The following is a 144,179-nucleotide window of genomic DNA, read 5'->3' on the forward strand; positions in this document are numbered from 1 at the left end:
AAGTTGTTGGTGTGCACACTGAGGTTGTGCTGTTTAAATAAAGTTTAAATACTATAAATAATGTAATAGTTAGCTGAAGTTCATGTCCAGTTACCGGTAATTGTTTTTACAAAGACGGTAAACACGAGTCACAGGGTGTTTACAGGAACAGTAACAGACACACAAAATACAGAAAAGCAAAGAGGCAAAAGCTACACTGAACAAAGATACTGCTTTTCTTTTAGATTATATGTGTGGCAAATTTTATATTTATTTGTATTTGTAATTTAGTAATCATCTCCTCTTTCATTATAATTATGCTGATTTTTATTAGTCTGTATCCCTTCTTTGTATTTTTGTTTTCTAACGGTTCCTACATGCTACATCTGTTGTACTGCACATACTGCTATTGCAGGAGTGGGAACCAAATAATTTTACTCCTTATGCATTGTTTGAAATAGAAACAATCCAAACGGGCTTTTACAGACTTACATTTACTTGGAAGTGTGACTTTCCAAAGAACAGGAAATATGTGGACAGACGTCACCTGCCAGGCTGGAGCTGTGTCAGCGGCTGGATCTTTGCAGTGTGAATGATTGCATGTGACGTGTATGACTGTATGTGAGGTGTGTGCTGCCTCTTGGTGGTATTGGCTTTAACTCCAGCTGTACTCCGTTTGAATGGATGATTCTCACCACCATCATCGCAAACTGCATCGTCCTGGCTCTGGAACAGCACCTTCCTGATGGAGACAAAACACCTCTGTCCGAGCGACTGGTAACACATTTTACACACACAAACACACAAAAAAAATCCTCACTGTTATCACAATTTGTTAAAGTTATCAAAAAGCCATAAAAGAACCCATTTTTAAAAAGTAAATTATGATTTGATGATTTTGATATCTGAAGAAAATTTGCACATTTTGGAGCATGTTGACTGATGTTCTCAGTACGTCAGGTTCACGTTCTTTAGTTAGTCTGCCATTAAAAAAAAAAAAATCCTCCCTGATCCTTTTTCTTCTTTTCTCTCCTAAATTCCTCTTCTCTTTCTGCTCTCCTCTTCTCTTTTTCTCTCCTTTCTCACCTAATCTACTCATAACTGCTCTTTTTATATCCCTTCTCCCGTTTTTCTTCCTTTCCATCCATCTCCTCTCCCCTGCAGGAAGAGACAGAGCCCTACTTCATAGCCATCTTCTGTTTTGAGTCTGGAATAAAGATCCTGGCTCTCGGTTTTGCGTTACATAAGGGCTCCTACCTGAGGAACGGCTGGAACGTCATGGACTTTGTAGTTGTGCTCACCGGGTGAGTCCACAGCTCTAATCTTTTTATATTTTTAAATCTTTCTTTTTTTTCCCTTTTTTTGCCCTTTTCCCCCAGCAGGAAAATTCACTTATTTTCCATATTTTTGTATTGACAGTTTTATTAGCAATGTTCTCCTCAGTGGGGTTAAGATTAGGTTTTATTTTTGTGTCTGTCTTTGTGTTTGTTTGCTTTTGTATAAGTGGCTCCTAATGTGTACCTGCTTTTGGACACTGAAATGTGTAGGCTGTGTTTCCATAGCTACCCATTTCACTCTAGTGTGAAGGTTTGGTGGGGTAATCACATGGCAAGGCTTTGTTAAAATTTGCTCCTTCTTGACTGAATAATTTGGGATATTCAGGGGGGGCTTTAAGAAGCTGTAATTAACTTGAAGTAGACATTTGTCCTGCTGCGATTCTGCTTCCAGTGTTCTGGACATTTATCACAAATATAAACACTTAAACGTAAAGAAAGCCAGCAGTGGGCTCACATAACGACACTTCTATCAGCCAACTTCTCCTCATTCTGTAACCTGATGGTCAAGACCAGATTTACAGTTAAGACAGAAAAATGTATCACTGAATTGCCGGATTGTTACATTGAGCTTGAGTCTGACACTCTGCTCTAACTGCAGGAATTCAGTTTTCCCAAATGAATACACAGTATCCTCTTAAATGTCATTTCATTTTAAATAATATGGTGTTTTAAGACTGTAAAACAATGTCAAAACAGTTCAACATGTTTTAGCTATTTCTCAGGAGTGCCAAAAGAAATGGTGGTGCATCATTGGACAATTGCTTTAGTCTTACCCATGGCACTGATTGACTAGTCACTAGTCTTTCTGCAGTGCTCAATGGGCAGATTATCCTTCAACTGAGAAACTGGAGTTTCATGTCACAGAGCCAAATGAATCAGTCCACCCAGTCAAGGGGAATGTGTCAAAGGTCTGGACCTAGAAATGTTTCTGCAAAAAGAAGCCGTGAACAGCTAATTTGTGTGCATTGGAGTCCACACAAAAAAGGACATTTTTAGATAGTTAGAGGGACTCTTAATGAATGAGCACCACTTAACATGATTTGGAGTTTATTTTAAGCTGTTTATATGACTGCATATTTTACTGTCCTGCAATGTTATGCATGTTTAGCAGGGGACCCAAGTGCAGGCGTGGAGTTAGTCAAACAGAAGAACTCTATCAAAAGAGGTCCTGTTATACTTATTTCAAGCTCCTTATTCTAATGCTTGTTCTGTATGATTTACAGTTAAAAAAAAAACTTGCAGCCCTTCAGTTCATCCTCTTTCCTCAACGAGCTGTTTTAGCTTACTGCCCATTCCTTTTAAGGCAACTTTCTTCTGATTTGTTGCCCTTCTCAAACAAAAGATTCAAACATGTGCAAGTGGGTGAAGCTTTTTCCCCATAGACAGAGCTCAGTGCCTGAGATGACCATATTTGGGATATTCTGTGACATCATAAAGATCCAAGAGTAGAGCAAACTATCAGAAATGGAGCACTTAGAGAAGTCTGGATACTTACTTTGAGCTAAAAATGACAAAAACAAGGTAGGGCAGGAGCTGGCAAAGAATCTGTCACACAACTAATGAGGGAACAGGGGCTATAAGTACAGATGTGTTGGTTATTACTCCCTCAAACTGTGACATCAATATAGCCCTATAAACATTTATATTGGCACTTGAGGTGTGCTGGACTCGCAGTTTTTATCCAAAACAACAGAAACCACACTGCGTCAGGGCTGGTATGGGAATAGATGAAGTTGAAACAGGAAACAAAGCAGTCACAGTAGTTTTTACAGAATCTCTCTTTTTTTTTCTGACTGATCTGAGAATCTCTGCACTCCTGCAGCAATATGTCATTGAAATGTCAATGAACATAGCCCTGCTCATGTAATCATCTTTCCAACCCAGCTGCACTGTCCTTACATACATGCCAGTGGTAAGACTGGTAAGAGTAGTCCTGTGGTTATTGTGTGATCTAAATATGGCTGCCTAAGCCAGAGTGGGGGGGATAAGCTATGATAATGAGAGATAGACTTTGTTGAGGAGAAATAGGCAAGTAACGGATACACACACACAATTACACAGTTATTTCAGTGAAAGTATCATAATAATACAGATAACATGTCATCATTCATTTTTAGATTAATTCTTACTCTCAATCAGTGTGTGTGTGTTTGCATCAAGTAGCATGGCTTTGTGTCTGATCTCCTACGCGCACAGACACAGCAGAGGTCTGGTTTGACAAGGTGTGTGTGTGTGTGTGTGTGATCAGGGCCACTCCTCCTCAGTCATTCTCATCCTTTAATGAGGACACATACACACATACACGTGCACACGCTGGATCAGAGCGTCCCTGCAGGGAGCAGCAACCAGGGCAAAGTGAAATGTCACTTCAGCAAGAGACGGGGGGGAGCTAGTTTGTTGTTATGGCAATAGCTGACAGAGGGGTACCACAGTTTCCTACATCCTTCTTTCTCTTTTCTTCTACTATTTTATCTCTGTTTAGTTAGCTGAAAGCACCGGCTGCCAGAGCTAAAACAAGAAATAACTAGAGCTTTAAACTGGTGACTTTTTACTGCTTGAGGTAGTGTTTGTTAGACCTTTGACGTCACCCCCATCATCCTGTCACTTAACTTCACAAGATGTTAAGTGCTGCCATGGGAGCTGAAAAGGCAAGCATAAATCCCAGCCAGTCCTCACATAAGGTGTGTTCGCATGTAGTGATGTGTTCATCACCTCTATTACCACATAGTGTCTCCTGAGAACTGACAACAAGCAACGCACAATGCAACACTTTCTGAGAAAGTCGAATACTGTAGTTTTTGTTGTATATCTTTGGACGATCGCATCCAAGCTCTCCTGCTGCAGTGCACCCTATCAGAAATCTCTGGGTATGTAAGGGAATGGGAATGCAGGTCCCATTTAACGGGTGCCATGAAATCCATAAAATTTTCTTAACAGAGTTTAACCTTTTGTTAAAATTTTCAAGTTCTTAGAGGAAAAGTGAATTCTAAAAAAAAAACAGCAAGTGACATGACAAATTTTATTATGTTTAAAGGGTATTATGGATACGCTGGATTAACACAAGGGATTACCAGTGTAGTGGATTTCACCTACTGATGAGCGCCACAACAGATTGTTCTTCAACTGTATTCCCTGAAATTACTTTGATTCTTTTTTAAGCCTTTTCAGAGCGGGAATATACTTAGTGTGAGTCGCTGGGGGGTGGTCTACATGTCCTTGCCTGTGCTGAATTATTTTTATCCCTGGTGGCGACAAAATGTATCCCCAAGTGATTCTTTTATAGTATGAACAATAAAGCCACACATGGACTTTCACTGACTCTCCAGTGACAGTAGAGCTGACATGGTGAGGGGGGGCTACCTTGAGCCATACATGACTTTTCATTATGCCACCAAGCACCAACAGACTCTTTCAGTGTGGAAATTAAAGCTAGCAGAACGAAAGAAAACAATAAAAACGATTCAGAGCAAAAAGACTTCATATTTTACAGAACCCTAAAAAAAAAATCCTAAGCACACACCTGATCATCAACATCAGAATTTCCCATGAAGGTGAAATCTGCATCTTCTTATTTCAACTTGCTGAGCTGTGTTCATGCTCTGGGGCTGCTACATGTGACATCCTGCTAAGGCCATGATATGAAGGGCATTTCTGAAAAAGCATTGCATTCGTGGCTTGTTTGCTTTTCAACTGATGGCGGACCTGTACAGACAAGCAGCCACCCTGACTTTCTTTTACTGAGTCACAAGTTAGAATTGTTTGTCCGTGATGCTGTAAAACATGTTCCAAAGGCGAGATCCTGTCAATTTATTTACTTCCTGTGCTGATTTTTTTTCAAAGTCCAAAAGCCTGTTCATCTCAGTATACAGTATGGACTAGGGGTTGCTTCCTTCCCTATTCAGTCGTTCATATGATTTGTGCATAAAAGCCACAGATTAACCCTTCACAGATAGAAGGAAAGGTACTGTAGGCAAAAGTTTGTCATCAAACTAGACCGTTTTCTTAGTGTGACAAGCATCCATCCATCTATCCATCCATTTTGTACTGCTTATCTGGGGAAAGGTCGCAGGGGCAACAGCCTAAGCAGAGAAGCCCAGACCGCCCTCTCCCAGCCAGGGGAGCTCCCGGGCCAGCCGAGAGACATAATTTCTCCAGCATGTCTACCGCAGGGCGTCCTCCCGGTAGACAAGCCCAGAACACCTCGTCAACGAGGCACCCAGCAGGCATCCTACTCAGGTCCCCAAACCACCTAAACTTGCTCCTTTTGATGTGCAGAAGTAGTGGCTCTATTCTGAGTCCCTCCCAAATGACTGAACTTCTCACCCTGTCTCTAAGGCTGAGTTCAGCTACCCTTCAGACCAATTCATCTGTCAATCTCCCGTTCCCCTCTCGCATCACTCATGAACAAGACTGTGAGATATTTAAACTTCTCCACTTGGGGCAGCAACTTGCCCCTGACCTGGAGTGGACACTCGACCCTTTTCATGCTGAGAACCATGGCACTTGGCACATGGCCTTGGAGGTGCTGAGATCCCGAGGTCACCGAGGTGGAAGCCTTCCACCTCTTGGCTACACCTACTGTAGAAATTCTGTCCATAAAAATTATGAACAGAATTTTTGATGAGGGGCAGACCTGGCGGAGTCCAACACCCATCAGGAATGAGTCTTATTGCTGGCAATGTGGACCAAGCTCTCGCTGCAGTTGTACGGGGGGGTGAGGGGGGGCTTGTAACAATGGGCCAGACACCCTATACTCCTGAAGCCCTTCCCACGGGAGCCCCAAGAGAGATCTTTCCCCCAGTCCACAAAACACATGTAGACTGGTTGGGCAAACTCTGATGCACATTCTAATATTCTTGACAGGATAAAGAGCTGTTCCATCGTTCCATGTCCAGTACAAAAACCATATTGTTCCTCTTGAATCGGAGGTTTGACTACTCTCATTCACCCCAGGGTCTCTGCCACCACAGAGTGGTTTATCTACCTAAGTGACCTCACCCCCAGTATTGAGTGAATCATCCCCCTCATCCCCAGACTGTGCTTCATATACAGAAGGCATCAGTGGGACTGAGGATATCCTCAAAGTATTCCTTCTACTGCCCGACTATGTCTTCAGTTGAAGTCTGTAGCGCCCCATTACACAGTGTGAGTAGAGTACCACTTTCCCCTCCTGAGTCGCCTGATGGGTTTGCCAGAATCACTTTAAGGTTGATTGAAAGTCTTGTTCCATAGTCTCACCAAACTCCTCCCACACCAGAGTTTTTGCTTCAACTACTGCCGGAGCTGCACTCCGCTTGGCCTGCCGGTACCATCAGCTGCCTCCAGAGTCCCACAAGCTAACCAAGCCACGTAGGATTCCTTCTTCAGCTTGATGGCTCCCTTCACCTTCGGTGTCCACAATCTGGTTCAGAAATTACCACCATGACAGGCACCAACCACCTTGCAGCTACAGCTCTCGGCAGCCGCCTTAACAATAGACACAGAACACGGTCCATTTTGATTCAATGTCCACAGCCTCTTGAAAGAGATACATACATGTTGCTGTTTCATTTATGGAAAGGTTACCAGGATGCATATTCAGACATGATGCTGACACGTTCAGATTAATGAAAATAAGGACTTCATAATTAAAATCAATAGCTTAATATGGTTTTATTCATTTTTACATCCAGGTGCGACCTCATGTCATTATTGAATCAGTGATAGGTACTACTGCTATGTTTACATTCAACTTTAAATACAGTTTTAAACTGTAGTCATTGAAACTCAAGACATTCTGCAGCATTCTGCACAGATGAATAGATAGATACAGTAGATGGAGAGAGAGGCAGAGGTAGCCCTCTGAGAGCAATGAAGCCCCTTGCCAGAGTAACAGTAGAGTACTACTGCAGCTAGAGAGCAGAGGGAGGAAAAAAAGGAGGAGGTGGAAGAAGAAGACACGTGACATTGTTTCTCTATTCCCCTGGGCTCCGGATAACAGGACAGAAAAAGAATACAAGATGGGCTTGGCTGTTAAAGAAGGCGTGAGAAGGATGGAGAGCAGAGAAGAGTTTAAAGCGAGATGAGGGAGACCACAGGAAGGAGGGAAAAGTGATGACTGGGGGGGACAGCGGAGGTGAAAGTGATGTATGGAGAAGGAGAGAGAGGTTTGGAAGAGGAATGGGAGGAGGAGGGAAGGCAAAGATGGAGATGGAACAAGGGGGGAGGGGGCAGAGAGAGGGGAAATGAGAAATGCCGAGAGGAGCACGCTCAGAGAGGGAATGAATGTGTGTGTGGAAGCGCTGCAGTAACCTGCTTTTCCCTGCTCCCTACTATCAATCACTCGCCACAGCCTATATAACACACTCTGCTGGTAGCTTATGGTGCATACATACACACACAGACACACAGTATTTCTGTGTTTAGACACACACAATTACGCACAATTACTATGCATGGCCTATATTGCCAAGTGTAATCATACTTAAAGCCACTGTATATTTTACACTGAAAGCAAGGTCTTGTATTCTTGCTCTGCGTGAGTGCTATCTATGTGTCATTTGAGGGTTAAGACTTGGTTTAAAGCTGTACTTCTTTTACAGTATAGCAATACTGCCTCAGTGGCTCTCACCACTGCCTTGTTTGTAATTTAAAAGAAAACGCTTTAATTTGTCATTAAATCACATGCAATAAATTGCAGCAAATTCTAAAATTGAATCTCTTGAGCTCTTATAACATTAACTCCATTACCGACTGCATGCATACCTGCCTTGATTTTATCTCAGTATGCTCTTGAAGGGGATTTAAACTTTTATCCTGTTACAAACAAATGAATGTTTTGCTCAGTTTTATGCCTTTTACTATTTTAACCCAAACTGTTGTTTCTGTGGGCTTCTATGTTTTAATTGTCATTGGACCAGTCTGCATCAATAACTCATGGATGAAAGATTATTGTGAGATTAGCATTACACTAGTTGTGACATTCATCATTAGATTAAATCCAAACATTTGCAGTGTACCATGAAGCTGAAAAAAAAAACCTTCCACAGTCTCATCTGTTGCATTCATTTAGAGCAATACAAACAGTAGGCTCTTTCAGGTCTTTTAATAGTGTGTCATCATACTCTATTTCTTGGTACACATTTAGTTAGTTCATCTGTCCAGTATTTTGGCTCAGAAGAATTTACCATAACAAATCCTTTCCAAAGTACTTTGAGATTATGGTGTAGTTATTTAAGATCTCCAGTGGTAACACTGTGGCCTTTCTTGCTGTACCACCATCGATCCATAAGGAAAGCTGGATAGAGTTGGTGATCCAAAATGACATCCATTTGTTCCAGTAGATTTGCTCATTGTCTCCATGCCAACATATTTTTTTCTCTTTAGAGTTTGTGTCCATGTTCAATTGAGGTAATGGTTGGGTTGGCGGGATGGGATTTTTTTCACTACCACTTAGCGAGTAGTTGCCAACTGTTTGCAGGCAATTTGGTGCTTTCTGTACAAACTATAGGCACATACAGCAATCTCCTAGTGACAAAAGCAATTATAAGGGGGGGGGGGGGGGGGGGGTTCACAGCATCATGCACCTCTTTGTGACCAGTTTTACCTAGTGACAGCAGCCTAGCAACCTCCTGCAATCGCATGCCAAGAAGGGGAATACTCATTTTTCCCTAGCGACTGACTGATGGTTGCCAGGTGGTTGTCAAGTGGTCTCTAAGCTGGTCTGAGTGGTCTGGGCCACAAATACATTTTATTTGAAAAGAGTCTTTATCATTAAAAGAAAAAACAAAGAGACTGTAAACTACTTTGGACACTGATTAGGATCAAAGCTTCCAGGCATTCAGGTCAGTAATGTGCTTCACATTAGAAACCTCAACTCATGCGAGTACATGCGAGCCTCTCACAGGTAGCAATTTCCCTTTTAACATGAATGCATTTAATCTCCCAAATTTAAATATACTATATATAACTTTATAAACTAATGTCTAATGGTACCCAAAAGATGAACCCTGTCCATTTACGTATTTTTTCACCTTTTCTTCAGTGCTCATCAATGCTAGGCTAATATTTAAATTTAGAAGGACAGATCATTTCTCATCTCTGAGGCAGATTGTTCCTATTTATTTGTTAATTACCTTTACGCTCTGCTGTGGTCAGTGCCCTTTGGCTTTAATAAATCTAGTTTATCCAACATTAACTCAACAAACACAGCAGCATCTAGGAGACACAAATAAGGCCTCTGACTTTTAGTTTAGTTTCGATTTTTAGTGTTACTAGTGTCACTCTCTTTCTTTCTCACTTTTTATCTCCTCTATTGGTTTCTGGGAAGAGTGTGTGCTTGTGCTGTGTGAGTCGTGACTGAGAAGGCTTTTGCCAGTGTGTCGTGAAGTGTGTGTGTCTGTGTGTGTGCATGCACGTGTGCTGACTTCATTCTTGGCGAGCGCACTGGTGAGACAGATACTTGATGAGGACAAGAATTAACGAGAGGAAGAAAAAGAAGAGCGGGAACACACACAGTGACTAGTGTATTTAATATTCAAGGATGACAGTCCATTGATTTTTAGTGCTGTGACGTCACAAAGTAATCTAATCATTTATAGTAGAGTCTGGGCCAGTCAGTCAATGAGAGGACAGCATAGATGTCCCTGTGATTCTTCTAATGGATGTTCACAGAGACAATGTTAAATATAGAACTAGCTCATTCTTCATCCATGTATATTTTATGGCACGTGCAGTCTCACTGTCTCTTATTGTCTCACTTCTTGAGATTATTCATGGAAATGTTTTTAAGTAATGGCGTGGTGATTCCGAGCTGTATCCATTTTCTTTTCACATTTAATTTTTTTCTTCTTCTTCTTCTTTTTTTTTTTAAATACAAATGGTTACAGAAGATTTTCGTCAGATTTTAAAACTGCCTCCAGAGCAACAATTTTGTTAAAGATTTATCGTTTGGAAAAAACGCTTAGTTTATACCTCTGTTACACTGACAGAGTGCCCAGTCAAGAACTGGCTGGCATTTCCACTGCAAAAACAACTGGCACAGGCACAATAAAACCTCTGGGCCAAACGTTCAAACTCCTGCCGTTAGTAGCTATAGGAGGGGCTAGTATAAGAAAATCATTGATTTGCAGATTCTATCCATAGTGATTTTTCTTCCTACAGAAATTCCCAAAACTTTCCTTTTCTCCAACCTGTTGCAAAGGCTCTATCTCAGAAAGCACCAAGGCAGAGCTTGGCTTTTTACCAGCACAGGCACTAGCACGTGGTTTCCAGTGTAGTGACTTGATGTTTGTGGGACACGGTAGCGACTTGGTTGCTCGCAGTCGCTATACAGAGCTTCTACATGCTGTTTCTGTCTAGTGCCACTTGAGGCAGTGTTAAACACATGTGAAACAATAGGGAACATCTTGTTCATGTTTGTGCTCACGTTTCTTTCTCTTCTTGGTGAAGTCTGCTATTGCCATTCCCTTCCTTGGTTAAGTCAACTTTTTAACCAGTCAGCATCCAACCTATGCATATCACAGCCTCTGCATTAAATAAATTCCCATATTCCTTTTCTCCACGTAGTCAGAGATCTACACAAACATAAGCTAATGCAGAAATCCACCGTCATGTATTCTTAGTTTATGCACATGCATAAGATTGCAACTGACTTTCTCTCTGTCTTAAAAATGAGCAAGAAAACACTGTGCAGGTGATAAATAGAATTCTGATAGGTTTGGAAAAGCATTTCTTCCCATCTTAGTAGGAAAAGATACTCTACTGAGTCACTAGTGTTTCTGGCAGAGATACCAAATTACCTCAGAACCCAAGACAGAGGGTAACAGAAAACTCTGACTCACTGCAGGGAAAACTGAACTCACTTTTGTGTCAGAAACAGGACGGATGAGATGAACCTGGTCTTCATAAAAATGTTAACTCGGTCATATCAACTCAGGCCTTAAGGATTATGAATAGTTTCTGTGTGTGCATGTAATGCTAGCTAACTTTGATGTGAACCGGGCCACATTACGACACCAAATCAGAATGTAATCAAGCATTAAGAAACTGTACATGGAGGTGTCACAGTGAGTGCAAAATGACTGCATTAATAACTGAGAGAGGGATTTAAATCCAACAAGGAGAGAAAAATGAGGTCAGAGACAGAGAACGCATTTGATTGACAGTTGTCCTTTTGCCACCACTTCCATTATCATTATTGCTCTGCAGTCATTTACAGGCTCATCGCTCCCCTATACGTTCTCCCATACCCTCCAGCTCCTTTCCCTGCAGGTCATCTGCTGTATGTGAACATACAGACAGGAGAATGTTAGGTTATGCAACAACGGTAATGACCATATGCCTGATGATACTCACTGAGCTGTTCTCACTCAAAAGTAATAGAAAAGGTGGCGCTGATTAGTGTAATTTGGAAAAAGTGGCATTTCCTTCGTTAAGTTCAATGATTTTTCTAGAGACAGGAAGTGTCTGTGCATTACTGTGATGGTTAAATTGGCACTCAGTTATGTTATGAGCTTGGAGTCAGTTTAAGTCATAGTTGGCTTTGCTCACTGTAATCACTGGATAAAGAGCAGCATTGGTTTAAAGTCATAAACAAACCAATACAGAGGTAGTTGGAAGAAACTAGGGAGGATGAGTGGTTCTTCAAGGACACACGTGTGTGTTTTTGGAGCAACAGCCTTATGTTAAGTGCCACTTTAGAAAGTAATTTTGGGTTTGCCTTCTTGGTAAATGTGGAACGTGTCTGTATTAAAACGGCTTTTGTGGTTTGAGTAAAACACTACCAATCAACCGGCCATTTACCATACAACTGCGCAATGAAGTAGTCTTTTAAACAAAATCCTGTTAAAAGCTTGCCACAGTGTGCAGCGCTTTGTGTTCACCCACACACCCTTGTGAACAGAAATAGAGTCACAGACAGAAACACACACCCACAGACATACAATGTGAGGGCAGCAGAGTGTTAAAGGTAAGCCGGTAATTGTCGTTTATCATACCCACAGAGTTAACAAGCATCTTTATCCTGAATCTTTTATCCTGAAGTGTCCTTTTCCAAGATGTGTAATCTCTAAATCTTGTGAATATTACTATGATTATTACTTCTTCAACTGCTGTGACAAAGGAACTTCCCAAATATGGGATAAATCAAGTTTCTTAATCTTATTTTCACATTTGCTACATCTGATTGATTACAGTCTTTATCCTCAGCTAAGAAGATAGCAATCTGTTTGATAGTCTGCCTTCTTCACCAGCTAGCTGTTACCTTTGTCAGTCTATCATTGATGCTGTTGAGTAAAATGCATTAAATTAAATATAAAACCAACCCAAGTACAAGAGGCTAAAAAAACAAAAAAAAACATCATCAGAGATACAGTACTCACTCAGACAAAAGAATCCACCATTCATAGCCTGGTGAATGTTCAAAAGTTAAGGGCTCCCATTTGCTATCTGGGCACTTACCACTGACAGTGTTATATTTTAAGTTCTGGCATTGATCTCATTTTGACTGGATAATTTGCTGGTTTTGTCCCACAAACCTGCTGCAAAATTGTGATATTTCTCTGTAACTTGGTTACAACCAGTCCTTTCAGATTGTTATAGTTATGCAAATGTAATAATATTGATGGAACTTGATGGAGTAAATTGGACTCAGTCAATTTATGGTGGGCAACATGAATATGCATGTTGGGAATTTTGGCTGCAAAAGCTCCAGAAATCAAACATGCTGTAGACACAAACATTCAAGAACATTATGTGCACGCAAGGGTCCACCAACACACTGAAAGGAAAGACACACGCTAACATGGACAGAGAAGTCCAGACGTCAGGTCCTTTTGAAGTCCAGCAGTCATACTGGCAGGAGACGGAGGAACAGGTGGGCAAATCAGCCGGTCCGGCACAGAGAAAGGGAACAAGGGAGAGAGGTGAATGGAAAAGCTGAAGATTAGAGCCATGGGGAAGAGTGTGTGAGGAGGAGAGAGGGAACAGACGTGTCAATATAATTAAAGGACAGAGGAATGGATAGGAGGTTGGTTTAGAACTGACAGACTCTAAGCTGTGAAAATCTGGAAATACAACACAAGGTCAAACTTCCAGGTCCTCTACTACTGCAGGAAAGGAAACAACTTTTGTACCTAAAGAAAGGATTCTGCAAATGTTTTCATTAAAAGAATACTGCCCACTGATCTCAGAAAATTTCCTTATCTAATAATTACTTCAAAACCAACTATTAAGGTGGCCAGACGGGTCAGAAAAGCATACATTTTAATAAAACACATAGGTGACCAAGGGAAAGACTGGTTCTTGAATGGAGTGAGGAAGAAATACAAGGGACCATTCTTCCTTATGGCCCCCGTAATTTCTCCTTTTCCTCCCTCCATACATACAGTTAAAGTAGAAAAAGGGAGGAGAGAGGGAAAAAAACAGAAGAGAACTGAGGAAAGGTGGTGAGAATGAGTGAGTTCGAGTGGGGGTAGGCAGGGAGAGAGAGTCCATCAGCTGAGTGTTAGTACTCTGCTGAGATCAGCAATAACGCTAGAGCGAGAAAATTAACCAAGGGAAAGCGAGAGGAAGGGGGATGAGGATGGGGAATGTGGTCAGAATGAGAGTGCTTCTATCCTGTTTCTGCCAATGAAAGCTTCAGCTACAGTATGAGAAGATGGGAAGAGAACTGGACAAAAAAGCAGAGAAGAATGAAATGACAAAAACACAGAAAAGTGTTTGGATGAAAAAAGACAGTTGTGTATGTGTGTGGTTTTTTTATATGAAGAAGGGATAAGACATAAGGTGGAGAGCATTCTTTTTATCTCTAAACCTTACCCTGATACGGCTGCCGGCCTCCATTCTACTCCCATCAAACGGGATCTAGTTTGAGAAAGTGGCAGAAACATACCATCTTGGTAACAAAGGCTGAGGGTGAACACTGATATATCAATTGTAAAATGCAACTTAATGTTCCGTATCAGCAGGAGAGTGAAAGAGAGAGAGAGCAAAACCACTTCCTTACTGTACGTACTGTATCATTACTGTTCCACAAACATTTGCTGAGTAAACAACTGTACTCAGCTACTTACAGTCCAGTTTTGAAATGCTTTACTTTTATTTTTGACCAAATCTTGTGCTTTTTAACTTTCTTCCCCTAATTTCCCATGAGTTATATCATCCCGCTAACCAATTTCATTGCTAAGATTAGCAACACGCCTCATCACTAGCTTTACAACATCAGGCAACAATGTGCTTGATAAGAGAAGTTTTTACAGAAAGCCGCAACCATTAATGTCAATTTATATAATCGCTGTGTAAATAAATAAGGGGGGGGGGGGGTCTCAAGGTGTTTTTTTCCTAGCTAAAACTAAGGAAGTCACTGAAGTCACAAACCACAGTAAACATGTAGATTTTACTGAATTTTAGTTCAAATTTGAGATGTCAAACCTTATGTGGATTCACACAACAGAAAAAAGATGGACAGTGCCACTCCGGCATCTCCTACGGGTCTGTGAAATCCTATTTTGAAGCGTCAATTTTAGCATCACGGGGGGGACACCATCTTGGTTTTTGGATTTGTTGGGCAATGGATTGCTAAGGTCTAACTAGCTAGATTAGCAGGTTGCATCCATATGCAGGGTTCTAGCCAGCAGTTGCCCAGCGCAGCGCCCGGCTGAGGTAGTGTCACAGTTAGCAAGCGGGCGTGGCATTAGCACCAGCAAGAGGTCTTCCAACACAAGGACAGGTCCGATACCACTGGGCTTTGAATTTTTTTCCAGCAGGTAGGCTGGAAGTGCCTGTTTTTAGTGTAGTACAGATTCTCTGCTGGGCAAATACACAAACATCACGAATAAAGCCCAATTTTTCACAAACCTTTCAGCCTTAGAGGTTTCTGTTTGGTTCTCACATAGTAATATAGTATGTATTTCAAAATACTATGATGATAGTTGGTTAAAAATCTGTTGGATCATCTCTTTGTTTGTGTTGCATATCCTGCTAGAATCCATTAGAAGTGCTGGTTAACAAATAACACTTAGCACAATTTCAATGTAACTTAATATAATCCAAAGAAGATGCAAGTTACTGTAATATTGCTTCAGCGTTAAAAAAGCTGGTGTCCATCCAGCCAATCTGTATGGCATTTTCCTATAAATAAGGCCACATTTCTGGCAGCTTATATACCTGACAAAGTAGTTGCAGAAAACTAATTAATTAGGAGCAGCCAGAGCAAAAGTTATTGTGTTTCCCTAACAGTAAGCTGAGGGAATTTATTATTTGCAGTAATTCATTTGGCAGATTTACAGTACTGTGCAAAAGTTTGGAAAAATTAAGAGGTTTGACTTCCTGTTATTTACACAATCTAGTTAAGTAAGAATCATGATGATCATGACATGTCAGCATGACAGTGCCACCAATCACACAGCCAGAAACACTGAATCATTCTGGGATTACATGAAGACATAGAAACAACTCTGATGCCTTGAATTCACAGAAGAGGTAATGAGAGCTCTCTGAGATGTTTAAAGAACTTTACTACTAAATACATTAGAAAAGCTTTAATCTTTTAAAACCAAAGGGTCATCACACCAAATATTATTTCACTGTAGTTGTTTTCTGTTCGCCACAGTTTTTGTGAAGTTTTTTCAGTAGTAATAACTATTTACTTTATTTTTGAAAGCATCCTTAGTTCAGTTCCTAAAAATTGAGCACAGTACAGTATCTAAGTTTATAGAATTCATAAGATGCATGATGCAATTTGTTTCTTTCTTACATTATGTTCAAACACAGCTCTTAAATATGTGTGTGTTCATCGTCTATTACATGTGTGCATATGTGTAAGTGTGGAGGGGGCTTGATGGTTGAGGGCTCAGTGGGAGCCACTAAGGGGACAGGAGCTCACACTGTGATGACACATGGCACTCCCACACTATTTCCACACAAGCCACACATAGATCATGTGCATTTCATTTACATAAACACGCACACACGCACGCAAACGCAGCACAGCTCATGCACGTGCGACTGGCTGGAACTTGTCCCAGGCTCTTTGATGTTGTCAGTGTGTGTTTGAGCTATTTTTGCCAAAGACTCCACACAGATATAGCATGCATTACACACAGCACATGTGGCTTTTGCGCACAGTGTGTGTTGTGTACACGCTGATAGCATACTTTATGTTTAAATGATGGAACATGTACTGTTGCTGCTACATACCTAAGCTTACATGAGCCATCCTCAGATGACTGTATAAGCCGGCATCACACACCTGAAATAACAGACGATTGCCAATATGTTGAATATATCGGTAATATAAGGTGTGTGTGCAAAAAAGAATATAAAATCACTCATTTGTGATTATTAAGAACTTAAATAAAGCGATCTGCTGGATACTTTGAACCCTTTCAGGGAACAGCTAGCAACAAACTACTAGCTTGACTAACACGGGATCTGGGGATAGGTTATGAGGTCGGAAATTGGGAATGGAGATTTCAAAACTGATTTCAAAACACTTCCATGTTAGCTTCATTTTGATGGAATCTCATTTAGTCTCTGTGTGCAACAATCACAGCACAATCAAAAGGAAACACAGGAACACATAAACTAGACTATTAATATGGCAACTGCCACTTTCTGTTACTACACCCTTTACAAGTCAACTATTTGCATAGCTGAATTATAAAGAAGGTAGACCCCCTAAAGTATCAAAATTACAAAAACCACACTAAGAATTTCCCCGTAGTTACGAGTAGGGTCTTATTTTTCAGCTTCTGGTTATTAGATGTGTTTTATAAAACACTTAAGACAAAGAGAATCACCAAAAGTCTTCTGCTTGGACTGCATTTCGGGGTTTTGCCAGTTCTGGCCAAGACTGGAAGACTTCAAAGGTGATTAACAAAAGTTTTAAGTTAACTGCAAGACCTATAAGTAACCGTTAAAAATTCTAAAATAGGACTATTGCACCAAAAATGAGAAGTAATGAATGCTTAGATAATCTTTTCTATTTCATCTAATGGAAGTGATAGCTGCTTTTTGGCTGTATTTAACAAGAACATTAAAAACTGTTGACAGGAAGATGTATTTGACCAATTAGTGAAATTAAAGTCCTAAGAACAGGTTTCATATGCATAAACAATAAAAATCTATGTTATGTGTGCATATGTGGGATATCTGTGCACGTTTGTAAAATACAGCAATTTCAGAATAAACCAGTAGCATAGAAAGTGAATCATCCATACTACCTGGGGTGTGCTTCATTCATCACTGTCATCTGATCATGCATTGTGTATGCATGCAGGGTGAACACACACACACGTGTGTCTGATACGTGTGTGTATTTGCATGCAGTAAAAGAATGCACTGGTTAGCATCTGTCTGCATGCAAAGAAGCTGCTCTAGTGTGTGTGTGTGTGTACTGTGTTCTTGTCAGCAGGCACAGGAGCTGCGGTTAGAATGGGGGGGGCTGCAGGGGTAGCAGGTCAGGATTACGAGTGTAAGTGTATGTGGGTGGGAGATGCGGGTGTTTGGAGGGGTTGGAAAATCAATCGCTGGGAGACCCACTTCCCATCCCTGTTGCTGCGGCAATGCCAAGATTCCATCAATGAGCAGGGGCTGCGTTTCCCTGGCAACGCTTATGAATGAGAGCAGGTCGGTAACTGTGGAGACTCAGCGAAGAGAGGAATTGCCAGTTGCCATGGCAATGCCACGAACAGGGATAGACCGAGCAGAGTGAAGGTGGCGAGTGACCTCTGAGATCTTAATCAGCGCCATCAATCATCAAAGTGCTGTACCTCACTGGGACAGCAGCAAACAGAAGGCTCGTGTTTCAGCGCGTCTTGGACCTTCACTTGATACTTTGATACTTGGGTTAGTTTGCAGTTTATTTGCTCAACAGCAACAGTGAATTATGGAGAAATGTGGGGATATGAACTCAGCCAGCCAGTGTGATGAATAAACAGTAAAATAATGTTGGGAAAACCTAACAACAGGCCTTATGAGACTTATACGTCTACATTCCAGTTAACCTTAAATGTATCTGCACCAAAAAATGATCAAAAGCTGGAAGGGATACTAGTGATATTTAGTTTTTATGTTATTCACTGGTGGATTGCATAGACTTTGTATAAGAGGTGGATGTAACTGATTTTGATTTGAGGAGGCCTGTTCTGAAACCTCACTTATTTAGACTAAAGAGTGGAGTGGTAAGTTAATAGCTGACCCTAGCATGCTTGGTTAGGTGCATCTATAGATTCTATAGGTGCAATGTACAGACATAGATACAAAAACCACATCAACACAAACGTTAGCTAAGGTGAAGCCTAGCAGTGATCAGCCTTATTACAATCAAAACAGGCAAGTTATTAAAAAAAAAAAAAACTCATTGGTGTTATGAAGAAGTAAATTAGCTATCAGACCAAACATTTTTTAACAATCCTAGGGCCCTTATACGGGCCCAAATACATGTGAAAATGAACCCCAGGAATGTTAAAGGGTTTTAAGGCACTGTAAACATATTAATGTCTGTAAAGTTGGTCTTTTTAATATGAGACCCTGACTAACTTGAACCCGTAGCTTTAACTGACCATTTGAGGAACAGCAGTTTTTAGGCATTTTTCATGCACTTCGGTTGCTGCAGGGTGGACTGCCACACTGTGCTCTATGTATTCAGTATTGTATTCAGATTATTTTACAACAGGGCCTTTGTAAAATGTGTGGGAAATGGTTAACAACCACCACAATATTTTCATAATCATATTCATTTTTATAGCAAAAGTTGCCCCTGAATAAATGTATAGTGAGAGAGTCCTGCATGTGTGACACTTGCAGAATGTAGAGTCCTAAAGACAGGAGAAACTGATGGACTCAGTCAGGAAACAGCCATTCATTTGCAATGGAACATTTTTTTAACTCTTCTTCGTCCATTAATTTGCATCTATTACACAGATTCATTGTGCATTTTTACCTATTATCATATTTACCATATGAGTAGAGGTCAAGCTGACACACTGTTAGCATATGTGGCACAGTTTAAAGTAAGTGTGTGCGTGCGTGCGTGCACCTTTGCAGGTTGATAGCTAGGTGTTTCCCAGCAGTGACATCCTCTGTCATCACTGTCCAAACACCTCCTCCCTCTGCAGCTAAATCTCTCTCTCTCTCTGGAGTCTCTTCAGCTCTCTCTTTGGGGGTTCACCGTCTCAATCTCAGCAGCTGAATCTCACACTTTTGACACACAGGACTATTACTCTTTTTCAATCTGCTCACTCTGCCTCACACTTACTGTCTCTTAAGGGATACTCTGTCTCCCTCCTCCCAGTCTGTATTTCATTAGAGAATCTCTATTCTGGGACAAATCTCCCTTGTAATACCCTGCGTTCGCAGCCTGTATTCCCAGTTAATCTGAAGGAATTGAGATTTTGGGAGGTGGCGTTATAGAGCTGGTTACATTAAGCCTATTTATGGACTATAAACTTATTTCAGTGGAGGACTGCATTGAGTTTTCCTTTAGGTCTGGGACTGAGTGTAATGCTTGTGTGAGAAAACTTACTGATAGTGTCTCTGCTGAATCATAGCTAAAGAACAAAGAAAATGGAAAAATGAGCAGTATTAACATTTAAACACATTGCCTACAGACAGAAATGTGTCAGCATTAGCAAACAATACAAAAATATCCATGTCACACAGGCTTCACTAAAGAAATAGTTAAATCATTAGAAAAAATTGTAATTTGGAGAAAAATAAAATAGAAAAAAAGCATAAAATGTTTTTTCTTTTTTACTATTTACAAACTTACCTAACAAGGAATGCTAGCATTAAAGATGCTAGCTTAGTTGTTTAAGTATTTTATACCCTACTGCTGACTGTCCATTATGGTGTTATTCTTTTACTGTTTAATGAAAATTAGGGATTATATTTTTGACATTTCATTTCCAAAACTGATGTGGATGCTTTGCTGTTTCATCAGTTTTGCTTCAAAATAAACACAGTGCCTTTAAGCACTTTTTGGTTTCAAAGCATTAGCTTGTTTGATACACAGGTACAGTACATGATTTTGCAATCACCTATTAAAAAATCTTAATAACTGTCTTCATGATTACAATATACAGATTTTCAAATTTAAATTGATTTTGTGGCACTTCAGCTTTGTTTGCTGGTGCCTTTTTTTTTTTCAGCCATGATATTTCACCACTAATGAAAGATTCAAGTAAAAGTCATGTTACTTAAACAGATCATATCTATAACGCCAACAGTCATAAATCATTCCGTAGCCATCTGCTCCTCTCAGTTGTTTTCCTCCTCTCTTTCCACTTAACTCAGGGATTCGTTATTTACGGGCACATAGTTGTTCCTCTGTCTCTTCTCGTCTCCAATCTTCATGCACTTCCCTGTCCACCTCATCCATCCATCATCATCACAGTATGCTCTCTGCTCCCTCTACTGGCCACCTCAATGCGCTGCGGGCAGGTTCAGCCATCGCAAGCGGTGACTGCATCCTCAAGGTTTGAATTGTCTGGCAAAAGTGAGCAGATGTCGTCTCACATGGATGAATTTTGGAGCTCTGTATTCACCTTAAATTGAGAGTCACAGAAGAAAAAGCTAGATTGAAATGGTACTAAAATAAACAGAGGCCAAAAGTTGAGAAAATAAATGGCAGCCAAAGAGCCAGAACAGCAGAAAAGTCTGATTTCAGATTAATGATATCAAAACAGACCCTTTGTTCTTTTACTTCTATCCATTTATTTATTCAGGCATAAACCCAACTATCTATAAAAAATGTTTCCTAAGCTTTAATGCTCCTAGGAGGTAAGCAGTTGTTTATGCAGCCCAAAAAAGAAAGAAAACTATAATATCATAAACCAACTGGAAATTGTACACACTAGATTAAATCATGAAAAAAATAGAGCTTCTAACAAACCTATTGAGTGGATGTAATGTATGTCAGGTTTACAGTGTTATACGATATCAAAGTGTAGGAAAGCGTATGAGAAAAGGAGACTAAGACCGGCAGCAAAAAAGGGCTAACTAAAGTTCAGTCCACACTGATTAAAATGAACTGGTTTAAAATGAACTATCTTAGATTCATTCTGGACTTCTTTAAATGAGCTCGTCTTTTTCACTAGAACCTCCTCCTGACGTTCCCATTGAAACATGTTGTCAGACATGTTCATTTAGACGTGCTTTAGAAGCACCGCTGGTAGATGGCAGCCGACAGAACTGCCACTAGCGGCAGCCATGCAGTGTGTGTGTGGCCTTTAGCTGTAGCAGTTAAAAAGCCATTGGGAGAATGAGGGGATTGGCCGCTGTTCCCGTGTCTGTTAATAAATGACCTCTTACTGGAATTAGCAACCAACCTGTGGAGAAGTAGAGGAGGGGGTGGGATGACAAAGAGAGTGGCTGGGGCGGAAAAGGAAATGGATGAATGGCATGGTGGCGGATGCCAACATTTAGGAAGTTTAAGATTTGATTTCTGCAGCTCTTTTGTCATTGCTTCAGTCTGCTTGAATTCCTGCTTCTTAAAGGGGAATTCCAGACACTGACTTCTAAATACTACTGCTAAACTGGCTTTTTGGATTTAGGACATACATTTATCGGGTACATAAAAGTATCAGAAGATAAAATAGTTGATTCATGAGAAAGCAGCTATTAAGTGAGTTGCGGTCTATACATGAACCATGACTTTTTCCAGTGGTCAAAGGATGGTCACGCAAATGCACGAAAAGCTAATAATTTCACAGTAAACGAATCACCTTAAAGCATCTCTGTTCGGGGTGCCAGTTTATCTCAGTGGGTGAGCAGGCATCCATATGCCACATGACCAACGGCCAGCAGTCTTGGTTTGAGTCTGATCTGCAGCCCTTTGCTGCGTGTCTTCCCCTTCTCTCTCTCCCCTCACTTTCATGTCTGTCTTCACAGCTCCACCAAATAAAGGCAAAAATGCTCCAAACAATATATTTTTTTAAAAGCATCCATGTTTGAAGTGACTGAGCTTTAAAGAAGGAAGCAAAACTTTTTTTATTGTCAGAGGTCTGCCTATGCAGTGCGCTCCTTCCCTCTATCTCACTCCTCTTCCTCAGTACATCCCCTGTCTACACCCCCACACTTCCTCCCTCCCCCTCCTATAGGACAGACCCTGCCTTCCGCCTCCGTTCAAGACAGGTTGGAAAATTCCATGCTCCGTCTCCGGCTGACTTTATGCCAGCGCTCACACGCACACACCTACACATTAAAGACACACAGAGCTGTCAGAACAAATGCAGAATGTGTCAGCAGTTTCCAGCAGCAAAGATATTGCAACCGAAGCAGCAGATCATATTCATAGACACTGATTTAAGGTGAACATGTATTTGTCATGTTGTGTTTTATGTTGTAGATTGTCATTATTGCTTCACACAAAGACGTTTTTCTGTTATTTAGCCCTTCCTCACCGATGAGTGGGCAAAATAGTTGAAGCACCTGCCAGTGTAACACAAACAGTTCAATAGCACAACTTAACTGCATCTGACTCAACACCTCTATGAAAATTCAGGATGCAAACTTGAATCTGAGACCTCAATAAAGAGAGACTACTTTGCATTATAGTGCAGGACGGTTGCCTTGAGCAGAATTGGTTTTAGTCAGATGTACCTAATAATAACATGGCAAAACTGTAAATAATCAAGTTGACTGGTTTTTGAGACATTTTCAGTTATTTTGTTTCTCTCTCTGTAGCATCTTATCATCTGTGGGGTCTCAGCTTGACCTGAGAACACTACGAGCCGTCAGGGTGCTGCGACCTTTAAAACTGGTGTCTGGAATTCCAAGTAAGAGTCTTTCTTTTATTACTAATTTCAAATGCCTCCAAACAAACTATTAATTCAATTTGAATTTACTATGACTAGCAGTTTGTTTGTTTATTTTTTAATATTTTGTTGATTGCTTGTCTAAACAAACTGGTTGCCAACCAAAGAGCTGCTACACGAGCTACTGGCTGCCACTCAACACTATCAACCTTGCATACATCAGTTAGTAGCCTACAGTCTTTCTATTCCAAGTCCCATATTTGTTTGTTTGTTTTGCACTGAATCCTCCAGGTCTGCAGGTGGTTCTCAAGTCCATTATGAAGGCTATGATCCCCCTGCTGCAGATTGGTCTACTCTTGTTTGTGGCAATCCTCATGTTTGCCATCATCGGACTGGAGTTCTACATGGGGCAGTTTCATAGGACTTGCTACGATGATGTTACAAGTAAGTAGAAACTGATGGCAAATGCACTGCATGGTGAGCCTTTTTGACTTGTTCTAGCAGTATAAACTGCAGAAATGGCTCATAGCATTAGTGGTGGCCCATTCCATTTCAGGTGTACAATAACTGGTGTTAATAATAAAATGAATGAATGATGGCTGCTTCAGTTTTTGGGTGCTGGTGTTTTGCTGGTGTGTTTTCACGTGGCTTACTGGAGCACTCGAATAAGACAGAACCAGCTTAATAGACTCTGTAACACTTGCTGCTGTTTGTTAAAATGCGTGAGTGTGTGGAAATTCCAGGGCCAGAAATAAGCATGTGTAACTCACTGAAATAAGTTTGCTTTGTCTGCGCTGTCAGCCTCTTGAACAGATAACACAGCCAGTCATTAAGCTTTTTCTTCCTGTCCCAAAAATAAGTGCTTTTGTTATTTCACGGTGAATGTGTATATTTCTCTGTGTGATCAGATGAGACAACGGATGACAGGCCGTGTGGTACCACATCGCCGTCCCGGCAGTGTCTTAATGGCACGCACTGTGGGGAAGAGTGGATTGGACCCAACTTTGGGATCACCCAGTTTGACAACATCCTGTTTGCCGTGCTCACCGTCTTCCAATGCATCACAATGGAGGGATGGACAAACATGCTCTATCACGTATGTTTGACTAGCCAGATGAGCCCTTTTTCTGAATATGGAGTGACCGGGGTGAACCACCATACTCTCAGTGTGGAAAGTTATCCGTACCCATTGGTTTGTGGTCTACCATTCAGAGGGCTTTAATTTGACATTTCAGCCATAGTTTGGTTAGCAAGGTGCATCCATAGACTCAATCAGTGCTTTGCACAGACACACACATGCCTGCTAATTAGTGCTAACATAATAAAACCAAATGACATCAAAACCACAATCACTGTTGAGAGGTGCAGTTTAATCACTAAAATTAGCCCCCATGGCATCATTTTAAAGATAGATATTAGCTATGACGACTACCTACAGTTAGCCATACAGTACTAACACGGAAGCCTGTGGCCATTCAAGGAACTGAAGTTTGAGGCTGTGCTTGGCTGAAATTTTCAGCACAGTAGGTCACCGCTTGGTGAAAACAGTAAACTAGTTTTTGTACTTTTTTTTTAGCACACTGGTTAAAGTTGGGTTGCATTTCATTTGTATGAAGTGTAAAACAATTAAAGATTTGATTCAAAACACAATTTATCTGCCCAAAAGACATATTCTGTTAACTTTATCATTATGCCTTTGACTTCCTTTATCCATCATCTCCTGCTGTTGGAGTTGCTCTCCTTTTCTGTCTGCCTCCTTCTCCTGCGTTCACTATTCTGGTCTGTCTCACTCTATATTTAACATCTTTTCTGATGGATGGAGACTGACTTCCACTCTCACACAAGCAGTCAGGAGGAAACCAATGAAAATTTAATAGAGGATGGGCTGCTTGCATTGTACCATGTGGTATAAAATTCAACGCATGCATGCAACACTCCAACTGTGGATAATAATGACCTCACAGTTTTATTAAAGTGTTACGCAGGAAAATGAAATCCTCGAGCAACCTGATTTATGTGATTGTCGGTTGAGTGAAAGTAAGTGACACAGTGTCTGATGATTACAAGTTACTTAACTGGATTTTTTGTAGTTTTGCCTCTGCACACCACCACTACCAATTAATGATATTTTTCTACATAGTCCCCCATTTTTAGAGCTTCAACAGCAATGGGATAAACGAAACAAAATTTTAATAGCTTTCAATACTCAGAGGAAGATATTTTGCAGTTCACCCTCAGTTCCTTCTTGTTTGTGGTCTTCAGTTTAGTCTTCAGTAACTGAAAAGCATGCTCTATTAGATCGAGATCAGGTAACTGATTTAACTACTGAAGAATACCCCATTTCTTTGCCTTAAGAAACTCTTGGTTTGCTTTCGCAGTATGCTTTGTGTCGTTATCCATTTGTACTGAAACGCCGTCTGGTCAGTTTTGCAGTATTTTACTGAATCTGAGCAGAGAGTACAGTCCCAAACACTTCAAAATTCATTGTGCTGCTTGTGACAGCAGTCACACTGGCACTGGTAACCATAACTGTCCATGCTACCATGTTTGACAGATGATGTGGTATGCTTTGGATCATGTTCCTTTCCTTTTCCATACTTTTCCCATCATCTGTCCAAAGAAGTTCAGAAAAATTAATGAAAGGTGTTGCAGGGCAATCTCTATAGAAGAAAAGGCAAAGGAGAGTTAAAAGACCAACAGAACCATTTTTATACATTGTATGATTGTTAATATGTATGACTGTCTGTCCCTTGCAGAGTAATGATGTAAGTGGCAGTTACTTTAATTGGCTGTACTACATCCCCCTCATCATCATCGGCTCCTTCTTCATGCTCAACCTGGTGCTGGGTGTACTCTCAGGGTAAAGCCTGCCGTTTGTCTTGCAAACAATTGAGCTTTTTTTTTCCACAATAATTTATGTTTTGCACTTTTCTTCCATGAATAGTGAAGAGAACAAATGACAAATGTTCCCACAGTGAATTTGCCAAAGAGAGAGAGCGAGTGGAGAACAGGAGCGAGTTCCTCAAGCTGAGGAGACAGCAGCAGATTGAGAGAGAGCTCAACGGATACCTTGAGTGGATCTGTAAAGCAGGTCAGCGCACACTCACAGACACACTCACACTGACGCACACTGCTCACACTCCTTGTAGAGATTAAAAAAAAAAAAAACAACCTAATCCTGATATAATGTGCTAAAAATCACATTTCACTGAATTCCACAGAGGAGGTGATTCTGGCTGAGGAAGATGCTACAGGGAACTTTGATGGTAACAGAACTTTATTTACTGTGTTTATGCTTTATGACAGTAAAAGAGGCACTGTCCCTAGAGTATAAATAAAGGTATATCAAATACAAGTTTAATACAAGTTTTATCAAAAATGCTTTAGCAGATTTAGAGCTGCTCATTTAAATGTGTAAATATGGAGTTTAGCACAGTACAGCAGCAAGTGGCAGATTCTGTGGGAAGGTTGAGGGAGCGACATCTGAGACAGACAGAGGAAGAGACAATTCTTTTCTCTCTCGCTAGGATCGAGGCGAAGGCCAACCATCAAAACCAAAAACAACAAGACAGAGCTACTGAACCCTGAGGAAGGAGAGGACAACATGGGAGACGCAGTAGGTAAGAAAAATACAGGGATGGAGAGTTGGCATGCAAGGGGTGAATAAGGACAAAGAATAGAGTAATGTGATAAATTCTGCAACAACAGGCGTGTCAGGTTATAAGAAAAAATATATTGGGATGACACATCTGGTTGCTGACATGCTGTTTGTGTCATTGTAAAGATGGTGGAAAGGATGGTGATGGTGGGAGGGGCGGGGGAATGGGGGACCAAAGTTTTTTTTAAAAAGTCTTATATGTGATGTTAATGATGAGCCTTCTACTTTGTGAATTGAAGATGGTGATGGTCCTAAAACGAAGAGTGGAAAAATATAAATTAGTTAAACTCAGTAATTTTTTGAGGTTGTTTAATAAAAAGAAATTATAAATAATAAATATACAGAGATTAGTGTGTAATTACATCTTCCAACAAATTGATGCATTCTCATAAACTGTATGGGCACTGGTTTGTGGAAGCCACCATCTTCCCCCACCATATTTGAATACAGTGGCCGGGAAGGACGCATCCCTTCCAAATAATCGCCACCGGCATCTTAACGGCTCTAGCACATGAAAATATGCATAAACATGCTTATTTATTCCTGATATTGTTGTTGTTACTTATTGTCAGCAGATTAGACATGCCACCCTCCAGACAGCTGACAAGAGTCAGCTAACAACAACAATAGCTGGTTATAAGCTATCATTATGCCAGCTAATGTCAGGCTTGAGCGTCCTAAAAATCACACTTTCCTTCTGATAAACAGTTTGATTTAATTCTCACATTCTATCAGAGTTTATTCACTGAGCCTCAGAGTCCAGGAGAGGGGATCCGGTCCGGAGTCACTTTGCTATCTGAGTACACTTACTACAGATGAACGGTAGCCGAAGTTTTTGAGATGACTCAGGGGGTAAAAACATAAAACACAGCAAAACATTTATTTGACTATTAATTAACCGTATCCATTTTTTTATTCCCTGATTTATTGCTAATTGTTGATATTATTCAGATATGTTAAAATATTGTGTGTACAAAATGTAATTTTTATACAGTAGTAGAAACATGCTGGACAGCCATGGCTGAAATGGGGTACAGTCTAAATTTAATGTTTTGATCGCTCTTGGCTGACTAAAACATGTTTGTCCTATAGCGGCTACCGTAGCTATAATTATGTACTTGAATTGAGCGGGTTAAGAAAACAGAACTCAGTTGACTGAAATCTGCAATCCACTGATATCTAGCAGTGAAATCTTTACACACTGTAACTTTAAATGTGGACTGTTATGTCTCCCTTCTCTTCTTCTTCTTAGGTTTTGCACGCTCCAGCATAAAGAGCGGTAAGGAGGGCTCCAATTACAGTAAGAAAGAGCGACGGCTGCGATTCTTCATCCGTAAGATAGTGAAGACGCAGGCTTTCTACTGGACAGTGCTCTTTCTGGTGGGCCTCAACACCATCTGTGTGGCTGTGGTGCATTACGACCAGCCTGAGCTGCTCACTGACTTTCTCTGTGAGTAAACACCATAGACTGTATATAAATGATGGATGCACTAACTATGATGTCAAGCACTGGTTTGTGGACTACCATTTTGAAAGCCTTGAAGCTAGGTGCCTTGGTTATAAAGGTACATTCACAGATCATATAGGTGCATCACACGCACGCACACACACACAGGTAATCGGTGCTAACATTTTAATAAAATTAAACTAGAATTTCACTGAGTCAGTCATCTTGGATTGTCTTTTTTTTTACAATTTGCCACACAAGCCATAATATCTGACAGGTAATTACACTAACAACACCTTGTTGGTCCAAAATAAATTCATAAATTGGTTTATTTATGTTGGTGCAAAAATACTATTCCATGCCTGTCAAACTGTGTGATCTTTGGCAGGCATGAAATAGTATTTTTGCACCAACATAATCAATTTTTAAATTTATTTTGCTCCAACAAAATATTCCCAAAGACCTGTTGGCTGACAACTTGGGATATTTTGGCACGGTGTGCAGTGTGTCCTTGAAACAGTTGAGTAAACTGGACGAGTGGAGGACAAAAAAAGAAGTGGCAGGCCTAAAAAAAAAAACTATCTACAACAAATCAACAGTATCTGAAAGTCATGCCCTTAAGAATTTGGGAAAAGTCCAACCAAGACCAGACACAGAACCTGAGAAATGCATCTGGCCCTTCAGCTGATTCATCTGCTGTTAGAGGAAGCTTCATCAGAAATTATTTCAGTGGAAGGGCGTCTGTCAAGAAGCCATTCTCAAGGAAGTCAAACATGGAGAAAGCCTGAGATAGTCCAAATTACAAGAACTGGACTAAAAATCAGCGGCAGCAGATCTACTGGAGTGATGAATCCAAATTTGAAATTTTTGGTTCAAATTGGCATCAGAGGACATCAGAAGAGAGGTACAACAGTGAGTCAGACAGACAGCTGTAAAAACACGTTGGAGCCTCTGTCATGGTTGGTGGCTGCACTTAAGCCGGTGGTGTTGGGGATCTTGTTAAAACTGATGAAATGATGAATGCAGAACGGTCAGCTTTTGATTCACCAGCAACAGCTTAATTTTTCAGCATGACAATGATCCCAAACGCACTGTCAGTGCAGTAAAAGCATACCTGGATAGAAAAACACTCAGTGGAAGACAGCCGTAGATTGGCCTCCCCAGACCTCAATATTATTGAACCAGTGTGGGATCATCTTAACAGGGAACAGAGCACATTACTGAATATACAGCATTTTGTTTCATATATTAACTGCTTTTTTTCCCGTGAATCATGTACCTTCAGAAATAAAAGCTTCCCTGACTCTTAGTTGCCATAGACTGATTTTAATTTGAAGGATGTGGGATAGATAGCGTCAGCCATCCTTGACTTCAAATTTATAATGTGTTATTTTATAAGTAGCATGTTAAATGTATGTGACTGAGAATCATTGGGGTCAAAATCCAAAACAACAAAACAAATAGAGAGTGTGATCAGGAGAAATTAAGACTACCTCTAACTACAGCATACATATCCCACCGTAATGCTGTCACAGGGTCACAGGAATGACAGTTTGGCAATGACATCCATTAAGAGTACACTGTGTGCAGGGACTGTTGTTGGACTAAATGCAAATAAGAGTACAGGATGCAAAATGCAACACTAACACAAACATCTGACACCACATGTGATGTGTTTCACTGTTTTTTTTTTAGAAGACTTTTCAGTTTAATCACCACTGCTGCCCACTCTCACCTCGTCTCAACCTGACTCATCTTTTTTACACTTCAGATCTGCTGTTTCCTCCTACACATGCAAACAAGCATTTACAAATTTAACTACACCAAATAGCAGAAGCATGGTATGTTCTCTATTACTCAAGTGCTATCCTCCACGATATTTTCTGGACCGTTGTGTAGTTTCTTTTAGAAAGCAATTATACGAATCCTTCCTCGACCTGCGCCATCACGCTCAGATAAGATTTGTTTGTTGAGTTCGAGTTGACCCACATTAGTTTTAGATGCAGGCTGCTGACATGACCACACACACACACAGAGACCCACATAAATACATACATACATACATGTGGATACACCCAGCCCTTGCTGGAATCAGCTTGTCCCTGGCTGGTGTCCAGTTGCATTAGCATATGAAGCTGTAGTTGCTAATGAAGTCCATTCGTCACCACAGTGTCATACAACACTTGGCTTGCACCACTACTGACATCCATTCATCTTAGTCTTTCTCTCACTCTCTCATCCCTTCCTTCTATCTTGTGTTTACTTCACTCTTCTTTTTATCTGATTTGGTTTTTCTCCTCCTCTCTTTGCCTCTGTGTCCTCCCTTTTTCTTTCATTTCCACCTTCCTCTGTCCACATCCTTATATTGTCTGTTCCGACTCCCTTTCCTTGCCCTCTCTTTCTGAAAAAAATGCTTCTATTTTTTCCATTCTTGCCCTGCTTCCTCCAATCTTTCTTTCTCCTTCCTCTCTCCAGTCTATGCAGAGTTTGTCTTCCTTGGTTTGTTCATGTCTGAGATGCTGATCAAGATGTATGGGCTGGGCATCCAGCCGTATTTCCACTCCTCCTTCAACCGCTTCGACTGTGTGGTGAGTGCACAAAAGCACACACTAAAAGTGAGCGCAAAAAAAAAAAAAAAAAAAAATCTTTTAACTATCAAATCCAACATTACTTCAATCTGAATCTGTAGCTGTTAGTTTGGTGGCTTCCTTCTATAATATGTTGTGTTTTTATTGTTTTTTTTATCAGTTTCATTTGGATTCATATTAATAATTACTCAGCAAATGTCACCAGAAAAGAAAAAAAACAAACTTTCATCACTTGAAGTTCCTAGAAAGTTGGTCCTTCTAATTTACCACTTTCAAGGCTGAAGAACAAGTTTGGCTCTGTTAAAAATTGTAGTCAAATCGATTTTCCACCCATTCTGACTTTGAGCGTCAATATCATAGCAAGAGCAAAATTCCACCAATTTCATATCTATGATGTAGGGTAACAGAAACAGGTATTATTACGCTGGATGTTTTTTCCGTTTTCCGATAATTTGCTGGAGAACACCTCAGAAAGTACAATACAAGCCTGGTCAAAAGAAAAATAAGTTATAGCGTATGAAATGTCTTCTTTTTTGCCTACATTTTGATACCAGGCTAATCTTCTTGCCACGAGTCCTTCTGTGTCAAAGTATTGTTCACCAACAAGGACCTGACAGTTCAAATTTGTTTAAAGGAAAAAGAAACAGTTTGCAGATTTACCTCAGCTTCTTGGATGATTAAGTGGTATTCTAATATTACGTACAGTGTAAACAAGGATTCCAAGTTACTGTCACACTAGGGGAAGCAGTGGTTGGAGGTTGCAGCAAAACCAAAATTATTGCAGCTGTGTGCAGGGAACTTGCCATCTTGTTGCCTTTGGATGTTTCAAAGTGGGGACCAGGTCTTTGACCATCTTTGGAGCGTCATGATGGCAATAAAATGGCAGTAAGACAGAGTCAGTCTTCTATCACATTGAATTTCATTGGTAATTACATGCAATACGGCAACTAATCCTGATAGATTGGAAAAAACTACAAATCTTTTGCCATCTGTTGCAGATCTGGCATTGTCTGCGTGCACATGAGTTCGGAATAAACAGAGGTTGACATTAACTACTTACATTCAGAGTCCAGCCAGAACCTCAGATTTGAAAGAGAAATCCAGAAATTTCTCCACAAAGGGTGAGGTAGTTGCAGCAGTGCAGCAATTTAAGCATGAAATGACACAGGTGCAACCTTGCTTTTATACAGGCATAGAACCAGAATACAACCAGTTGTCAACCAATTAGCCAAGTGCCCTATTGCAAGGCATCCAAGTTGGTCCCTGCAACTACTTACAATCTGCACCAACAAAAAAAAAAACTCAAAGTAGGGTTCCATCCTATTTTTACTCTAGTGTCACTAAACCATAAAGTTACAAGCCAAAAACATTGTGCACATATTTGTCAACATACGATTGACTTGGTTATATTTTTTTGCTAACTGAACTGTCAGCTTCTGCCTTGGCACAGGAAAAATCACTTGTCATGACCTGTTACCAGGGCGCACAATATTGTTTTTGCTAAATAAATATAAACTTAAATGAGTCCAATAGCTGCTGATTATACTGCATTTTGTGTGTGTGTGTGTGTGTGTGTGTGTGTGTGTGTGTGTGTGTGTGTGTGTGTGTGTGTGTGTGTGTGTGTGTGTGTGTGTGTGTGTGCAGGTAATAGTCGGCAGTATCTTCGAGGTTGTGTGGGCCACCATAAAACCAGGCACATCGTTCGGGATCAGCGTGTTACGAGCTCTGCGATTGCTCCGGATCTTTAAAGTCACAAAGTAAGTCTGCCTCTCTTTCTCTCACTTATCTTAGCTATGCGCGCACTTCCATCAGCACCCTCATACGCAAATGAGACGATGATAATTTTCTTCTGCTTTTGCTTTCTCGTCTCATTTTGCGTCATCTTTTCTTACACGTATCCTGCATTTCCTCAGGTACTGGGCGCCCCTTCGAAACCTGGTGGTTTCTTTGCTAAACTCCATGAAGTCCATCGTCAGTTTGCTCTTCCTCCTCTTCCTCTTCATCGTAGTCTTTGCCTTGTTGGGGATGCAGCTGTTTGGAGGACAGTCAGTATCACCACTATGTTAAAAAGAAGCTCAATTCTCAGTGTTCAATTTGTACATCTGTCTTTCCATTGTACATTTTCCTTTCTTCTCCATAGATTCAACTTTGACGAAGGAACGCCGCCTACTAACTTTGACACTTTTGCTGCGGCAATCATGACAGTGTTTCAGGTGGGGAAGAAAGCTCTCTACATGTTTTTATGGATGCTTTCAAAAAGAAACAAATATTAATATGAGAGCAACTGTGTTTTCCAGACATATTTCAATGCTTTACAATAGTGAAATTTAACAAAGCCTATTGTTGTGCTGTCATCAGGCTTGTTCGGTTCTGACTGCAGGTCCGGAGTTTCTGTGTTGCCTTGCAGTGATTTAGAAAGCTATCTTTTGTTAGAAGCAGTTTTTGCTTTATTCTGTTTGAGTGATTTAGTCAGAGCTCTGTCACTCAAACACACCAGCTGTATGTGTGCTTATGTATCTGTGTGTTTAGAGGCATCTAAAGTCCTGGGAGCACTTAAAGTAAAACAGCTTAATTCCTGATTAGGGATAAACGATCCGATATTTGGATTGGTCGAACAGCGTCCCATTCTGTTGCTGATCCGTTCAGTTTATTTGTGTCTTTATGACAAAGCACATCAACAGCAGGTTAAGCAGGAGAGCTAGCTTAGCACTGAGCTGAAATGAGACTAGTGTAAATAAACATTTTTAATATTTTCTTTAATTTTTTTGTACTGTTGTCATTTGTTAATTTGCCACTAAATACTAAAAGAAAATTCATACATTTATGTTCTCTGTACTTTTTTTTTAATGTTTTATTAAAATCAGGAAAGCAATGTTTATGTTGAGAATGATGTTGCTTTAAACATGCTTCCATCATAGGAATACAGTTTATTATTTTAACACTGGATTTGGATCAAAAAGCCAGGGTATCAGAGCTGGAAAAAGTTGGGTCATTGCATCCCTGTGTGTAACCGGTGATGTGATAAGATTTTGTTTTCAGTCTCAAAGTCTTATTGTCTAAAAATAATATTGATTCTTGTATTCGTTCACAGATAAGTAGTCAAACTGTTAGGTGAATAAACTCTTTTATGATGCCAGTGTACATGAGACCAACAGAAATGAAACTCTCTCTCTTGGCAGATCCTGACCGGAGAAGACTGGAATGAGGTGATGTACTATGGCATTGAGTCCCAGGGTGGAGTGAAAGACAAAGGGATGATTTTCTCAATCTTCTTTATCGTCCTCACACTCTTTGGCAACTGTATCCTGCCTTCATGCTCACCTATGCATGTGCTCAAATGTGCATTATACATGTACAGTATGTATATATGCCAAGCACAAATATGCAGGCATATAAAATTTTGTCATGAGATTTTGATCATCATAGATGACTTTTAGTTTCAGTTCCACTTTCCTTCGACTTTCCTTTATCTGCAACACTTCATGTCTCTTTTGTCTCCACTTGGTTTTCATGAGAAACGTCAGCTTCCTCTCAGAATTCCTCCCTAACTTCTGCCACCACAGACACTCTGCTTAACGTCTTCTTGGCCATTGCTGTTGACAATCTGGCCAATGCCCAGGAACTTACCAAGGTACGGTGCTATATGCTATGCTGTGTGTTAGGCAGCTAACAGGTAGTTAGCTAAGGCAGTGGCAAGCATAATGATGTTCTTTACAGCTTTCACTGTCACACAAGTTTTGCATTGTGAGAATGCTTTAGAACAGGGGTCTTCAACTCCAGGCTTCGAGAGCTGGTGTCCTGCAGGTTTTAGATGTGTCCCTGATCCAACACACCTGAATCAAATGGCTGAATTCCCTCCTCAGTATGCAGTCAAGTTCTCCAGAGTCCTGCTAATGACTTCTATATTTGACTCAGGTGTGTTGAAGCAGAGACACATCTAAAACCTGCAGGACACCGGCTCCTGAGGCCTGGAGTTGAAGACCCCTGTTTTAGGACTTTTAGATGCCAAAATGCTTGCTGCACCTGTAGGCATAGCAAGTATCAATCCCAGTGTTCCCATTCTACCTAATGGAAGCCTCATGTCTTGTTGCCAGTCGTAGTAAACTTAGTTCTGGGTTCTTTGTTCTGTTTCTAGTGCATCCCACCACAGTGCAGCTTACAAGTGTTTCAGGTTTTTTTTGCTAGGAGACAGATTGACAAGCAGACACCTTCACGCAGTATAAAGTCACTGAAGAGGGAAGAATTGTTTTCTCCTCCAGTGTTGGTGGGAGTTAATTGTGCTCTGCCTCTATCAGTATTTAAACTAAGACCAGATTACTCTTCTTCTTTAACAGGATGAAGAAGACCAAGAGGAGGCAGCCAATCAGAAGACAGCACTACAGAAAGCTAAGGAGGTGGCGGAGGTCAGCCCTCTGTCTGCTGCCAACCTGTCTATTGCTGCGTGAGTTGACACATTTACACAGATGAAACACCAGGACACGAGTGCATTCAAAACACCAATGCAGACACTCCACCTACACATGCTGTACACGGACACAAAATCCATCATGTGGATGCACACAGTGACAAAGACGCACAATCCCACATGCACCGTTTTTCTTCTCTCAGGACTGTCTTTCGTAACATTTATGATTGGCAGGCATTCATTTGCACACAGCACACACAGTCACCATCACACTCTCCCTATTCTCTAAAACACGATTAAGCGATTGTTCTGAGAGTGAAAGGAACAGATTCAGGGCTTTGTGAAGTGAAGAAGAGCGAGAGGCGGACAGTCTGTGGAATCTGCTCTTGGCAGCAGAAAAAAGCTGAGAATAGGACACACGAGAATGATGCTCAAATAAACTCACTGCTCCTTTAGAAGTCACTGGACTTTTTAGTTGTTGTAGCTTGCTGATCCTCTGATCGGAAGATTGGGATCGTGAATCTGTGTGGCGGCGGTGCACGTCTGTCTCGTGCTGTTGCGGGTGGAGTTTGGTGCAGGTGAAAGTGATTCTACATCTACATGAAACTGCTCACAACATGGTTTGAGTAAAGTGGGTCAGAATTTCAAACCAGTATCAGCAAAACTGGGAAGCTCTGACCTGATAAGCAGATTTGGTGAACTTCCCCTTTAAGGCTGAACCGTTTCTAGTTACTACTACTGATGCAGCTAAATTTCTGTGGCAGTCTTGCAGCTTTGTCCTCAAGTGTCTAATCATTTCTTTCCTTTTTCTCTCTCTCACACTTATTCATTACCTACCATTTCCCCCCCGTAACACCTCTGATAACAATGTGATGACACCAATTTCCTTTCTTCTTCATTCCTCAACATTTTCACTTGATCTCAACCTTTTCCTCTCGTCTCGCCTGCAATCGCTTGCATCTGTGTCTCTTCCCCAACAAAATCCCCTTTTCTCCTGCCAACCATCCCCTCCCCACATTTACCCCTACAGTAAGGAGCAGCAAAAGAACCACACCAAGGGCAATAAGTCGGTGTGGGAGCAGAGAACAAGCGAGATTCGCCGACAGAACCTGATGACGAGTCGCGAGGCACTCTACAATGAGCTGGAGCAGGATGACTGGAAGGTGGGAGGGGAGGGAGAGGAGGTGAGGTGTTCCCCCCCTAAGAAAAACACACATATACACATATATATCCAGTCTGCTCCTGATATATATGGTTTATATTTGTTGTGATGTGTGTAGAGTGATCTGTAACCATCTTAAAGGGATATTATCACCTTTTATCATAGTTCTTTTTGCATGAATGACTCTTGGTTGACATTTGACACTGCTTTAACTTTAAAATGATATATGAAATTATAACATGTATTCAGATATAATTTATATCTAGTGGCATTTAAATTGACCTATTGTAAGGTCAAAAACATTGGATCATTGAACATTTTAATGATAAAAAGGGATCAGAAGATTCATATCCATCATTCTCCAAGAGTTAGAGCCCTCTTAGGTCTAAGTCATCACTGGTTATAGTCTCAACCCTTGCTCCATGATGATGATGATGACTTAGACCTTACAAGGTCAGAGAATATAAAGTTTAGAATAAAATATGATCCTCCATCTATTTCAGATCAATAAACTTGATCTCCATTAACAGCTGACAGTAAAATTGAATTTCCAGTCATTTATGGTGGTCATTGTTTGGTGTTTCTCTGCTGCTCCCTATTTAAATGTCATATATAAAACACTGACTGTCATGTTACAATGCTGCCCTGTGCTGTTTAATTTTTTTTTTTTTAAAGCTGAAAATAAAGGTTTTCACAAAGGTATTTATCTTCAGCTGAAATTCATTTTTCCAACTGGTCCTCAGTTTGTTCAAACGGGTCCAGCGATGTAGAAACGTCGTGCCGTACCAAGCACCGCTGGTGTGCTGTGATATGAGCAGTGAGTGTAGCAACACGTGCAGAGACAACATCTGACCACATTCAGCCACATTCCACATTTAAGCCCATCTGTACGTAATGCACAGGGACATGCAGTAGAAACACCAGAGTAATGCAGGGACCTGACCTGCTTTTTAACCACTGTGTATTCTCAGTTATACTGTGATCCACACGTTTTGATTTCAGGGTGTAATATCCCTTTAAGCCTGTGAAGGAGTTTTATATTTGTGCTATCCATTGCTATATGGAACGGCTTGAAGCTGCGTGCTTGGAAGCAATGCATTATTAAAGTGGGGCATGCAGAGAAATCCAGAGCTGTACCCAAAGAAAGCAGCGGACTCAAAAGTGGAGCGGGACAAAGTACAACGCCCTTCCACAAAAAAAAAAAAAAAAAAATCAGGAGTCGGCTGGATATGGCTCAGCAAACTGTATGTTCACAGCTGGAGCTGTTTTGGCATTTAAGTTCTTCATGTGGAGCCAAAAATGGTGGGCTGTTTGCTGAACTGTGTATATCTGTGGCCCAGGGGAGGGAATGGGGCGGGGACTTAAGCAAGTACTTTAAATCCTGGGTTTTTTTTCTGGGTTAACTGACATGTAAAATGTAAATTACAACCAAAGAAGGTTAAAACAGTCTGGACTACATGGGATTTGCCAGCTTAGAAGCACTCGCTACAGCAACGAAAAAAAACCTGAACATACCACCGCTGTATTTTGCTTGGCTTGATGAGCATTTGCTTCTTTAAAACAGCATCTTATAAAGTTTCAATCATGCATGGATGGCAGTGTCATTGCTGTGGTTTTGATCTTTGTAGTGCTGATTATGATTTGTAGTGTCTGTATTCTGTATTCTTGATTACTACATTTGGAGAAACTTTATTTCTCCAAATGTGGATTATCCAGGATAATTTGGATATTGATTGTAACTGTAATTGGTGCACTGAGGCCTGCTCAGAAAAAATGATCATGTGTGGCTAGCTACCACCAAGACTGAGTAGGAGACCCTTTAAAATGTATCTGATGTTTGCATACAACTCAGTTATCACTTCTGCTACCCCATTGCCCTGACTCAGGCATCCTACCCACGGAAAGGACGTGGTGACATGAAAACCCACTTGGACAGGCCATTGGTGGTGAACCCACAGGACAACCGTAATAACAACACCAACAAGACACAGCCTGGTGAGCTGCCTCTGGATCAGGAGTACCGGCGCCAAGACATTGACCACTGCCGTCGTGCCGGCCACTACTATCACTACGACCGCCATCGTCATCAAAAGGCCTTTGGGCCAGATAACAGAGAGACAAGCCAGCTAACAGAGACCCGCATGGAGCACGGCTTCAGCTGCACATCTCTGGGTAACGTGGAGGGCCATCCAGGGGAGGAGAGGCATAGCCACCGGAGCCATCGGGGCCATCGGCACCGGAACAGAGAAGGCCGGGAGGCTCGCAGCGTCTCCCCCCGCCAGAGTGAGGCAGGGGAAGGAAATAATGAGCACAGGAGGTCCAGGCAGCACCGCAGGGCAGCCGGGGAAGGGGAGGAGGGCAGAAGACACCGATCCAGGGGGACAGAGGGCGAGGGGGAAAAAGGCGTGGAAGGAGAAGGGCGGAAAACAAGACGACATCGACATGGCAACCATGAAAAGGGCAAAGGGCATTGCAGAAGGTAAGTGAAGTCTAAAATGAAATCCCAACAGCCATTAATACTCAGTATAGGTTGACTGAGGCTGCAGTCACACTAGGGACAACAATGGATGGAGACTGCTGCACAACCAAACTTATTGGGAAAATGTGCTTGCTACTCCTTGCCTTTGAAATGCTCACTTTCAGGTCTGAGACCGCTCGTAGTCCAGATGGCGATAAAACGGCAATAAGATGTAGTCAGTCTGCTAATTATATGCAATCTGTTCATAATAATACCACAATTAACATAAATCTCAAATCTGTTGCAAATTTGTCGCTGTCTACATCAGACATGTAGTGCTGTACCAGAGTCAGCAGCAGAATTGGATCATGCATAATCCACATATCAGGTGCGGCTCTCTCAGCCACAGACTGGGTCAGATCTAAAACAAATTTATAAGTTATATATTTATTAAAAAAAAAAACAGACACAGCTAGTTCATTTTATTCATGACCCACATTCTACCAAGAGCAGCACAAATTTGCACTTTGAACATGAGGGAGTGAGACCGAAGAAAACACAAAACCATATGACACCCTGGCCAGTAACTGTTTTAGATAAGTGAGCAACGGTGGCAGGGCAATACAAATTAGTAGCACTCAAATGTGCAAGCAAGTCTTACTTTGAGGTTAGCTTTGTATTTATGAGTCAGATCAGGTGATTTTGGCTTCCTAAACTCCTCTAAAGTCTTGGCTCAAGAGACATCAGGCTAATTTTGAACTGTGACCTTTCAAGGCTGCATGAAGATCAAACAGCAAAGGCACAGTGACATGCTGAATAATGGCTTGTGCAATAAAATATGCATTAGTAAATTCATTAACAAATTACTTTTTATTTTTATTTTATTTGTTTAGACTTTAATAAAGTAATTCATTATTTAATAACTTAATGAGCAATAAATAGAAATTATAAATAAGTATTTCTAAATGGGCTATTAATACATTAATGGATGAAAGAGGGAAAAAACTCATTAAATTCTTTAAAAAAAAATTTTTTTTTAATTGTTTGTTTAAAAAATCAGAATTTCAAACTCTTTTAAAAGGTTTTTAACTTTCAAAAGTTAAAAAATGAAAGGGAAATGAGGATGTTTAACTTCCTGATGTCATGTGTCCTCATTACATTTTGGCTTTTCTGCACCTTATCCTTCATTCTGTTCAATAAAGTGTTTTGCACTTTGTTAAACAGTGGTTACTTTATTATCTCATACTCTAAAATAAACCATTGTCCTAAATGCGCACAGTGAGTATAAAAAGTACTTTTTGTTCAAAGGTGATGCTTAGTGTTTATACTAATCAGGTCCAATTAATCCCACCATATAAGAGTTCAAGTCTCAGGAGGATGACTTGTAATCATTTATGTAACTAATACTCATGAAAGTGGTCAATTTTACATATATTGCAAGAATCTCCAGTTTATAAACGTTTTTCTTTATTGTAACAATGCTTCTTGGCAATAAATCTTATACCCCTTTAAATGGTCACCAGCTTGGTCACCCTGCTGTGGGATGGCATCCCATTCTTCCACCAGCATTTATCGCAAATCAGCCAGTGTGGTTGTGTTGGTCACTCTGGCACGAACAGCACACGCAAGCTGATCCCAGAAGCGTTCACTGAGGTTGAGGTCAGGACTGCAGGCAGGTCATTCCATCCTCTCCACTCCCAAATGATGGAGGTAGTTTCTGATAAACCCGCTTTGTGGGGGCGAGTGTTGTCATCTCGGAGGATAGAGTTCAGTCCCAGACTGTAGAGATATAGGATCATCTGTCACATGTGCACAGGGTGAACCTGCTCTCATTTTTGATAAGCACAGGGCATCAGTGGTGGACCTGCCAATTTTGGTATAGTATTTTATGGCAAATGCCAGTCAGCCTCCTCGGTGCTGGGCAGTGAGCACATGGCCCACTAGAGGGCGTTGGGCCTTCAGGACACTGATGAAGTCTGTTTCTTCAGAGACATTCACACCAGTGGCTGCTGGAGGTCATTTTGTTGCTCTGACAGTGCGCATCCTGTTCCTCCTTGCACAAAGGAGCAGATACTGGTCCTGCTAATGTTATGGACCTTCTACGCCCCTGTCCAGCTCTCCTAGAATAACTGCCTGTCTCCTGGAATCTCCTCCATGATCTTAAGACTGTGCTGGGAGACACAGGAAACCTTCTGGCAATGGCACGTATTGATGTGCCATCCTGAAGGAGTTGGACTACCTGTGCACCCTCTGTAGGGTCCAGGTATCGCCTCATGCTACCAGTAGTGACACTGACCCTAGCCAAATGCAAAACTAGTGAAAAAAACAGTCAGTAAAGAGGTTGTCTCATTGTTGCCCCCTAATGCACCTGTTGTTAATTTGATTAACACCAAAGCAGCTGATACTGATTGACAACCCCCTCTGCTACTTACTGACCAGATCAATATCCCAGAAGTTTAACTGACTTGATGCTGAACTCTGATTAAAAAGTGTTCTTTAAATTTTTTTGAGCAGTGTTTATATATGATCTCTTCTCACTAACTTGCAGTTCTGTTCATATTATAGATTTTTAAACAACATAATGCAAAATGAAAGAAGACATTTATCTGTTTAGGTAGATTTACTGTTCTGAAATATAACTCCTGAAACAAGTGAAATTACAAATATGTACAAGTTACAGACTTCCTTTTTAATAATTTTACACTCTTTTGGAATGATTTTAATTGTGGGTTAAAGGAGAAAAAGATTAGGAGGTAGAGTAAGGCAGCCTCTCCTGCATGAAGTCCAGGTTGCTGCTTTTCCTGTGGGGGTGCGTGGTGCCAAAAAGCTGACTCAAAGTGCTGAGAGGTCATCATGTGTGAAAGATGTAACATCCTCCACGAACATGCTGTCGAACAGATGCTGGTGTGTCCTAATTTCCCAGAGGAGTCCAAGTTGTCATCCACAAACAAACCTACTCAAAAAAATCAAACACATTTTCAGCAATTATTTAATAACTTCACGTCATGACCTCATGAAAATGATTTCTACATCATCTTTCAGCATACAACACAACAATTTCAGGTTTCGCTTATCGTTATGTATATTTTATCAATAATACTTGATTATCAGGCTCTTTACCAAAGATTTCACTAGGTGTAGGTACTGTAGGTGCCATGAATGATTAAATGCTATTCACAGGAATATACTGAACATTCATTACTTAGATTCAGCGTACTGTGTTGAAGAGGCCAGGATTTGATTAATTCATACAACATCCAGCTGCTGTATGTTAATTTACAAAGTGCATTAATAAAGAAAACTGTCATGTAAAAAAAAAAATGAAACTGCACGTGGTCCTTGATGCTCGTCTCTTTTCAGTTCAGAATGAACGTGCACACTTGTGTAATTAAAACAAACTTAAATTAATAGTGTCATCTCTAGTCTTTGTCTTGGCAGAGTGCTATCATTGTAAGCACCCTGTCTCAGTTATTGGAACTCTTACTGTAAGTGTCAGACAGTTGTGTGGTAACATCTGGACAGATGAGAACATGATTTTAATCATTATTTTACAGGCTGTAGGTTGCAGCCATTGCTCTAACACTGTAAATGTCTGACAGTTTGAGCTGCTTTGATGTTTGTGAAGAGCACATTAACTTACTAAAAATGGTAGCCAACTAGTACTGCTGGCTCGTAATATTTTCACAAGCAGTGCAAACAGCATCAAAAATCCACCCTTTGTCTCTCTCTCTACCCAATCAGAGACCTCCTTACATTGCACCACGTGGTTCATTGGCATTGGGTTTTCTGCAAGGACCAAAAAAAAAGTCAGAAAGGCTAAATGGAATAGCGAAGCCACAGTTAATCCTGTAGTGAATCTCATAGCAGATAGAAAAAGTCGATGTAGTGAGGAAATGGAACTGAAAAGAAGTGTAATCGCCATTTTAAATGTCAGGGGAAAAAAATCTGTATTCCTAATTTGATTTTTGAATCCATTTACTTATTTTTTTTTAGTCCATTTTTAAAAAGATTTTGAAATTCTACTTCTTTATTCTGAATTCAAAAATATTTTAATGAGGTTTATATTGAGGGTTTAATGCTTTTTTAATAATATTATTGTCTATTAAAGTATCAAATAATAAACAAACTTATTAATTTAAAAGTAAATAAAAGAAATAATAAAATTTTTTAAAAAATGTAAATTAATTTACTAATGTATATTTTATTGCAGAAGTCATTATTAAATTAGCTGTCTGCACTAATTAATAGTCCTCCACCAAGGTGGATGTGTATGATCAGCACTTACACAAAAGCTACCAGTCCAAATTATGGTTTATAAAGATATGGATCAGATAGAAGTGCATCATAGAGTATTGGCCTTGGCAGAGTTCTGCATTGTAATAACCTTACAATTTCTTGTCATTACATGCCTTGTGACATCTGCCCACCTCTTTTAACTTCATCAGGGAACACCACAGCACTGGCCCCAGCCTCTCCACCACCCGACCTATACAGCAGTATAATGAGGACCTCGACAACTTCCGCAACAACAGCAAGTTGGCCAGTGCCCACGAGCACCCTTACACCCTACCACCAGATCACCCTGACCATGTCAATAACCTGCTCAACTGCCGTGATGCTGATACCCACACCCTGCTTCACAGCATGGACAGCCTGATTCTGACTAGCATGGCCAAGCCTGACTACACAGCCATAGAAATGCCTCCTGTCTACCCTTACCCCTCGACCAATGCCATCTTACAAGGTGAGCATCTTGGGGGGCTCCTAAATGTGATTATGGAGCCTCCAAGTAGAGATTGATTTTTGGGGTCTATAATGAGGTTAATAGGCATTTTCTAGTTTGTGCAGACGACATAACAGATAGGCTTCCTAATCCATTCAGATACATTCTGTATAATAATATGATTTTTAAGAAAACATTAAACAGTAAACAACGTAAGAATTTTAGTTGTCACTTAAAAACACTGGCGAAACCCCTTAATGCTTAATCTAATTAATACAGTACAAACTATACTTCTGCCTTGTACTACTGACTGTAAAGTTAGAGGAAAAAGAAGAAGGAGAAAATGGATGGATGGATGGATGGATGGATGGATGGATGGATGGATGGCTGGAAAAGCAAATATAATGGCACAATACTGTTTTTAAAGCTATTTTTACTTTCATTTGTCCAGCTTAGAACATTTAGGTGAACAAGGTTTCAGTGCTCTCTTGGTATAGCCTGCAGTACTTTCTCTTCATGCTGGATTTGGCATCTAAATTCCCCATTTGCTCTGTCTCTGTCCTTTCATCAGCAACACGCAGAAGAAGAAAAACATATACGTAGTGCAGTTGTATACACTCATTAGTGTATACAACTGCACTACGTATACACTCATTAGTGGCAATACAGTGACTGGATTCTACTTTTATCATCAATACCAAAAACTGGGTAGATACAGTTTTCGTTTTACGTTAACGCCAAGCGCTCACAGTTACTGTCGCTTCCAGGCTGCTGCCTGTCCCACCAACAAAGACTGCCCTCTGGTGGTCCTTCTTGTGCAGTTCACTGCAATACACCACCTCAGTGTAGCCTTTCCTTATCAGGGTAGTAGAAAAGCATCCATCCATCCATTTTCTGACTGTAGTGAAAATCATGCTGTCGGGATTTTTACAGTAAGTACTGTGGTATGTCATAATACTCTGATAGCACTATAATATCACCTAAATTAAAATTGGTTGCATGCCTCTTGAACATACCCCTGGCTAACAGAGGTGCAAATCCAGTCTTTATGTGATGAAGCTGATCTCTTTGTGTTGATTCTGAGTCCTCTCTGTTTTCTTTCCTTGATTTGCTTAGTGAACAAGAACGCCAACACCGACCAGAAGAAGGGCGAGGAGAAGAAAGAGGAGGAAGATGAGGGCGGAGATGAAGACGGCCCCAAACCCATGCCTCCTTATAGCTCTTGTTTCATATTGTCCACCACCAACCCGTGAGTAAAGATCAAAAGAAAGTTTTTCAATTTTAGTGTGTTCTGTTTTTTGGTGTCTACATGCACACACGTCTGTGTGTTTGCACCAGGTTTCGGAAGTGCTGTCACTACATCCTGACTCTGAAGTATTTTGAGTTCAGCATCCTTACTGTCATCGCTATGAGCAGCATCGCTCTGGCTGCAGAGGACCCTGTCGACCCAAACTCACCGCAAAACAATGTGAGACATTACTTTGTGTTTTTCTGTCTGCCAGTGATTGTGTGTGCATCTTTCTTCTTTTTGAAAATGGAATGCCTACAACAAATACAAAGATGATCATCATCTGAACAAAGTCAGGAGATTTTGATACCTTTTAGCAAAATTGATTTGGGAATATCCTTCTATTAGAATAGACTATTAAAAAATCAAGCCAGTGAAGAGGTTAATAGTGGTGGCAATGGTTTGTGCTATGCCTGGAAAGGATTTGGTTATAGTGAAAGTGTTCATAATATCTATCAATCATAGATCCCACATATGATTTATCATCAAGAGATATTTTATCATATGAAAATATCTCTTTATGGAGATAATTTAATAACTATTTTTCTGTATTATTATATTAAATGAAGATTTAGTTGATGTGGAGGGATGGGTTTATACAGGGAAAAAAATGAAGAAGGAACAGAAAAAAAATGTGAATAAACTCAATTATGGCAGTTTGAAAATGGAAACTAAAAATAGGATTGAGATTATAACCAGATTTATTGTCTTGTTGGTGTTTGATTTTTTTTTTTTTTCATTGCTAATCTCTCTTCCGTTTGTCACATCTTTTCTCACTCTGATTCCTCTGCATCATGATAATTATATCATGGTGTTGTGTCCCTCTGCAGGTGCTGCGTTATTTTGACTACGTTTTCACAGGCGTCTTCACATTTGAAATGTTGATCAAGGTAACAAAGTATCACAGTGCGACTGTGTGTGTGTGTGTGTGTGTGTGTGTGTGTGTGTGTGTGTGTGTGTGTGTGTGTGTGTGTGTGTGTGTGTGTGTGTGTGTGTGTGTGTGTGAAAGACTCCTGACTATATGTTATGTGCCTTTTTTTGTGCAGTTGTATGAGGTATCTTCTTTATGTGTGTTTGTTTCCGTATCTGCTAATGCCAGTGTGCTTTAGAGTGTAAAATCTGTGTGTGTGTGTGTGTGTGTGTGTGTCCATCCTTGTGTATAGCTGTATGTATACTGAGCGCACTCCTTGTCTTCCAGATGGTGGTGCTGGGCTTGTTTCTCCACGAGGGCTCCTACTTCCGCGACTTGTGGAACATTCTGGACTTTATAGTGGTTAGTGGTGCTCTGGTGGCCTTCGCCTTCACGTAAGTTCCCCTCCCCATCCTCCTCTCCATCATTTTCACAATCCTCCCACACCCACACACACACATTTTCCCATCGACAGAAAGACCCGTGTCACTCTGCGTCTGATACACTACGCGACGCTCAGCTTTCTCAGCTGTTGTCTCGGCCTGCTCTTCTTCAAAACTCATCATCTCCTCTTGTTGCTTTTGAATTACTGCCTTCAAATATCTCCTTCACTCTGTTCCTGTTTCTCCTTCAGTCTGTCTTTCTTTCTCTCAGTCGTCTCATTTCCATTTTCATCTCTATTTCCGGTCACGATCACATGTCATCGTGTCAGCAGGTCTTTCTCGATGTTTCATTGCCACCTTCATCTCATCATTTAGAGTGTAGTTCCACTGACCTCACACCCTCGCCTAAACAACTATCCCTAACAGCTCTGTTATCTTTGTGTTGACATTACCATTAATGTCATCATCAACATTATTTCAACTGTTGTAACAAACAATTTCCCCAACATGGAGTACATAAATTATTTCTTATCTTATCCTTGTTTCCACTTAACTGTCTGATCTAATAAACTATACTGTGCCACCTGCTCCTTATCAACTTTTTCTCCTCCAAATCTTCCTTGCTCCTGATCCCTTTTTTCCCTGTTTGCCAATCCATGCCACTCTGATTTCCTTCTAACCAGGCCGTGAGTCATCCCTTCCTTCCTTCTTTCTCTTTTCTTGCATCCAAAACCGTGACTTTGACACCCCACCCCACCCCAGAAAAGCCTTGCTTACAACATTCCCCCAGGTCCTCTTCAGCCTCAGTCCCTGCTGATACCCTCTCGCCCTAGCAGATACCTTCCAACTCCCTCTCTCATAACAGCACCTCCTTCCTCTTTGTACTCACATTTTGCACACCTACCTGTTTTCCCAGTCTCATCCCCCAACACCTTTCTTGTTCCTAACATATAGCAAGGAAAGTAACATAGCAATATTGGAATATTGTATTGCTCCCTATGCTCTCAGTTGATTTCTTCATACTGAACCACAGCCCATGAAAGCAATAATTCAGATATTTCAAGCAGAACTCCTGCAGGAAAATCTGGGAGATCAGTTTTTGAGATATCTAAGGCTCAACTACAGAGGAACATGACTTAAAAAAAATGCCTTTTTTAGGAATTAAGTTGGAATACTAGAATATGCTGTACATTAATAGAGACATTCTACAAGGAAAGAAGGTAAAAATTGAACCTGTGTATTTCTTTGTGTTTTACAAATTAAAAATGAAAAAAACTAAAATAGTGCAAATTTGCTTCTCTTGTGGTTTACATCCAGCTGTATGTTAAGAACAGGTGTTGCCCATTGCTCTCTAACTTGCCGTTAAACCCACGAACCACGGTCTCCACCTTTAGCTGAGTACAACCCCCACAATCCACAACCGATTATTCAGATTCCACCAAACACACCATTCAAGCTTCCACTCTTCAAAACCCATTATATCCAACATCCTCCACATTGTCATTCTCCCCCATCAACCTGGCTGGAGGTCCCAATTGGTCATTCTGTGGGGGTGAGGGCGCCCCAGACACCTTTAACCCTTTAATTGCCCAGGCTCTCCATCCACCACTTGGAAGAACACTTGTCCCAGGAAGGACTCATCTCCTCAGCCTCCCTCCTTTTCTTTTACCACCACACACTCAAATGTACACACATACTCCTCCACCATTCTGGCCATGTTAATGAACCTGGAGGCACAGGTATTTAACTCTCCTTTTTCTGCACGACCCAGGAAAGCGCACGGGAGGGTAATAAGCAAGGCATGCTGGGGCAGGGTGTGGTGGATGGAATGATTTATTATTATTTAGTGTGATAGCCTCACCTGAAGGGGATAAATTGTGTGCTTGTATTTGGTAAAAAAAAATAAATACATAAATGGTGGAGTTAGTTGAGAACAGAGAAGACCTTGTTTATGCATTCTCCTCAGCTCTGTGTATGCTCAATGCATGTCTTACATAGTGGCTACATGAACATCTTGTGATGTACAACAGACAGCATCACTCAGAGTTGAACTAAACTTTACTCAGAAAGTAGATCATGCAGAGGCACAGCAAAAAGGGGGACAAGGGTGGCCAAGGACACCACAGATAAAAGTCTGGCCACCCCTCTGGTTCGCACAACCACTGATGACGCCCATAAGGGGCCTATGCACATGCTCATTTAACTGGAGTTACATCCACTAACTACTACTACTATTTTTTTGCAGCAGAATCGCTCACGGTTTAACATAACTAATGGCCAGATCGCCTGACGTCAGTAATAAAAGTAAGAAAGGTAAGAGCGGTTATGCTGGACAGGACAAGCATCGCCGCTGTTTTCTCTCAAAAAGATGCCAAATAATTATGGAGAAAACAGGCTGGGGAAGCTGCATGTGCAGGGAACACACTCCAGCATGGAGAAGATGGAGAATAAATTTTAAGTGATGATAAACTGAACTTGTCATGCGTGTGTGGAAGCACTGCACCTCTGCTATATTTCAGATATTGTTTAAAACAGAAGGTGTTCTTGGTTAATTATTATTATTATTATTATAGATTTTGATAGTGATAAAAATAGTATGTATTTTTTTTAAATACCTAATCAGTGAATAAGGTAATTAATTGCTTTTTAAATGTAAATCACCAATCCATCAATCCTGGTTTTTGGATAAATGATGATGTAGGACCGATAATAATAATAATCTCAGACACACAAATTTGCAGTAAAAAGGGAAAATTTTCCACCAATATAAAGTAGCACTTTAGTAAGAAAGACAAATTATGCAATTATTAAAAATCAGTCCACTGCTGCACCCTCCACAGCATGACTCGCACTGAAAAAGAAGACCCCACCCCCCACGCTGGTCTTCTTCCCTTCTCCTCTCACCTTCTTTTTACGGCTCCCTCCTCCCCTTACTTACTTCCTAAATAACCCTTCCCATTTCCCTTTAGGATGCTCTCGCACCATTGCCCCACTCGCCTTCGCCTCCTCTCTCCACCCTTTTGCCCTCTCTCTAGTCTCCTCCTTTGCCTCCCTAATCCTACCATCTGCTCCAGGGCTGAGCTACCAAACATTTTTACTTAAGAGGCGAAGGCTTCACTCACACTTGTGTAATTTCACTTTGACGCATGACATTCTTTTAAGGCAGGTACATCACAGAACCATTGTACAGAGGGGTGTTTTTTAAGCATGGTGGCAGTACAATGGCTTCGTATTTAAATGGGTTTTGAACACAACAACCACGCTTCTGGCACCCTTCATTCTCCAAATAAATGCCAAATGATACAGTGTCATTAGTGAAATCTGCATGCAGTCACTGTAAGAAGGTCTTTCCTCTTCTGTTGACGGTGTGTGTGTATGGGACAATACACACAAATCCTGGTTTCTTGAGTGTTCATGATGGATGTCCTGAGTATATGCCTATGCACTCTAACATGTCAAGAAAACCTGGAACCGGCCACTTGGAAAGATTTAACGCCTTTCTCTTCTCTTGTGCAGATGTGCATGCAAAGCAAGCTTTGATAAAATCCCACTAGATGATTGCAGATCTAATGAGGGCAATTTGTGCTGTAGGCCTGGTCTAATTGATCATTATGGTGTGATAAGATAAGAACTGGTGTAAATGGATGCAGCAATTGAGCTTCCTCTTCCAACCGTGAAGGTAATTCTTCATAGAGATGGTAGCACAGCAGGCCACAGCGAAAGACAGCCAGGAGGGAGGGAAGATTTGCACATCTAGAGTCTCAGCAAGGGGCCAGATTCACAGAAGTGCTCTTATTATAACTGCAGATCTCAATAAGGTACCTGAGAGTAAGATAAGATAAGATAAGATAGTGTTTATTCGTCACATGCACAGTTCTAATGGAGTAAAAGGTAATATACTGCAATGTAAGGAGGCACAATGATGCTCAACAAAAGTATATTTTATATATTTTTTATATATTAGCTTATAATATTACATTATAGAATATATTCTCAACAGTTAGATTATTATTTTTAAAAATTCCATAACCACAGTTTTGATTGGATTCATGCTGTTTGTCAAGCAAAAAAACATTTATAAAATCATAATATTATTGTCATTACTAGACATTTTGAGTGTGCCAATGCACCTGTTGCTGTTTGAGTTGTCAGCAGCCAATAGGAGCTAACACAGCTCCTCCAGAAGCAGCTTCTGGAGGTTGCAAGAAGTACATAATGTAAGTAGCTTGAATAAGGCAAGGTCAAGAGATGGCTCAAAACAGGATAGTCTTTTAACATCGAAGGAATTTTATTTTGGCATGCCAAAACAGTCACAGGAATAATATTTACACAGTACTGGGTTATGAGCTTTTATTTTAAAATTCCAGAAATTCTGTATAATTTACAGAACCTGAGGAGCAGATTAAACATTTTTAGGTGCTTTTATTTTGAAAGGCAGGCAAACTTTCCATAACAGTTATCAGTCATCAAAACTTTGAATGACATTTATTTTAACAAAGTATGTTTTGTAAGGCTATGAAGGTGTTACTCATATGGTGAAAAGCGGGTGTACTGAATTACTTTAAAGCTGCAGTTTGAATGGTCCTGATAAATAGCGGACACTCTGACCCTCATACACACTTACAAGATCACTCACAATGCATTTTAGACCGAGAAAGAAAGGGTGGCATCACCACACACCTGTGGGAATCGGTTGCTATGGTGACTAAACCCACTGAGAGCACAGTGAGGTGTGAAAAAAAAAAACCCTACTGCCTGAGTCATCGAGAGACACACAAAAAGGGAGGCAGACTAGGAATTAGGTCTCGAACAAAAGCTCACCAAGTGAAAACTACAGGCTCAATTGGAAAAATTCTTTCACGACAAGCAGCAGCAACTTACAAGTAGAAAATGCTCATTTTCATGTCTGTGGTTTTTGTTATATGGACAGGATAAAGACACTCTGCAACTGACTTTCAGCTGAAATTTGTGAGCAGTTATAATTGCACTTAATAGGTGAAATCAGACGATGAAAAAATGAAACACAAAATAAAAGAGAACAAAAATGCCTTCGTTTTGGGATATAAGCTTTAAGTTTTGGACATGAAGAAAAGTAATTTTTTTCAGAATATTTTCCAGGCTCAAAATTCACAGTCATTCCTCATCATGGGAAATTTTCAGGAAAAAAAAAATTGAACAATTTATTTAAACTCAAAGTGCTCTTATGAAAAAATTGTAAAAGGTATGAAAACACAGATTTAGGCAATAAAAGTGCAAAGCTTTGTGACCCATATAAACTTTGAATGTTTCTACAATAAAGTACACTCGAGAAGTAGGGCCCCAAAGTGGCCTGGGTTTGTGCGCTTTTTGGGACGCTCTCCCATTGAAATGATTGAGGAAAAATCTGTACGTTTTTTGCTAAATTTGTAAAAGCCCATTTTGCAAATTGCTACCAGTCATCGTACACTATTTTCGATCAAGCTACACATCCTGACATAACGTTTAGGGTTTTTTTTCCAAAGCTTAGAGACAAGTTATGCATCAAAATTTTAGGTGGAAGAAGAAGATAATAGCCTTAATAAATAGCGTTCCCTAATTCTATTGCATTGGCACACTCAATTAACAACTAAACTAACTTACTAACTAAAAGCTAAATCCCTTTAAGTCCCCTGAAGTACAACTTGGTATTAGAAGGATGTTCAAATGTTTGGTATTACTAATATTAGATATAATTATATTAGCTATAACCATATATAATATATCAAGAAATGCATCACTGTGTCAATAAATGATGTACAGTATTTTGCAGAAGTCTCCATCCACCCCTCATTTCTTTATATTTTGCTAGGAAAATGAGAAAATGTATTACATGGAAATTCAGTACATAAGGCAAAAACAACACAATTCTAACAAGACTGAAAATCAATATTTGGTGTGACCAACTTTATTCTCAAACACAGCCTGAACTCTCCCAGGCAGCTTTCTTGTAATTTCTTTTAATAGTATTCAGGAACAGTTCTCTGGGCTTCTTGAAGGACATTCCCGAGCTTACCTTTGGATGTTGGCTGCCTTTTTTTCCATTCTCTATGAAGATGATCCCACACTGCTTCAAGAATGCAGATGTCTGAATTTAGATTCATTGCTCCATAAGACCAGTTGCCAATGATTTTCATTCCAGGTCTTGTGTAATTTGGCATGCTTCCTGTTTCCTTTCCTGAATAATGGCTCAGCCGGGTGGCTGACTGAGACCATTTCTGATGAGGCTTCTGTGAACAGTAAATGGCTCAAATGAAGGGGCAGATGCACCTCTCAGGTCCTTGCTGGATTTTTTCCTATTTCTTAAGTACATGACTTTCACTTCTTTTTTTCTGATAATAGCTCTTTAGGAAACACCTTGTGGGTGCAAAAATACTATTATACATATCATATAAATAATCCTATTTTATGTCTGTCAAACTGTGTGATCTTTGGCATTTTTAGTAGCTTCAGCTAAAGAAATGTTAACAAATGGTGTGGTTTTGTGACAGGCTGCTAGGAAGAAAATGCCAAAAAATACAATTTAAAACTGGTTCTTTGCTGAGTTGTTTGTTGTATGAAGAAATAATACTGATTTATAGATCAGTGTTAAGTGGCTTAACAAACAAATAAATGAAAATGGTCAGGTACAAGGACTGGACTGAAAATGGGTAAAAAAAATTAAAGGTTTGTGAGATCTTCAGAAAGCCGAGAAAACTGTTGTTTAAGACTACTTTAAAAATCACAAGAAAGGCTGGCTCCTTGGAGGCAAAATATAAAGAAATAAGAGGCAGGTCAACAATTTTGCACAATACTGTAGAAATTAATACAATGATTCACCATAAATCATTTATAATAATATAATAAGTGTTCAACAGCGTGTAGTACTTCCTTCACACAACACCACCAACTGGTTTTTCAAAGGAGTAGTGCACAATGTTGAATCTAAACTTTTTTTTCTGCTTGGCCCTTATTAAGCCTTTATTTATTATAATAAAATACTTGACAAAATGACAAGTTCCACAAGAAATTTCACACTATAATTAAACCAAGAGTGCCTTATGCTCAACACTCAGCAAACCAAATGTACTGCTTCTTTAATCAGTACAGTGGTTTTCAGCTCAATAACAACTGAGATCAATAAGAATTTTAATGCAATAAATTTACATTAGAGTTGGATAAGTGGTTAAGAAAATGGATGGATGGAACTTGCATTATGTAATGCAATGTGTCGCTGGAAAAACAGAGTGGTTACTGAAAATGGGCTTCTGTATGCCTGCATTCCATTATGAATCATAAGTATGATTAATCATTCCTTTAGTCATTAAGTATTGTTTCCAGTGTATTTCTGATTAGTTTTGTAAGTTACACCAAACGTTCTAGTGGTAGTCTAGCTGACAGGTGTATTTAGGCATCCCAATCAGTCATTATGGAGACGAGAGTGGACAAGGAGTAATACGTGTGCGTGCGTGCGTGTGTGTGTGTGTGTGCGTGTGTGATGATGGGTGGAGGGTGTGTATTTCTAATCAGGTGTGCAGGTATGCCCATCTTACTGTCCTTCTTTGTCCGTCTCTCATGTGAATGTATTTTTTCCTGTTTCTACCAAACCCCCTCTCTCTTGTGTCTGTCTTTGTTGGCGTCTCCGTATCTGTGTGTGTATGTGTGCGTGCGTGCATGCGTGCGTGCGTGTGTCTTTCGATGTGTTTTTCCTCCCCCCCCCCCCTTCCTTTCTTCCTCCTCTTCTGTCTCTCTCTTTCTTTCTGTCGCTGTCCCTGACTCTTGCTGTCTCCATCTTCGGGGAAACTCAACAGGAGCGTCAGCCGGTAAAGTTCTTCCTCTGTTCTCCTCTATCCTGCTGTCCCCTTTTCTCCACCACCGGATCAAATTGGCTTCTCTCTCTTTCTTTCTTTGTTCTCGTCATCCATGCTCATTCTCGCCGTATCACTGCCACTCGTTCTCGTCTCCACCGCTGTGCCCACAAACCACAGGAAACCATCTAAACACCTCAGTAGATTTGATTTAAAGGCTTTGATTTGCAGCCCACTTGTTAAGTGGGGAAAAAAAAGTCTAAGACCTTTGTTTAATTAATCTATAATTCAAAATTATGATAAAACATTTTTGTTCTAAGCAATAGCACCCACATTGTCTTTTTGTAATCTGTCTCTATAGGCTTAAAAGGAGGCAAAACCTTTTAATGTGTGTGTGTGTGTGTGTGTGTGTGTGTGTGTGTGTGTGTGTGTGTGTGTGTGTGCGCGCGCGCGTGTGTGTCCTGCACTGTAATCAGCCTATATTCTATAATTTCCTAGAAATTGTTGTGTTCAGTTCAATTGCAGCAGCAGGTGCTGTTTTACCTTAAACATGGCCGCCATGATGCCACCCATAGGTTTGCGGATTTGCATTTTGAAGCCTTGACATGGTGGTCTCCAGCATGTTGTTTCTTAGAGCTAGAAGCGATCACATTTAGACAAAAGCATAGCGTGTCATGCTATCAAATAGTGCTATGAAGTTTTAATTACAAGGTACACCTATAGACTTTTTGGCTATATTCCACAAACACAGATCCCTGCAAGAAATTCACCCAACAAACCTGGAGGGGCGGTCTGTTAGTATAATGAACCACATAAGAAATCACATTATTTTTAATAATTTTTTAAATGGTCCACAATAGAGAGCTGCAGTTCACTGAATTACCTGAGGTGACCAGTTTGAGGAAAGCTGATCCCTGCAGCTGTCTGAGTCAGCACTCACTCGCCCCTAATGCTGCAGATTTTAAATCACCCACTTTACATTTATCATGCAGGGAAAAATTAGCTATAGAGACCAGAACTACTTTTTTGTTAAAGGGTGTAAACATAAACATTTCTGCACTACAGTTAAACGTTTTAATATTGGAGTTTATAGCAATAGGCTCTCTTGTGGAGCCAGCCCAACCCAATCGATATATCAGCTGTGCCAATATATCAATCAGAAAGCTGTTTTCCCCATAGACTTCTGTAGGACTGGAAGTCTTTTTGCAACCTGGTGGCCTTCAAATAGAATGCAGGTCTTTAGGCACTTCTGCACTGGGTTCATTTTTCCTACCTGAAAGCTGTGTCAATGTTTTATACTGCTTGTTGCATTGTCTGTCCACTAGGGGGCACTCTGCAACTTCCCCGTTGGCAACAAACATGTTTGGAATGCCACAAACACAAAAGCCACCTGATCCAAGCAGGGTCGGGAAGAGCATAAATGAGTAATACAGGCTTATTGTGACAATAAAGCAATTTTATTTTTTAATTGCATTTTTGCATTGGCTTAGTAAGGACTCAAATAACTACACATAACAAAGTCTCTGTAGCTTGAAAAAAGGTGACTGGACTTCTTTTTGTTTCTTGAAGATGTTTCACCTCTCATCCAAAAGTGTTCTTCCGTTCTCAACCAAAACAGAAACAGAAATTTAAAAAAAGTCCAGTCACCTTTTTTCAAGCTCCAGAAACTACTATGACCTGGATGACTGAGAAGCTACACAGACATACACATAACAAATGTTAGGAATATCTGTTAACACTTTTTGTGCCTAAAAGGAAAAAAATATAGGCTGATATATTGGATTTTTAATTCACCAAATATCGGTATCACTATCTAAAAGACGTCCCACAAAAAACTTAAACACCATCTATACTTATTCTTCTAATCTTATTATCAGCACTGCCAAGCTTCTGAGCAAGTGCATTATATGGGTTAAAAAAAATGCCATGCACACCTCTTTCTCATCTATTGGTGAGGAAAACTGGTTGTCTGGAGTCTGGTCATTTTTTTTTTTGTATTGCGACCAAAAATAGTGCTGCATCAAAAACGCACAAGACTCCACTGGTGTGGGTGTGTTGCTACATGAAGATAAAACACGGGCCTTTATTACGGTACATGAGCCCTTTGGCTAACTCACGCAGCTTTCTATCACTATAATGGGTGCTTCCCTATACAAAGTGGAAAAAAAAAATCAATTAAATATTTTCTTATATTTTGGTGTAACATGAGAATAATTTGGATCAGGAAGAAACCTTTTAGTCCTACAGATCATAGGTGGAGCCTCCATTTCTGTCATACATCATTTTAGTTGGCAGAATACCGAAACAGTCTATTCACATGTCAGTGATGAGACTCAGCGAACTGTTGCCTGTTATTATGTTTGTGTGTGCGTGTGCGTGTGTGTGAGATCTTGTGCATGTGCGTATTTGCAGGGATGTTGTTAATTCTTAACACCCATGGCCTTACTTGGCTTTGCTCTAATACTCTAAAGCTGTCTGGATAGTGAGACCTCAGACCTATTCGGCTTCAAAGAGGGAACGCCTATTGATTATCGATTTAGTCCCACTCTCGCACGCACACACCCCCACACAAACCCTAATGCGCAGACACGTAGAACTGCCAAGGTGCAGACTCAATCAATCAGCAAAGAATTGAATTGTCTTGTGTTTTCTGTCACAGGAACTGAGTTCATAGTTAAAGAGTTCCTCTTGATGAATGACCTCTCGTCTGTGTTGGCTTGGCAAGCCTCCAGTGCCTCCTGCCCCCCGTTCCCAAAAGAAGTGGCCCATCTACTTAGTGTTAAAAACAACTGGGCTATTTAGTTCCTTGACACCTCAATTTTTCTTCCCTCATATTGGTACATGGGTGTACAAATCCTGAGTGAATGTTTAGCTGTGGATTTCAGAAAGAAAACAAGCATTTTCAAACACACGACTTGAGACATTTGACTTTTGGCCCATGATAATTTCCTCTGGTCGCTCTCATGGCTCATTTGACACTCTTGGTGTTTGCTTGTGTTATGGACATGTGACACTGTGTTCCACTTGCAATGTCACATGTCCAAAGTGTCTCACATAGCCTCTGTTTCCCGCCTTCGTCTCTTTCGAGCAATCCAAGAGAAATCCTAAACACGACAGCTGATTTTAACAAAGGGAAGCTATGTGACACGGATCGGAGTCAGTCCATGTAACTTTAACACGCATTCAGGATTATATCAAAATAATCCTAGCCATGTAATACTTAAAGTTCACGTTTCATGTCGTCAAATCTAAAACATCCATTTCTTCTGAAGAATCTAACAGCGTATCACTGAAAAAGAAAGAAAGAAAGAGGTTTGGCTGGGCACTCTGCCGGGAGATGCCTGTCAGTATGGAATGGGTGAATGTCTGTTGTATGACAGTGAAGATTATAATAAAAAAATCATGATGCTTCTTGATGTCCATGAAACCAAATGGTCAGACAACCGCTCGCGTTTTCTCCCCACCGGTTTCATGTTTGACGTGCACTTCAGAGTTTCTTTTTTTTCCCGCAGAAGAAGAGACTGTAAGAGATTTGATTGTCCACACGAGTGTTGTGCGTGTGTGTTTTTATACGAGGCTTCTGCAAGTGCTGTATCGTGTTTTCTTTTCACTTTTCAACACAGAAATTATGTTTAAGATCAATTAAACTTTACGGAAATACCCCTCACCCCTCATCCCTTTTTATAAAATATGATCATTGATTAACTGCAAAGGGTTTGGTAAGAGCTCTTTGGTTCATCCCATCAGTTCTCCACTTGGCTCTCTGATTTGTTCTCTGACATTGTTTTTTTATTCCTTGGCTAAAATCTAGGGGGAACAACAAGAGCAAAGACATCAGCACAATCAAATCCCTTCGTGTGCTAAGAGTGCTGCGTCCTCTTAAGACCATCAAACGTCTCCCCAAGTTAAAGGTAGGGCTGTTTCCAACTATTTGCCATCAGTTTTATTTCCCCAGATGACATTACACTCAGCAAACAATCACGGGAATCGCCTGGCATGGCAAAATTGCTGAAAATGTGTCAGAGTGAAAAACAGCAACTATTGGATGATCTTACAGGTTGTAAACTAACCTCGAGGTTATTTTAAAACAAAAAGTGCAAAAACGCTGTGATGATTTACAGACTTCCTGTTTTTATTAACCATACTTTTTAAAATCTTCATCCCAAACAAGAATCTTTGTCTCAGTGTTGGCTCAGCAATTCAGGGTGTTCTCCTGAAACTCACTATCACTGCTGTAAAAATCTTTTTCAGAGATCATTGAATTACATAATTACACTGGTTATTTTGTAATACAGTGACGTTGAGTGCACTGGGTAATCACACAGCTAAATGTCCATGTCTCTGCCCTGCAGGCTGTCTTTGACTGTGTGGTCAACTCTCTGAAGAACGTGCTGAACATCTTGATTGTCTACATGCTGTTTATGTTCATCTTTGCTGTGGTGGCCGTTCAGCTCTTCAAAGGTCGCTTCTTCCATTGCACAGACGAATCCAAAGAGTTTGAGCGTGACTGCAGGTTGGTTCAGGAAAACACAGTGGCAAACAAACGTATGAGAAGACAGTGAGAGAGGTCACCACAGCGCATGAATCTGCATATTTGATTCTTACACCAAATGTCCTACCTGGCCCAAACGCTCCCCGGGATTTGTGTCTCCTTCCAGTGTCAAATTGGGGATCTCGTTAGGCGAATGTGTTGTGCCAGTACACTACAACGCCACATGAACTCAAATGTTCTCTGCAGATTTGATCTTTGCTTAATAAGAAATAAAGGTTATTGTCTCAATGTCTAATCAGTCTGTAGACTGAATTTGTTTTAAGGAGATACCGCCATCTAGAGGAGTTTCCCAGACATTGTAATAAATACTGCTTTTCAATAAGAAATGGCCATGAACAAACACTGGACCATCCAAAAAATTAACTTCTTATCATGTCAAATAGAAACAAAACAGAAATGTACCTTTAAATCTGCAACAGCTCTGGTGCTTTTCTGCACTTCCATTTCCATGTGTCTTTCATTGGCTGACATTTTTCTTTTTTGTGCCCTTTTTCCCAGGGGCGAGTACTTGGTATATGAGAAGGATGAAGTTAAAGCTGAAAAGCGGGAGTGGAAGAAGTACGATTTCCACTACGACAACGTGGCTTGGGCCTTGCTCACCCTCTTCACCGTCTCAACTGGAGAGGGTTGGCCACAGTGAGTGGATTACAAGCTCGCACAAGCGCACGCATGCAAATACTTGTGAAGAGATAGTAAAATTTTTATGTTTCATTACATGTTTATTTAGCTTTTTCCTCTGTCTCTTCTTTTTTTAGGGTGTTGAAGCACTCAGTGGACTCCACCTATGAGAATCAGGGCCCGAGCCCAGGTTTCAGGATGGAAATGTCCATCTTTTACGTGGTGTACTTCGTTGTCTTCCCCTTCTTCTTTGTAAACATCTTTGTGGCTCTCATCATCATCACCTTCCAGGAACAGGGGGATAAGATGATGGAGGACTACAGCTTAGAAAAAACGAGGTGTGGAGAGATATTAAAAAAGCTCTGTGCCTTTTTCAGATGTCTTGTGCCAAAAGTAAATTAACCGTAACACACGTCTGTTCTCTTCTCCTCGTCCAGCGAGCCTGTATAGATTTTGCCATCAATGCCAGGCCTCTGACTCGCCACATGCCAAAGAACAAACTGAGCTTCCAGTATCGTATGTGGCAGTTTGTGGTGTCTCCGCCCTTCGAGTACAGCATCATGGCTCTAATCGCACTCAACACCATCGTCCTCATGATGAAGGTATAAGTTGCACTCTGAGCAGAGTGTCCTCCATCTTTGTGTCTTTCCCTGAGACTGTGCTCATTCCTGTTCTGTCTGTTGTGTGTCTACAGTTCGAAGGCGCATCATTGGTCTACAATAACGTCCTGAAGAACCTCAACATTGTGTTTACCACCTTCTTTTTCTTGGAATCAGTGCTCAAGATTCTAGCATTTGGCCCTCTGGTGAGACTTTAAACACGAAGCACCTGCACACGTGAGCACACACGCTCCTTATGTAGGCTGACCCAGTCTATATGCGCCAATGCTTCATCCTATTATACATTAATAAAGCAGGTTATTTTGGGTGACAGATCTAGATCATGTTCTTCCTGTCCCTGGAAAACCCAGAGTGCACCGTGTGGCACGGCAGTCACGCTATCAGCCTCCTTTCATCCCATCTCTACTGTAACAACAGCACCATTGGATAGGGCCGTGTTAATTGTCTCCTTCTGGCTTGAGTTTGTGAAGGATGCAGGTCTTGAACATCTCTCATTTTCTTCTTTTTTTTTCCTGACAGAATTACTTCAGAGATGCCTGGAACATTTTTGATTTTGTGTCCGTCCTTGGAAGCATCACTGACATATTAGTGACAGAATTTGGGGTAAGTGCTGCACAGCGTTCAGACCGAGTGATCACTAAAGAATGGTTTGTCAAATGTAAAAGCGACTCAGAGGAAAGGTCGGCTTTGTTGCCCATGTTGTAACCGGTCTTTGGAGAATCTTTGGAGTCCTTAAAATGACGCAATCACTCCTCAAGGCCTTCAGTGAAATCAGCACCAAACAGAATTATCACACAAAGCCATGAAATGTATTATACCGATTTATTTGTGACTCGCATGTAGAAGCCCAAAGGTACTCCTTGGCATTATTTAACATGTGAAAAACATTAAACTCTTAAGGATCAAGCAAGACTGTGAGGAATAGTATAATCACCACTTCCATAAATCTGGCTTATCCTTCTTTAATCATCAGAATTTGCTGTTAAGTTGCTGTCATCTGTGAGCAACCTCTCACTGTTAACTGTGATTTTGTTGGTACTTGTATGTTTAATATTAATTACATATGTGTTAATATAACTGTGGATATGAGGTCAGTACTTGTGGAATTCAGTAGCTGTTTCAGCCTTTCTTCACTGTCCAGCTTGGTGTTTTGAATTTCAGATTAAGCTTTCTTATCCTAAGTCTTTCTCTCATTCACAGTGACTAGATTAGCAGTAAGTGTGCTAAGTACTAACTACTGCAGTACTTGCAGCTGATTAAAAAAACACCCTCTGGCCATGTTGGAGGGCCTGCATTTACATGATTGCTGTGTGAGCAGGCCTTAATTGACATCTGTGTTGCTTTAAATAATGAACTGACTGTTTCAGACAGCTGATTGATTTATTTGTCAGGATGGTGCAGGCAGGTGGTGGCAGCTGAATTACTGGTTGCTTCTACCGGCTCCCCAAGTAAATTTGAGTGTTCATAATGGATAATAATTACATAGTGACTTTTCAAACAGCCAAAAACAGCTGTTAGTCCAGGTTAACTGAGCTGTCTGCATATATATCAAAAAAACCCCTCTTTTTCTCTTTAATGTCTTAGTTTTCTTTATGTTTAGTTCATTGTTAAAGTAACGCCTAACGTAGCTGCAGAACAGAATGAGGTGAAACTTCAGAGTTACAGATACCAGTCAACTCTGAAAGTCCCCTTCACTTTCAAATTAAGGACTAAACACTAATGTAGTCAAGATCTATTCATTTTTATTCATTTGTACGATCTAGGCAAATACAGTAATAACGTTTCAAGCGAATGTTCGGATTCTTTCATTTAATGTTTTAAAATGGAACCTATTATTCCTTTTTTATTTTCTCTCATTTATACAACATAATTACCCAAAAGGTTGGGATGCTGTGTAATGTGTAAATAATCTAATTACAATGTTATTTATTTATTTATTTATGCATATTAGACATGGTCAAAATTTCAAATAATGAGGTGAACATATGTGCAGTGTATTCACAGTTAGCCAAAAGTTCAGACTTCAGACTGCTCTAAATGCTCTGTTTCAGACAGTTCTTTTCACTCTTGGCTCTGTATGATGTCAGTGATAGTGGATATACCAAATATGGTATCGCTGTGAGCACAGAAGCCCCACCCACCTGCTGTACCAACCTTCTGTTTGCAAAGAGCAGGAAATCAGAGGAAAGTTGGCTTAAAAAGGGGGAGGAGCTACAGCAGCTTGTTTCAGACAGTGAGGCCTTGTATCAGATAAATAAGGATTATTGTAAACTGTGAATCATGCACACCTACTTTAGCATAATACATTACCTTTGGCTTCAAATAAATGAACTTTGGTAAATAAAATGTGGTTTTGTGACAGAGCTGGAAAAAAGAGAGGCTGAACTTGCTGTTTCCTATATGAACTGTTGTTGTCTTGAAGTTTTTCACTGCTTTTGTGATGACATCCATATTGATTCTGTCTTCCTCTTCTATCTCTTCACATGCTTTCTTTAAACCTCTCTACTTTGTTGGCACCCTACGCCCCTCCCGCTCCCTCCTCCTATGAAAAAATCCATCCAATCAAAATGCACTATGAAATCCTTCATTGTGTTCTCCATCCATCCTGCACCATGACATGTGGTGGTGGTCCTGTGATGATGATAATGATGATGGTGATGGTGTGTGTTTCACCCCATGGCCAAATAAAACACACAACCAACACCCACCCACTTACCTTCTCCCCTCTCCCCCCTCAAAAAATTATCTGTCACCCACTCACATTTTACTACAACTTGCCAAATGAAAAAACAAATCCTCCTCTGTCTACATCTTGGCAAATGTAGAATCCGGTTGGTTTGTAATTTATTTCTCAAAACTTTCTGCTGCATCTTCATTGAGTGTGCTTACCTTCGATTCATTTCACCTGCTCTCTCATGGCCAGTCTTAACCCTGACCCCAGTGCATGCGCTTTCTGTATGATGGGCTTTTAAACATAGAGAAGCCCATTATTGATGTAATACATTATTACTGTACAATAGAAGGTGCAAGAAAAAGCTTCCTGGTCACGTTACTTCACTCATCCATAGACTGTATGTAAAAAAAAGCTCAGGTAGCTTCTGACTAAAGTCTGAAACCCATGTGGAAGAGTCTTAAACATGCATTCTTTATAAAGGCCCACAGGGGGTGACTCCTCAACCTCTGGGTGACCACTTTCAATGGCAAGGCAATTGCCTACTTTGCCCACTTTGCCTGGAGGGAGGCAACAGTCGGGGTCTGACTCAGACCGACTGCATTCCCTCTCAGATCGCCAACATAATGCAATCAGTCTGAATCAGTCTGCACTGATTGGCGCAGCTTATCTGTGAAGCATCTCTTTGCAAGGGGACTCAATTCAGGAAAGTTGCTGAGTCTATGTCATTTTGCAGTCAAATCGCTACCCTGTAGCAACTGTGTCAATTTGTGTATCGATGAGTTTCTGGCTGGACTCTGAATCTAAATAGTTCATGTGAATTTCTGTGTACAGTGTTGTATTTGTATTTGCCCCTTTTTGAGTTCTTTGATTTTTTTCATTTTGTCACCCTTCCATGTTTCAGCTCACCAAACAAATTTGAATATTAGCCAAAGATAACCCGAGTAAAGTCAACATCCAGTTTTTTAAAAGCTATCCAAACCTCGCTGCCCCCCTCCCCTTGTAAAATCATGAATTAACTGTGATTAACAACAGGTTTTGAAAAGTTCAATTTACTTAGCCACACCCAGGACTGATTACTGCCACTTAAATAGAACCTGTCTGAAAAAGTGAAGCAGGCTAAAAAATCTCAAAAACCATCATGTCATGCCACGATCTAAAGAAACAGCTGAGAAACAAAGTCACTGACATCAGTCTGGAAAGGGTTACAAAGCCATTTCTGAGGCTTTTAGGACTCCAGTGAACCACAGTGAGAGCCATTATCCACACATGGTGAAAGTATGGAACAGTGGTGGACCTTCCCAGGACTGGCCGAACTACCAAAATTACTCCAAGAGCGCACTGACGACACATCCAGGAGGTCACAAAAGAACCCAGAACAACATCTAAAGAACTGCAGGCCTCACTTGTCTCACTTAAGGTCAGAGTTCATGATTCAACAATAAGAAAGAGACTGGACAAAAATGGCATCTATGGGAGAGCTCCAAGGAGAAAACCACTGCTGACCAACAAGAACACAAAGATTCGTTTCACGTTTGCCAAAAACTTCTTGATGATCCCTTTTGGGGAAATATTCTGATATTGAGATGCTTTGGTATGATCTTAAACAGGTCGTTCATGCTTGAAAACCCTCCAATCTGGCTGAATTAAAACAATTCTGTAAAGAAAAGTGGGGCAAAGTTCCTCCACAGCGAAGTGAAAGACTCATTGTAAATACTGTAAATGTTTGATTGCAGTTCTTGCTGCCAAGGATGGTGCGACCAGTTATTAGATTTAGGGGGCAGTTAATTTTTCACATAAGACCAGGTGGGTTTGGATAGCTTTTTTCCCCTTAATCAATGAAACCATCATTTAAAAACTACATTTTGTATTTACTCAGGTTATCTTTGTCTAATAGTAAAATTACTTTGATGATCTGAAACATGTAAGTGTGACAAGTACGCAAAAAAAAAAATCAGGAAGGGGGCAAATACTTTTTCACAGCACTGTAGACAGGAACAGATTTGCAGTTAATCAGTGTATTATCACAAATAGATTGCATGTGTTTGCCACCTTGACCCCATTTAGTTGGAAAATGACAGCAGACTGAGTTCATCTTATTGCCATTTTGTCACCGTCTTGATGCACCAAAGTTGCTTTAAAGACGGAAACTGAATGTGAGTAGTCGCAGACCTGGTCCCCGTCTTCGGTGCAAATGTTTCACAGGCAACGAGAATGCAAGTTTATTGCACACGGTCACGAGCATTTTGATCGTGCAGCAGCCTCCAGCCACTGTTTTCCCTAGTGTGACTGTAGCATTAGTGAGATCCACCTCTCACTCATTGTGCCCAGTCCAAAATGATGAGGCTTCATCTTTTATATACAGTCTATAGAGTCATCCCCAAAATTTCCAATAGGTCATTTTCTAGCCAGCTAGTTTATGATGTGCTCTGCATCACTGGTCCCCTCTGGACTGCATGTAAGCCAGTTCTTTTCTCCAACCATGCCATGCTTGAACTGAGGTGGCTCGCTGGTCCCTCCCCAACCCTAATCCTGCTCCTCTATACATCTGCCTCTTCATGCGCCTTTTCGCCTTGCCTGTCAAATGCAAAATGCCAAAACCTCATCAGAGTTTGGCTGCTGTATAGTAAATATTTTCTCTAGAGATGCATAGGATAGGATATTAACTGAGATTCCTGCTATAAGAATCACATGTTTTATATTTAAGACATTAGTTCTCTGCTTTCTAATCATTTAAAAAAGGAACCAAAGATACCAAATTCTTTATGATATGCAGGCATCTATATCTAAATATCACTCTAATTGACTTTGGACTGATATGGAAAAGTTTGTTGTTTTTTTTTTTTTAGGATGATCAAATGTATTAAGTACACAGATTCAAATTAAGAAAATGTGCAAATATATTGGCATGGACCTTTCAAATGAGCCAGTCCAATGGAAAAGAAAATCAGTAGTGGATTTGTGATACTGAATCCATGTTGAGAGCAGCTTTGTGTTGGAGTTTCTCCAGTTTATATGCTCATTGGCTGCTTTTCTCTAGAGCTTAGATGCCAAGTTCTGACTGGTTTTGAAACGATTTTATTTTTATATTGCAATTTTTTTTACAATTCCAAATTCAGCATCGCCAGTGAACTCAAGCCAGGCTCTATTTGGGTTTGTGTGTGTGTGTGTGTGTGTGTGTGTGTGTGTGTGTGTGTGTGTGTGTGTGTGTGTGTGTGTGTGTGTGTGTGTGTGTGTGTGTTTGACAGGCACATTGCACTATGCTCCATCTGGTGTGGCCTGCCCTCCTCCCCTCCCCCTCAGAGATCAGTGCATTTTGTTCTCTTTAAAAAAACAAACTGTTTTGCTGTACCAGATTGGATGATGACCTTTAAACTCTTAAAATTATTATTTTCCTTTTTTTTCCTTCCTTCTTATTTTTGTTCTCGTTCTTGGTTTTTATCTTCAGCCTTGCTCTTATCTGAAGTTGCATCCACTGAGAGCCATTATGTTTGCAGTTGCATTAGTTTTGTTGGTTTTGACTTCTTTCTCTCTCTCTCTCTCTTGCGTTATTCCTCTCTTTCTTCAAGTGTTCATTTTAGTTTTTCTGTTTGGTAGAGGAATGCTGTGCAGGTATGTGCGTACTCGGGGAAACTCACAGTGTTTTCCCTTTGTGCTGTAGAATAATGCCATCAGTTTGAGCTTCCTGAGGCTCTTCAGAGCAGCTCGCCTTATAAAGCTGCTGAGACAGGGAGAGACCATCCGCATCTTGCTGTGGACCTTCGTCCAGTCCTTCAAGGTTTTCGCTTATTAACTGACGCAAACAGCAAGTACACACAGTCACAATGTACTTAATTGCACTGACAAGTATTTCCTGTCTGCTGTGCTAGGCTTTGCCATATGTGTGCCTACTTATTGCCATGCTCTTCTTCATCTATGCCATCATTGGCATGCAGGTGAGTACTGAGATTTTTACATTTGATATGTTGGGAGGGTAACAGTGTGAACATCATAGAATGTGCTGTTCACCCTTGTGGAGGCTATTTCTGACAGTTTTGTCAGAAATAGCCTCCACATGAGCAAACCACTAGAGGTCGCTAGGGCTCTGGCACAGATACTGGTCCTGCTGCTGGTTTGATGCCCTCCTACAGCCTCGTCCAGCTCTCCTCATGAATTGTCCAGTCTTCTGATATCGACTCGACACTCTTGAGACAGTCTCCATGTGCTCATGTGCCACTCTGGAGGACCTGGAATACCTGTGCAACCTGAATGGGGTGCATTTACCACCTCAAGCTACTAACAGTGACAAGAACACTAGCAAAAAAGCAAACAGAGAAAAATCAGTCAAGAAGGTTAAGGAGAGAGCAATGGTCTGTGGCCACCACCTGCAAAATTGTTCCCTTTTGGGGGTTGTCTTGTTGCCATTCCAGTTCACCCCCATTTCCACCAAAGCAGGTGGATTGGATTCACAGTGGTTTATGCTGCCTAACTGCTCAGATTGAGATCCCTGAAGTTTGACTTTGTGTTATGCTGATGGTCAAGTGTTACCTTCATTTCATAATTTTATAATACACCTCAGTGTATTATACTATAAATTGACTCATAAGAAACATTTCAATTTTGTACCTGACAGGGTGAGGTAGTGGGCTGTTTTAAAAATCCATCACATGGGTTTCATATAGGTTTTGTATATGGAAGTAAAATCTGCAAAATAAGCTGGCAAATAAATACTACAGTACAATGTTAAAAAAGCAAGGTGTGATCAAAAGGTTTGCTTTAAGGCTGCCTCCTTGTGTACCTCTGGACTGCTTCCGGTGGTGCTGCTAATAGACGGCTCACTCTATTCCTTTGAGTCGAAATGGTCATCCCTCAACTTGAACCTCCTTCTGGGGGAAGAGGATAAAGTTGCAGGTCAGGTCTTTTGTGGCTAATTTTCTCCCTCAGATGCTTTTGAACATTACAGTAGAACTTTTTATTCCTTTTCATGGGTGAAATCATCAAAGAGTAATTAAAGATTAAAAAATAGAAATATAAAATAGGAATTAAAAATTTAGGGTATGGAATTGAGTTACGAGGATGGTAATTAAAAGCAGCATGTTGGATAAAACTATTGTTATTGTGCTGAAAATGGTTCAAGCAGGCACTGCATGCTGTAACTCCATTGCTTCAGCTTCTTGTTTTTTCTTTCTTTGTCTACTTTTTGCGTGTAGTTGTTTGGGAACTTAAAACTAACGGAGGACGATGGAATCAACGAGCACAATAACTTCAGAACCTTCTTCATGGCCCTAATGCTCCTGTTCAGGTAAGTCATCCCTCTCTTATTCTCCTGTTGTCTCTCTGTCATGTAAAACTGTTAAAAAAAAAATGTTGTAATGGCATCAGGTTTTGTTTGTTTGTTTGTTTATGTTTTGATTTTTATTCATATCTCATGCAGGAGTGCTACAGGTGAAGCATGGCAAGAGATCATGTTGGCTTGCCTGGATAAGAAGGAATGTGATGAGAAATCAGGGAACACAGGAAAGGAGTGTGGCAGCACCTTCGCCTACACCTACTTTGTCTCCTTCATCTTCTTGTGCTCTTTTCTGGTGAGAAAAACAAATGAATGTATGTTTAAATTGTTCATGCAAACACACACGCGCACACACACACAGAGTTTGCTCAGTGCTTTGAGTGCTCAAATTGAGTAGAAGTGAGCTATATAAGTAGCAGTCCATTCCATTCCACTTCCTGGCCACTTTGTTAGGTACACCTGTTCAACTACTTGTTAACGCAGATATCTAATCAGAAAATCACATGGCAGCAACTCAGTTCATTTAGGCACATAGACACGGTTGAGACAACCTGCTGAAGTTCAAACTGAGCATTACAGTGGAGCAAAAAGGCCCGAATGCTTCGAGTTAATAGGAAGGCACCAGTAACTCAAATAATCACTCATTACAACCAAGGCATGCAGAGGAGCATCTCTGAATGGACAACACGTCAGACCTTGAAGCAGAAGACCACACCAGGTACCACTTCTGTCAACTGAGAACAGGAAACTGGGGCTATAATTTGCACAGGCTCACCAAAATTGGACAAAAGATGATTGGAAAAATGTTGTCTGGTCTAATGAGGGTCAGTTTCTCCTGTAACAATAAAATGGTAGGGTCACCGTGAAAGCATGGATCCATCCTGTCTTGTATAAATGGCTGTTTTGATGCTTCCAGGAGGACAACACACCACGTCAGAAAGCTCAGATCATCTCAAACTGGTTTCCTGAAGACGAAGAGTTCATTGCATTCAAATGGCCTCCACAGTCCTCTGGGATACAGTAGAACAGGAGATTTGTTTCATGGATGTGCAGTCGAAAAATCTGCAGCAACTCTGTGATGCTATCATGTCAATACAAACCATCATGTCTGAGGAATGTTTTCAGTATCTTGTTGAATCTATGAAGAATTAAAGCAGTTCTAAAGGCAAAAGAGTGTCTACTAACAAGGTGTACCTGACAAAGTGTCCGGAGGGTGTGTGTATTTATTGTTTGAATAACATTTTCTGACAAAATTAAGACTCCTGTGCAAGTAGTATGTTTGCCACGTACTTGTTCCAGATGCTGAATCTGTTTGTGGCTGTCATCATGGATAATTTTGAGTACCTAACTAGAGACTCTTCCATCTTGGGGCCTCATCACCTGGATGAGTATGTAAGGATATGGGCTGAGTACGACCCCGCAGCCTGGTGAGTGACACACGCATGGACTCAAAACTCACACGTTGGCAGGCACACAAAATACAAATGCAGGTTCAACGCAGTCTTGATGTGTACACTGCTGGAAAGTTCTCTGATAAACTGCATTAAAGCTACTGGCAGCTAGATGTTCCAGCAGTACACTGTTAAATTACAGTGTACCTACCCTAACCTACAAAAAATGTTATCTTACTGTAAAAAAAAGTCTTACAGTATAATACTGTCAACTTTTTGAATATCATTATATTCCTACTATAATGCTCCTAGTTTAATCTCCATATAAACTTTGCTTCTGTAAAATGTAGCTACATGAATTCAGTTTATTTTCTTTCTTGAATTATAACAAGCTATTAGCTTTGTTGTAATCTCCACCACATTGTACAGTCATGGAAATGTTGCAGTTTTCCACATTTACCTCACCCTGAAGCCTGATATCAGTCACTTCAGCAGTCTCTGTCATGATGGTCCGCTGCTAGATGAACGTTAGCACTGTTCTCGGCCGCACAAATAAAAGCATAAACACAAAATAACTGAAATAAACCACAAACCTTGTAAATGAAGTATTTGAAGCAGACGCTCTTTCCTAGCTGACAAAAAAAGTGTATTACACCATAAAAATATAGCAGCGTGCTGTTAATATTTTATACTGTTCTTGCTAAGAGCGGTACGGTGCTACACAAACATCCCTGGAGTTCTACAGCAGTTTGTTGCAGTGTAGTTTAGAAAAACCCAAGTTAGAAAATGTGTGTGTCTACAGAAATGTATAAATAGTCTTTTGCTGAATGCGAAGTTACTCTTAACCCCTGACTTTCTCTCCTGCCCCGAAACGGGCAAAGAGCAGTGTCGCAATCTCATCCGGGAAGCATGCCGATCAAATGGGATCTGCAACATGTGACGATAGTTCAAAGTGGGACAGTTCAGGCTGTCCTGCTTCAGCACTCTTCCAACCACCTTTCTCTCTTTTTCTCTCTCTTTCGTCACTTTAAATGCCTTCTCTTTCAAAGTTGCGCTGAATGTTACCCTCCCTTCTCCCCTGTTTATTTTGAGTGTGCATGCATGAGATGAAGATTATTTTCTGAATGTTTCTGCTTTTTCTTTATCTTCTTTCTCTTCTTCTGCTCCCTTTGATTTCTTTTTTCTCTCTCTCTGTATTTTGTGAGTTTCCCTCACCTAACCTCCCCTCCTTGTATTTTTCTTGCAGCGGGCGCATACATTATAAGGATATGTACAGTTTATTGCGAGTTATCTCCCCTCCTCTGGGCCTTGGCAAGAAGTGCCCACATAGGGTGGCCTGCAAGGTTTGGACTAAACCCCTAAAGCACAAACTTAAACGCAACCTGCTCGCCTTTAAGAGACTGGAATGAATGTTGCTCTATATCACTCTTAAAACCAACTCTTTCTTACTTCAACTTTTTATTTCCATTGGTTTGAGTTTTTTTTTTTTTTTTTTTCGGGTTTGCATTCATTTTTTTTAAACTCATTTCACCATTTAACCATTTGGGGGGGGGGGGTTCTGTTGTATATGCATTCTGACATGACAATGAGAATGTTTGGGACAATGCAGAAATGCACACACACACACTCTCTTTTACACATGCGCACACACACACACGCACACACACTGATTGCAGTGTGTGAAGCATGAGGTGGTGCACTGCACTTGCTATTGTCTTCTGACTGAAAGCTGGGGAAAATGACACTGACATGTTTGAACTCAGGATTATGTAAACATTAGACTCTAGACTCCAGTCAGCCATTGTGTTTTATCTCTGCTTGCTGTCTAATTTTGCCTGGGCAGAAAATGGTTGAGCAATGTGCATTGTTCTTGTTTGAGTTGGGGTTCAGGTGTGGGAGGTAGGGGTTGTTACAGAGACACACACAGAGTTTGGTCTGAGTTCTGCTAACTTCAAAGCTCTTAGCGAGGCCAGTGTTTTCCAGCCATGCGCCACAGAAAGTTAAAAATGTGCAGACTTTGATTATACTCACTGAAACAGCTCATGCGGCTGGTAGACACTAGTTAATCAGCTGCTGTTAGTTAAAATGAAAAACTGCAACATCTTGTACCTCCATGGCACATGTTTGGAAACCACTGTTCTAACCTGATTGTAATATTACATTTTAAAGCCACTATGTGTAGTTTTTGTGCACTTACACTGATGGTTTGGTTGTTGAAAAAAATCTTTAAAAAGAGTGACATCATAAAAACACTGGTGTTTTATGTCGCTAAGTAAATATCATAAAAGTTCGACCAAAATCTGTATATAAAAGATGGATGTCGGCACCATGACATCATTGACTGGTTTGTAAAGTCCTGCTCTGAAACCTCAATTTTAGCAATATGGCCATCTTTGCTTTTTTAAGCAAGTTAGCAAAGTGCAGCCAAAGATCATAAGGCTGTATCATGCACACAAATGCTTGCCCATTAACAGTAATTTCACACACCAAAACTGGAGCAAAGACTGCTTGTTAGTACAATTAGTTATACAGAAAGGCATATTATTTGTCAGATAATTGCATTAAACCTTTGAGTTCTAAGTCGTCATAGGTAGCAACCCTAATCCTACCTGAATCCTGTGTTTTGATGAAAGGCAAAACAGACCTTTTAGAAAAAATGTTTTTGATGTTTGATTACCAAGACTTGGGGAACAGTTGAATAAAAACAAAAATTACATATTCTGTTTGCCTGTGATTAGAGTTTGGTCATCACCAATGATGAGTTAGACCTCAGAAGGTATAAAATGTGCCACCAAATCTGCAAACTTGGTTGAGGGTCCACTTCCACTTGGGGTGGCTGTAGCTCAGTAGGTAGAGCAGGTCACCTCCTAATCGGAAGGTCAGCGGTTTGATTCCTGGCTACTCCAGGCTGCATGCCAATGTATCCTTGGGCAAGATACTTAACCCCAACTGTTGGAGTGTGAATGTTAGATAATTAAAGCACTTAGCTAATCATGGAAGTGCTTGTATGAATGGGTGTGCATGGGTAAATGTAAAATGTGTTGTATAAGCGCTTTGAGTGCTCAGACTGAGTAGAAAAGCGCTATATAAGAACTAGTGAATTTACCATTTACTTTAGCAACTCCAACTAGTCAAACTGAGTCATAACAGCCTTACATGCATACCACTAACCCTTCTGAAACCCTATGTGGTAACTTGCACTGTAACCTGATGTACACCTCCCCATTTTTCAAATTGGTGATTGAGACTGGATGAACTCAAAGAGAGAAACTCTACCACTACCTGGTGATTTGGTGGTGAAATTGCAGAGCAACAAAGGCACCCTGGCACAGGTATAAATACTGACAATGGCTGATGCATAGGCTGCACGGCAGGCTCTGTGTACATTCAGTGCAGAAGTCTAAATTAAGCTGGAGTCTCTGAAGAATGGACTGGAGCCAGCCTCAAGTGGCCATTTAAGGAATTGCAGTTTTTCTTCACTTCCTGCCTTCTCGTTTTAGCACCAAAGGTTGCTTCAGATACAATGGCTGAATGTTTTTTGTGTAAGTCTGTGTAGATTCTCAGTTATCCAGGTCATAGTAGTCTCTGGAGCTTGAAAAAGGCGACTGGACTTCTTTTTGTTTCTTGAAGACGTTTCACCTCTCATCCGAAAGGCTTCTTCAGTTCTCAACCAAATGGTGGAGAGACCCAGGTATTTAAACCCCTGTGGGCGTAGTCCCCTGGAGGTGGTTATGACCCTCTATTGATCATGTGCTTGAACACATGTGCCCAGGTGTGAAGGGGGCGTGGGTCATATTTAATCAGTGGTTTCAGTTTTTTGTGTAACTTCTTCTTTACATAATTTTGTTAGAATTTTGCTTTATTTTTTCTAATTGACAAAAGCAAAATCTACAAAAAAAACCTCTTCAGTTGGATGGATGTTCAAACTGCTGGGTATCCTGCACATAGTGGCTTTAAATGTTAGAGGAACCAAAACTAGTATTAAGCCTGTTACATTACCTTCATATAGAATGCACCCAGTGCTCTCAGTACAAAAATATCCAAGTCAAAAATTGCAGTACTTTTCTTAAACCTGTAGTAACGTGAAGATAAACGGACCAACGACTATTAACCATTTCGTAAGTAATCAAATCAGCCATGAAAGGACCGCAATCTACAGGGATACTGTAAATGATTTATGTACAATAAACGTACACTTATTGGACATTTTTACAGAAATATGCCTCAGTGATATAATTAAAAACTTGTGGATCCCACACGCTTGTGTTGACACACTGAGAGGAGAATGTAACAGGAGATGGGGTAACAGTTTATATTCATTGTTACCTGAAGTACTGTAATGAGATGGCCAAACTTGCTCTGTTTGTGGCTTTGGTGTATGGGGAAAAAGGAAAGAGGCAGGGTGTGTGTGTGGTTTGGGGCAAGGACTCTTGACATTAAAGGGAAAAGTCTTGTGTCCACCAGGTACCTCTTAGTAACTGCTGGTGTCGGCGGATGTTTGCGGGAAGATTCGTTGGTTGTGACATTTGCATTTACTTCTGAAGATGTTGCTAATGAACCAGTTGAACTGAATTATCGTGAATCACTGAGAGTAGGCTTGTTGTTTATATTTATTTCTTAATTGTATTGTGCTATTTAACTGTTAAATAAACCCAAACCATCTGCATCAGGCTGCAGATATGTGATGCTGTGCGTTCACAGTGTCGCAATATTTCCATCTGTGAAGTTCTTCTTGTCCTTGACCGGCATGTTTTTGAGTTGTGAGGCCTGTGACGGCAGTATATTTGTATAGCTCTACACCCTTCAGTAGATATTCCACTTTATCCAACTCTGTATCTATCAAACTAACAGGTTCATGCTATCTGGACAGGCTGATTCTGTGTTGAATTTCTTTCATTTTCATTGTAGCTCGAACACAACCAAAACTTTTTGAATATCTAGATCTCCTAGAAAGACTTAGCGTGAACTTTCCGATCATCGGGCAGGGCTTCCCTGAACATCTAAAGGCACAGCTGTGAGTGGAGGTTCCTGGTGGAGACGCAGCCTCAATAATGGACTGCATTGACTTGTCACTGTGACTCACTCCGATCTCTGCAGCGGCGCTTTTCTTTGCCTGCTAGAAGCCCCGCTGCCAGTTCTATCCGAGCGGCGAAAGAGGGCAACGACTTTAACAAAAAAACACCCAAATCCCCTTTTCACCTCGCATAGAACGGTATCTCAACAGCAAGTAACTAAACTAAATAACACCTCCTCCAACCCTCCCCTCCTTCCCTAACCTTTCTCCCTGCCTCCCTCCCTTCCCTCCTCTTCTCTCCACTAACTTTATGATATACCAAACTAGAAGCCACGTAACACACCCCCTCTTTTTCTCTCGTTCTCTTTCCTTCTCTTTTTCTCTCACCACAGCAACCACATATCCACAGTGATCAAAACAATAACCTCTGTGTATTTGTTTCCCCCCCCCTTCCTTTCCTTTGTCGGTCTCTTTTTATTTCTCCTCATGTCTCCCCTGAACGCACCTCTGTCTGCCTGCGTTCTTCCCTTTTAATCCTCCTCCTCCCTACCCCCCATTGTTTTTCTTTCTTACGTTTTTACGTCGTCCGTCTTTGTTTGTTTTGTCTGGTGTGTGTGTGTTGTGTATGGGGTGTTGGATGCATGTGCACATGTGGTGCGTGCGTGTATGTGTGCGTGTTTGTGGCCACTCCAGCGGCCGGATCAGTTACACAGACATGTATCAGATGCTAAGACACATGTGTCCGCCGCTAGGCCTCGGGAAGAGGTGTCCCGCCCGGGTCGCCTATAAGGTAGACTCGCCCCCCACCTTACCCCTCCACCCGCCCCCACCCCACCCCCTCAGCCACCACCCCACCTCCTCCTCTCCCTCCCCTCTCCCATCATTCCTTTCTTCCTCCTTTTCCCATCCTCCAAGTCTCCGTTCTTCAACCTCCCCATCGCTGGGGAGGAGAACCTCTTCTCTTTCATTTGCTCAAGCCTCCCTGTCCCTTTCCTCTTCCTCCTTCTTACCCTCTCTCCTCCACCTTCCTCTCTCCCTCCCTCCTCCCAGCGGTGTTCTCCTCATTGTCTGTTAGTGGTGGTTGTGGTGGTGGTGAGCGCTGTCCTCTCTTCTTTCTCTCCGACCGCGGGGATGGAGGGATGGGCTTTTGTCGTGAAGTGCAGTGATAGTGGATTGGTAGTCAGTCCTCTTTCTTTTATTTCCACCTGTCAAGCCACAGGAGTAAGGGAACGGAGGAGGCTTTGCCAGTCCTTCTGCAACCTGCACGGATGCAAGCAGCACAAAGTTAAAGCACAGGTGTGACTTAGAAAGTAAGAAAACCTCCATACATGTTTCTTTAGATTGGTGTTTACATAGTCCACTAAATATTAAATAACTGCTCCTTTCTTTACAGCTTGTTTTTTTCTGAAAATTCAAACTTAAGGGGAAATCTAATGTAAATTCCATTAAAAAATCCATTATATAGGCCCATTTCCTCATTATTTGTTACAGGTTTACATTTGAAAATGATGTCCCATAAATGCTTATAGATATTTGTAGTGCAGTGGAATTATGCTCGCTAAAATGTGACAAATATATCATTTCCACAAGCCATTGATTTACTACAGAAAACATATAGAAGCAACACTTAAAATGACATCATTTTATTCAGGGTTTTATTCACGCAGTGCGATATTTGCTTACGATGCAGGTACAGAAGGACCGGCAGGGGTTTCTGTCTTCAGTCCTCTGTGCCTCTTATTCCTGTGGATGGCTTTATTATTCTGTGTGTTATCTAATACACACGCACATACACACTGCTCATACGAATAATAATGATGCATCATCGATTGACTAGAAAATGTTCTGGCCCTTGTAATTTTTTTTTCTCTAATTTTTCAAGATGATTTTTTTTTTTTTTTGACACTTAAGGAGACTTCAGCATCTCTGGCTTCTTTGTTCCTCAGACCACCAGTGTAGAGATTTGGATCGAGCATTTCAGCATTCACTCGCTCTTTGTCTTGTTGTCTACTCTGTCTCTCTACCTCAGTTGAGTACTTCTCTATCTTTCCTGGCTGTCTTTCTTCTTATTGCCATCCAGATTCACCAAAATACTCTTGCCGAGACAGTTTGGTGCTTTAGGTGCTTCAACCAGGGGGGAAATAATTTCTCTGATTATTATTTTTGATTTGCAAGGAAGTACTGAAAAATGGCATCAAATTAGACCATATTTTTTAATCTGAATCAGGAATTATCTGACTAAAGCTTAGACATTCAACAATAGCTCGAAAGGTTTGATGGATTTCAGTATTTGATATATCATAATAAATGCAGCAGAGGGAATATGATGTTTATAATGATACCCTATGTGTTGTCTGCAGCACACGTAGCAGAGTAGCATCACAGCTTGGTAGCTTGGTAGCACGGGCTCAAAAATAGTTAGCTCAGAAAGTTGTTGCACAGTACCCAACATCGCCGATGTAGTGTGAGGTCTCCACGTGTCATACACGATGACAGCACTGTTAACAAAGCAAGTGAACCCCAACTTCTGGCGCTAATCGGCAAGTACTCTTTGCAAGTTAGTCATTTGAAGAACTGACCTCTGACAAAGATCCTGCAAAGTTATCTCCCCAGACACAACCGCTAATGCGCGCTGATATACTCATCAAATTGCCAGCTCGATTTGGTCAGCACCAAATTAGATCGTCCTTGTTATTTCCGTAACAAGCTAGTGACACTACCTGATACGACTCCTAAATAGCTGTATGCACAGTAGATCCACCTGTCTCTAAATACCTGAAAGTAGCCTGCCATATATTATATGTGGTGATTGTAGAGCAGTCATTTGAACAATTATTAGAAATGCTTCAGTGTTACTGACTTCTACAGAATCTGGATGTCAGTAATCCATGTCCATTTTCTTCCTTCCTTCTCCCTTTTCCTCTCTTTTCCTCTTCTCTCCGCTGGTTTATGAACTTCTGCCTGCCAGCTATCGTTCTCTGACATTCTTCTATCTTTCTACCTCTATGTCCACTTGTCTGTCACCAATTAGTAGCCATCTTCATTCCTGCATTCCTTCCTTCCTTCATCTGTCAAGCCCACTCTGTCTCTACTTTACCTCTCTTTTCTGTTCATTTTTTTCTTTTTTTCTCCTCTCCAGTATGTCAAACTGTCTTGGCACTAGCACCCATCACATACTTCAACCATCAGAACTTTCCAGTGTTCATTTACACAAATCCAAAATACGAAGTCAATTAAAGAACCTTATGATATCAGAAACAGTTAATGAATAAAGAGGGGAAGGTTTGACCTTGATCACTCTTAATATTCACTTTAGTGGACACTGAGCATTTACTCAAAAAGAAAGAAAAACAGCTGTTAACTGTGTATTGCTACGACAGATTGTTTTATGAACTGACCTCTTGTCAGTGTTGTTTTTAGTCCTCGTCTTTACCTCTTGTCGTGTTCTGTAATTTTCAGCCTCTCTTTTCTCTGTTCTATCTACACACACGCACAACCTCAGTTCTCCTTTCAGTTAAATCACACTGACTCACGTTCTCTTGATTCCTCTTTTGCTCTTTCAGTGTTTTCACGACCCTCCTCTCCCTGCTCATTCTCACCTTTCCCTTTTTATCTGTAACTACATCTCATGACCAAGCTTAGAGTCACCTAGTTTAGCTCGACTAACTGCCGTCCCTGCCATGTGTCCCCTTTGATAGGCCCCGGTCCCCTTACCCTACAGTACTATTACCACAAAGTCTGGTTGGTCCAAAAAAACAAACAAACAAAAAAAAAAACAAACAGAACTTCAGTCATCTATTTTTTAAACTTCTATATGATTTTTTTCTTCTTTCAGGGAATGCCACAACTTTAAACTTCTCTAACTCTGACACCCCCTTAAGACACTGCACCCGTCTGGCATTGAGAGAGATCTTGACTTGATATGAAGTAACACCTTGCTGTCCAATTTGACTTTAAGGGAGCTACGAATGTAAAAAAAAAAAAAAAAACAGAGAGCAAAACAAACAAAAAAGGATGAAATAATGTGTCAATCATTAGGATCAATCCAGTTGGATTGAGGATACTCTCTTTGCGCGGATGCACGGCTGCTTGTATTGTAAAAGTGGGTTTTAAGAGAAGTTATGGGGTAGTGGGCTGGGTAGGTGGGAAGAGTTTGGGCTTAGATAGTGGGAGTGAAGTAAATGCATGCTGCATGCTGTGTGTCTGTTGTTGGATTTTTCTATGGGGGTGTTGCATGAAGTCCTCTTTGTCGCATGGCTATGGGCGACATCGAGCCTGCCTGCCTGCCTGCCTGCCTGCCTGCCTGCTGCCTGCCAAGCGCTGTGGATGTTGGCCGATGCCCTTCACCGGCCACACACTTGGCTTTGGGCATGCCCGACACTCGCACACACTCAGGAACACAAGAGCACGTACACAATTCCACCGCCATCGTACAACCGTGCTTGCCATCGTGAGTGCCCAACGCTCATGTTCGTAGGTAAATCTGATGGATGTTAACTGGCCAAGATAGGAACGGCAAGCGACCCTAGCCGGCCTAGCTTGTTTCGTTCTATCTGCAGGTTTCTCCATCGGTTTTACCTGATTTAGACATGTAAAGACAGGGAACCTCTTTAGAGGTAGGGGGAGCTCTATAGCAGTTGCCTCAGTTAAACAAAACTACAGCAGTCTCCTGAAAAATAGCAGAATTACACCAGTGATACTGTTATTGTTCTCCAGTCAACTTATTTTGTCTCTAAAGGACTCCAATTAAGCGCACTTAATTGCAGTCTGTGCAAATAATTGTGTGTTAGTGGGTGGGGCGGGAAGACTGGGGGGGGGGGGGGGGGGGGGGGGGGGGGGGGGTCTGTGTATGTGTACTGTTATATCTATCTATATGTGTGTAACAACAGAGATGTGTAAATGCACCCATGCATTCACACATTTAGGGAACATGGGCACAGGTTGGGTCGGAGGCCATTTCGGCTCCGATTGTTCTTCCTTGTGGTTCTCAGCTCTCACAGTTGCTTAGCAGCAGATGGCCCTCATTGGATATAGCTGTGCTGTCTCGTAGAGTATCACTGGAATAAAACAGGAGACACGGGAACTCAACTATTCAACGTGCTGTCGTCACGCAAATGCTCTTGCAATTGCCAGTGCATAAAATTAGCAAAACTGTGCAGCAGACTTAACTCACAAATGCTTAACAGTCACTCAATACGGCACACATTTATCAGAGGACTTTGAAATTCACTGACTCCACACCTAGCTATCCGTGCCTTAATTCTAATCTCTCTCAAGGAATATTGAATAAAACCTGGACAAATCCGGTCCAGCTGGAATTGGCTGTAGTCTATGGAGCTCTCTCAACCCTGCCCCCAACCCCGCTCCCCTTCCTGGAGGTTCAGGCACACCACAGTTCAGCAGGGACACATCCCTTTCTCATCCTCTCATCCCTGACTGGCTCTCCACAGAGGCTGCTGCGCATGGATCTGCCGGTTGCTGATGACAACACGGTGCATTTTAACTCCACGCTCATGGCTCTGATCAGGACAGCACTGGATATAAAGATTGCAAAGGGTATGATATCTGAAGTACTGTCACACTTTGAGGCTATATCGTCACAGTTTCTGTCTCTTCCTCCTTAAGAAGAATATTTAAAATTATTGTAGCAAATGTGACAAAATTCTAACAGATTATTATTTTTGGTTTGTTTTTGGGTGAATGTTTGGATGCCTGAATGGATAAATATATTTCTTTTGGGATTTCATGCCATTGTGCCTCTCTTTTTGTGTGGGGGGGCTTTTCTCATGTGGTTGGATGTCCGTACATGTCTACAAATGTTCAAATGTGTGTGCGTGGACACTTTTGGTACATGCTACCCAGGTGGTGCAGACAAGCACCAGATGGACGCAGAGCTAAGAAAGGAGATGATGGCTATTTGGCCCAACCTGTCACAGAAGACACTGGACTTGCTGGTTACACCTCACAAGGGTAAGTTGCAGGAAAACAGCACATAATGGTGTGTGTGTGTCCAATCACCAACTCACCAAGAGGACAGCTTCTACCAGCCAGTGTCATTCACTGCTTTGCATCTCCTGATCAGACAACAGCACACATTATAGTATCTACACACATGCATACATCCACCAATGTAGAGTCAAATAATGCACATACTGTTCCAATACTTTGGTATAAACATAAAGCCACACTGATATCCACACTTTTTCATCAGTAGAGTGATGAATTTAGATGGATGATGCAGCTTTCTGGTTGTCAATCTGCATCATTTGTGTTCAAGTCATTTAATGAATCCATGCAAAATTGTAGCTGTCTTAAGTTTTCAGATTTACTGGCCTTCAACATACATGAGGGTGGGTCAAAGATTTGTGCTTAGCAATTTGCATTTTTTAAAATTTCATAAGTCCAGAAGAGTCATCTTTGGCCCTAAATCCATTTACACTGACTTAAAGTCAGTGTACACTACTGACTTTTCACTACACTAAAAAGTCTTTTTGTGCTGATTTTTGTTCAGGATGAAAATATAATGCTGAACCAATGTTCAGCATCAATATCGTGGGATATATCATAGCAAAAGTCCAAGAGAGTTAATTTTTATGACAGAAACAAGCTGTGGTACCCTGGATATTTGATCTGTTTTGTAATAATTCACCAAGGAAAACTTCAAAATGTGCATTCTGGATAAAGCTGCTCAAAAAAGTTATGAGAAAGGTTTTTACCTACAGTTGTGTGAAAAAGAAATTTTCTCAGGACTTTATGCGGGACTCTAAGACAGCTGTGCTTAAATGAATGCCTGCAAACCTAAATGAACTAAAGCAATGCTCCAACAAAGAGTGGGCCAGAAGCCGTTCACGTGATGTGAGAGACTGATGAGGTCATACAGAAAATGAAGATAGTCCCGTAATCTGCTAAATCGTGGGGTGTACTTAGTTTTTTTCACGACTTTATATTTTGATACCAAGCTCATCTTTTACCTGCAACTCCCTCTCTGTCAATGCAGTCTTCTAATATATTTTGACACTCAAATATAGCTTGTCATGGCTATGACATGGAGAAGCATCATTTGGGCATGTCAGATTGATAATTTTGGTCCTGAACATGGCTTTCAATGTCATTGTAAACTGAATACACATCTTATTGAGGGCTCAAAAATGCTGGAAAAAATACAGCGAATTAAAGGTCCATCATTTCAACACACCCACCCACCCACCTCCCATGTACTTGAGAGAAGGCCTGTAATAATTCAGAAAGTGTTCATAGTATGGAAGTAAATTCTGTATGCCTTCATTAAATATACTAAAGTAGCTGCATAAAAAAAGGGTCAGGTCAGGTAACCATCCCACATACAGTACACCATACTTACACTCACATGGGCACACAGACACATCACAGCAGCACACAAACCCGCACTGAATCCACCCATTCAGTCATTCCTGCTATCAGGAGGTGCCAACTATAGAAGATCCTCTATAGAAGTCTTTTCACTACAGGAAGACTTTAGAATTGGAAGTTTATACGAATGTAATGAATGATCACTTAAAGCCTAATCGGTTAAGAATAAGTTTATTTAAATGAATTTAGTGCATGTTTTAGTTGACTTGTAAGTAGTTTAGCTTAATGCATGGCAGCAACTCAGATATAAGATATGTGTGGTCATATCTTATCACACATTAATATCAGTTTTAATGCTTGAAGACTTTTAGCCACGCCACTTTGAATAAGGGCGCCACAACTACGCGGTGTAGTTATGAGACAGTTGAAACAAAGCTCAATATTTTTCTGCTTTTAAATGTTTGTGTGTTTCACCCAAACTCTGGGGATACATGTCCAGAGTTTTTAGAAAAAAATTGAGCTCCTGTTTGCTCAGGGATCACTCGACTGGGGTGTCCATGTTTCTTAGTGAGGTGGCTGCCTAGTCCTAAGCCTTGACATTTTTTATGCTATGATAAGATGATAGTGAAATAATAAGAACATGTCATTTGATAAGAGATAAGAACAGCATCTGCCTGTGAAAAGACTATCAGCTTTGTTGTGTTTTTTACTGTACTGTGCTGTGATATTGTATATGTCTTTAGTACACCAGCAAGTGAGCTCAACTCTGCTTCAATTGAGGCTCCATCCAGGAATGTTCATGCAGTGGTTACTGATATTCCTCCAAAGAACAAAAGAATCCATTAGTTTCTTGTATGTTAAGTATTTGATAAAGTAATGCTGGTTCTTATTTGCCCACACAATTTTCCTAGAACACTACAAGCTGCACTTGCAGTGTTCCTTTAGCTTATCGATATAAGAGTGCATAATATTATTAGACAATAAAAATGGTTGTGAGCTTTTAGACTGTGTGCTTTAGTTGTTTGTTCCTCTAAATATGCCTAATGGAGTGAGCTTGTCAGAGGCCATAGAGGAAAAAAATTACATTTCTGTCACGAGTGCATTTGTTTTTGTATTTGCCGACGCGGCTCTGTTCTGAGACCTTCCCGCCCTTCCACATACATATGTGGAAAAACTTAACATGGGAAGACCGCCAGCAAAATCCAGAGCAGGCATCAGTGATAGCAAACATGGCATTGAGTAAGTCCGAAATAGCATGAAATGGAGGAGCTGGGATGGAGGTGGGTTGCAGATGGGCTTGCAGAGGCAGAAGTAACTGTGTGCAGGCTGAAGCAGTTTGAATAGAACACACAAATTTGAGCCCATTCCTGGCATTGTCATCTTGGAATATGCAAGGAAAAAAAAAAAAACATCCATTGATGGAAAAACCTGGTCGTTCAGTATATTCAGGTAGTCAGATGACATAACTAGACTTGACCAAATGAAGCTATTCCAGATCATAACACTGCCCCCACAGGCTTATACGGTAGGCACTGGTCATAGTGGGTGCATCACTTCAACAGCCTCTCTTCTTCAAAATTTTAAGTAATCTCCGATTGCAATCATTCCTTTTAGGTTTTCAGAACGTGTTGGGCAGTTCTTAAGCCACTTGTAGTAGTTCCAGCAATCTCCTTTTCTTTACTTGATGTAACCCAGTTTTATTTTAAGATAATTTCCATGACCACTGGATATGTCTCCTGACGTGGTGGTTTAAGCAATGAGAAGCTACTCACTGTATAAGTTAGGGTTAAATAACCCTATTGGCCAGGCAGTGTAATTTGTATTTTCCTATTTTTGCCATGCATGTCTGTTTTTAATGAATTATGAAAATGATCAATAAGATGTACTGCTGTACTTATGTACAGTCCTCTGCAGTGTTATACAGCTATTTTTGCATTCTTATCATTCATATTCTTACCAAGCGCTTAATTTAAAAATCCCACACTCCCAGAATACAGAGCAGGAACTGTTTTGGTGGGTCAGGGGGAAAGAAAAGTTATGATGCATCAAAAATAAATCCACAATAGAGCTGCTCAGCTCCAACGCAAGAGTTGTTTTAATGAGGTATTAAACAGCAAGATGAACTGGTCCATCCTCAGACTGAGACATTGCCTGCATTCATAGACATGGAAAAACTACCAAAAGTAAATAAAGGCCATCACTGTTTTTGTTTTTCTTTGTGCAGAAGTATCAGTGACCTCTGACCAAATATTCTTGGATTAAACCTCTGTCAGCTGAAGCTAGAAGCACTTCAACTCAGAAAAAAAGCAAAATGCTGAGTTTGTTAAACTTCTCTGGATGTTTTTATGCTAAGCTAAGGTCACCCAAAGCGTTCCAGCTGCTGGTGTATTGTGCATGTTGTGTATTTCTCTGTCAATGTTTGTGTCTTGTCCCCCACTCTCATCCCCCTCCCCACGGCTCAGGGTCCCATCACACTCGGGTCTAATCTTGCAGGGTAACTTGTCATTTTCTCAGCAGCCACAGACTTGACGGTGGGCAAAATCTACGCCGCCATGATGATCATGGAATACTACCGGCAGAGCAAGACGAAAAAGCTGCAGGCCCTGCGAGAGGAACAGGTAGACTCCAAGCCAGAGAAACACTGGAAGACCTTTTTTTTTTTCCTTTTCTTTTTTTTGTCTCCCTCCTCCAGGTCTTCTTGTTTTTATACCACCTTCTCAAGCCCCTTTGGCTTGAACTTTGCCTTTCTTCTGCCAAATATGGATTTAAAAGAATAAGAAACATGTCTTATACATTTAAATCCTACAGGTAAGGTATGTTTGGAAGCTACCCTTCCAAACATACCTTACCTCCCTTTCGGCCTGCGCCGTCCCTTTTTTGGCATGCTTCTGAAAATCTGCATTCTTTTTCTAGTACCTTCTTGCTCCTTTGGGTCCCCTTATTTTTTTTTTACCAAGCTTGCTAAAAAGGTTCTAGCCATTTATTTTTTCTACGCAGCTAGCAGTCTGACCCTTCTGCACACCTTCAGTTCTTTTTTTTTTTTTTATCATGGATTAAATGCGCATGGTAAGGAGGATGAAGTGTTATGAAAGGTTAAAGTAGGGATTTTGCTGTTTGTAATGTTCTGAACAGTGACAATGATGATGATACCACATGGCCTTACCTTTGTTCCTTGTCAGTGCTCTTCCCCTCCTGTCGGTGAATGCCGTTAAGATGCACTCGCTCATGTGGAAACATCTCTCCACTTGTGCAATAGCTCCTAGATGTGCCCATCAAATGGTGTCAGCCTCATTCTTACTGACTCAGATGCATGTCTCGTCTAGAGATTTCCTGAAGGAGTGCATTGGTGAATGGAGAGTATGTTATTCCTTTCTCTTACAAACACGACACCACTGCAAAAACGGCGTGTTAGTATGTTCCTGAATGCAGCCATCCCATTGGACTGAATGGACAGTTCCACACAGGCTCTCTCAACATCGGCAGTGCACAATGACTTTGACCAGTCTGCGTGCCCATCACCTCATCTCTGCCTTATCTCACTACTTTTTCCCTCTTTTCTCCTGCAGTCTTTGTTTTCATGATACCATGCTGCTTTAAAGGAAGAATCCACCCAAACCTTCAGATATCTGTTTACAGTTATTTTTTTTCTGTAAAATCAGATTGGGATACCCAGTAGGGTTGGACATAGTTCAGTCGTCTTATCACTCACCCCCACCCCCACCCGTGGTATCGCTGATGACCGATAGCTGCAAAATACAATGTGAGGCCAAAATGCACTGAAAGAAAAAAGTGAACACACACACCAGGAGTTTATTTTTTCACATTGACATACACTGATTTATTAAGCCAACTGTGATTAGTGGTCATAAGTGGCCGCATATCAGTTGAAGAGGTTTAACAGCGCTTTAATTTTTAAATTTAGGTTTTTAGTTCTACTCACTCAACCAGTTTTCTGTGTATAAAATTGGCTCACCTGTGACTCCTGTGCTCTTCACCATGTTCTCCCCACACACAGCGGAGTTTTTCACCAACAAAAGAGCACAGTGTGGTCACGTTACACTATCACCGATATCCTCCTGTTTTCTCTCATTTGATGATTATGTTGATCTGTGTAGTCACTCCACACACACACACACACACAAACTTCAAAATGTGCAGAACTCTGGGCATAAACCTGTGTGTGTGCACCCGTTCACACACATACATCAGTGTTAAAGTGTCAGTTAAATGTGGAAGTGCATCATCAAACTGTGTCTTTTCAGATTTATTTTACGAGTCCTAGAATAATGATATTAATTTAATGCATCAGTGGGGAAATTGATAAAAATTGTCTTGATTGAGCTGTGCCAGTCACTTTGACCACTGTCATCATCCATCGGCACAACCCTCATATCCAGGATAACTTTCAGCAAAATCCAAGATATTAATGGACAAAAAAACAATAAACAAGCCAAAAGGCAGTAGTAATAACTTGTTTTTTTTTACATAACATATGGTTAGGGGTTAGGGTTAAGATTACCTAATATCAGTGATAACTGCAACCATTTGATCTATGTTCCCACCCTCACCTATGGCCATAAGCTGTGGATAGTGATTGAATAAGGCTGCACACACAAGCAGCAGAAATGAACCTCCTCCTTAGAGACAGGGTGAGGAGCTCAGTCAGAGTAGAGCTGCTGCTCCTCCACATCAAAATGAGCCAGCTGAGGTAGTTTGGGCATCTGATCCAAAGACCTCCTGATGCCTCCTAGGTGAGGTGCTTCAGTCATGGGCAGACACAGGGCAGTCTTTCGGCTGGCTTTGGAACATCTCACTGTTCCCCCACAAGAGCCGGAGGAGGTGGCTAGGGAAATGTGAAAAATTCCTGTTGTTATTCCTCAGACCAAAATCAGAAAGAGAAAATAATTCAATTGGGAAAATGACACTTTTAGACATAAGCTCGCTTAGAAAAGAATCTATGGGTGGCTCCTTTCTTCAACAACTCCTTTGTTTACCTCTTTACATCCATTCCTTCCTGCTGTGCACTGCACATGCCAACTCTGAAATGTCTTCATCACTGTTTATTGTCACTGTTTGTCAGCATATTGTTGTTTCTTCTTTGTCGGCTGTTTTATCTTCTCACCCCGTCTGTTGTCTGACATCCATTGTACGCGTCTTCCATGCCGTCTCTGTCCTTCTCTCCTCTATTTATCCTTCCAGGAAGTGATGAGACCTTGACCTGTCAAGCTCTCCCTATTTGGTCAATCCAGGTCGATTTCACCACGTTTCTCTAGCCAAGATCCATTCTCTTCAGTCTGTGTTTCCTTGAATCTGCCTGCCTCCTTCTCTATCTGCGGTGGGATGTTGAGGGAAGATTCCTGAGACCAGTGGCACCCTGTGTAGTCATTCAATCATGGGACCATTCATTCATACATACACTATTGCAGAAACATACTGAGTTGAAGCCAGAGGTGTTCAGTGTTTCTGTGTTTGTCATTATCCGTCTACACGTTTCTACTATGAGTTTTGTCAGGATTCATCAGTGGTTCTGGTGCCAGAACAAACTGTCCAGAGACAAACTTAAGCCATTTCTCTCGTTGGTACTGGAGAAGACAGTTGGACAGGATTAAACTTCTGGCTTTTTAAAAATGTGCAGTCTTGTTTATTGTGAGAATGATTATTTCACTGAGCTCAGATAATGCCAGCATTTTTAGACCGCTGGCCGTCATCAGTGATGTATATCCTGTCCAGCACATCAGCCTGATGTGTCTGAGGAGGTTTGAGTTTGTTTCTGAACAGATCTTCAGTCATTTAGCTTTTAGCCTTTAGCTTCCAGACCATGGAGGGACATGACATGGGTTGCCTCAGTCATGAACCGTCAGTGCTAAGCCACTCCAGAGAGGACTCTGTTGAAACAGGATTCCCCTGGGAGTAAACTGGCTTGACCTCTGACCTGTCTGATGGAAGCAGAAGTTGCTTTTTAATACTACTGGTTTAGGATCAGACGACTACTTCCCTTGAAATGGCATGTTACTCAAAATAACTTGGTAAATCAATATATCATTTTTGAGTAAAATGTCTCTATATACATTTGTTTTATGAGTGTGGGAACCTGGTCCAAGACCTGAGATTTCAGAGCAATCTTACTTCAAACTCCTAAGGTAAAAGCTCCCTTCTGACACAGATTGGAGATCAGCTTTCCCACCCTGAACATCTAGCCAACGCAGAGTTTCCTATGCCCCTTTGACATGTATTCAGGGTAGCAAGCAGACTCCAGATCAGTAGTCTGTGGGGAAACTTTACCTTGGATACCCACAGCCATGTGCTTGCTGATGGTGCCCCCATGTGGGTGCATGCTGCGAGTGCATCCTGTGTTTGTGTCCTGTGCCCCCTGAGTGTGCCTGATGCAAGCCTGCAGGCCATGTCATGTATCTCACACAGAACCGAACGCCATTAATGTTTCAGCGCATGGAGCCGCCCTCTGAGGGAGGGGGCACGGACGGCCAGGGGGGGCAGGGCCAGAACGGCCTCTCCAGCACCCAACCAGACAACATCAACAGCATGTGAGTAGACTGGGAAACCCATGTGCACTCTTAGGAGGAACTGGTTCTCCTAAAAAAAAAAAAAAAAAAAAAAAGGAAAGGAAAGGGGGCATTTTTTAAATGTCAATTAAAACATTTACAAATTATGCAAATCATGTTGGGCAATACATACTATTTCATGTGCAAATAATTTTGAGTGTGCCAATGTAGCTGCTGCCATTTGAAACAGATTTTGAGCTAAAAGGAAACGTCTGTAGGCAAAATGGGTGAAATTGTGCTAACAGAGCTCCCAGTGACACATTAAAGATATCCTGTGCTTCTGTTATTTTTGACCAGAACTTTTATAACAGGAGTCTGTTGTAGTTGTGGTCAGAACCACAACTCCAATTTTATGTCAAATTCCAAGTCCTATTTCAATGAATGTCACACTGGAAAAAGAGGGCACAAATGGCTTCATTTTGATGCATAAATTGAGTGAAATTTGTGGTTTAATTTTAAATCCAGTTATTTTCATAATATTTTAGGAGTTAAAAAAAAAGTTAGTTTGGTCTCCTGTCTAACCTTTGAAAGACGCTTCTACAGAAAAACATCCCAGAGTTAGAGTTCTCCAAAGTGTGCTGGGATTCTTTTACTTGTTACAACAATTTCCCATTCATTTGCTATGGGAAATAAATCTTTGTTGTTTGTTTGTTTTATTAAACAACTATCTGAAATAGCCTACAAACAAAGTGACAAATATACACTGTAAACATTTTTTTCTGTTTTTCCCATTAAATCCACTTCACTGATTTACAATCTGACGTGTGTGTGTGTGTGTGTGTGTGTGTGTGTGTGGGTGCCAGACCTCCCGAGGGTGGCATGACTGAGAGCCAGTCGTGGGTAACAGCTAAAGCCCAGGAAATGTTCCAAAAGACGGGTAACTGGAGCCCTGACAGACCCTACCCCGATGACCTTCACGACAACCGTCACAACCCCCAGGTATAATGACACCGAACACACATGTGGTCACATGTGGTGACGTCAGTCTAGACCCAACCAGTCCCTCTGCTTAAACAGCTTGCCTCCACCGTGGTTGCTTCCACACTGGTCTAGGAATAGCTGTGGAGATAATAGAGAAGGAATCCTGTTGTGGCATTAAACACACTGCAAACCTCTCTAAACTATCACACAAGAAAAAAAAAACTAACATCACTGCACTTCCTTGGCAGGTATTTTATTTGGAAATGTCTTTTCTTAATCATATCTAGGCACGCAAGTGGTTGGACAGGCATCTCAGCGATAAAAGACAGCTGTAGAGAACCAAACCTGGTTCTGTAACGTGTCCTTGTAAAAAATGTTCAGAACTGTTACTGCTGTTACTCCAGCAGACATGACAGCAGGCTTGTCTTTTTCCAGACTTGCCCACTTTCCTCCTTTTTGTTCTCTTTCTCCATCTTCTTCCTCCTATTCCATATCCCCCCTATTCTCTGTGTCTTACCATCTTCCTCTCCCTTGAGTTTTCCTGTTCCCTCTTCAACCTCCCCTCGAGTCAGTGGCTTGAAGTTGATAGATGTGTTTTGTGATGTGCACCTTTTCCTCCTCACGTCCACTTGTCTGTTGGGGTGCTCCTACTCCCCAGTGCCTCGTCTCCCTACTGAATCCCATGATGACTGCAGAAAGATGAAATGTGAATTAGATAAGTTTGCTGTTGAGATCTCGAAAGGTTCCAGTTTTGGAGGGTTGGCAGCTTGATACTAAAATAGATTTCCAGTGGTTCCCCAAGAAGATTTTCCTTGTGATCACGGCTTGCATTTGGATCTAAAATATATTATGTGATATTAGGTCATGTGGTTTTATAGTCTATAAGATGACCTAATCTATACCCATAGTAGTAAATGTATGCAATTTGTTGCATAAATTGTTCTATTTTATTCCTGCAATTGAAAAAAGAAAACTAAAAAAATATAAATAATCCTTTCTTTGGAACTCGTTAACATCATGTCATGCCCCTCCCTCGGTTCGTCAGCGAGTCCCCTCCCTCAGCAGACAGTGGTCACGCCCCCTCTCATTGTGTTTTACAGACGGTAGAGATGAGGGAGATGGGGCGGGACGGGTACTCCGACACTGAGCCCTATCACCCAATGGATGGGCATGGGCGGACCCTCTCCATGCCCCGCCTCTCGGCAGACAACCAAGTGAGCACTTTCATCTCACCATCACTCACTGCCATCCTCACGCTCTGTCACTATACCTGACAGCTGAAGTGAATTGAAAAAGTCTCTCCTTGCATCCTAAAAAATAAAAATAAAGAGAAACAAGCGTTGGATCATCCAAAACCTTCTTGTTCAAATAATCTTTCATATTTCTTACACAAAGGATTTAATACAACTCTGGTTCTCTGACTGATTAGTGTCATTTAGGATGCAACATAAGGGCGACGGAGACTTCTGTAAATTCACTTCCCTCTGTCTAGTTTCCCATTTTCTCTTCCTTCCCCCTTCTTCTACCAACCCTCACTGCCTCCCTTTCATCCTTCACTCCTCCAGCAGCTGACCCACCGCTGCTCAGCTTCAAGTGGTTTCCTCTCTGAGCACCACAGCTCAAGCGGCATTCTAGCAGAGCAGAATGCAAAACGGGTCTGAAGGCTGGATCAGTGTCCTAGATATGTATATGAGTATACATCCAGAAGACCCATGTGTAAAGAATATTTAGTCCCTTTCCTGTCCTGCTCCCGTCTTCATTTCCATTGAATCCTTGGTGTGTCTGTCCTATGTAAACTGTGGCCAGAGTCACTCTCCAGCAATGAAATGAGAAAAAAAAAAATCAATTGACCCAAGAGAAGCTACAAATGTGTTTGTAACAAACAAAGCACATGGTTAGCGATGTAAAAGCTACACAAAAAAGGGCTGTCAATTCATTAGATTTCGTCATGGGGTCACTTAATGATTACTGTGATATTAGCTACCTAAAGCTGTCACTTAACTGAAGCTTTTGGCATGCATGGAGGTGGGTGCATGCATGTGAGGTGTGATGTTTTTGTTTAGCTAACATAATCTTGGCAAAGCAGATTTGATTAATCTGCAAATCAAGTTTCAAATTCAGATTTTGTATATCCTCTTTTAACTGTATCACACAAATCCAGAGAGCTTTTCCAGCACTTGATAGTTACTGAAATTGTATTAATCAGACTGTAATCAAATTTGCTTATTTTGAAGCCTCTGGCTGCAGTTACACACACACACATTCACACACACACACACACTCATAACCACAACATTTCACTGCATCACATCATGTTGCTCTCACTTTGGTATGTTGGTTACTTCATGAGGTTTTTCTGTCTGAGCGTTTAGAGTAAACTGTGGGAAAGTATCAGATGATTGTGATTAAAAACACGTGTGTGAAAAAAAGAGTTTAGTAGCTTGTTATTAGTTAGTTAATTAGTACCTTACCTCCACATTTTGTATCCAATATTAAAGAAAACGGAGTCAGCAAACCAATAATGTTTAGGATTATAGCTATGATTTATTGTGCTCTGTTGTATTAACTGCTTTTTATATTTAGTACCCTGTTAAATTAAAACAAACACTGCCTGATGCAGATCTGGTACTGTATAGTCTTGAACAAGGCTAAATTTCTGGCAGTGGGCTTGAAAAATTTAGTTAAAATTCAGCATAATGTGATCAATCAAAAAAATGTCACTTTAGATTATAAAGTATCTTAAAAACTAAAGAAAGTTAGTTCTTTGTATTGAAAATATCCTGTGTGTATCTGTGTGTATGTGCGTGCCTGTGTGCCTGCATGTGTTGTGTATCTAGTATACGTACGTGTCTGAACACTGTTACTGTATTCTAACACTGGTCTGCCTTCCAGAGAGCTCATGCTGTCTCGGTAAGTGTGGGTGTGTGTGTGTGTGTGTGTGTCCTCGCTCGCTGGCGAACCTCCTGGCTCTGATGCGTGCGCGCTGGACTTCTTGAAATTAACTGAATTCTCTCTCTCTCTCTTTCTCCTGTCTCTGCACCTCAACTTCTCCCTCGTTACTTCTTTTTTTTTATTTTGTACTCCATTTTTCATCCTTTTATGTTTTTGTCCTGCATCCTCATTTATCGTCTTCAAAATACATTTCACTATTTCTCTCCTCCGCAAATCACGGCCTTTGTTGCTCATTCCTTATACCATTTTATCAATTTTTGTCTCTCTGTCCTTTTTTTTCCTCTTCGGGTCCTGGCGGCTACGCCACGTCGGGCCTGTGCTCTGTGTGCGCGTGTGTGTACGTGCGTGTGTGTGCTCTACTGCTCTGCTCTACGTATCATTTCTGTGTTTGCCTGCTCTGCAGCGGAGGAGACACAGGCCTCGCGGAAATAACCTCAGTGTATGTACCTCTTGCTCTATCTCCATCTGCCCTCCCCGCTCCTTTCTTCTGCCTCTCTGTCAGTCTCTCTTTTCAAACTGGATCTGCAGAAAATTGGAGTGGGCTGGCTGTTTTGCCCCACGTCAGGTGCCATATGGGTGGATCTGAACAGCAGTGAACAGCATTTCCAAATCGTTTTAGCGAACATTTTTGTATGATCTGTATTCGTCTTCAAAAGCCGTTCAAAAGTGGTGACATGCTGCGATTTCCAAGAGCAAAGTTTTCATTAAGGTGGGGCCGAGTGGATCAGTCAGTTGAAAGGAAATTCAGAACCTCTTTGCTTCTGCTCATTCACTAAGGATAGCCAGTGTTTCATATTCCCTATAGTAAAAAAAAAACATGGCAAAGAGCCCTGTTGCATACTCAAGTGTTCTGTGCAAGCGTGTTTATGTTTTGGCCAGAAACACAGTGATTTCCCTAATGTTCTAATAAATCAAATCCATATCTAGTTCTCAAAAGCCAGCATTTCCAGCACACCACTTCTGGGCCCATGACTGCAGGCACAGCATGAATGCAGGCATCAAGCAGGCATTGTTCATTAAACAGTGCATATCAATAATGTTAAATGTCCATTTACCAACACATTAGATTTCTCCCTGTTTCTATTGAACGCCTTCTTAAAATTATCTCTGTTTTGTATGGATATTTTTTTTCCTCCTTTGCATTAGATATTGGATCAGTTACGGTTTGTGTCCTCCTTTGTTTCTGCACCTTTAAAAAAGGGGGCACCCTCTGTATTGTGTTAATGCAGTGAACCCCACCCATCTGGCACTCCAAGCTCTTTGATTCAGCTGTGACCTAATTGTCACTGTTCAGATCTACTTTGATCAGCCCTTCCTCTTCTGTCTTCCTCTTCTGTCGGCTTTTCTTTGAGCTGAGTCTCTCTTCCCCACCTTTCTCTCTCGCTCTTGAGTTTGCTCGTGTTGAGCTCGCTCTGCGCTCCATCGTTCTTGCTGTCTGTGAAAGTTTCACAGGGGTTCTGCTCGTATGCAGTATCTGTGTGTGCTCCTCTGTGTGTGTCTATTACCTGTGCATCTGACTCCTTTGCATCACTGCAGACCGTGTATAATGAAAAGCATGGACTGCCCTGATATGTGACTATTTGCCAGTACCAGAGATAGGCAGGGTGCCGGCATGTCATTATTCATGCATGATGTGGCAAAGTCTCACAGTGGATGTGAGAGAAAGTGGTGTACCAACGAGGAGAAGTGTTGCTGTAGCCAAAGGCTGGGATTCAGACCAATTTGTGACGCTCATAAACGCTGGGTCGTGTTCGGCACTACTGTCTCAAGTTACTTTCAGGATGAAACGTACAAACGTACCGAAAGAAGAAGAAGTCTGGTATAGACAGTATGCATCCAACCAGTTGCTATCCTTTTAGAAAAGTAGTACAAAAAAGCGATACAGATGTGAATCATCAAAGCCAGCATTATTAACAATAGCAGCATTGGTAGGAGCTGGAGCTGGTGCTTTAACAGTAGCATTATATCCTCCTTTATATTTTAACAGTTTCATTTGGCCACTTGCACACTTTGACCCAAATTCCTTGAATAAATTTGCTATAAAACAGCATTTGAAATTAAACGTGTAATAACAGATCCAAATTCTATGTTGGAGTCAACCTAAACAAACTGAAAACTTGACAGAAGTGTGAAAACTGAAGCCAAAACATATGAGGTGAAATCAAAAAGTCCTGTGACTCAGCCCATCAAAAACAAAAACCACACCAGCCAACTGTCCCTTCAAGGTTGCCTCGCTGTGCATCTCTGGACCATTTCCAGCACTCCGACTGTTTTTTTCAGCTCGCTCCAATGGTACTCACTTGAACTCGTGCGTTGGATCTTCTCCCCTGTGGCAAAGCGGGAAACCTTTAACTTGAGTATCATTTTGGGGAAGACGAGCCAGATTGGCGGTGAGTGAAAATGGTTATTCAAGCCAAAGAAAGTGACAACGCACAATAGCGCACCCCAGTGGTGATTGTTCTTCATCAGAGACTTGACACAAAAACTCAGCTTTGACAGTCTTGGGATGAATTATTGGGGAACAGCCTTTTAAATTTTGAAAAATAAATGACAGGTATATTCCCGATCATGCTCCTCACATCTTCAGATTTGGAGACAGTGGACTTCTCCACTCAAATGGGCTGTTTGTAGCCAGAAATCTTGCTCTCATGTAGAGTGGAGATCCTTTATGTTAAATTTGAGTCAGTTTGACACAGAACTTGATGCTCTCTCTGCAACGTTAATTATGCATGTTGAAAATGCAGAATCTAAAATGATAGCAGGGAAAGTTTCTGCTTTTTTTTTTGTGGCGATGTACAGTGATGCAACTTTTTGATCAAACTTAATATTAACCTTGATCTTTGTAGTGTTCAAACAATGAGGGGGAAAAAGGATAGAACGCTGTAAATATCTAATGACTTTGGTCATAGTCCAATAACTCATTACTTGTCATTACTTTACAAAATGCTGTTTTGTGAACATACCCCACTTGAAATGGAGAAAGAAAGCTTTTTGACAAATTAAATGGTGAAAGGTCCAGAAGAGACACCCAGAAATGGTGTGGAAATTAACACATTATTTCAGGTTTTCATGTGTGTGTGTGTGTGTGTGTGTGTGTGTGTAAGCGGATTAAGCGTATGCACATGTTTAATCGTGCCGGCTACTCAGAGCACATGCATGGCTTGTGTCCGGCTGCTCAGAGTGTACAGACTGTGAGGACGGAGAATCCTCCTGTGTTCGTCTTTGTCTTTGTCTGGCCTGCTGCTTGCAGACTGACGTGCGTTATCATTGAGTGGGTGTGAAGCTTTGTGGGAGTCACAGTGTGAGCAGGGTCCTTTCCTGGTCAGAGAAGCATGACAATGAACCCAGCAGGAAAATCATGTAGAACAGTGTATACACTGTAGATCACATTTCAGCTTGAGAAAGTTCCTTAGTGTGACTTTTCTTTATCTGATACTTTATTCGTACAGCAAAAAAGACATTTTTTACAGTATTATTTACACTCAGTGCATTAACATATATGTTGTGTCAGAAAGCAGATGTAACCTTGGTTTTCTTTATCAACTCAAGTCTCCACTTCACCAGATCACTGATGATATTGAATCTGATTATGATATTCTAGTTCAAACACACACTGAACAGTTTTGCCTAAATATCTTTTTGTAAGTGTAGGATTTTCCTGTTGGGTTCTTGCAGAGCTTTTGGTCAGGCTCGGAGCTCATGGAATGATGGGTTGTCTTATCCGCATAGTGTCCATATTTGATTTATATTAGATCATACATATATGTATGTATGCACCGAGAAACAAGAGCAGTCTGTAGGAACAAAAGAATACTTAACCTAGGAACTGTTTCTCATGAGCAGAACTGTAACAATGTAACTCAGAAACAGGAACACTTGGTGCTCTAATGTCAGATTGGCATTGTTTCCCTCCCTTTAGCAGTGCATCTCTGGCACAGTGTTAATGTTAGCCAGGTATTATAGTGTCCCACTTTGAAAAGTTGCAATAAAGGCATGTTCTTTATACATTAATGCCTTTAAGTACAGTATGATGTAAATGAAATATGGCTGCCGTGGGGAAAGGTGCTATAGGCTCCTCTGCCGTGTGCATGTGAGGCATGGTTTTTATAGCCCTCCCTCATGCTCGTTCTGTCGCTCTGCCCTTTTCTTCTCTCCCTGTGAGTTCCCTGTTTATCTCTGTCTGTTTCATATCTCCATATTTTGGTGAAGAAGCATGGTGTCACATGCTGTTTCATACTTAGGTTTAGCAGTGAGGGATTCTAGTTGCTATGCATCAAGTTATATGAATGCTTATTCTGTTAGCCAGTATATGGTTTTGGAGGGGTCAGATATGTTTCACATTTTGAGTTTAGATGTGTATAGGTCACCTCACACTGCAGCACAAAAGCCAGATATTCATATTTTCAAATCAAAATGCACCATCTGAAATTCTGAATTGCTGTCTTGTCCTTAAACCACTGTGCACCTAAATCAAGAGCTGGCATATGGTTGGTTATTCGGTAGGCACATATACGCCAAGTACTCCAGTGTTATACACTCAGCAGAAGTCGCTGAAGTAACTGATGTCCTTCTCAGACATGAGGACGGACTCCACTCCAGCAGTCACGATGCATTAAATCTCACTTCTGTGTTTTTTGTTTTTTTCTTTATCTTTCTCTCTCCCCCACTGTTGTTTATCTCCTTTCTCCTTTCCCTCACTTCCTCTCCTTCCTTATGATTTCTCTATCTGTCCCGCACCCTCTTCTGTATTTTCTTCTACTCTGTCTACTTTGTCCTCACAGACCATCACTGACACAAGTCCAATGCGTCGCTCTACGTCTAGCCTAGTCCACGGGCGTACAGGCAGGGGCGTGAGACTGGATGACTACTCCCTGGAAAGGGTGGTGTCTGAGGAAGGCAGACATGGAGGACGCAGGCACAGGGACAGAAGCCACCGTACCTCACAGCGCTCGCTGACCAGATACACTGACGCAGACACAGGTGAACAACACACTGGTTGTCTCCTGAATGCTGTGTGAAATCAGACCAACATCTGCACCAAAAACAAAAGCCATCGATCTCAGTTTGAGAGCAGTGTAGCATTTGCATATAGATGGTGTGGCTGGGTTGACCGGTTTTTGGATTGCTGTGGTCAAATTATCATGTTTAACACCATGAAAAGATCCCTTAAACTGTAACTTTCTACCAGGATAGTCCCATTGAGATTAAGAAACTCTTTTTTCCACGGAGTCCTGGCCAAGATAGGCTGCAACAAATACAAATACAAAAACACCTTTGCAAAATTACATAGTTAAAACATGAGCAAAACACAAAATGGTTAAATTTAAGAAAAACAAGTGCATGTTAGGGAGCTGGTCTCAAGAACTTGCAGATTGGTTTGAAAACGCTCAATGAAATTCACTCAGTCAGGTTCCAGGCTTCCTGCAGCATGTTCCATGTGGAGGGAGCAGAATTAACAAAAGCCTTTTTACCCAGTTTGGTGCAGATAAATGGAATACAGACTTCTTGGAAAATGTATAATACGGTCAAACTTCAGTTCAGTGATGTCAATTAGCTGAGATGAAGCCAAATAGGTAGCTAGCTCCTAGCTACCTATCACTTAGAGCAATAATGCATTACTACAAGACTTAGAACACCCTTCACGTGGTTGTTGTGGAGAGGAAGTAGCTATATAAATCAAAAGCGTTGTTTGTTCCAGACTGTAAACATGCTTATTTCTGCTCTAAAGTTGAGCACGTTAATTTGAAAGGCCACAGGGACTGACTTGCCATTGTGGCCATTGCAGGACTACACATTGGCATTAAGCTCATTATTATTGTCATCTGAATCCTCAAGTTTAAGCAGAGGATGCAGTTTGGATTTAACAGCCTTTGTTATGCTGCGGAACTGTGGTTGGACACATCATCACAACCAAAATTGTTGTGATTCTGTGCAATGAGCTTTGAAATGGTTGCTTCGTAGAGGGGGACCAGGTCTGCGACCACTTGCAGTCGGTTTCCGTCTTCAAAGCAACTTTATTGCATCAGGACAGCCATAAAACAGCGTTAAGTTGAGTCAGTCTGTTACCAAACTGCTGTCAGTTTGCAAAGCAGGGTGAAGTTGGCAATTACATGCAATCTGTTTGTGAAACTAAGGTGATTAACTGTGATGAATCAGCAAAAATTGCACATATGTTGCTGTCTACATACACAGAAATTCAAATTCATTAACAACAGATGGGGTGGTTGTAGTTCAGGTCATCTACTAATTAGAAGGTTCGTGGTTTGATCCTTGGCCGCTGCAGTCTCCTCGGGCAAGATATTGAACCCCGAGGTGCTCCCGATGTGTTCACCAGAGTGTGATTGTGTTAATGAATGTAAGATAGAAAGTACTTAGATGTCGAAAGTTCTTGTATGAATATGGGTGAATGAGACATAAAGTATTGCTCGTGTAGAGTAGAAAAGTGCCATATAAGAACCAGTCCATTTATCATTTACCATTCAGAGTCCGACAAGAACCTCATAGATTTGAAACAAAAAATTAAGAAACTCCTCTACACACAGTGACGTAGTTGCTGTGGGACGATGATTTAACTGCAGAATGACATAGGCACTTGGCAAAAGTGCTTTTAATAGGAGTAGAACCAGTCTGCAACCAGTTTGCAAGTCCCCTACTATAAAGAGACATGCCAAAGATGAGTTCAGATGAGATCAGCACAGACCGACTCAGATTGATTGAGATATGCTGGCAGTCATTTATGAATTAGATGGCAGTGGTTTGCAAATCTTTACCAGTCTCTCTGAAAAAGATTGCAGTCAGTCCAAGGAGGACATGATTGTTTGGAGACAGCTGTCTAACACCATGCAACCTGTGCAGTCACTTTGCAATCGAAAGCGGTCGCCCAAGAGTTGATTGTGATGCAGACTCAACATCTGGGTCACCAGATGGCCACTGCAGCTACTTGCTTCGGTAGGCCATAGCAGAATGTCCTGCTCTCTCTGAAATATTTTTGATAGTACCTTTAAGATGTATTTGCAGCTAGGTCAAGAGTAACTCAGCAGCAGTTGCTGAGTCAAATGGAAAATGATCTCAATTAACCTAAGTAAACATGCGTTCACAGATGATTATATTCACAAATATTAATGCAAGTCAAGTCTTGGCACAAAGAAGCCCTTGAAAACAACATTGTACAAGCAGATAGCCCACTTCATCACTAATTGCGGGTGCGAATTGCATGCTTCAGCTGTAAAACTAATTCAACAAGGCTGACATAGTTGACCTGTAAAATCCTTTTATAATTGAAGAGCTCTCTAATCTGATGGAGGATCCTCTGCTCTGCTACTTGGACTCGAGAGTGGAGATGTTCGGCGTATGACTGCACAGCTCTAGTGGATTTTCTTCATGCACATATTTTTTCTGTTTAAGAATTTTAGCTTTTCAGTAAACATGGAAACTTCATTGTGTTACTGAAGTGGATAAAAGTTTCTTGAGAATTAAGAGTCGTTCATTCACTACAGGATGTTGTAGGAAAATTTTCATTAATATAGTCTCAAAGCAAATTAAATTATTGGTTTTATGTTTGCAAATGTAAACTGAGATATCTCCGTGCCAGGCCTGGGCACAGACCTCAGCACCACCACACAGTCAGGTGACCTGCCACCCAAGGAGCGCGAGCGGGACCGTGGCCGGACCAAGGACCGTCGTCACCACCATCACCATCACCATCATCACGGTTCAATAGACAAGGAACGCTACAGTCATGACCGCCACGATTACTCCCACAGGCATCCCCATGACCGCCACTGGTCCCGGTCACCCAGTGAGGGACCTGATGGACGAGGTCACAGACAGGTGGGCTCCAAAGGCACAGATTATTGTCAAGGGTCAGCTAATTTTAGGGAAGGGTTCCCAGTACTGTTCCATACTGTTTTTCCTGTTTTGTCCTGTTAATTTCCTTATATGTAGAATGTCTCATACAAAGCATGTTGCATTGTTTGAGATTTTCTCTATTTCTGCATAAGTATGAGTCACTTTCTCTTGATGATTTTTCGCAACCAGTAGATGGGATGTTTAGGTTATATTTATGCAGAAATATGGAAAATTCCAAAGAGTACCCAAACCCTCCAGCACCACTGTAAATTTTACTGTGTTTATAGTATGATATCACCTGTTTTGTCTTAGATCTATATTTTTATGTACTTTGATCTTCTTCTTATGAGTTGAGCACAATAGTTAATTATTTCAGAGATACCACACCTCTACTTATGGATATCAATCTCTCCTTTTTTCTGTTATTTTTCTTTGTCACTGTTTCTCTGTCCATTTTTCTTCAATGTGATGTGTGGCTTCTTGATGTCAATTTTTTGCTTCATCACTGTATTTTTTAATGATTTTTAATGGTGTCTATCTATCTATCTATCTATCTATCTATCTATCTATCTATCTATCTATCTATCTATCTATCTATCTATCTATTTATCTATCTATTTATCTATCTATCTATCTATTTATCTATCTATCTCACCTCCATTCTGCTCTATTCTGGTCTCTGTTGTTATTGTTGTGGTGCGTTTTGATTTTCCTTGTTTACATTTTGCTGTAGGGCAGTAGTTCGGTGAGCGGCAGCCCGGTTCCCTCCACCTCGGGGACCAGCACTCCAAGGAGAGGCCGCCGCCAGTTGCCTCAGACCCCTGCCGTCCCACGTCCACATGTCACCTACTCCCCCGCTGTTCGCAAGCCCAGCTATGGCCCCCCAGGGCCAGGCCGCCTGCGTTCACCCTCTCCACGACACTTCTCCCCTCCAGACCATGACAGAGGCTACCACCACCGACCCCCGTCACGCCACGCCTCTCCCCACCATGGGGGGTCCTCATCCCGGCATGGTTCGCCACGTTCCCCTAGGCACCAGTCCCCACGCTCGCCGCTCCACGGCTCGCCCAGGTCCCCTCACCGAAGCCGCTGGAGTGGGCCTCCACCTGGGGACAGCCTGGAGGGTGACGGGCCCTTCTACGAGAGAGATTATGAGTATGAGCGGCACCATGAGCCTCCCGCCTATGAGCAGAGCCTCTCCCACGGCAACCCTCACCCACATGGAGGGAATCCTCACCCACACCAACGCTCACCTAGGACTGCCCGCCATGGGCCCCCTCCACCCCCTCACCCACATCCACGTAGGGTACCCAATGGTTACCGCTCATCCTCACCTTCCCCACATCGACGGGGACCACCAGGGGTACCGCCTCACCCACACCACCGGCCTCCCCATGCCAGAGGGCCCCGCAAGGGCCTGCATGAACCCTATAGTGAGACGGACGAGGATGACTGGTGCTAGCGACCACAAAGAGCATGGGATATGGCAGGAGAGGAGAAAACAAACAGCAGTCTCCAGTGCTGTGGCCTTGGATATGTAGACTTAAAAACAAAACAAAAAACAAAAAGTAGTGGTGGTAAAAATGCTGGGAGGGGTTGGATACCCTCAAAAACCCTCTACCTTCAACCCTCAGACTATGACCGTGCACGGGGTGGAGGGGTGGGGGACTGCAGAAAAGACTTTTACACATTTTGTGTAAGACTCAAATCAGTGACATAGCAGCACTCGGGTAAAAAGAAAAAGAGACCGCCAAGGCCCGGACACAGTTTACCTCTGCCTCTCTCAGTCTCAGAACTACACTTTCCAGAATCAGCCTTGATCCTCAAGACCTGGCTGCAGGAGGAGAAGAAAGGTGTGGGAATGGAAAGCAAGGGAGGAGCATGAGGTTATTAGAATGTGCTCACTGCGTGTTACGAGACCCAAAAGCACTTCTCTCAGACTGATGCCTGATTGCTTAGATTTGCTAGACGTGTGCTATCTGTCACTGGCTAGACTGCTACTGTAAAAGCCTGAAAATGAGCTAGTCCACTACTTGGACTTTGCTCCTAGACAGATACGTTTAAAGAAACATCAATTAATAAAAAGCCAGGACCCCCTAACCCTTACATGCCAAGCTATGCCTCCAGAAAATCAAACTTGAACAATGAAGAACACAGTGAAACTTTACATGACAAACAGTGAAAAGAAAAAAAAAGGGAGAACAACCACTTTATCTAGAACCTTTTTCCTATCCAACGACAGAACCAGGAAGCTCCGCCTATACTGCAAAAACCAGCCAATCACAGCGCTGGCTGATATTTGATGAGTTTTATCATCTCTGTTTACTGTTAAGGACTCACATAGTGCTGATGGAACTGATGTGACATCACTTCCTGTCCAGCAGGTGGCGGTAGTAGTGGTGGCAGGGGGATGAGGCACAGTGTGGGCTCACTTCCTGTTCAATTGCACTGGTGGGCTGGGCTCAGGTAACTAGAGAAGGGAGTCGGACACTTTGTCAAGCCCCTTCCCTCTCTGTTACAGAGGATGACCTGACAGGAAATGACATCACACAGTTAAACAGGGCGGAGGAGAGGAGAGGAGGGATGGGGAAAAAAAGACTAATTTCTTCAGTATTTCTTCTGTCAGTTACTTCTCCTTCTTGTTCTTCTTAGGACATTGGAGCTTGGTTCTTCTGTTGCATTCGCTCAGCCTCCTTTGATCTTTTTCAGAGTTCAAAATTTGATGGAAACCTGCATGATTGATTAAATACATACTAGAGAGGAAATCTAACTGGTGTGGGTGGGACCTGGGGGCTTTGTAGGAAACTTTGCATTTAGGTTTACAAAAGAAGCTCCCTTCTTTCCAACTCTGTCTCTCTCTCTCTCTCAGATCTCAGAAGTAATTTTTTGGTTCCTTTTTAGCTGGAGCAAGCTTTGATGGTTGGGTATTTTATTTGTCTCTGTTTCTGCGCAGAGCGCTGTTACTGCAACCCGTCAAAAGACAAAGGAACATCTTAAAGTTTCAGTTTGTGCTTGAAAAACAAGAGGGAGAAAGAGTGGGGAGAAGCGAACCTCTGCCACACTTTATTAATTATTGTTAATGATAACACTTTTATGAATAATGATATCAATGTCAATGCAAAACGATGGTGACAATGATGATGATAATGGTGATGATTGATTGAATTGTTGCTGTAGATTTGTTGTCATGTTATTTGGAGTTATGCTATGTATGCTATGTTCATCCTGTTTACATCCATTATGTTGTTATTCCCCATCTGATGACGTTTACCGGGTTCCTGATGCCTTTCCTCGACGCTTCGAGGCAACGGCGGCTTGGGAACATTCCCTGAGCAGCATTGCGTGTTGTAATGCAACTCTTAAAATACACTTTCTCTCCAGAACGGTGGATTTGGAGGTCCGAGGAGTCTCAGTATCTGGCCTGCAGTGGTTCAGAAGGGGTCAGTACTCTTGTCAAGCCAACCCAAAGATCAATAATTCATGTTCAGAGCGAGAGGTCGAACGGTTTATTGAGAGCGGCCAAAACTTTGTCTTCACTTCGCACTAAAGAGGTGCTCAGAAAAGGTTAAAGTTCTACTGAGACTGAATTCTCCCACTTGCAGCCAAAAAAAAGCTTTTCAATCTGTTCGGTTCTGTATTACTTTTTTTTTTTTTTAAAGTGAGATCACCACAGTATTGTTGCTACAGTGTTGGTGTCAGTCAGTATTTTTGCCACCTTATAGCAGTGATGAGCATACATTATTTGCCCTACCTTCCCCATCTACAGGACGGCCTCTGGGCCACATCCTAGTTTCAAGATCCGAAGTGAAACCTCACCTTTCACTTCTGTCTCTGCAGGATAATGTAAGTTAGGTCCTAGTCTTTTGCAGGAAACAGGGATGTAGCCTGAGAGATGATATCTGTCCGTTTGCCAGTCCGCCCTTCTGCTTGCTGGTCTGTGCCAATGCTGACCCACCCTATAACCCCTTCTCTCAGGTCTGGCTAACCAGAGTCAACTAGTCTCCCCAATTTCAGTCATGTGAGGTTGCAGCAAAGATGAAACCATTCCCCGCCGAAACCCACTTCAGTATCCACCAGCCTTCTCTCTCCTCGTTATCCTGTTTTGCTGTCCATTTGCTTTGACATCTGTTCTTTCAGCTTGGCAGAGAGTGATGCTGAAGGTTCAGGGCAGAAACACTTAGGACTAATAATTTCATCCGTACAACACTTATTGAATATTCAATGACTCTAGGACAAAATAAATGATAAAGTATAGATAAATATAGTTGATTACCTACAGATAAATCTAGATATAATATCGTAGATGTAGTTATAGACAACCGAGTATAATTAGAGTTTCAGATAAATATTTATTTTGCATACGGATCATGTTCATGACAAAGTCAAGACTCTAGCTACTCTTGAAACCTCGCGCTGTTTTCTTCGCAGTTTGCAAAAGCCAGAAAACAAACCCCAGTCCACGTGTTGACTCTATGCAGACCTCATACCCATCCTCATCGTATTACTTCAGAGGTGAAACTGCGACGCTGTGGTACTGTAAAACTGACTGGAGATACAGATCTGGGAAAATGTGAACATTGGCACTAATTTTTGCACACATCATGTGACATCACACCCCAACCCCAGTGAAATCCCTTTCATGCACCTCTGTAACGATCTTTTTCCTTCCATCCTCTGGCTGATCCCTTTTTTCCCCTCTATGAATTTCTGTTCTGTCCAGAGATGTGTTGCCTCCAGGCCTCATATTTGAGCATAGCATAGGGAAGATGGGGATAAGGGGGGGCGGGGTTTGTTTTGCTGATTGTTCATTTGTTTGGTGAGCACACAGGGGCGCAAAACCCAAAACCCCTCTGTCCTCACCTACAATCAAGAGAGGTTACGGCAGGAGGGGAATCTTCCCCAAAGCCCCCTACAGAGCCACAGTGCCTTCTGTATCTGAGTCACATTTGTCACACCCCATTTCGCCCCCCCCACCCCCACCCCTTAACCCTCTGTAGTAGATGAGATCAACCACACTACGCCTTAAAAGTTGAGTCCCACTGGCTCCCATGCTAGCATAGAAACAGGGAGAGTGGTGATTTTGAGACTGGGCCATGGTGAGGAAACAGTCAAAAGGCTAGACTTGAAGCAGGGAACGCAACATCACATCCAGAATGGGATGGAAGAGTTTCAAACTCCCATTCAAACACACAGATTTTTGTAAAAAAGTTGCCAAATCCTAAGAGATCCACACAGTTGGAATCAAAGCCTTGTGGTTTTGGCCTCTAAATGACCATCATTTCAGGATCCTGCTAACTGGCTAGCCCTCTTGGCTTTGGTGTGGCACCACTCCGTGTCCATCCCAGAGATGTCCTGGCTCCGGTTTCAGGCGGTGTAGTGAGAGTTTTACAGAGGTGCATAGCAGTTTGCTTACTTCTCAGGTCCCTCTAGAGTTAGGTAGCTAGATAGAAAACGTAGCGAAGCGTCGGCTGCATGACACGCAGGCCTCGGATTGAGTTATTGTATGGTTTTACCTGGTGTGGTGTCAGAGGTTAGACCGTTAACCCCACCTTTCTCCTTTCACTAACACATCACACACTCTGGCTCCCCACCTCTCCATCAGCAGCCTGCCGACGCACCAACATGCCACGCTGTTGACAGGCAGGCAGGAAAAAGCCACCTCCATTTTGGCTCCATGACACCACTCGCCTGTCCAGAATTGTAACAGCAGATCCAAAATGGCCAACACACAAAACTGCATTTTGGCGAAAGCATGTTGTGTGTGAGCATTTCCAAAAGCAAATACCATGATTTAAAAAAAAAAAATAGTGAGCATTTTGACCTTTATTTGTCTGCTGGTGTTTCACCTTTTTCTTTTTTTGAAGGGGGGGGGGGCTGTAAGGTTTTTTGCTCAGTCATCACTTCTCGCTGCATCTGCTTTGCATCTTCACCTCTGGCTTCTGTCATCTTTCTAAACGTGCGACTTATCACTTTTGGATTTTCTTCTTCCTTCTGGGACGAAGGAAAAACGAACTGATGCACCAACCCATCCGCTCAGTCGGCTGTGAAATTGTGTCAGCGGGTCAGTCGTGAGGCAACATGTCCAAAAAAAAAAAAAAACAAAAAAACAGAAATAAGGGCTCTCTTTAAAAAGAAAACTAACAAAAAAAAACACTAAACCGTGGGTTTTAATGTACAGTAGTGCTGCCAAAAGTTGTGCTTATGTAGCTAAAGCCACTCTGTGGTCTCCCCCTTTGTACAGCACTAAATGTGTGCATGCGTGTGTGTGTGTAGGGGGTCAAGAGCAAGACAGGGGAGGGAGGGGCGGGAGGGGCACAATTAGAGAGAGGTTTTTAGTGATTTGGGGGCATTTTGGGGTGGAGGGTGGGAGTTCTGGGGAGGGGAGGGCAGGCAGCAGCAGCAGAGGTCACAGAGATGTTAATACACAATTTCACAATGGCACTGGACCACTTTTCAGGTTCATCCTCATCCTCAGAAGCCATGTTTTGCACCGTCAACCCATCCACGCTTAGTCCCGCTGTGAGGGAGGCGGGGCTACTGCTGCCATAGGGAGACATTTACTCTGTGTCGGCTTTCATGTCGGTGTCTGTGACAGTGTGTGAGTGTACATGTGTCTGTGCAGGAGTTTTGAGTGGTGTTTAAGTGTTATTTGTGCTGAAACTGATTTGTGTGATTAATCATTTAGCCTTATCATTATATATATATATATATATATATATATATATATATATATATATATATATATATATATATATATATAATAATGATAGCTGCTACTTTAATGATAACAGATAATGTGACTTCTAATTAGTTAAGCAGCTTTGACCAATAGTTAATCCGAGTATTTCTTTATTTCCTTTTTCTTTATGGCTCATTTTTTAATTATTAAAATCACTTCATATCTTTTACTTCTTGCTAAAACTTTTTTCAATATTTAGACAAACTAAAAATGATGAAACACAACAGCTAAATATAAGCCACTGATATCGGCACATGCCAGCATTGGTACTTTGATTTCATACCAACATTTGATCAGTATGGCTGTGCAGGAGAGATAATAAGCTAAATTATCCACATGGAAATGCAAAATAAATACAAGTAAAACTAGAGAAAACTGGTAAAAGTGCAGAACATGCAAAGACTTGAAAGGTGCTTTTAAACTTCTGGATTACTCCAATATGGACTACAAGCGCTGAAAATGCATTTTCACGTTTGTGTTAATTAATAAGCACCGTTCTTTATATGAAAAGAAGAAAATAACAGTTTAGTCACATAAGTAAGCATCTAAGGTTAATTCACATTTATAGCAAACAGAAAAGTCGTCGATTGTTCTGGAAGTTGCTTTGGCTACAATCGACAAATCGTTTCAGCACTAACTGTGTGTGTGTGCGTGTGTATGTGTGTGTGTGTGTGTGTCCTGACACCATCAGCTACAGAAGGTAATCCTCAGTGCCTTACACTGTACAGGACACTAAGATGATTTCTTCATCTGAGATATTCACAGTGCACACATATTACGTTTCAGCGTGTTCATTGGTAAGGATGGTGTGGTGGGTGTGTGCGCGTGTGTATGTGTGTATTTGTAAGGGTGGGTGAGGATGCGGTGGGGTTCAGTAGCTCATCATGTCACATGTCTCACCCATCCTCTCCCTCCTTCTCTCTCTCTCTCTCTCTCTCCGATGCCATCTGATGTATATTTTGGCTCTGTAATTCTTGTGTATATGATCCATAAAGTTTGTGAAAAACTCTGTGTGCTCATCAGATGTTCATTCATTCTGCTGTCGTGTCACTTCTTCTCCCCTCATTCCGCTCAATGCCGGTGTGATACCGTCCATGAACGCAAGGTGGAGGGATTGAGCTTTCGCAGTCATCGCTTGTTGTGAAAGGTGTGTGTGGATGGGTTGAGTGAGTTCGTGCTTGTGTGCGTTTTGTTTGGAGGCGTCTGTCTGCGGCGTGTGCGCCTTGGTCAGTTCCTCACGGAGCCTGGCAAGTGTCAGGGCTGAATTTATTCACTTAAATGAATCATTTGTTCTCAGATTAGTTCATTTGATCAGCAGTGAGATGATCAGTAATCAGTGTCTCACCTCAAGGAAGCAGAAGAACAGCAAACAGAGTCTGGCAAACACTGTATGCACCTCTGGTGCATTTAGCTTATCAATACTCCCTTGAGCAGATAAGGTCTTTTGTAGAAGTTATCAGTGCAAAGCATGATGTGCACTTTTTTTCAAATTTGTACCCCTGACACCTGCCTGGTTCCCTAATCCAATCAGTAAATCAGAAACACGGGTAAAATGCCTCTTGCTGTAGCCGCTGCAACCCTCCAGATCCCGCTTTCTGTTTCCACCCATGCCTTTTATTCTTTCTCTCTCCTTCTACATCCTCTCTATTTGTTTTCATCACCATCAACCCAGCAGTGAAGAGTTGCCTCCAGAAGATTTGTCCTCGCCTTTTTTCTTTCTTCAGCTCTCAACGTCAGACACTGCAGGCTGATATCTCCCAAAACAATTGGACTGTTTTCTTACTGTGAAAATACTGTAAAGACATGTTTTTGTTAAAAAGATTTTTGAATATCTTTACCCAACCAGGGAACTTCAGTGATGCAGAAAATGAGCCATTATGTCATGAGCTATGTTTTACCTACTACTTTATGAATTAGGCAACAGTTGGTGAAATAGTCATACAAGGCCAAACAAAAATAGGGAAAGGAGTAAAAAAAAGTTTCAAAGTAACCTGCTCCAACTACACAACCACCATCAACTGCTAAAAACTACCAAGGGTTAAGCCTCACTTCAGCCGAGTAAAAGCTTTGTCAGCGCTGAGACGCGGGGGGGATCTCTCTGGAGGAGCCACCAGTCATCCATTGCATAGCCACGCACGTCACCTGACACTCGACCCAGTAGAAACCAAACCAGTGCCACAGTAGAAACCATACAGGATTCACTCAGCAAGTTAGGGGGAAAAAAAGAGAAAAAAATAAACATACATGGCAATTTAAGATAAAAGAGAAGTATTTAATTACAGATTTGCATGTGCAATGTGCATGCCACTATGTTGGGTAACAAGTCAACTTCAGGAATTAAAAAAATATATATTAAATATAAAGAAAAAAGTATATATATGTAAAATATATATATATATAGATAGATGTTTTTAAGAGCAACGTGTTTCTTTTTTCTTCTATTTTTAAAAACAAAAATGGAAAAAACACAAATAAAAAAAATGGAAAAAGAAAATCATCTGAACAAAAAATGGAAATGACTTTGATGATGAAATCAAAGAATGTTTGTTTGTTATATTTGCCAGTTATTTCACAGGGGGAATAACCAATGGTGTAAGAAGGATAGATAACACTTAAACTAACAGTACAAAAAAAAGAGTGAAAAAAGATTTTAAAAAAAGGGGGAGAAGGAATACTAAACTTTTTCTTGATGATAAACAATCCCTTTGAGAGTAAAGAGCTGCCTGAACCTGAATCTGGTGATGTTATTCCCGTTTATTCTGGCTATGAATTCCCTTCTTTCTCTCTCCCTCTCTCTTTCTCTGACCATCTCTTTCTCTCCCTCTGTTTCTTTCTCTATCTCTGCTGTTTCTACCAGTGCATTTTGTAATTTCAAACAGAACTCTTCCTAAAGAACCTGAATAAACCAGAGAGAATGCATTCTAACCATCCTCCTGTCTGCCTCATTGATGCCACACACAGTGACACAGCTGGGAAATCAGATTACACATAATCACATTTTCTTTCTAACAGATGCAAAATAGTTTCTTTTAGGGCTACAAGAAGCTGCGGGTGGACGCGATGAGATCAATGCAAGACTGCACAAACGCTCACTGCAACTCAGCACGTGGAAAAGGCTGACAGCAACTTTATGCATGACATAAATATTTTTTAGCTGTTTATGAAAAAGAGAAGCTTATTGTGAGATTCTGCAAACTAGAATGCAAATCCAAGTAGTACAGTCACAGACTGTATATAAAAGATGGACATTACTTGTGCTTTAATCTGCAGTCTTTCTGATGGCCTGCAGGGCGCCACTCCTCTTGTTATAAAAGTAAGTCAAATTGTATAGAAGTCTATAGAAAAATAACTTTTAGCCTTCGTGACTGCAAATAAATACTTTTGGGATGAGTTTATTGTGTCTGGTGTTAAAAGTCTTATTTATTATATGATGTTCACTTGGTAAATCATGGTGCCAGTTAACAGAGTAAACAGATGGTAAAACATGGTATGCTTTAGGGCAATCCCTGCACAGACAGAAGTTAAACAGTAAATAGATTTTTTTTTTTTGGTCCACTTGTTCTGAAAGAAGAAAATGCTAGCTTACTGCTTTAGACGACTCCCAGCCTTGCTCTGATAGCCTCCCAAAACACTGCAAATGCCTGCCTTCTTACTACTTTATCATCTCATAGTAAATTGTTAAAATCTCAATAAGTCGAGCAAGAATTTCCCATCTAAGAGGGGGTTGCATAAAGGAGGAGCTGGTGGCAAATATATTTAAAAGTTAATAAAATCATCAGTATCACGAGTCTATCGTTAAGACGCAGGAACAGCTGATTGTAGGTGTGCATTCAGGTAAATTAAAGTAAATAAAGATGACTTTAGTCGTATTCTTGCAGCTTCGACCCTGACACTGTCAAACAGTCTGAGAGCAGGTAAAGATCAAACATAAACAATCAAATATAGAGTATGAATGATGTTCACACCCTAAGTGGGCTGATTTGCAAGTTTTATATAAGGTCAAGATGTAGGTGCCATATGTTTTAGGACTATATTTCTATATTTAGGCTCATAGAACAATGAAATTCTTTAAACTTACTTTACACTGAAGGTTTTTAAGTCATTATGGAAAAACTAAACATTTTCTTCATACCAAATAAGTGAGGAGCTTTGTAAGACTGACACACACACACACACACACCCCAGAGCCAAACCTGAAGTGACCTCGCTGAGCCTCTAATCCTGTTTCAGAGAGCAGGCCTCTGTCATCAAAGTCTGATTACACATTCAAGTTGTTGATTTATGGTCTCAAAGAAGTCGTCAGTCAAGTCAATTAAATAAATATAAGACTGTTCAAAGACTGTTATTAGATTACACAAACAGAGATCAGTATGAGAGTCATGAGTGCATTTTAATTTCCTGATGCTGAGAAGAGCAACAGCAGATGAATTCCTCTGTGGGTTTGACAGTTTTGACAGCTGTCAGACAAACAGGACAACAGCTGGAATCCTCTTCTTCTGAACAGCCGATTAAACGTAACAGGAGTGAATCTGAAATGTGACTTCATGAATTCTGCCATGACTCAAGTACAGGGACGAGAACTGCAGCCAGCTGCTGCTCTTCGTGTGCCACTTCATTACTGAGCCCAATTACGGATGACAGAATAACATTTGAGAAAGGTCATTACAAGAATTTTAAAAAATACTGCCGAGCGCCACTGCTCCCCCTCAGCCTCCTGGCAGCAGAAACTTTAGGTGGCACAAATCCTCTGGAAGCACAAGTTCAAGAACACATAATTACAGGTCTCAGTAGATCTTAATGGGGTGCATATGAGCCTCTGTGACTTTATTCTCCATATCAATTCAAAAGTAAATGGAGCAAAAGTAGGAACCAGGAATAACTGACACCTGACTAAACCCAACAAAAAGGCTCTCCACCTTTAAGCTCTCTCCTCCAGTCTTTCCTTATAAGATTTAGTAAACAAATATATGATTACATGAATAATACGTATTACATACTAATATGATGACAGCAGATGCATGCACTCACGATGCAACTGTAGGAATGAATATGGTGAAATTATAGTTTTTAATTATTCAACAAAGTAGTTTAAGTTAATCAAAATTGATTGTGAAAATATTATAAGAGTCATTTTTTTTCACACAGGGCCAGGCAGGTTTTTTTCCCCCTTAATAAGTGAAATAATCTTTTTCAAACTACATTTTGTATTTACTCAGGTTATCATTGTCTAATATTAAAATCTGTTTGATGATCTGAAATGTAAATGTGACAAATATGCAAAAAAAAAAAACTAAGAAATCAGCGCTGCACTTAATCACTTTGAGCATTCACTTTGAGTCATTTACTAATCTAAGCATCTATAAATGTTAGTGTAAATGTAATGATTAGTACTAGCAGCTGGCCATACGTAAACACAATTTTGGGGCCTTTTCATGCTGTTAGCCATGAGATTAAAATAAAATGCTTTCACAAAGTGTGCAAAAATGCTAAAAATGGGTCATTTCAGCTCATTTGTAGGTGATTATAATGACATCATAATATCTGACATAGATAAGATCCTTCAGGGGCCTGAGATGTTCCTGTGTGCCACTTTCAGTTACTCAGCTCCTGGTGGTGTAGGGGGAGTTCGAGGACAAACAGACAGACTGAGATCATGTGTAAGATTACAAATCAGTTTTGTAATTGCTGAACATTTAAACCACAATGATTTAATACCATTTTTCATCCAACTTCTTTCTCTTAGTGAGTCATTCTGTTCAGATTCTCGTCTTCAGTATTTTTCTGTTTATTTCCGTCATTTCACTTCAGTGCCTGAAGGGGGCTTGATTTACCAACATCTCATCCTAAATATGGACCTCGCTGTTGTTACTTTAATCACTATGAGTGGTAAAAATATGCATCACTCTGGGTCCCTCTGTCCTTCCCGCAGGCTTGAACATCTGCCTGAATGGATGAGAGAGACAGTGAATGGAAAAACGAATGCAGCCAACTCATCACAGGTGTGATTACCGTATAACACACACACACACACACACACACACACACACACACACTGAGCCATTTCTATTTCTATTTAGGAATTTGAAGCATGTTGAAATCAAACGCCCCCTCAGTGAGCGTCCCCAGACTGCCTCCCTCCTACTCCTCCTCCTACTCTGTCTACGTCTGGCACTACGTCACTGATGGCTGCTGTGGAAGACACACACACACCACATGCTCACACACATGCAGCCTTTTGCCGTGTCTTACACTCCCCTCCTCCCCGTGTAGTCACGTTTTATTGACTTCCCTCCTCCTTCCGTCTCTCTGAATGCCTCTTCCTGGAGTCATCCTTTATCTTGCATCTATCCTTCCTCCACCTCTCTGTCTGCCTGTGTGTCCACTCATATGTCTGTCTTCCTCGCACACACAAACACACACACTCACTCACTGGGTGGCACTTGACAGATACCCAAATAGACTCAAAACACAGGAAGAGTTGTGTCTTAATTACATTTTTGTGAAAGGACACAATGATCTGTGGGCTTTAGGGACACTTAAAGCATACCCTCAGGCTTTTAGCCTGCCTACTGCATCACACACACGCACGCACGCACGCACACACACACACACACACACACACACACACACAGTCACACTAGGCCAGATGCATTAGAGAGCTCTGTCCTTCTGCAGCCCAGTCTTAAAATAGACTCCTCCTACACAATGTGTTGCCTGCCGGCATCATTTCCCATCTCTGCCAGCTCTGCTGCTGCCAGACACACACACACACACACACACACCACATACACACGCACGCACACACACACACACACACGCACACACACAGGCTATCTTACTCATCCACACTCATAGTTAGTTCCTCTGCTGTAACGAAACATATCAGTCGGCACTGACAGAGGGGGATGTCATGTGTTCACAGCCATTTAACATGGAATCATCAAATACTCACACGCACAAAGCCACAGCTCCTAACTACTTCCTCCTCATCCTCTCCGGAGAAGCCCAAAGCCGCTTACTAACCACATTTTGGCAGAGCAGGACTCCCTGTTCGAAGAAGCATGAACTTACTTTAGTTTCAGGGAGGTAATTTTCCAAATTATCTAATATAAGAACTGCTCATATGGCACATATGATTTTTTGATGCTACATCCTCTCACTGCAGCAACTTTAAAAAAAAAAAAAAGAAGTTGAGACCAACTAAATTTTTTCACAAAGGCCTCCATTAAAAATGACACACGGTCCGTCATTTCTTCACTGGGAGTGCGAATAAACCGGTGGTGCTGATTCAGGTGTAATGAAACACTGAAACAAGAAGCGGGTGCAATTAAAAGAATGATCGCTTCAACCTTAACCAGAAAATAACTGTAGATGGTGTGATAGGAAATGGCCATTTATGTTTGTTTCATGCATTCATGTGAGAAATGTTCTTGTATGTCGCTGTCTTTGTGAGAGCTTCAGTGAACATTAATCACATCATTTATGTCAGGATTTCCGCAGGCATTCTCCTTTGCACATTATCACATTGTCAGCCAACCTTAAAAACATTTTTTTTTTTTTTACAATATTTCTAAATTGCGCATGTGTTTGTTTACATTTGCATCATTTTAGGCAATGCCTGCACCCAGGAAACCCATCTGAACTAAACTACATGTGGATCAGTGCTGATGTTAGTGATTCGACATCATCTCTTCCAGCAGGCATTACCTCAGGAACTCTATTCTGCATCACAAGATAAAAAGAAAAAAAAAGTGACAGATTTATACACTCATATTACCCATAAATTTCTAATTTCACTTCTCCTATACGATTTTTATCTTAGTGAATAAAGCTCCTTGAGATCACTGTTGTTGCACTGGCACTATACACACTGTGTGAGGTGCACCTTGCTAACACCTAGCTGGACCCTCTTTTGCCTTCAGAACTGCTGTTATTCTTTATTGCACAGAATCAACAAGATGCTGGAAACATTCCTCAGAGATTTTGCTCCATATTGACATGATAACATCACACGGTTAATTATTAATATTTTATGGTGGTGGTGGTGAAAGCTTTGTTTTATTATATCAGGGGCTGACAGATCCAGCTCTAACACACTCTGTGGCCTCCACATACATTCCCTTAATATGTCTATAGTTGATATACTTACATAAGTGAATTTAACTCCCACAGATGAATTAATTGATACCATCTAACTAGTGTAATGCGGCGCTAATGTGCAGTGCATCTGTATTTACGCACATGTACACGACTCTCCTTGATCACACAGGTTACCTCCCACCATCACAGCCAGGGCCGCGTCATTCAGCGCATGCATGCATCCTGTGACATTTCCTGCGCTGTTCTTTTTTTAGCTCCGAGCTGTTAGAGCTCTACGTCATGCCACTGTCTGGCCTCTGCACTCTGCATTTTAATCAGGCCGCCTCTTACATGGCTTTCACAAGGCGGCTCTGATCCAGGGAGTCCATCACTGAAAATATCTTTTTGCTTTGCTGCTGTAGCAGCAGCATATGTTACAGGCATGTTTACCTCCTTCATTTTAAGAGCTAAGGCTGAGGATATTCACTTATTTTTCTTACCATCAAAACAGAATCCACTATTTTCCAGAGAATAAACTGATTCTTGAGATCATAATTTTTTGCACAATGCTCCAGTTGTTGCGCTGTATGGTCTGCTACAATGAGCACACACGCTATTGTTTAAATTTGTCTGGGTCTCAGTTTTCACAACTGCTCTGCCGGAAATGCTTACTAGAGCAGCAAGTGTGGATTAATGTGAAGCTGAAAATAGTCCCCAACAAATGTGCTGTTGTTTACTGCAGTTTGAGTCATGGTTGCTAAAAATAATGTCCAACTATCATGGAGTCGTTATAAAAATGTAGCTTTGTATTAATCTCTTTGAGGTCTTTTCAAAATCTAACGATAAGACCGGATCAGTTTTATATCTTCAGTGGAAAAACACACATTTTGTTAGTCTGGTAAAACAAGACCCATGCAACAGTATAAAGCACTTTAAACAGGCTTTTCTTGCTCCAGTGACAACTTGAAATTTCTCTTTAATGGTTCGTTCTAATTTTCTGGAGCCCAAGTGACCAAAAACAGGAAGACAGAAAAGCCAGGAGTCCTGAAATGGGGAAGTGGGAACCAGCAAGTCTTCTTTAACAAGGCTGAATCAGCAAATACTGGATGAGCTGCCATGAAATTTTACTCGGACGCATTCTGAAACATTTGCAGAAACATGTTTCTCCTGATTTTACTTATAGAAGCAGTAGTTTAATAACGAAGCTAGCGACCTATGACGTTCCCATCAGCGTCAGCTGTAATTTGTGTTTATTTTATTGCAACACATCTACAAGATGCTAGAAAAGCATTAACATGCTTAATCAGGCTTATTCAAACAAGAATTTAATTGAGTTTAGTGAAATTTTTATTTACTCAAGTGAAAGTTTTAAAAGAGTTGAGCGTTGTCGGGAGGTAGAAATGTTAATATAAGAGAGGGGACATTAACTGAGGGCTGCTCTGGGCTCTGGTGAAGCCGGCTACCACATACATACGTAGGCCGCGTTGCAGTGCGGGCTGCGCGGGTTCACGTCCCGGCCTGTCGCCAATTTGCCCGCGTGTCTTCTTCCCCTGTATCTTTCCCCCATTTCCTGTCTCTCTCCACTGTCCATAAATGCTGCTGTGGCCAAAAATGCAAAAAACAAAACTGAGGGCTGCTCTGTAAATCTGAGTTACTTTGTTTGGTAGCTAGCTAAAATGTTACTTAGCCCTCGATTGCTAAAAGCAGAAGTTCTCCTCCTTTGAGACGAACTGAAGAGGCAGCATAGCTATATATACAACTCAGCAGGCTTATGGGGAAAAGGGAACAACAAGAATTTGTTCTAATATGATTGGCTGACTAAAAAAGGTAAGGTGTCCTAGATAAACCCACCTCTGAGTCAGTGCTAATCAGTTGTTTAATTTCCCTCCAAACTCCGTAACAGCTTCCTTACTCAAAATTGAGAGAAATTTGTAGAGAGATTTTATTTTAATGAAAGAACTCATTTGTTTTGCATCTCTGTATTAACTTTCTTTAAAGAATATAGTCATGTGGGATAACCCATCTGAAAACTATTTTGGAAGGTAAACTGGTGAATGACCATTTGATGGATGCTTCACTAGTTACACCTCGTTAGTAGCAGGTTGGGCCCCGTTTTGCTTTAGCTCTTCATGACACAGATTCAAGAAGGTGTTGGAAGCATCTCTCAGAAAATTTGGTCTATATTGCTCTATTGGCTTGAGATCTGGTGACGATGGAGGCCATGTGAATACAGTGAACGTACTGTCACGTTCAAGAAACCAGTTTGAGATGATTTGAGCTTTGTGGCATGCCACGTGATCGTACAGGAAGCAGCTATCTGAAGATGAGTAGCTACACTGTGGACATAAAGGGATGGACATGGTCAGCAACACTCTCAGGTAGGCTGTGGTGTTTAAACAGTGCTCAGTTGGTACTAAGGTGTGCCAAGAAAATATTCCTCACATCATTACACCGCCACCAGTCTGAACCATTGATAGGATGCAGTCATGCGTTCATGTTATTCATCCCAGATTCTGACCTTAGTATCTTTGTGTTGCATCAGAAATCATTTTTTCCAGTCCTCTGTTGTCCAGTTGTTATGAGGCAATGCAAACTGTAGCTTGAGTTTCCAGTTCTTAGCTGACAGGAGTGATGCGGTCTTCTGCTGCTGTAGCCCATCAGATTCAAAGTTTTGCATTCAGAGATGCTCTTCTGCATACCTTGGTTATAACAAGTGATTATTTGAGTTACTGTTGCCATCCTATCAGCTTGGAGCAATCTGGCTATTCTCCTCTGACCTCTTACATTAACAAGGCATTTTCTCCCAGAATTATTAATAAGCCAAAACCACAACATTCTGACTACTAATAATATTATAAAGCATTAAAGGAAGACTTTAACAGACAAGTCAGACACTAAGTAATGAGCAGGACACAGTTACAAAAAACAGAAAATTGATGTTGATGATTCTTCCCTTGAGCCTGGTTTGATTACTTTTTGGAGCACTAGATTTTTTTTTTTTAGAAGCAGAGAACACATTTGTGTACCAGTTTTCCTTCCAAAGCACACTGAAATTAAAGACTCCTTCAGGTTTGCTGAAATGAAGATTTACACCTCTGACTCCATTAAGCCGCTCTCAGGGTAACATACAGGCCTGAAAATTTATAAAACAAACTGTGCGTGCTAAAAAAAAAAATCCATTTAGTTTCAGAGGATTACTGATTCTTCTGTTTAAAAAAATGTGTGTGTAATATTGCTTGATTGGAGCACATGTACTGTCCAAGGACATGTTATACTCTTCTTTAAGTGGCTAGTGGAGAACACTGTGTGGAACACTGTGTTCTACAGCTGTTGTACGCAGCTGTGAATAGTGTGGAGCTTTCAGGTACACAGCCTCTGAGCCGAAGCTTTCACTCTTGTCTGAACAGTGAGGTCGTATATATTGGAGAACCAGTCTGGGGGGGGGTGTGTCACAAGATGGTGTGCAATACTTTTCCTTACCACAGTATGATGTAAGTATGAGAAAGACTGAGAAAGGTGATGATTGATGCCACTGACTCTGTAATGAATCCTTCAAAGACAGATTTCTGCATAAACCCTAAGCAGTGACAAATGTGACTGACTGATATGACATACATCAATCAGGTATAACATTATGATCACCTGCCTAATATAGTGTTGGTCCCCCTTTTGCTGCCAAAACAGCCCTGACCCATCAAGGCATGGACTCCACTAGACCCCTGAAGGTGTGCTGTGGTATCTGGCACCAAGACGTTAACAACAAATCCTGTAAGTCCTGTAAATTGCGAGGTGGGACCTCCATGGATCGGACTTGTTTGTCCAGCACATCCCACAGATACTCGATTGGATTGTTGTGCTCCTCAAACCATTCCTGAGCCATTTTTGCTTTGTGGCATTGCACGTTATATTGTTCTAAAAAGCCACAGCCACCAGGGAATTCTGTTTCCATAAAAGGGTGTACATGATCTGCAACAATGCTTAGGTAGGTGGTACGTGTCACAGTAACATCCACATGGATGGCAGAACCCAAGTTTCCCAGCAGAATATTCCCCAAAGCATCACACTGCCTCTGCTGGCTTGCTTTCTTCCCATAGTGCTTCCTGGTGCTGGGTGTTCAATTCAATTCAGAAAGGAAAGTTTTAAGCTTAATCTTAAAAATAGAGAGGGTGTCTGTCTCCTGGATCCAAACGGGGAGCTGGTTCCACATAAGAGGGGCCTGAAAGCTGAAGGCTCTGCCTCCCATTCTACTCTTAAGTATTCTAGGAACCACAAGTAAGCCAGCAGTCTGAGAGCATATATTGCGCAAATGCAAAAAAGCAGTTCTGCATATTTGTTTAATATGTGCATTGAAGGACATATCCTGGTCAAAAATGACTCCAAGATTCTGCAGCTGTGCTGTAACAAGTTGCAGTGCCAAGTCTCCAATTCACTGAGCCTAGCATACAAAGCTACAAACAGGCTACATTTAATTACAAGTACCGTTACTGCTAAAGAAGGCTGAGGAGTGACTAAATATCTGACACAAAGAAAAGGAAAGTGCGGGAGGGACAGAAGAGGCAGCCATGCTTAAGTCATTATTTAGATTGAGCAGCTAACAGATACAGCAAATTACGCCGTACAAAAACACCACTGTGCTCTGTAACTGGCACAGGAAGTGATACAATACCAAATCCAAGTGTTTCCCAGGTAACACACACCCAGCCATCCACATGATGTAAAAGAGAAACGTGATCAGGCCACCTTCCTCCACTGCTCCTCCAGTTCTGATGCTCACGTGCCCATTCTTGGTGCTTTTGGTGGTGGACAGGAGTTCAGTATGGACACCCTAACTGGTCTGCAGCTATGCAGCCCCATACACAACAAACTGAAACGCGCTGTTATTCTGGCACCTCTCTGTCAGAACCAGCATTTACTTTTTCAGCAGTTTGAGCTACAGTACCTCATCTGTTGGATCAGACAACACGAGCTAGCCTTTGCTTCCCATGTGCATCAATGAGCCTTGGCTGCCCATGACGCTGGTTCACCACTGTTCCTTCGTTGGACCACTTTTGATAGATACTGACCGCTGCAGACCGGGAACACCCCACAGGAGCTGCAGTTTTGGAGATCCTCTGACCCAGTCGTCTAGCCATCACAATTTGGCCCTAGTCAAACTCGCTCAAATCCTCCCACATCAACTTTGAGGACAAAATGTTCACTTGCTCCCTGCTATAACCCACCTACTAAGAGCTGTCATGATTAAGAGTGTTTTCTGTTTTCTTTCATTCTTATGTAACTTCACTGAACCAATAAGTGGCATTGTTTTTAATCCATGAACCAATTATGGAGCCTTTTAAATGACAGAGTGAAGAGTAAAGTCCTTGTTTTACATGCAGATAAACACCATTACACACTAAAATCGTCTCTAGCAGCATAATTATTGCCGCTTAAAGAAGGATTTATCCATGAAAATGTAAAACCTGTGCTTTGACCCAGATGTGGAAGCTGCTTTTTTATGTTTTGCCAGAGATATCGTTGGCAGATCAGGGTCACCGTGTTAAAACCCTTATCCGAGAGCTTATCCAACCACTCATATCTTGTGGCAGCAACACTCACAGTGTGATAATGCAGCTGCTGAGTCTTTCTATCAGAAAACAACAGCAGTGAATGGAAATGCGAGTCATTTTAAATCAGCGGGTCACCACGTGGTTAAAGATGTGTATTTTTCGAATGCGTTTTCTTATTTTTTACTTTTACTTCAAATCACTCTTTGGATGATCTTACCACATCTCCTGAAATCACAAATAGACATTCCTTCTTTTTAAGGGTAGAAGATGAGATCAAGATGATTCCTCCATATTTTTATTCTTGGATTCTGCTAGTCTAGAGGAGCTTAACATAATTCACATTAACAATAATTCATTTATCCTTCAGTTCATTTTCTGACTGAAACAAGCCATTTCAGCTCACTTCCCCTCCTCTTTAAGCTAACTTTCTTCCAGCTGCTGCCCTCTACAAACAAAAGGCCAGAGCTGTGTGTCTCGGGTGGCCAAATTAAGGATATCTCCTCTCCTTAACATCATAGGGCTAAGCTTTTGGCTCAGGGATTACTTGTACATATGCTCAGAAAAATCATTTGAAACTGTAGCCATGTTTAATGTTTGAGGCGACCCTGGATCTGTTTCTGATTAGACCGACTCAGAAACAGAACCACTGATAATCACTGATATCAATTAAATTAATATGTTTCAGTCCTAAAATAATAATGATGATATGAGATGCTGAAATAAATAAGTGAGGCTAATATAGAGTACGGCACCTTACCTTAATAACAGTAAAAGACAGAAGTCACAGATATAAAGAAAATCAGAGGTTCATGAATAAATACATAATAAATAGTTTTAAGCTTGAGGTGTTCACAGACCTCAGGCCTGACTTTCCAGAGTTGAGCAACTCTGTGGGAGAAATGAGAAAACTCCACGGGGTGATGAGACCGTGTGATAATGTTGACAGCAGTGGAAAAAGATAAGTCCACCTTCGAGTCCACCTTTCCAAAGGATAAACCGTCACGCTTCGGGAAGATGTCAGAATAAAGATCATAACCTTCACCTTCTTTTTTTTCTTCTTTTCCTCAACATCTCATCATAAATGTTCATATTCATGTGGATTTTTATAGAACTCACAGTCATGTTAATGGCCTGCACTGGCCTGCATTGTTGCTCACGTTCAATGAGCAAACTTCCAGGAAACTTGTTTGTCTTCACTGGTGACTTCATTCTGTGCTACATGTGGGTGAAACTATAATCCAACCAAGGGAGTCAGCAAATATTCCACACACTGTGTCCGAGCCTTGTCAACAGGAAATTTGTCACACTAAAGATTTACTCCACTCTTTTACAAACAGCCTGGCAGTTTATTTACACCTTGGCCGATCTTTCCTTCTCAGACTTTGTTGTAACAGTGTTGCCATATTAGAATAGAATGTGACCCAGACGTGACAAGAGCCAAACCGAGGACTAAAAATCATAATTTCTCAGTTTTTGTCATCATGTGACTCGTGTAAGTTTTTCCTTTCATTTTTAATTCCTCTTCTCCTCAAGTTCTGCTCTTGTTAATATGCGGGAAATGAGACGGAAGTAGGAGGGTGACATGAACAGTGACAGGGCGAACGATGAGGAACCGGAACAACCTGATCAGCGTTACCGCTGTCGCTGAGTTTCGGGGTGTAGTTACACTCGAGGCAGCTGGCAGGAAGTTGATGACGAAGAACCCCTCGGGTTATACACACACACTACCTGCTGCTGTGTGCATTATTCAGCAGCGCTGTTTGGCGCCAGCTGTGATGTTGCGTAAATCTTTTAATATCCTCTCACTGAATCAGTGTCAGGTCATGTTGGAAGGATGTGATTCAGAATTCTGTCATAATCCACAGGAAGTGGTACAACCAGCAAAGCTGTTCATTTGTATGTGTGTGTGTGTGTGTGTGTGCGCGCGTGTCTTAGTGTAAGCACGGGATTAGTGACAGCAAGCCAGACTAGTGCTAGGTGGCACCATCCTCCTCCCTGTTATAAAGGATTGACCCTGTAAACTGTGGCCTAATGTTGACCAGCAGACCTTTAATTTGAAAATAAGCAGTGTGTGTGTCAGAAACTTTAAGCATTGGTTATTTAAGAACAAAGATTTCAGGACAACTGATTAACCTTTCCACGTGTTTATTATGAATATTTACAACATTTATTCAGATACACAAATTTAAAGAGCAGCTTTGAATGTGAGGTAAGATCATTTCACTGATAAAGACATGAACAAGATGATTTCAATGGCATTAAAACACAGAAGGTTTCAATTAATGGGCTTCCACCCCCCCATGTGGACAGCCATGTGAGCACAGTAATGTAGGACACCCCCGCCCCCCAAGCAGTAGTATGGATTTATCAAAGTCCACAGCAGCAGCAGCAGCTGAATGAGCATGTAAATGTGTGTGCAGCAGTGTGTCTGCCTCCACTGTCCTTCCTCTTAACAGTGTTTCAGTGTGATATCCAGGTGTAGGGGCAGGAAATTCCCTCAAGTCCCAGTTTTGTGTGTATGTGTGTGTGTGTGCTGGTTTATGGTCAACTGTTAACCACTTCACTCCTTCTCTATCTGACTCAAATCTCTCTGCTGATTCACACACACACACTTTGAGTCACCAGCAGTCACTTGTTTGGACTCATTAAACTGAAGGTGAATCACCAGGAAACAAAAAGCAGCACAACCAGTTCCCCTTCGGTTTCTTCCTCAAACTTTCCACCCTGTCTTACCGGCCTGTTTCTTCTCCTTGTGTGCTTTGTTCTCTGTGGGGGCTTTTTAAGCCCGGCAGGCACACTGTGATTGACCGGAGAGCTCGAACCAGTGCCCCGGTAATCTCACAGTCCCGGGACTGCTGATGTAGGTCAGCTCCTCGGTGCGCAAAGGGATCACAGTGCCCTTATAGGTTAACGAGGAGTAGAGAATCGCTCCGCTCTTAAGTCCCCATTGGAGGCTATTTTCTCCCTCCATCTGTTCAGAAGGCAGGTATAACCCGATTTAGAGACAAAGTGGTCAGGGACTCCCCGGTGCGACAGCTGCCGAGGGGGACCTCATACCTCTCTTCCCCGGGCTCCAGCCTCGCCCTCTTACTGGGGAGGAAGTCAGGCGCCGCCGACGCCTTGCCCCGACGTTTCCTGGACTGCTTTGCTGGGCTTAAGTTCTCTTTGTCCTCTGTGATTTCGCTATCACACACGTCCTCCGTGATGTCCGGCTCCTCTGGGGCCGTCTCGGCTGAGTTAAGTGCCGGTTCTTGCTGAGGCTCTGGTAGCCGGGTTTGTTCCCCTGGGCTGGAGCTAGTGTCCATTGGCTCCTCCGGAGCTGACTGCGCGCCACTCGGGCCCTCGCTCTCCCGGGAAGAGTGATAGATGTCCCGGGCAGACCTCATGACCAGGGAGAGTAGGAGGCTCCGGTGAAGTCTCAGTCCTCCTCTCTGGGTCCTGGACGCATACAGCTTGCTTATCGACACGGCCAGGATCCGCCGGGCTTCGATGTTCACTTCCATTGCTGTTGTGGCACTCATTGTTTTTCTATGCGTAATTGCGCACCGTTATTTTGGCACTATAACCAAAGGCGAAAGGCTGAGTTTAACTTTAGTTTCTAGTTTGTGATCTATCTTAGTTCCCCTCGCTTACTTCGGCCCTCCACCGTTTGTTGTCATCTGAGAAATGAGAGCGTGCCAGTAGCAGGGTGGTGTTTTATTTCCTCTCTGACGTAATGTGAACTTCATTCCTCTGTAAGTGACAAACAGGCTCCGCCCACACCTGCTGTAGCTGAACACACACACACACACACACACACACCATCTGTTCCGTCTAACGCTTTTTCCTTACAGTTTTTTTTCTGTGTGTGTTATTTGGATATATTTCCCTTTGTTGTAATAAATTTGAATGGCTACTTAGGCGCTTGTCTCTGAGATTGCATCATAATTTATTTTCTCTTTATCATTTTCAAACTTTTCTCCCTAAAAGATGTTTTACCTAGTTTAAATGTTTGATAGATATTTTATTTTAAATATTATATAGACGTTTTGTTTAAAAAATACCGTAAATATACTGTAAATTCCATTTTATTGTTCTGTAAATTCCAAATTACTGTGAATTACTGTTATCTATCTATCTATCTATCTATCTATCTATCTATCTATCTATCTATCTATCTATCTATCTATCTATTTACAAACTGCTGTTAAAAAAAACTTTATTTAGCTCACAGGCTATAGCACCTTTATAAGCAGGAGTTTGAGGCTATTAAACACAGCAGATGTCAGCTGCGCTGCCCTGTGTTTGAGGAAGTGTTTGAATGTAAAGTACCTTTAAAGCTCTACAGAAAGAAAGTAGTTCAGCAGCGTGAGATTATGTCAACCGGTGTTTACATTCTGGTAAAAACCCAGGCAGCAATTCGAAGAACTGACGTGGGAAAAGGAAGTATGGCTTCAGTTTCTCGTGAATTGTTGCTCCTCCTCTTTATCGCTCTCTTTCACACACAGAGTGGTGTACACGTGAGTTGAGAGGACATCACACTGACTTGCATTTATTTTCTGTATTCTAGCTCTACTGCAATCATATCAAGTACTTGTTATCTAAACTTAGCCGCAGTTCTAACCTTAAAACTTCAACTCTAAAAGAGAACTTGCTGTTTCACTCCGACAAAGCCGCGTCTGTATAACCAGCTTTAGGTCCTCACAACAGGAGTAATGCCCGGACCACACACTCCACCACACAAAACGTCATTCACTCACACGCTCTGCCTCCATATATGGCTCATCCGGTAGCATGGGAACGCGCACAGTGGAAAAGCCGTGACGCGAACGCGCAACCGCAGCCCTTCCTCCCCCCGGTCCTGTGTGCCCGGGTACAGCGGTGGTGGCGTCATCTGTACTCCATATATGGAGTCATCACCGGTGTAAATAAGGTTACTAAGCAGCTGTACGAACGGCAGGAGCCTTTCTGTCCTGTGCACGGCCATGCTGCTTTCAAGTCCCATTGGAAATATATTATCTTAGCCCAACCACGCAGAAAAGCCTTAAATTCTGCAGTGAGCATTTAATATAAATCTTTTCAGAGAGCAAAGAAATGTGCACAAACCTTCATTTAAGTTCATTAATCAGCTCATTATTTATTTCTCCCTTTATTTGACAGGGACAGAGGTCACTGATCAACAGGGAAAAAAGGTCTAAAAGCTACAATTGGCCTGAATTTTCTTGCATTCAGATTGCAGCGCATATTTGCGGTATGAGGTTTGCAGCAGAAATGCTAGATTAAATATTCCGGGGATCAGTAAAGGCCGATTTGCACATTTTGTCAATTACGAGTCAGAATGATGGACTGTATATAAAAGATGGACATGGCCTTGTGCCAATATCAACTGGTTTGCAAAGTTGTGTTTTAAAACACTGCAGAGGTTACCATGCAGTAGGAACCGGTGGAAAAAAAAAAAAAGAATTTATTATTTTCTAAAATACCTGATTGTATTGTGAAAGTAATGTGTGGATGTGTATGCGTGGGAAAACAAAACAAAACAAACAAACAAACAACGGCAAACAGAGACCTTAAATCAGGCAAATTCCATAACTTGGTGCAACTGTAACTATGCCCTGTTGATCACACCCACACGAGTGACTCTGCCCGTCACACAGCTGTAAGTCAGGGCTGTGCAGTGTGCCAGTTACACTCATTATCACTAACACTGGCAATCACCGCCCTCAAGTGCTGTAAATATGCGAGCTGTAACCATGGAAACCTTTCCCATCACCGCTTTTCCTTCTTTCCCAGGTGACGTGGACATGGCACCAGACACACAAACATTATACTGGATACCACTTGTCCTGCATGTGTGGTCTTCTTTGTTTATTCCAACTGTAAAAATCCTCCAACATGTAAATGAAGAAAGAACCATGATGGGAATTATTTTTATTTTTATATATTTTTTTTAGACCAGCCTTTAAAAAAATCTGTTTTTAGGCTGGTTGTTTTAGATTTACTTTACATTTGCATGAAAGAATATGCTTTGAATGCGACAAATATTTTTATTTAAAATGCGGAGATATCGGACATCCCTTCAAATGTTCACGAAAGCGTCAAACTTTATTCCTACACCTAAAGCCTGCGCTTTAACTCTTCTGGTCTCACTCACTAAAATGGTCAAACACAAGCTGTTGTTAGCAGTTAAAAAAAAAAAAAAAGAAAATCACAGTTTGCTCCTAACGTGCATGTTTAATGCGCCGGTCTATAAGCTGAGCAGATCTTAAGCAAAGAAAACAACCAAATGTGACTTCACTTGAGGTCTGTGGACCGGTCGCTATGGTGACAGTGTTATGTGTGATTATACTTACGCTGCCTGAGGCCAAATGTGAGGCGGAGAGTGTGATTTTATGTGTGTGCGTGCGTGGCAGAGCAGAGGGTGGGGCCTGCTTTTTCACTGTGCAGTAATTCTCTGTATAGGGTACAGTAAACAGTGGTTGGTAGGACTGGGAGATGACCTACTTGGCAAAGTAGAATAGAAATGGAAAGCATGGAAACAGTTGCCACAATTAACGTTATATAATGCAGCGATTTTATTAACAACATATGCCTCGATTTTAAAGAGCCATAACAGCTATCCTCCAGTTTTTTAAAGATAATTTTAATGCAAATAACTGAGCAGGTTTCAACAAATTAAATGTGGGGCAAAAAGTAGGATAATTGTGATATAGGATATCCACTGTCATGTGGAAGAGAAAGTACACCTTCTTTCAGTTCTAAGGTTTTACCTATCAGGACATAGGAAATAAATCATTTGGCTCTTACCAGGTCTTAAAAGGTAGGTGAATTACAAACTCAGATGAACAACAACACATGACATTTTACATTGTGTCACTGCTTAACAAAAAAGCAGAAGCAGTGTGTGAAAAAACAAGTGCACCCCATGACTCAGTGGCTTGTAGAACCATCGTTGGCAGCAGTACCTTGGTGTAATCATTTTCTGTCTCACTGTATCAGTCTTGTAGAAGGATTTTGGCCCATTCCTTCTTTACAACGTTGCTTCAGTTAACTGAGATTTGCAGGCATTCATTTATGCACAGCTCTCTTTAGGTCCTGTCACAGCATTTGAAGTCTGGACTTTGACTTGGGCCATTGCAACAACCTGATTCTGCTGTAGATTTGTTGGTGTTGCGTCGTGCATTATGGTCAAACATCTCCACTTTGGTCTCAGCCGTCCAGAGGATATAGCTTCAGAAGTCTTGTGGTTTGTTCAGATGCAACTTTGCAAACCGAAGCCATGCTGCCATGTTCTTTTTAGACCAAAGAGGCTTTTTCCTGGAAACCCTTTCAAAAAAAAAACAAAAAAAAAACACAACACACTTGTTCCGTTGTTCTCTAATTGTACTGTCGTGAACTTTAACATGTAAACTGAGACCCGTAGAGTCTGAGATGCAGCTCTTGGGTTTGAGATTGGCAGCTGTCTTGAATGTTTGAATGATCTTCTCACTGGACTTCATTTTGTTTGGAAGCGGCCCTATAACCCTTCCCATATTGATGGGCAGCAACAATTGCTTCTCTAAGTTCATTGCTGATGTCTTTCCTTTTTGTCATTGTAGCATTGTGGCATTGTGCGAACACATCTGAATGCTCCAAACCAGCAAACTGCCAAAAGTGCTCACATTTACTGATGATCAGTGCATTTGATTAGCAGCACCTGGCTGCTACGCTACTTACTCTCTTAATTCCTATGGAAGCAATAAAAGTGTACTTAGTTTTTCAAACACTGCTTCTGCAGATTTGCTCCATTTTTTTTTGACAAATAAATAATGAAATGGTGTAATATGTCATGTGTTATTGTTCATTTGAGGGTGTTTTTACCTAATTTTAAGACCCGCAAAGAACTGGATTATTTTTATTTATTTATTGTTCTGATAAAACCTTAGAATTGAAAGATGTTGTACTTTCTTTTTGACAAGACTATAAATCTTCTTTCTATCCCAGTATCTCTGTTGTTAACTGCTTTTGACTTTTTGTTCTGCCTGCGAGTCATGTTTGGGATTTGGTGGGGAAGCACATAAAGATTGACACATCTTCTTTTGAGCCACACATTTCTTGTGAGACTCACATGTAGTGTCACTTCCCATCATGCACTTTCCACGAGACATTGAAAACAACACGAGAAAAACAAATAAGGCAAAACATACAGTTACAAGAACTCTTCCAGTCTTCTGTGTAGCTGCAGTTCCTTTTCTTTGTGGTAGTTTTTATTATCCTGTTCAGGGTCGCGGGGGGCTGGAGCCTATCCCAGCTGTCATAGGGCGAGAGGCAGGGTACACCCCCCCCGTACAGGTCGCCAGCCTGTCGCAGAGCCAACACAGAGAGACAGACAACATCCACACTCACATTCACACCTATGGGCAATTTAGAATCACCAATTAACCTAAGTCTAGTAACTGCATGTCTTTGGACTGTGGGAGGAAACCCACACAGACACAGGGAGAACATGCAAACTCCACACAGAAAGGCCCGGGCTGAGGTGGAGTCGAATGCAGACTTTCTAGCTGCCACCGTGCTGCCCTCATTTTTATTAAGCATTCATTATTGTTAATAATAATCAATGCTTTCTCAATAGCCAGTGGATAGATGTCAGACTTTTAAAAAATTATCAGTGCTGCAGTATTAGCTTTTGAAAGCAGATGCAGTTAGAGTGAAGCACACTGTCTCAGACAGCGTAACGGGATAAAAATGCTGGTTCCCCCCACACGCTAACTCTGGTATTCCTTTTTATTTTGAAAATCACTTCATAGACTTGCTGCTTGAGTACAACCCCACTGGGAAATTTTACTTGACTCTGAAGCTCTAAAGAGTGGAGTTCATTATTTTTGTTTCTACTGTACAGCTTCAGGGGTTTGATTTGTTCTCACCACTCTCATCAAATTCCTTTGCAGACACAGCAAGAAGTTGTTTTCAGGAAAAGAGTTCTAAAACAACAATAATTTTGAATTACACTTTTGCCTTAATTGAATTTAAATGGGGCTCACCAGCTAGCAAATATTTAGGGATTCAAATACTTAAATATATGTAAAATATATGAAAGTAATTATGGTGTTATAAATCCATCAAAGCAGATATTACAATTTCCTAAAGAAAAAGGTGGAAGCTCATTGCCATGTCTATTTTATTATTATATTACTCTGCAAAGTGGAAGAACATAGAAATTTCCCAATTAGACGAACCAATACAATCTCTTCTGGTAAGCATAACTTCATCCAGACAGCACACTAAGACCTTAAACCAAAGGTAACCACTCACAATTTGGTTTAAGGAGTGTAAATTGCCGCTACTGGAAAGGCGCTCTCGAATAATAAAATGGATCATATTTGACCCGGATTTCACACCAGCTTGAATTGATGTTACTTCCTACTGTTCGATCGTGTCAGATGGAGCACTGCACAGCTTTCAGGTTACACCCTATTTCAATGACAGGATGTCTTAAACCATCAGAAATAAGAAACTTGTCTTAAGACTGTATTCAAATATTCAATTAGTTTAAAAAAAAAACCAAAACATTCAACTAATAAACTGAAGTGTAGGCGGGAGAAAGAGTCTGGCGTTTCCATTTCAGATGTTGATTGGCAGAATATGTGTCTGATGCAGCTGACCTCTACCAGCTCGGGTGCTTGGAGAGAATTTTGCTGTCAAAACCTGTTAAGATATTATTTAACCCCTAAATGAAAGCATGTGCAGAGGGGTGAAACAGCGAGTGGGTTGTGTTGGTGGAAGTGAGAAGAAAAGCTGTCAGACTGCTACCATACATTTTGGAGCTGTCTGGTCATTTTGCCCCACTGGGGGCGTTAACAAGGTCAATACAGTCTGTACTTAGAAGAGAGATGGACATTTCTTTTTGTACAGTTTATCTGTGTAACATTGTGAGCAATTTACCTGTCACAGATAAATATTAAGGATTTTTGCTTGCAGCCAATAAGAAAACAATAACCTGCAAATGGCTGAAAAGTGAATCCCCAGCAAAGAATGACTGGATTGCCATAGTGAGTAATATTCGAGAAATGGAGAGAATGATTTTTCTTTAAATTTACAGGCTGATCACCCTGGAGAAGGACGTATGTCAGCCAGCCAGCGGATTAATCTGGGATTGAAAATTTGGAGGGATTTGGTGCGGCAGCTACAACTCCAACAGAAAATAGAACTTCTTCGGTGGCCAGCTTATGATCCTGATTTTTTTTACCTGCTTCTCAAGACATTAGGTTTAAACACTGGACATCACACGGTCTCACTGCAGTGTGTACAGTTATTGAAAAAACTAAACCTATGGCTTTTGACATGCTGCGTAAGATATACGGGCTGGATAAACAAGATTTTTTTTAGTTACTTACAGCTTCACAATTATATCTGGAGAAGAATAAATAACGGCACCCTTGGAGATTTTTCAATTATTAAAATTTTCATTAATGCATATAACTCTGGAAGTAACAAAGCTCTTGTAAGTAAATTATACCAATGCCTGATCAGTCTTAAAAGGGACTCAACAAACTGTATAAAACAAAAATGGGAAAAAGAAATGAATATTTTGGTTTCAGAGGATATGTGGACAAGCATCTGGAGAACGCTGTTTACATCAGGGAACTCCAACAGCTGGCGGAACTTCTGCTGGAAAACCATCATCCGCTTCTTCATAACACCAAAACAAAAGTCTAAATTCAGTGCTACGTCTGCATCCTGCTGGAGAAACTGTAGGGAAGTCAAGGCAGACTATGGACACATATTCTGGACCTGCCCATCTGTACAACCCTCCTGGATAGAAGTAAAGAAAATAATCTCAAAAACATTGTACTTTAACATCAACTACTCATTCACACTAATGGTCTTGGGATATCTTCCAGATGAACTTGCTACAGACAATGCTTATCTTCTAAAGATCCTTCTAGTATCTGCTAAAAAGGCCATAACAAAATGACCCTCCCACCATGAGTCTCTTTATATCCATAGTGGAAAACATTAAGCTGATGGAATGCATGACTTTAATCTACGACTACAGGGGGAATTGGGTAAGAGACGTTGGAAGAAATGCCAGGGCCTTATACACAGTGACAGTGCACCAACATAGAATGGATGTAAAGCTGTTAACACATTAAAACCTATGTGTACCTGAGTAATAGTATTATTATTTTTCCTTTTTTTTTTTTTTTTTTAAATCATCCCCGGACCACATGATGTTATTGTTGATGTATATTGTTTAAAATGTTATAAATAAAAAGTTTTTAAAAACTTACAGGCTGATCATTTTACAAAAAAAAAACAGAAAACAAAAAACAAAAAAAACAAATGGGAGAATTGTCTTTGACAATCTTGGTGGTTTAAATTGGCGCTTTGACAAATACAAGTCGTTTAAATGCAGCGCCTCAGTTTGTGAGGCGACTGAAAGCACTCACCAGCAGCAGGAAGTTGCATTAGGTCATTTTTGCTGGGAGCACTTGAAGGCAGCACAAAGGAATGGGTCAGGGTGTCTATATTTAGACTCGCACTGCTCAGACTGCTTGTTGACTCTGAGCCAGTTTCCTTTTTTATGCTCGAGTGACTCGGTTCATTTCAGATGTTGTTTTGTTCAAGCTGAGAAGATTTCCCTGCTACATCACAGTGCTGGTGCAAGATGATTCAAGCTTTCCATCAAGGCAGATCTGCCTTCAGCTGAGCTGGACAGCACATAAGCAACAGCAACAGATCGAGCGATAGAACGAGTGGAATTTTTTAAGAATCAGAAATGTCTTCTCAGCTTAGTTACTTACGGAGGGGTTTTTGATGGTGTTTTCCTGTTATTCAAACAGAATGTCTAAGGATAGAAGATGATGAGAACTGTACAGGCTATAAATAGTTTTAGAGCAAATTTGTGCACTGTTTGTGACTGTGTTGTACTATATGATGAGTAATTGTGGGCGACAGAGTCAAAAATTCAAGGTGTATTTATCATTTGTCTGCCTGATGATGGTGCAGAAATGTCTTTACACGTTACACATGTTACACCCATTCATATGAATGAGTAATTGTGTCCAAACTTTTGACTGGTACTGTATGTAATGGGAACCCTAACTACAGCAGGGTGTGTTCGTGTTTATCTGCAGAATATGTAAACATGGAGTCTAGAGAAGCAAGTTTTATGATGTCACATTTATGATATGCTAGCTGAAGTACTCAGATAGTATCTGGTACATGAGCACATCATCAGCATCATCTCGTGAACATGTGTGTAAATGTAGAATCACTGCTACTGCCCTCAAAAACTCGGGGTCTCTTACAAAACAGCTTGGTTTTGAAAGAGAAGGTCATTTGGTTTCGTGCAATATGATGTGAAACTGATCAGAAATATTGTAAATGAGTTATTACTGGAATCCGCTGAAAATTCATTGGAAATTTCATTCATGAGCATCAGTGGAATATCTACGTGTGCAAAGGCCTGTTGTCAGCAGCCATCACTCCAGCGTTCCAGTGACACATTGTGTTACCTAATTTATCATTATCAAGTGAAAAGATAGACTGGTAATCAGAAAACCCCTTTTCCAATTATGTAAACATGACTAAAAAGTATCAACGACGTGATAACTTTAGACAGTTAAGCCTGGAGCATCCCCCTTTGTGCCATTTGATTATAGTCTCAAAATGGACAAAAGGACGAGACCTTTCTTCTGAAAGGTCAGATGAAGGGCACTTCTTCTAAGTAATTAAGTCTGATCCACGTGGGGAACTGCCACAAAAACACACTCTCTCTCACTTTACATTTTGAGACTATAATCCACTGATGTTGTTCCAGACACTCAACTGAATGCCGAATGTATTGTTTATTTGATCTGCATAGCAATTTTCAGCTGTACTAAGATTATATTTTAGTCCTTTCAAACATTCTTCAGAGATTTTAGGCCACATTGATATAACATCCACACGGTCGCTGCAGATTTCTTGGCTGCACATCCATGATGTGAATCTCCCGTTCCACCACATTCCAAAGGGGCTCTATTGGATTGAGATCTGGTGATTGTGGAGGCCCTTTGAGTACAGAGAACAAAATCCAGGGTTGGATTTTGATCACATATCTACCTGAGGAAATGTGTGTTTGTCTGACATTTATAGGTACAGCTGTGAATTTTCTCAGGACAGGATGGGAGGAATTAGGAGGGGGATGCAGGATGACGACAGGAAGGAAGGAAGGAAGGAGCTGGGCAGGACAGTGTGGGACTGAGAAAAGCCCACAGGAATAGAGACAAATGGGTGGGACAGGAGGGAGGCATTCAAACAGCTTTGTGGAGGATTTGCTGAGCATGCATTTTTCCCCCCTAGCAACACCTTACACTGATCCTTCTTTTCCATTTTTGTGGATCCCTTTCAAATTCATTTCTAACAGAAGCTTCATACTGTCCAGTGACTCATCAACCTGTGTCAGGTTTCCACTGCTTCACATGGATATATCAGTGTAGAGCTGATAAAGCTGGCTATATTTTTGAGATCAGAGGGTTGATGTTAACCTAGGGAAAAGCAGTTTCCATTTAACTGACTGTTGTCATAATCAGATGAACTTTGCCCCAGCTGCTCACAGAATTTTCCATTACCTTATACAGGTCTGCTGTACAGTCTACATGCCTATGGGGCAGTTTAAACTTTAAATCAGACAAATAATATACACCATGTCCAGAAAAAGAAGAAAGACGACGTCTGGGTCCCCTATCTGTTTTAATCAGTCTCTGTTTATATTTGGCTTATTTGTGTCTTTTCTGTTTATACTTGTGACGGAGTTTCAGCAAGTGTAGCTCAAACAGTGGCTGCACAGCTGTTACTTGGCTAAGTTATATAATTACAACACTCCCCCCATCCCCCCCGACACTTTTTTTTTTTTTTGCACGTCTCACGTCGGTCTGTGCGCTACCGTTGACGTGCGCATGCGCTAGGTGTGAAGAGGAAGGAAACACCATGTCGATAGAAGACCCGTTTTTCGTTGTGAAAGGGTGAGAAATGACAAATAAATGAGACGTAAAAATCCGTATTGTCATAAAGTAACTACAGCTTTAAGCATGTTGAACGTTTAGTTACGCGGGGGTATTGTTATTTTCCTTTAAAGCAAAGTTATATCAGAGAAGGTAGCCCAACGGCTAGCTGTAGCTAACTAGCATCGATGCTACAGTAGCAGCTGCGCAGAGTGGCTCACTCAGTTTGTGTTCTTAAATCAGAGCAGCGCACTGAAACAGTCCCTGAAATCCGTTTTTACCCCCCTCCCTCCCAACCAGCTGTCAGTGAAACCACTGGGACAGCTGTGAGACTCCGTGGTCAGGCGGTTTACAAGGCGTTGCGAAGTTGGGAAGGATGCGAAATGGTGTTTGTTTTGGTTGACCGAGGGGCGTAGCTGCAGTTTTGTCTCTGAATGACGAAAGGGCGAAGTCAACTAGCTCTGAATTTCCGTGCTGATAATGTTCCTTCTATGTGTTTGTCTACAGGGAGGTGCAGAAGGCTCTCTCTCGAGCTCGGGGCCTGTTTGATAGATGGGAGGAGCTGCTGCAGGATGGGACACAGGTGAGCCTCATGGGGTCACAGGGATGCACAGAGTTCACGTCTCAGACTTTAAGTTTGGTGACATGTGGTAAAAACAGGCTGCAAGTATAGCACACAACTCAAGAAGAATAACAACTCAGAGTCATCAAGTGTAGTTTTAAATATTCTAATTGAAAAAACAATCCTCTGTTATTGGAGCTATATTGGCATGTATATCACTGTCTCTTGTGTATGGTATATTTGCTTGCAGTGTTTTTAATAGGATGTATTGTTGTAGTGTCAAAAATTTTGCAGGGCTTTAAGTTCTCTTTAACACTATTTTCATAGGAATTTAGGAGTGGGGGGAGCTATTATGCTCATCTCCGGCTTATCTTTTTTTTTTTGACTCTACTAGAGCAGCTTTGCATTAAAGTAACCTTTATGTATTTTTCTAGTGGCTCTTGGCGAAGCCCCCTCAATTTATCTTCTAACTGTAAAAAGCTATTATAAAACCATTTTCCCTCCCTTTAAGCCACCTTACTTTTGATTGGCTTTCCCTCATAAACCGAAGATTTTATCAGCTTGTGGGTGGGGGTTCTGTGCTTACAGCAGAGTAGTCTGTCCACTCTTACTGGCATAATAAAGAGTCAAGAATAGAAAAAAAAAAATATTGAAACTGAGCATTCAGAGCATTGTGATGCTGTTGGCTCAAAGGATTACCTGCACATTACTGGCTGTGCTTAATTTGAGCACCACCCCCCTTCCCGTAACAATATATACTGTTCAAAAATAAAGGAACACTTTAAAAACACATCAGAGCTTAATGAGAAAACAAAATCAATCTTGATATTTATACTGAGATGGATTGGGTGATAGGAATGAAAGGATACTACACTGTTTGATGGAAATGAAAATGATCAACATACAGAGTCAGCCCTCTGTCTTTAAATGATTAGTACACACTGTGTACTAATCAGTTAAAGACACCCTGAAAATCAAAGTGAAAAAATGATGCATCAGGCCAGTCTACTTGGCTGAACTTTCATTTCAGCAACTCAAAAACTGTACTCAGTAGTGTGTATGGCCCCCACGTGCTCATGTTAGGGCATGCTTCTAACGAGGTGAGGGATGGTGTCTTGTGGGATCTCCTACCAGATCTGCACCAGGGCATCACTGAGCTCCTGAACAGTCTGAGGTGCAACCTGGTGGTGATGGATGGACTGAAACAATGTCCCAGAAGTGTTCTATTGGATTAAGGCCCGGCAAACGTGGGGGCCAATCAATGGTATAAATTCCTTCATCCTCCAGAAACTGCCTGCATACTCATGAGGCCAGGCATTGTTGTACACCAGGAGGAACTCAGGATCCACTGCACCAGTGTAGGGGCTGACAATGGGTCCAAGGATTTCATCCTGATACCTAATGGAACAGGGTGCCGTTGTCTAACCTGTAGAGGTCTGTGCGTCCCTCCATGGATATGCCTTCCCAGCCCATCATTGACCCACCACCAAACTGGTCATGCTGAATGTTGTTACAGGCAGGATAACATTCTCCATGGCTTCTCCAGATGCTTTTGCATCTGTCACATGTGCTCAGCGTGAACCTCTTCTAATCAATGAAAAGCACAGGGCAACAGTGGACCTGCCAATTCTGGTATTCTGTGGCAGATGCCAATCAAGCTCCTCTGTGCCAGGCAGTGAGCACAGGGCCCACTAGAGGATATTGGGTCCTCAGGCCACCCTCATGAACTCTTTCTGATTGTTTGATCAGAACCAGTCACACCAGCGATGTGCTGGAGGTCATTTTGTAGTTCTGGCAGTGCTCATCCTGTTCCTCCTTGCACAAAGGAGCAGATACTGATCATGCTGATGGGTTACTTTATCTATCCATGAAGCCAGATCACACACATCAATTCATTAAACTGCAGGAATGTCTTAAAGACATAAGACCTGGGTGATCTCTAATTTCCTGCGTCTAAATTCCTTCCAAATCTTAGAAACATGTTGTCTAACCAGATACTTGGCATTAACTTTGCCTCCAGTATCACTGTGAGGAATCTTGGAGTTATTTTTGATCAGGATATGTCCTTCATTGCACAAATGCTTTCTTGCATTTGTGCAATGTTTCTAAAATTAGAAACATCCTTTCTCAGAGTGATGCTGAAATGCTAATTCATGCATTTATTACTTCTAGGGTGGACTATTGTAATTCATTATTATCAGGCTGTCCTAAAAGCTCCCTGAAAAGCCTTCAGCTGATCCAAAATGCTGCAGCTAGAGTACTGACAGGTACTAGAAAGAGAGAGCAGATTTCTCCCATGTTGGCTTCTCTTCATTGGCTCCCTGTTAAATCTAGAATAGAATTTAAAATGCTTCTCCCCACATACAAGGTCTTGAATAATCAGGCCCCATCTTATCTTAAAGACCTCATAGTACCATATCACCCCAACAGAGCACTTCACTGTCAGACTGCTGGCTTACTTGTGGTTCCTAGGATACTTAAGAGTAGAATGGGAGGCAGAGCCTTCAGCTTTCAGGCGCCTCTTCTGTGGAACCAGCTTCCAGCTTGGATTCAGGAAACAGACACCCTCTCTATTTTTAAGATTAGGCTTAAACCTTTCATTTATGATAAAGCTTATAGTTAGGGCTGGATCAGGTGAGCCTGAACCCTCCATTTCTTTTCATTCACTTCTTTTCACTCTGTTTATACCCCACTCTGCATTTAATCATTAGTTATTATTAATCTCTGGCACACAGTGTGTCTTTTGTTCTGTCTCCCTCTTTTCACCCCAGACTGCCCCTCCCTGAGTCTGGTTCTGCTGGAGGTTTCTTCCTGTTAAAAGGGAGTTTTTCCTTCCCACTGTTGCCAAGTGTTTGCTCATATTGCTTTGTTTTGACTGTTGAGTTTCCTCTGTAATTATTGTAGGATCTTTACCTTACAATATAATGTGACTTGAGGTGACTGTTGTGATTTGGTGCTATATAAATAAAATTGAATTAAAAATTAAGGACCTTCTACAGACCTGTCCAGCGCTCCTAGAGTAACTGTCTGTCTCCTGGAATCTCCTCCATGCTCTTGAGCCTATGCTGGGAGACACAGCAAACCTTCTGGCACTGGCATGTATTGATGTGCCATCCTGGAGGAGTTGGACTACCTGCGCAACCTCTGTAGGGTCCAGGTATCACCTCGTGTTACCAGTAGTGACACTGACCCTAGCCAAATGCAAAACTAGTGAAAAAACAGAAAAGATGATGAGGGGAAAAATGTGAGTGTCCTCCACCTGTAAAGCCATTCCTGTTTTGGGGGTTGTCTCATTGTTCCCCCTCTAGTGCACCTGTTGTTAATTTAATTAACACCAAAGCAGCTGAAACTGATTAACAACCCCTTTGCTACTTACTGACCAGATCAATATCCCAGAAGTTTAATTGACTTGATGCTGAACTCTGATTAGAAAGTGTTCCTTTAATTTTGTTGAGCAGTGTATTTATGACAAAATGATGAAATGCATAATAGGTCCTCTTTATCAGGATACATATGGGAACCTCTAAATCAAGATGCATTTAATTTAAAATATATTTTTGTCTCATTGAGTTCATGATGCTCATGCAGTATTCCGAGGTGATCTGGCATGCATGTCTGTTTGCATGCAGGTTTTATCAAGTGAAAACCTTCAGTGTCTTTGCATAGATCACAATTTATCCCCCAAATTCAAACAGCTTTGTGATATATCGGAAACAACATATCTAAAATAATATACCACCCACCTACCTCATTTGTATTGATCCAGATTTAAAAATGTTCCCTTTTTTTTTTTTTTTTTTTTTTTAAGTCTTGGCAAAGGAGCAGTAGTATAAAATTTTGTAGCATTTTAAATGTAATTTCAACTACAATCAACATAAACTACAACAGTGTATTTCAAACCGTTTGTGCCCAAGGCACACAAAAAAGCAAGGAAAATTTCAAAGCACACCTGTGTTCGTATCTGCAGAAAGAAGCCTCTGAATGATGTCAGAGACAGTTTTCCTGGTATTATCAGATGAAGGTGCTGCTGAGCATGACACCCGCAATTTTTCTCTTTTACCTTAAGCTACACTACCATATTATTCACATCTATCCCAGTGATATCAGACACTTTAAGACAATCAAACAAATATTCTTGGTGACTACATTAGATCCTGCATTATTTTAACGTTGTCAGAGTAGCTCTCTGTTTTCCAAATGCCTGTTTAGCTAGCTTGGTAGTCTGTAAACATTAGTTAAGTCTTCCCAGCAAATTTAAATGCTGTTCATTACTTTTTTATGCAGTTACAGTATGGTTGGTTGACACTAAATCTCATGGTGCATCTGGATTGGTCACAACATTTAGGAGCTACTGCACTGCAGTATGGGATAAACAAGAAATGACAGTAATGAAAAATTACCTTTCACTCGCCTGAGTAATAAGAGAACTGGTTATTATCCAACATTCATTTTCAAAGTATCTAAGTAAAATATTTTCTAAGGATGCCTCTGTGATATTTATACTCAGTGCATTTTGATGTGTTGCCTCAGGCAGCGGATATAATTTAAGGTTCGGCTGCATTATTCAGTTGGTTAGTGAGTTTCTGTTTGTGGTTTCAGGTGAGTCGAGATGAGCTGGACTGGAGTGCCAATGAACTGAGAAACTGTCTGAGGGCCATCGACTGGGACCTGGAGGACCTCAGTGAAACCATCAGTATCCTTTAAGCATGAACAAATCGCTTTCCCACTGTCTTCACATGACAAGCACTATTTTTAAAACAAACAGGCCCTCTGTGTCACTCTCTCAGCCTCTCTTCCTGTTTTTGCCCATTTAATCAGAAGATGTATTGATCTCCTAAAGGCTGGAACCATTTTGGTTGCATGATAATTTACCAAAGAAGTATTACCCTGTCTGCACTTAAGACTACGTCAGGAAGCTTTGCTGATGGAACAGGAGAAAAGGAGCGTTTTCATGAAAAGGTTCATGAAATTTGTGCTTTTTCTGTCAGAGGGTGCTTGATTTGACTGATTGGACGGGGATCATAATGCAAATATGTTGTCAAAATAGCTGAAATTTAATGCTATACCTGAGTAATTTTTTTTTTTGATTGCGTATATAGAAGTTGTTCAGACTCCCAAATAAGTTATATGTTCAACACCAAAGTCCTTCTAGAAGCAGGTATCACTGTTCGGCAGTCACACTAGCGCTGTCTCTAGGCAGTTATTTAAAGCAGCTGTCTGAATGAACAACAGCATTAATTTCAGTGGTCACCAGAACATTCTGCATGTACAGAATCAGCTGTCACGTCTGATTTTGGTGCTGCCTTTGCAAAATTCTCCAGAACATTTCTATTTAGGGTTCTTTGAGTACCATGTCTCCCTTTTCTAATGTTTCTGTCAGTGCTGAAAAGTGTAGCACAGATTGAGCAGTTTTGTTGGTGGGTCCTTGACTGGTAAAGGCATCGTGGAGTCAAATCCAGGGAAGTTCAGACTGGGTGACAACGAACTTCAGGAGAGGAAAGATTTTGTGGAGCGAACCAGGAAATCTGTCCAGGTAACTTCCTGCATGTTTTTCTTCAGTTTTGCTTTCTTAAATATTCAGACATCAGGTCCTGGGATCTTTGATTGCTATTTGGTGTGTGGTTTTTTTTGTGCTTATGTTCAGTAAACATTAATGGAAATTTAAGTTGTGACACTAGCTGTCTCTGATTATTAAAAATCGATAAATGTTATAAACTTAAAGCCACTATCTGAATAAAAAGGAGTAGTAATGCTTTGGAGTTACCAGGGTTTTTGCTTTGATGACTCATAAGTTGTGGTCTGATCTTCTACGTCATATTTACACACAAACACAGCATGACTAATAACAAACAGTTGTACTTATTATTTTGAATCCACTGAGTAATCATTCACAGTGGGGTTTTTGTGTCTTTTCCCAAAAACTGCTTGGAGTCAGGTGATTGTAGCCACAGTTTATAAATAGTCAGTTCAGAAATTCTGGTACTTCCAAATCATTAAACATTTTTGAAATGGTTATATAGTGCAGTGGTTCCCAAAGTGTGGGCCGCGGCCCAGCAGGGGGCTACGAAGGTACAGCGGGGGGCCGCAGTAATAACGGAACTTAAGTTTGAAATTACTTACAAGTATGCATAGTTACATATTTATATAAATGTATTTATTTATCTAAAAACTGAATTAAAACTGGTAATAGGAGGTGGTTAGTTTGTGATATTGCTCATTACTCTGACCTACATTTACTGCTCTGGTTTTTAAGTGGGCCACAGCACTCTGGGAACCACTGATGTAGTGTCATCAAAAAGCAAGTTATTAACTTCTTTTTTATTTTAATTAACAAGTTCTAGTACTACTGTGTAAGTGTTCATGATTGAAGAAAGGCAGCTGGTTCCCTGGAAGGCCTCTGTTGTGTCTTTGTAGCTGCAGTGTTACAAATGAACTACAGGCAAAGTCAAACATTAGTCGAAGCTAAGAACCTCCTAAAGCTGAGCCACACTTAATTAATCATTTTCACTGTTTCTATTGTAAGCACACATGAAATGCATTTCTACTATCAGTCAGCATATTTACCCGCTCCGCAGCTGTTAAGCTCCAGGCTTTAATGAATTTGAATCGATGTCCACGCTGTAGGCACAATGGAAAATATGAGTCAGTTTTTAACACGACTTAACAGCAAAGGTGCCATTCTTAAAATAGACCTGGAGAACTGAGTCATTGGAGCCAAACAGAAGAGCTCTGCTGTGAAGGAACAAAAGACTTTCTGACATTTCGATTTGCCTGACAGCGATTCTGGCACAGCACAGAAAATCTCATTAATGAAGATGTCTGCACTGAGGCAGCCTTTTAAAGGGAATTTCTGCTACTATTGAGACAAATTGTGAAGTGAGAGGTGTAATTTTGTGTGTGTGTGTGTGTGTGTGTGTGTGTGTAGGAGATGAAGGATCAGTTGTCCAGCCCTTCCGCTGTGGCTCAGGCAGAGAAGAAGAACAGACAGGTTGGTGAATCTTGAAACACAAAACAAAATACACAGGGAGTGCACAAACACTACATACACTGCACTGGGTAAAATGTAATTAGGGGTACAGGGTCTGAATTATGGAGTTTGTGTACTTCTCCATCTACACCACCAGTTTCACCTGTTGTGAACAGGACCAGGTATCAGGTCTGTTCATACAAGGTCGGTGTAATACTTTGAGGTTTGGGTTAAAACAGTAGGGAATATTGAAGCATTTCCAGATGTGATGGAAAACAATTCCCACAATTCCTGATCTAGCTAATACATTGGCCTTATGTTCCAAAGGTTTCTGTGTTTCCTCAGTATGCTTCCTTCTCCTAGTGTGTTTTATGGTCTCTTCTTTCTTGCTGTATCAGTTTCTTAAGACACAACTTCTAACTTCACAGGAAACGCCTTGTCAAAAACATGTTTCTTGTAGTTTACATCTTTCAGTTTTAAATGATTTAGATTCACGAGCGCACACACAGCAAAGAAATTTTCATGCAGATTTCATGAATCTAATACTGGTTTTACATGTGTACTTATTTTTTTTTGTGGAAACACATTTCTCTGCACCTATTAGTAAATGAGGCCCACTGCTAACTTTGGCTGCTGAAGCCTCATATTTGCTTTGAATAAACGTGGAGGTTGTTTTGACAGAGTGAGAATGGAGCAGAATGCTACAGCAAAGGTCACATTGTTACATCCGGGGTGTCAGACAGATGCCAGAATCGGCCCATAAAAGACTCCAGTCCGACCCACTGGACAGATTTGGAAAATGTGAAGGAGGGCATAGATTTTTTTTTTTACTTTAAACTGTTTAAAGTTTTACAGCTTTAATGAGTAATGGAGACCTCCTCCACGGCCATTTATATTACACCAAAGTAACTAAGTAACAGAGACTTCCTGTTTTTTCACTTCAAAGGAACAGTGGTATCAACGAGATCCCAGAACTTTTTCTGTAATTTTACACATCTGTTTCTTAGAGTTGTGCTGGCAGATTATTTTTGTCATTTATTAATATATCTGAGATTCAGTGCATGGTTAAACTTCTTTACACTGACAGGAAGGGCAGTTTCACTGGTCTGGCCCACTCAAAGTCATAGAGGGTTGTGTGTGGCCTGTGATGTTTGAATTCACTGCTCTACATTGTCAAATCTGACTGTACTTTTAATCAGACAAGTAAACCTTGCTTTTGTTATAACTTTAAAAGAAAGAATCAGTTGTCTTTTATTGTCTTCATATCAAGGATTTTTGGTCTTTGTGTCGACAGACAGATCCATTTCCATCTGCCACAAAAGAGAAATAACTGCACCATCTTGTGCTTTGAAAACTGTCAAACTCCCATTGTTCCAACAATAACTCTGCTTTTGAAACTCCTACAACAAACAAACATTCACACACTCCTTTTTTTTTTTTTTTTTTTTTTCTTTTCTTTCTGCAAAGGCTAAGTGTTGTGTGTCTGTGTTTGCCTAGGCTCTGCTGACTTCAACAGGCCAGGACAGGTCAACAGGACTGGAGGCTCATCTGGTGTCTGCAAACTCAAGATACATCCAGGAGCAGCAGGAGCAACAGCAGGTAAGAGACCAGCGGAAACTGAACAGGTGAACGGCCAAAAAAAAAAAAAAGGAAAAGAAATGAGAAGGACTCGAAGAAAAAGAGGAAGGGATGAAAGGAGAGGAGATATTAATGTGTGTGAGAAATGAGTTCATGTAAAATGAGTATTTATTAAAAACTCACTTCAGAATAATGTTATGTGTGTTTCTTTTCTGAGGTCATGTTAACAGGTGACAGGAAAGCTTTATTCAAAGGATCACGTGGTAGGAATGACAAATAAGGTCATCAGTGCAGGATTCCTGCTGCAGTGTGAGAGTAGTGTAGATGAGGTCTGCATGTTCTTTACAGAGTACCACACTGAGAGCGAAGTGAAAGAGGATTAAATGCAGGCTTCAGAGAGTATGAGGTGTTGGTTTCTGTTTCCTGTTGTGTGGGCTGATATTGGTGATGAAAGCTGTCATCACACATCCTGTGTCAGGTTGTGGTATTCAGTAAGAAATACTGTTTGTTCACATCTTTTAATGAAAGTAAAGTTTGACCTTTGTATGTTTCATTAGCTCAGACAGGATGTGGTCTCTCGTCTTTGTTTGCGTCACTGCTTTTGTAGCGGTTTAGGGGCACATTTTTAAAAGCTGTTGAAGTGCAGATTTGATCCTGGAAAGAAGGAGCCTCAAATAAAACCCACGTTCCCTGAGGCACAACAAATGTTTTTTTAGAAGCAGGGTCAGATTTACTAAGCTTGGAAACATAATTCAGAATAACCAGAGAAATCTATCAAGAGTTGGTCATGAGCGATGAGGGACACAGTAAGCCTGAAATGGTGTACTTGTGGTTTTTGAACAGATTTTCTCTCTGGAAACAGCATGACATTCAGACCAAAGAGAGGCAGCAGGAAAAGAGTCTGTATGTTTTGATACACGAGTGAAATCTTCCCCCAGTAACTGAGGAGTTGAGGCGGTCGTTCTCTGGATCAATCCTGAGAGCTCAGATCCAAAGGAGGTCTCTTTATTCCAAACAGCTGACCTGTGATAGAAGAGCATGAATCATCATTTATCGCATCCTGATCCTGACTCATCCAGTGTTAATAAGGTTAGATGCAGTGGCCCACACTTGTGTCCCAACAAATGTGGGCAACTG

The 144,179-nt window shown here is 41.2% G+C and overlaps 4 protein-coding genes across 5 annotated transcripts in view; 3 read left to right on the forward strand and 1 right to left on the reverse strand.

Annotated features, from left to right (window-relative positions):
• The first annotated feature begins 293 nt into the window (after positions 1 to 293).
• Positions 294 to 75,301, forward strand: LOC115788167 (voltage-dependent P/Q-type calcium channel subunit alpha-1A-like). The gene is made up of 38 exons (XM_030741483.1): positions 294 to 756; positions 1,144 to 1,283; positions 22,983 to 23,074; positions 23,345 to 23,497; positions 23,962 to 24,149; positions 25,810 to 25,913; positions 26,029 to 26,144; positions 26,275 to 26,319; positions 26,581 to 26,673; positions 27,964 to 28,161; positions 30,634 to 30,746; positions 32,391 to 32,503; positions 32,660 to 32,791; positions 32,887 to 32,959; positions 33,926 to 34,046; positions 34,310 to 34,377; positions 35,081 to 35,187; positions 36,182 to 36,335; positions 38,200 to 38,792; positions 43,217 to 43,515; positions 44,611 to 44,743; positions 44,833 to 44,962; positions 45,613 to 45,672; positions 45,981 to 46,087; positions 57,689 to 57,788; positions 58,230 to 58,390; positions 58,928 to 59,065; positions 59,185 to 59,387; positions 59,489 to 59,649; positions 59,742 to 59,852; positions 60,187 to 60,270; positions 62,493 to 62,498; positions 66,000 to 66,116; positions 66,208 to 66,273; positions 67,528 to 67,619; positions 67,752 to 67,902; positions 68,907 to 69,034; positions 75,226 to 75,301. Exons 1-38 carry the CDS (start codon positions 664 to 666, stop codon positions 75,299 to 75,301), a joined length of 5,019 nt encoding a protein of 1,672 aa, XP_030597343.1. The 5' UTR covers positions 294 to 663.
• Positions 75,302 to 79,955: 4,654 nt separating this feature from the next.
• LOC115788428 (voltage-dependent P/Q-type calcium channel subunit alpha-1A-like) lies at positions 79,956 to 105,911 on the forward strand. Its single transcript, XM_030741445.1, has 9 exons — positions 79,956 to 79,982; positions 83,859 to 83,959; positions 87,739 to 87,883; positions 88,705 to 88,840; positions 89,923 to 90,036; positions 92,178 to 92,213; positions 96,556 to 96,754; positions 99,366 to 99,604; positions 100,356 to 105,911. Exons 3-9 carry the CDS (start codon positions 87,747 to 87,749, stop codon positions 101,082 to 101,084), a joined length of 1,590 nt encoding a protein of 529 aa, XP_030597305.1. The 5' UTR covers positions 79,956 to 79,982; positions 83,859 to 83,959; positions 87,739 to 87,746; the 3' UTR covers positions 101,085 to 105,911.
• Positions 105,912 to 122,114: 16,203 nt separating this feature from the next.
• ier2b (immediate early response 2b) lies at positions 122,115 to 123,661 on the reverse strand. The gene has a single exon (XM_030740403.1). The coding sequence runs from the start codon at positions 123,505 to 123,507 to the stop codon at positions 122,962 to 122,964; it is 546 nt and encodes a 181-aa protein (XP_030596263.1). The 5' UTR covers positions 123,508 to 123,661; the 3' UTR covers positions 122,115 to 122,961.
• A 10,214-nt stretch (positions 123,662 to 133,875) lies between these two features.
• The window catches only part of stx10 (syntaxin 10), a 12,846-nt gene continuing 2,542 nt past the window's right edge, over positions 133,876 to 144,179 (forward strand). For both annotated transcript variants that reach the window (XM_030735297.1, XM_030735304.1), the window contains exons 1-6: positions 133,876 to 133,956; positions 134,443 to 134,518; positions 139,097 to 139,190; positions 139,936 to 140,030; positions 141,423 to 141,485; positions 142,962 to 143,063. In XM_030735297.1, the coding sequence (XP_030591157.1) occupies positions 133,922 to 133,956; positions 134,443 to 134,518; positions 139,097 to 139,190; positions 139,936 to 140,030; positions 141,423 to 141,485; positions 142,962 to 143,063 (465 nt within the window). In that variant the 5' untranslated portion in view covers positions 133,876 to 133,921. The remainder of the gene's footprint in view (positions 133,957 to 134,442; positions 134,519 to 139,096; positions 139,191 to 139,935; positions 140,031 to 141,422; positions 141,486 to 142,961; positions 143,064 to 144,179) is intronic.

This window comes from Archocentrus centrarchus, chromosome 1, assembly GCF_007364275.1.
Source record: "Archocentrus centrarchus isolate MPI-CPG fArcCen1 chromosome 1, fArcCen1, whole genome shotgun sequence".
NCBI classification, from domain to species: domain Eukaryota; kingdom Metazoa; phylum Chordata; class Actinopteri; order Cichliformes; family Cichlidae; genus Archocentrus; species Archocentrus centrarchus.

Excerpts from the sequence above, each read along its gene's own strand:
- LOC115788167 (XM_030741483.1), top strand. The coding sequence starts at position 664 with ATGATTCTCACCACCATCATCGCAAACTGCATCGTCCTGGCTCTGGAA. Across the intron at positions 23,075-23,344 it reads ACTGGTGTCTGGAATTCCAA|GTCTGCAGGTGGTTCTCAAG; the intron begins GTAAGAGTCTTT and ends TGAATCCTCCAG. Across the intron at positions 30,747-32,390 it reads TCAACCGCTTCGACTGTGTG|GTAATAGTCGGCAGTATCTT; the intron begins GTGAGTGCACAA and ends GTGTGTGTGCAG.
- ier2b (XM_030740403.1), bottom strand. The coding sequence starts at position 123,507 with ATGAGTGCCACAACAGCAATGGAAGTGAACATCGAAGCCCGGCGGATC.
- LOC115788428 (XM_030741445.1), top strand. The coding sequence starts at position 87,747 with ATGTATCTCACACAGAACCGAACGCCATTAATGTTTCAGCGCATGGAG. Across the intron at positions 88,841-89,922 it reads ACAACCGTCACAACCCCCAG|ACGGTAGAGATGAGGGAGAT; the intron begins GTATAATGACAC and ends TGTGTTTTACAG. Across the intron at positions 90,037-92,177 it reads GCCTCTCGGCAGACAACCAA|CGGAGGAGACACAGGCCTCG; the intron begins GTGAGCACTTTC and ends CCTGCTCTGCAG.